The sequence below is a fragment of the Scyliorhinus torazame genome, chromosome 5 (assembly GCF_047496885.1).
Source record: "Scyliorhinus torazame isolate Kashiwa2021f chromosome 5, sScyTor2.1, whole genome shotgun sequence".
Classification (NCBI taxonomy): domain Eukaryota; kingdom Metazoa; phylum Chordata; class Chondrichthyes; order Carcharhiniformes; family Scyliorhinidae; genus Scyliorhinus; species Scyliorhinus torazame.
The window spans coordinates 168,773,347-168,917,010 of record NC_092711.1 but is presented as its reverse complement, the minus strand read 5'-3'; the positions used below and the strand labels follow the sequence as shown (position 1 = coordinate 168,917,010).

At 47.3% G+C, this 143,664-nt stretch overlaps 5 protein-coding genes and 3 long non-coding RNA genes across 17 annotated transcripts; 4 read left to right on the top strand and 4 right to left on the bottom strand.

The window, feature by feature from the left end:
• Positions 1-6,074: 6,074 nt before the first annotated feature.
• On the top strand, positions 6,075-16,099 carry LOC140420561 (uncharacterized). The gene is made up of 2 exons (XR_011946445.1): positions 6,075-6,138; positions 11,366-16,099. It is a non-coding gene; the product is annotated as an uncharacterized lncRNA (long non-coding RNA).
• Positions 16,100-28,067: 11,968 nt separating this feature from the next.
• Positions 28,068-40,855, bottom strand: LOC140420559 (uncharacterized). Of its 3 annotated transcripts, none has more exons than XR_011946444.1 (3): positions 40,564-40,855; positions 38,036-39,523; positions 28,068-29,239 (listed from the first exon to the last, which is right to left on the bottom strand). XR_011946444.1 is itself a non-coding variant. In XM_072504550.1 (2 exons), the coding sequence occupies exon 2, from the start codon at positions 39,246-39,248 to the stop codon at positions 38,538-38,540; it is 711 nt and encodes a 236-aa protein (XP_072360651.1). In that variant the 5' UTR covers positions 39,249-39,523; positions 40,564-40,855; the 3' UTR covers positions 35,212-38,537. The 3 variants fall into 3 exon arrangements, 1 of the variants encoding a protein (XP_072360651.1); XR_011946443.1 differs by lacking the exon at positions 28,068-29,239 and adding an exon at positions 35,212-36,992; XM_072504550.1 differs by lacking the exon at positions 28,068-29,239 and having other exon boundaries at positions 35,212-39,523.
• On the top strand, positions 40,816-56,681 carry LOC140420560 (uncharacterized). Of its 6 annotated transcripts, none has more exons than XM_072504557.1 (3): positions 40,816-40,933; positions 42,164-42,384; positions 51,050-56,681. In XM_072504557.1, exon 3 carries the CDS (start codon positions 55,786-55,788, stop codon positions 56,362-56,364), a length of 579 nt encoding a protein of 192 aa, XP_072360658.1. In that variant the 5' UTR covers positions 40,816-40,933; positions 42,164-42,384; positions 51,050-55,785; the 3' UTR covers positions 56,365-56,681. The 6 variants fall into 6 exon arrangements, with proteins under 6 accessions (XP_072360658.1, XP_072360653.1, XP_072360655.1 ...); XM_072504552.1 differs by having other exon boundaries at positions 40,817-40,933; XM_072504554.1 differs by having other exon boundaries at positions 40,818-40,933; positions 42,164-42,265.
• A 2,277-nt stretch (positions 56,682-58,958) lies between these two features.
• LOC140420557 (uncharacterized) lies at positions 58,959-76,728 on the bottom strand. Its single transcript, XM_072504549.1, has 2 exons — positions 76,326-76,728; positions 58,959-70,263 (listed from the first exon to the last, which is right to left on the bottom strand). Exon 2 carries the CDS (start codon positions 69,912-69,914, stop codon positions 68,964-68,966), a length of 951 nt encoding a protein of 316 aa, XP_072360650.1. The 5' UTR covers positions 69,915-70,263; positions 76,326-76,728; the 3' UTR covers positions 58,959-68,963.
• A 58-nt stretch (positions 76,729-76,786) lies between these two features.
• Positions 76,787-78,926, top strand: LOC140420558 (uncharacterized). The gene is made up of 2 exons (XR_011946442.1): positions 76,787-76,911; positions 77,131-78,926. It is a non-coding gene; the product is annotated as an uncharacterized lncRNA (long non-coding RNA).
• Positions 78,927-89,560: 10,634 nt separating this feature from the next.
• LOC140420556 (uncharacterized) lies at positions 89,561-99,510 on the bottom strand. Its single transcript, XR_011946441.1, has 2 exons — positions 99,265-99,510; positions 89,561-92,255 (listed from the first exon to the last, which is right to left on the bottom strand). It is a non-coding gene; the product is annotated as an uncharacterized lncRNA (long non-coding RNA).
• A 1,798-nt stretch (positions 99,511-101,308) lies between these two features.
• On the top strand, positions 101,309-109,524 carry LOC140420554 (uncharacterized). Of its 3 annotated transcripts, none has more exons than XM_072504548.1 (2): positions 101,309-103,146; positions 106,359-109,524. In XM_072504548.1, exon 2 carries the CDS (start codon positions 106,703-106,705, stop codon positions 107,627-107,629), a length of 927 nt encoding a protein of 308 aa, XP_072360649.1. In that variant the 5' UTR covers positions 101,309-103,146; positions 106,359-106,702; the 3' UTR covers positions 107,630-109,524. The 3 variants fall into 3 exon arrangements, with proteins under 3 accessions (XP_072360649.1, XP_072360648.1, XP_072360647.1); XM_072504547.1 differs by having other exon boundaries at positions 103,046-104,047; XM_072504546.1 differs by lacking the exon at positions 101,309-103,146 and adding an exon at positions 104,846-105,834.
• An 8,139-nt stretch (positions 109,525-117,663) lies between these two features.
• On the bottom strand, positions 117,664-124,043 carry LOC140420552 (uncharacterized). Its single transcript, XM_072504544.1, is given in 3 exon segments — positions 117,664-118,975; positions 118,977-120,182; positions 123,409-124,043. Coding segments are annotated over 2 exon segments (1,119 nt in total). The 5' UTR covers positions 119,843-120,182; positions 123,409-124,043; the 3' UTR covers positions 117,664-118,722.
• Positions 124,044-143,664: the final 19,621 nt, after the last annotated feature.

Here is a 143,664-nt window from a genome sequence, read left to right as displayed (position 1 = left end):
GATAACTGAGTAAATCCCTTCCCACACTGAAAGCAGCCAAATGACTTCTCTCCAGGGTGATGTCGCTGGTGTCTCTTCAGCTTGGATACCTGAATGAATCCCATCCCACACTGAGAGCAGGTGAATGGCTTCTCCCTAGTGTGATTTCGCTGGTGTGACTTCAGGCTGGATAACTCAGTGAATCCCTTGCCACACTGGGAGCAGGTGAACGATCTCTGCCCAGTGTGAACTCGCTGGTGTCTTCGCAGGCTGGATAACTGAGTGAATCCCTTGCCACACTGAGAGCAGATGAATGGTCTCTCCCCAGTGTGAACTCGCTGGTGTTTCTGCAAGTGGGATAATTGAGTGAATCCCTTCCCACACGGAGAGCAGGTGAAATGAAATGAAATGAAAATCACTTATTGTCACAAGTAGACTTTCAAATGAAGTTACTATGAAAAGCCCCTAGTCGCCACATTCCGGCGCCTGTTCGGGGAGGCTGTTACGGGAATTGAACCGTGCTGCTGGCCTGCGTTGGTCTGCTTTCAATGCCAGCGATTTAGCCCTGTGCTAAACAGCCCCTGAACAGCCTCTCCCCTGTGTGAACTCGCTGGTGTCTTCGCAGGGTGGATAACTGAACAAATCCCATCCCACACTTGAGAGCAAGTGAACAGCCTCTCCCCTGCGTGAACTTGTTGGTGTCTTTGCAGGCTGGATAATTGAGTGAATCCCTTCCCACACTGAGAGCAGGTGAACGGCCTCTCCCCAGTGTGACTGCGTCGATGAATTTCCAGCTTAGATGGGGCTGTATATCCCTTCCCACAGTCCCCACATTTCCACGGTTTCTCCATGTTTGAGGTCTCTTTGTGTTTTTCCAGCTCTGACGATCTGGAGCTTCGTCCACACACAGAACACGTGTAACGTCTCTCCCGCTGTGAATGGTGTGATGTTTTTTCAGGCTGTGTAACTGGTTTAAGCTCTTTCCACAGTCAGTGCTCTGGAACACTCTCACTCGGGTGTGTGTGTCTCAGTGCTTTTCCAGTCACACTGACGTTTAAAATCTTTTAAAATAGACAGATCGGGCAAACATTTCTCCTTCGAGATTCAAAGGCCGATGAAATTCATGCCCCGATGAATCAAGTGACTCAGTCAGATTGAGACGTGATGTTTGTGATTTCTGTCTGTAATTCCTCCTCTCCTAATATCCTGTAGAAACAATTTATAAAAGAAATCACTGTCAGTACAGGATAGAAATTCAAAATAGACAATTCCAGTTACTATGGAACATTCTTTCCTCTTTCATTCCGAAAAGCTGTAAATCTCCGTCCCACACACTCTCCCTCCATTCTCACTCTGCTGTATCTAATATTCACCCTCCCAATTCTCCTGAAGGTGCTGATTCAGGCTGATTGACAGATCCATGCTCACTGCTCGCTGTCCTGGACACAGAGACCATAACAAATCGGAGCTGCAGTCGGCCATTCAGCCCATCGAGCCTGCTCAACCATTCAATGAGCTCATTGGCCAATCCACCTTAGCACCATTTTCCCAAACTATACCCCATATCCCTTGATATCTTCAATATCTGGAAACATATCAATCTCGGTCCTGAAAATACTTGATGACTGAGGCATGGTAGCACAGTAGGTAGCATTGTTGCTTTACAGCGCCAGGGACCCGGGTTCGAATCGTGGCTTGGTTCACTGTCCTTGCGGAGTCTGCACCTTCTCCCCGTGTCTGCGTGGGTTTCCTCCAGGTGCTCCGGTTTCCTCCCACAAGTCCCAAAAGACGTACTTGTGAGTTGAATTGGATATTCTGAATTCTCCCGAGTGTACCCGAACAGGCGTCAGAGAGGGCCTGGAGACACTTTTTCAACATGGCGGCCTGACCCTCAGGCGATCTCTCGACTCCGCGCTCTCCGGGACTCTTTCTGAGGTGGTGAAAATAATGACTGCCAACATTTTCCGTGTCACTGACCAGAGATTGAGTGTGCTGACTCAATATCTGTGAGCTCATGAGGCCGAGCTGCAAAATGCCACGAAGAGTAGTCAACTGGTAGAGTTTACAAGGGGGAGCCAGTGAATGTGGTATATTTGGACTTTAAGAAAGCGTTCGACAAAGTCTCGCGTAAGAGATTATCTTGCAAGATTAAAGCACATTGATGGAAGTGTATTGAGAATGATAGAAAACTGGTTGACAGAAAGGAAACAAAGAGTATGCATTAACAGGATCTTTTCAAATTGGCAGGCATTAACTAGTGGAGTGCCACAGGGATCGGTGCTGGAACCCCAGCTACTCACAATATACACTAATGATGTGGTTGAGGGAATAAAATGTAACATCTTAAAGTTTGCCGATGATACCAAGATGGGTGGGAGGGTGAACTGTGACGAGGATGCAGAGATCCTTCAGCATGATCTGGACAGGTTGGGTAAATCAATGGCACTATAATTTGGATATATGTGAGGTTATTCAATTTGGAAGCAAAAACAAGAAGGCAGATTACTACCTGAATGGCTGTAAATTGGGAGAGGGAAGTGTGCAGTGGGACCTGGGTGTCATTGTGCACCAGCCGCTGAAGGTAAGCATGCAGGTGCAGCAGGCGGTAAAGAAGGATAATGGTAAGTTGGCTTCATTGCGAGAGGTTTCGAGTACAGGAGCAGGGATGTATTGTTGCAATGATTCAGGGCCTTGGTGAGGCCACACCTGGAATAAAAAAACAGATAAAAATCAGCTTCTTCCCCGCTGTCACCAGACTCCTGAATAACTCTCTTATGGATGAAACTGATCTCTTCACACGCCTTCTCCACTGAGTAGTACTGCGCTCCGAATGCTTCACCCGATGCCTGTGTCTATGTATTTACATTGTGTATTTATCTATGTCCTATGTTTTGTTTTTCATGGATGGAACGATTTGTATGGACTGTACACAGAACAATACTTGTCACTGTACCTCGGTGCACGTAACAATAAAACAAATCAATCAAATCATCAATCAATCCTCTCGGGATAGGTTCTGGGGAGGTAGTAACCTGTAGGTTGGAGGGTTTGAGTGAGAGTTTGAGTGTTGTGGATCATTGATGTTTGAGCCCTCATTGGGTCTGAGGGTGAGGCTGGGGGGGGAGATAGGCACCCTGCTCCAAGTGGGATTATATAGTGACTTCCTGAATGCCCTCCTTGTTGAAGCAGGGTCTCCCGTGGGGAGGCAGTGTTTTGACGCCAATGAGGCTACGCAGCTTTGCCCTGAGTATCCTTTTTGTGACGGTGCATGGTGCAATGTTCTTTCATTGGGCTGATGTTGAATCTTGATATTGTCGTGTGAATAAAGAACATTAGACTTTGTTTCATAAACACAGTTATTTATTACTAACACTACACTAACGAATTACTAAAATGTGTAAGATTAATACAATTGGAAATAATGGTCGAACACTAACTTACACTAAGATACTACAGAGCTACTCGAATATGCGACTGCTGCAAACTCCTTACCAACACCTTCTCCTGGAACACATGGTGTGTCGGGGTCATGTGTCTGCATACTCATACCACCTGATGGTCGGATGCTGGAACTACAACAGTTAGACATATATTACTATTTACGTACAGATGATAATATTGATGACAATCTACTTATCACATATGGTGCAGGTTCTTGTCTGGCATCCTTTGGCCAATCCTGGTGTTCCTCTCTTTTGGAGTTACTTTTCCTTGAGGAGATAGCGTGCTGATGTAGGCCCCGATTTGGTACATTGTATCTCGGGGGTTTCCTTTGCTGTGAGCAGGGATGGAGGATCGCACCCCTCCCGAGATGCCGAGTTGTTGGGTGCCTTGACGAATTTTCCTCTCCTTGTGGGTGGAATCTCCTTGGTGGAGGACGGTGTGAATCTTCTTGTGTGCGCTGCCCTCGGATGTGGTGAGAGAGGAGTGAGGTTGGGTGTCATGCACAGTGTGACTATCCTTGCTTGCCTGACTCCTGTGTACAAGGATGTACAGGGCCGGGCCAGGTCTTGTACTGTGGTCACTTTCCTGTTGCCACATTTTGCTTGGGAGGTTCCTTCTTGGCCGGGGCGTCCTGAGAGGCTGAGTGAGGTTTCGAATGAGGCTTGTGGTGAGGGGTGTACATCAGGGGACCGTGTGCTCAGGGCTGTATCTTGGTCCCTGTTATCCTGAGATCCTCTGCTTTTGGTAGTACTTTTAAAAAATCCTGTTATTGTTAGTCTCTTGGAAGCTGCATCATTAGAATTTGAACCAATTGTATGAATATTTGCTGGTTTCTGTGTAATTGTGTTGAATGATGATTGTTCTGTGCTGTATCTTTTAGGACGAGTGTCCTTCTTGATATTTTTCTGAAATTTATGTCTCTGCTATTTTGGGGTTAAAGAAACGTTGACTGGTTCCTGCAAAGGTATAGATAGGTCTTGTACCTGAGAAGGGGACATAAGGATGTGTTATTAATGCCTCTGGTGTGACTGGAGATGGGGGAGATGTGTTCTGACACCTGCCTGAACCTGGCACCGTGATCTTATCCTGGATTTTGGTGGTCGATGCGAGCTTCGTCTTCTCCCTTGTTCTCCAGGATATCCATTGGTACACACGGATGCACCAAGCTTAATGATTATACTGATCCATCTGTATTGTCATCCTCCTGTCCTCTCCTGTATTTCTGTATTGCTGAGAGATTTCTGCTGTGCTGCACCAATCCTGAGCTTTTGTTGGATATTTGTTAAAATGGAAAAAAATCAATAAAAATATAAATTAAAAAACCTGCAAATGGCTGAAACATTGGAACGTATTCCTCCCAGACTGACTCACTCTCCGTGTCTTCCCCCATCATGGAAGTCTCACTGCTGGAAAGACGGATCTCCCGCAACAGTAAACCTCCCGCTGAAGGAACATTCCATTAGACTTTGGATTTTGGATATTTGGAAAACCTGTATTTTATTGTGGTCATTCCTGGAACCCTCTTCCTTTTTCCTTAAAGGACCTGGAACAATGTGTGGCAAAGAGACCGATCTCCCTGCTAAATGTTGGCTAAGATCTTTGCCTTGAGAATAGAGGATTGGGTCCCGTGGGTGATAGGGGAGGACCAGACGGGGTTTGTGAAGGGGAGGCATCTGGCGGCCAACATCAGGAGGCTACTCAATGTGATCATGATACCTCCAGAGGGACGAGAGGTAGAGTTGGTGGTCGCAATGGATGTAGAGAAGGTCTTTGATCGAGTGGAGTGGGACTATTTGTGGGAGGTCCTCGGGCAGTTTGGATTTGGGCAGGTTTTGTGGAATGGGTCTGGTTGTTATACCAGGCACTGGTGGCATTTATACGAACGAACCGGGTGAGTTCAGATTATTTCAGGCTGCACTGGGGGACGAGGCAGGGGTGCCCACTCTCCTGCTGCTGTTTGCCTGGCAAAAGAACCGTTGGCGATGGACTGAGAGCGTCAGGGGTTAGTGGACATTATGAAAGAGACCATTCTTTTAGCCAGACAAATAAATGTGTCAAGCTGACGGAGCAAAGGGTGTCAATGTGTTAGAGAGAGAGAGAGAGACCTGGGCCAAGCTTTCCAGAGTCTGCACCCTCTCTGGATTCGCTTCCTTTCCCTTCAGAATGAGAAAAGAAATGGAAAGGGGGAGAAAAGAAAGTGTTTTACTCACAGATGTTAGAGACAGGAGGACGTTTGGGTCTGTGTGAAGCTCATTCTCCATTCACAGAAAGGTCGCGCTGACTGGATGGAGGACAAGAGTCCTTCCGGTCTTAACTCTTCCCAATGGTCAATACCTCAGCAGGAATATCAGGGGTGAGCTTTCCCTTGCACATGCGCAGTCCTGTGCCGGGGGGGAGAGGGGAAATTACCGAGAGGCTTCCAGCTCTGGCCGGAGCTTTCAGCGGTTGCCTGGAAACCTTGTCTCGAGGAGGGGGAAGAATGAGTGGGGCGGAGCTGCTGTGTCTGCGCGCCGGGCATGCGCACTGGAACCCTGAGGCGTCACCGCGGATTCCTTTGCGTGCACCGGAAGGATGCTGACCAATGGGAAGAATTGATGGACCGGAAGGGCTCTCTTCCTCCATCCAATCAGCTCCCTCGTCTGAATGCGGAAGCTGGACAATGAGGAAACCTGGGGCTTCATCCAGACTGAAAACTTCCTCCTGTCTCCAACATCTGTGAGTAAAACACCTTCTTTTCTCCCCCTTTCCATTTCTTTTCTCATTCTGACCTTCAGTTGGTGACTTGCAGCAAATGAAGGGACAGGAAGTGAATCCAGGGAGGGTGCAGACTCTGGAAAGGCCCAGGCCTCTGTCGTGAAGACACTGACATCCTTTGCTCCCTCAGCTTGACACATTTGTTTGTTCACAATTAAAGGACTGGCTTTTCCAGGAGATGGCTGACATTTAGGAAGACAGTAAATTAATGTCGGACAGGCACATGTCTCGTGTTATATGGTACAGATTAGATATAGTTATTTATGGTTCTGTAGTACATTAAAGTACATTTATTGTTATTTCTAGCCTTGTAATATGGTACTGTCGCTATGTTATATATTACCAGTCATCTCTTCCCTCAGAGGGTTATTAGTCTCTGGATTTCTCTTCCACAGGGACTTGTGGGGTGTGAGAGTCAATGAATATATTGACGGATGAGTTGGACAGATTTTTAATAAATTGTTTTAAAATAATTTTTTTAACAATGAATGCAACAGAGTAACACAAAAAATGGTGGCAAATGGGCACACAGTGGAACAAGATATAGTGCCAACATAAATACAAGCTACACATTTGAGGGACCAGAACCTCGAGATGAAACCAAGGGCAATGTGTCCAAGTTTGCAGACGACACAAAGATAAGTGGTAAAGCAAAAAGTGCAGAGGATACTGGAAGTCTGCAGAGGGATTTGGATAGGCTAAGTGAATGGGCTAGGGTCTGGCAGATGGAATACAATGTTGACAAATGTGAGGTTATCCATTTTGGTAGGAATAACAGCAAAAGGGATTATTATTTAAATGATAAAATATTAAAACATGCTGCTGTGCAGAGAGACCTGGGTGTGCTAGTGCATGAGTCGCAAAACGTTGGTTTACAGGTGCAACAGGTGATTAAGAAGGCAAATGGAATTTTGTCCTTCATTGCTAGAGGGATGGAGTTTAAGACAAGTGAGGTTATGCTGCAATTGTATAAGGTGTTAGTGAGGCCACACCTGGGGTATTGTGTTCAGTTTTGGTCTCCTTACTTGAGAAAGGACGTACTGGCACTGGAGGGTGTGCAGAGGAGATTCACTAGGTTAATCCCAGAGCTGAAGGGGTTGGATTATGAGGAGAGATTGAGTAGACTGGGACTGTACTCATTGGAATTTAGAAGGACGAGGGGGGATCTTATAGAAACATATAAAATTATGAAGGGAATAGATAGGATAGATGCGGACAGGTTGTTTCCACTGGCGGGTGAAAGCAGAACTAGGGGGGCATAGCCTCAAAATAAGGGGAAGTAGATTTAGGACTGAGTTTAGAGGGAACTTCTTCACCCAAAGGGTTGTGAATCTATGGAATTCCTTGCCCAGTGAAGCAGTAGAGGGTCCTTCATTAAATGTTTTTAAGATAAAGATAGATCGTTTTTTGAAGAATAAAGGGATTAAGGGTTATGGTGTTCGGGCCGGAAAGTGGAGCTGAGTCCACAGAAGATCAGCCATGATCTCATTGAATGGTGGAGCAGGCTCGAGGGCCAGATGGCCTACTCCTGCTTCTAGTTCTTATGTTCTTAAATGCCAGTTTAATTGAACAACCAGTTAACAGGTTAAAATAGTGAGTGGGGAAAGAGAGTAAGATTATATAAAAACGGAGGATAACAATTCAGTTTGTAAACGCAAAAATATTACAAACAGACTAACAGCATAATCAAATTAAAATGAATAACACAACATAGATGACATAGACCTCCTGTAGTGCAGAAGGCCATTCACCCCTTCACATCTGCACTGAGCCTCAGAAAGAGCATTTCACTGAAGCCCACGCCCCACCCTATCCTCATAACCTGGTGCATTGATCATGGTCAACCCACGTAACCTACACATCTTGATCACTGTGGGGCAATTTAGTGTAACCAATCCATTTTTCTGGACATCTTTGGACAATGGGAGGAAACCGGCGCACCCGGAGGAAACATGAGGAGAATGTGCAAACTCCACACACACACCCACCCAAGGCTGAAATTGAACCTGGGTCCCTGGTGCTGTGAGGTAGCAGTACCAACCACTGTACCCTACTCCTGGCCTAAGTTAAATTGAATTCACTCATGGAAAGCCCAGGAGGAGCAAGTCAGTCAAATTGGAGCCTATGATTTGAGATAGGAGTCCCATACTTTACCCAATGCATCAGACTCAGAATGAACTACAGACAATACAAATTGCATGGAGATGCATTCCATAATCAACCTATGCTGGTTTTGGATCGAGAGAGAACTGACTGGTCTGCTTCTGTATTGAGCCAGATGAATGTTGGCTCCATCCTAACCCAATCCCTTATGAACCTAAGACGAGAGGCCAATTGATGAAGCCTGATTTTTGGGCGACCATACCCTCCCTTAGCTCCTGGTGATTGGAACTCAACAAACTTGTGGCAAGGTTTCTTTTTGTTCCTATCATTAACTGAGTAGGTCCTGCCTAATTTTAGTAATTTCCTTCATGACTCTGGTCGACAACAGTAAAGGCAGTATCTGCAGAGAGTACAACAGTCTGGGCAACAAATTCACTTTAATGAAGGCGATCCTGCCTCACCATGAAATCGGAAGAGCCGACCATTGGGCAAGGTCCCACCTAATAGCCACCATCAGCTGTGGAAAGCTATGGGGCTGGTTTAACACAGGGCTAAATAGCTGGCTTTTAAAGCAGACCAAGGAGGCCAGCAGCACTGTTCAATTCCCGTAACAGCCTCCCCGAACAGGCGTCAGAATGTGGCGGCTAGGGGCTTATCACAGTAACTTCATTTCATCGAATCATACAATTTATAGTGCTGAAGGAGGCCATTCGGCCTATCGAATCTGCACCGGCCCTTGGAAAAAGCACCCTACCCAAGCCCACACCTCCACCCTATCCCTGCAACTCAGTAATCCAACTTAATCTTTTTTGGACACTAAGGGCAATTTAGCATGGCCAATCTACCTAAACCGCACATCTTTGAACTGTGAGGGGAAACTGGAGCACCTGGAGGAAACCCACACACACACTGAATCCGGGAATCAAACCTGGGACCCTGGAGCTGTTAAGCAACTGTGCTAACCACTATGCTACCATGCTGCCCATGGTAGCATAGTGGGCAGCCTACTTGTTACAATAAGCGATTTTCATTTCAGTTGTCCCCATATAGCTGTCTAAAAGAGGGGCCATTGACATTCCCAGGTTTTAAATGGCATGGTGTGGGGGGCGGGGTGTGGGACATCTGAAGGGGAAGTTAGCAAGAGGAGGGGGCTTAGCCCTCAACCCCTCCCCACTGGCATGGCCTCAGACTCAGTAAAACTGATCTCGTAACCAGAGAAGCCGCTAAATCTATCCACGACTCCAATAATGGCTGGGACTGAAACACTGGGGTTCAACACAAACTGCAGCCCGTCATCTGCACACAGCATGATCGTGTGCTGCCTCACCCCCCCCCCCCCCCCCCCCCCCAAGTCCCAATATCAGAGGATCCAATCTAATAGCCTCTGGCAATGGCTCAGTGGCCAACGCAAACAGCAAGGGAGACAGAGGGCAGCCCAGTCTAGTGCCTCTCTGAAGCTCAGAATTTGATGCCCTTAAACCATTGGTGAGCACCGCCACTTCACGTGGTCCCCCACAGACAGATTTCTGATTGATGAGGGAGCCGAGGGTCATGGGGAACCAGCAGGAAAATGGAGAGAAAGCTGAGATGAGGAGGGATTTCTTCACTCAAGGATGTAACACAAGTGCCAGGCAATGACCATCTCCTACAAGAGAGGATCTAACCACCGCCCCTTGACATGCAGTGGCATTACCCTCGCTGAATCCCCCACAAACAACATCCTGGGGGTTACCATTGATCAGAATCTGAAGTGGACTGGCCACATTAATATTGTGGCTACCAGGGCAGGTCAAAGGCTGGGAATCCTACGGTAAGTAACTCAGTTCCTGAACCCCCAATGCCTGTCCACCATCTACAGGGCACAAGTCAGGAGTGCAATGGAATACTCTCCACTTGCCTGGATGAGTGCAGCTCCAACAACACTCAAGAAGCTCGACACCATCCAGGACAAAGCAGCCATTTTGATTGCTCCCCCTTCCACAAACATTCACTCCCTCCACCGCCAACGAACAGTGGCAGTCGTGTGTACCATCTATGCACTGCAGTAACTCACCAAGGTTCCATAGACAGCACCTTCCAAACCCACGACCACTACCACCTAGAAGTACAAGAGCAGCAGATACCTGGAACCTCACCCCCTGGAGGGTCACCTCCAAGTCACTCACCAGACCGACTTGGAAATATATCGCCCTTCCTTCATTGTTGCTGGGGCAACATCCTGGAACTCCTCCCTACCAGCATAGTGGGTGTACCTACACCTCAGAGACTGCAGAAGTTCAAGAAGGCAGCTCACCACCACCTTCTGAAGGACAACTAGGGATGGACAATAAATGCTGGCCTAACCTGCGACCCCCAAATCCCCTGTCAGTGAATTAATTGTTTTTAAAAAAATTTGGACCACCAAATTCTTTTTTTTTTCCAATTAAGGGGCAATTTAGCATGGCCAATCCACCTACCCTGCACATTTTCTTGGGTTGTGGAGGTGAGACCCACGCAGACACGGGGAGAATGTGCAGACTCCACCTGGACAGTGACCCGGGGCCAGGATCGAACCTGGGTCCTCGGTGCTGAGAGGCAGCAGTACTAACCACTGTGCCCCCCCAGCAATGAATTTAAAGACAATGTGGTGAAGCTTTGGAATTCTCTACCCCAGAGGACTCTGGAGCCTCCGTCATCAATGAATTTTCAAGACAGAGATTGTCAGTTTTCGAGATATTGACAATGTCAAGGGGGGGGGTAGTGTTGGAAAATGGTGCTGAGGTAGATCGGCCAATGATCTCATTGAATGGTTGAGCAGGCTTGTTGGGCCGAATGGCTGACTGCAGCTCCTAATTGTTATGATCTCTGTGTCCAGGACAGGAAGCAGTGAGCATGGATCTGTCAATCAGCCTGAATCAGCACCTTCAGGAGAATTGGGAGGGTGAATATTAGATACAGCAGTGAGAATGGAGGGAGAGGGTATGGGACGGAGATTTACAGCTTTGGGGAATGAGAGAGGAAAGAATGTTCTCCAGGAACTAGAATTGTCTGTTCTGAATTTCTATCCTGTACTGACTGTGATGTCTGTTCTAAACTCCTTTTACAGGATAGGATTTACAGACAGAAATCTCAAACATCACGTCTAGATCTGACAAATTCACTCGGTTCATTGGCCATTTAATCTGGAAGGAGAAATGTTTGCCCGACCTGTTGGCTTCAAAAGATTTTAAACATCAGTGTGACTGGAAAAGCCCCGAGACACACACACACCCGAGTGAGAGTGTTCCAGAGCACTGACTGTGGAAAGAGCTTTAACTAGTTGCACAGCCTGAAAAAAAATCTCACCATTCACAGCGGGGAGAGACCGTACACGTGTTCTGTGTGTGGACGAGGCTTCAACTGATTGTCTGACCTGGAGAGACACGAGGACACCCAAAACATGGAGAAACCGTGGAAATGTGGGGACTGTGGACAGGGATTCAGAGCCCCATCAGAACTGGAAGCTCATCGACGCATTCACACTGGGGAGAGGCCATTCATCTGCTCTCAGTGTGGGAAGGGATTCACTCACTCATCCAACCTGCACTCACACCAGCGAGTTCACACTGGGGAGAAGCCATTCACCTGCTCTCAGTGTGGGAAGGGATTCACTCAGTTACACAACCTGCTGTCACACCAGCGGGTTCACACTGGGGAGAAGCCATTCACCTGCTCTCAGTGTGGGAAGGGATTCAGTGAGTCATCCAACCTGCAGAGACACCAGCGAGTTCACACTGGGGAGAGGCCATTTATCTGCTCTCAATGTGGGAAGGGATTTTGTGATTCATCGCACCTGCTGAGACACCAACAAGTTCACAATTGATTACAGGGGTTGGATTTGCTGTTACTGTTTCTGTTCTCAATCAAAGGTCTAATACAGGTAGGGAATATACAGTGAATGGTAGAGCCCTCAAGTATTGACAGTCAGAGAGATCTAGGTGTACAGGTCCACAGGTCACTGAAAGGGGCAACACAGATGGAGAAGGTAATCAAGAAGGCGTAAGGCATGCTTGCCTTCATTGGCCGGGGCATTGAGTATGAAAATTGGCAAGTCATGTTGCAGCTGTACAGAACCTTAGTTAGGACATACTTGGAGTATAGTGTTCAATTCTGGTCGCCGCACTACCAGAAAGATGTGGAGGCTTTAGAGAGGGTGCAGAAGAGATTGAGCAGGATGTTGCCTGGTATGGAGGGCATTAGCTATGAGGAGCGGTTGAATAAACTTGGTTTGTTCTCACTGGAACGACGGAGGTTGAGGGGCGACCTGATAGAGGTCTACAAAATTATAGACAGGGGCATAGACAGAGTGGATAGTCAGAGACTCTTTCCCAGGGTAGAGGGTCATTTACTAGGGGGCAAAGGTTTAAGATGTGAGGGGCAAGGTTTAGAGGAGATGTACGAGGCAAGTTTTTCACAGAGGGTAGTGGGTGCCTGGAACTCACTGCCGGAGGAGGTGGTGGAAGCAGGGACGATAGTGATGTTTGAGGGGCATCTTGACAAATACATGAATAGGATGGGAATATAGGGATACGGACCCCGAAAGTGTAAAAGATTTTAGTTCAGTTCGGCAGCATGGTCGGCACAGGCTTGGAGGGCCGAAGGGCCTGTTCCTGTGCTGTACCTTTCTTTGTTCTTTGTTCTCATTCTTCACAACTTGGAGAATACAGGCCCAGTTTCCCCAATCTCTCCTCATAGGACAGTTCAACCATCCCAGGAACAAGTCTGGTGAACCTTCGTTGCACTCCCTCTGTGAAGCAATAATATCTTTTCGAAGGTAAGGGAAGTAAAACTGCACACACTGCTTCAGCTGGGGTTTAACCAAGGTTCTATGCAATGGGTTTATTTTGGCCGGTCTCACGACTTTGCTTCCAGTGGGCTGATGCTCTTTGAGCCTGGGAGAGCACATTTCCACTGAAATGATCCACAAAAGCTGATGAAGGACATTTATTTTATCCTGGATAGTGAATAGTGTTTTTCCCCCACTACAGGTAGATCTGAAATAAATGTATTTGTCTCTGTTCCATTGAGTCTGCAAGACCAGGCCAGACGATTCGATTGGTCTCTGTCAGTATCAATGCTCCACATGAGCCTCCACCCACCTCTCTTCATCTCCCCCATCAGCATATCCTTCTATTCCTTTCTCCCTCATGTATGTATCTAGCTTCCCCTTCAATGTATTCATGCTGTTCACCTCAACCACTCACTGTGGTGGCGAGTTCCACATTCTCACCACTCGCTGGGTAAAGAGGTTTCTCATCAAATCCCTATTGGATTATTGAACCCCTTCATTATTTTAAAGACTTCCATCAGGTCACCCTTCAGTCTTCTCTTTTCTAGAGAAAAGCAGCCCCAGCCTTTCCTGAGGGTGAAATGCTCTCAGTTCTGGTATTGTTCTTGTGAATCTCTGTTGTACCTTCTCCAGTGCCTCAATTTCCTTTTACTAAATGGGGATCACAAATGTTGACAGTGCTCCCAGTGTAGTCTAACCCTGGTACTAACAAATTGAACATCACCTCCCTGTTTTTCAATTCTATCCCTCTAGAATGGAACCCTATATGTGGGCCCCCCACATTAGGAAAGATGTGAAGTTCTCAGAGAGGGTGCCACCATTAAGAGAATGACACCAGGGATGAGGAATTTGAGGGAGTTGGAGAGACTAGAGCAGCTGAAATTTCTCTTCTGAGCTCACAGAATCTGGAGAGTGGGGAATGTGGCCATTCAGCCCATTGAATCCATGCCAATTCTCTATAGAACCAACCAGTCAGCCCCATTGTCCCGAATCCCTGAGCATTCATTTCCCTCAAGTGCCATCCAATTTCCTTTTGAAATTCTTCTATCACCTCTCCATTTGCTGCCCTCATAGGAAGTAGGTTCCGGGTCATTACCACTCCACATGTACACAAGGCTCCCAGAGCAGAGAAGGAATTCACTTGGCCCATGTTTCCCATGCCAGCTCTTTGTAAAGCTACCCATTTAATCCCATTGTTCGACTACTTTGTTTCTTTTCATGAATGCATTAAATTTATTTTTTGAAGATCCAGTTCAATCAGCTTCCAGCACCGTTTGTCGACACCTCGCTGTGTTTTACAACAAATAATTGGATATAATGTGTCTGGAGTTTCACAGAGTGATCGAAATGGTGTCAAAAACACAGTTATTACAAAAATTAAGATTCAATCTTTATCAATGATTTTGGTGAGGACACCGAGTGTAATATATACTAGTTTGCTGACAATTCGAACCGGTGCATTTCAAGAGCACCTCTCATGACCTCTGGACCTTCTAAAGTCTTTTATAGACAATGAAGTACTTTTGAAACATTTACTGCTGTAATGTAGGAAACTAATAACACGTGTAATCAAATATAGTTTTTAAATTGTTATTTTCATAGTGTATTCAGTGTCACAAGGTCAAGGAAGCTCTTTTAACTTCTAAAATGTGGCTCCTTGCAGCCATTTCACATTTTGTATCTTTTCTAGATTAACTCTGTATTGATTTCATACCAAAATAGTCAGTCATTAAACCAATGATTATTCATTTGTGAACAATAATTATCAGTAGTGAATTGGTGTATTCGGATATTATATTGTAAAGAAGAGATCTTTATTTTAAAAATTAACACTATCGACCAAAATGTTTCTAGAAACTGCAGAGTTAGCAGAATTTGTTTGAATAAATAAAGTATTTTAGAAGTTTGAGAAGGTACTGGACATAATATTCTGCCAAGGGTATGTGGATGAGGTAGTGGCATTGTCACTGGGCTAGTAATCCAGAGATCCAGATTAATGCTCTGGGTTCAAATCCGGCTGCAGCAGATGGTGAAATTGAGATTTAATACAAGTCTTGAATTAAAAGTCGAATGATGACCATGGAAACATTGTCGATTGTTGTAAAAACCCATCTGTTTTACTAATGACCTGTAAGGAAGGAAATCTGCTGTCCTTGTGTGGCCTGGCCTACATGTGACTCCAGATCCACAGCAATGTTGTGCTTGACTTGTAAATGTTCTCTGAGATGGCCAAGCAAGCCACTCAGTTCAAGGGTAATTAGAAATGGGCAATAAATGGTGGCCTCACCAGCGACGTCCACGTTCCCATGAATAAATAATAAAAAGAAATAAGGCTCAATGTTCCATTAACTATCTCTTTGAACGAGTGTATCTTGTATTTAATAAATGTATTAATTAAAGATTTCTGTATTAATTAGCGACCTGTCAGTAACAGATGATTGAATAAGTATTGAGTCTTAATTGAGTTACAGTTAATTAATCAGTAGTTTGAGTGAAAGACTGAGTTTTATTTGCTGTCAAAATGTAAACACTTAATTGCTGTGTATATAAAGAAAGTGCAATGAGGATAAATGTTCTGGCAAGAGAGACCTTCAAGCTCTGATTAGCCTCAACATTTGAAACGGTATGAATAAGGGATTGTATAGAATCAGATAAAGGGATAGTATGAAACAGTTCTATTGTATTTCTGTCTAAGATAATGAGAGAAGGTGGGGATCCAATTAAATTAATCCAATGACCAAATTGACCAATTGTCATATTACAACAGGCCCAACTCTGATGTGAGGTAATGGTCACTTTGGGGATAAAAGTAGAGGTTCCGAAGGTCTTCCTTGCTGGCCAAGTACTGAAGACCCCCGAGGCTGAATTTTGCAAGAATTACTGTCAAAGAAGGAGCCAGAGAGGGTTACGCTTCTACAGACTGATCACCCACATGAAGTTGTAAAAGTCAATGTCTGAAAGTTGTTCAGTAAACATTTTTCATTTAATAAATTTATTTTGTAAATTTTCTTACCAGTGAGTTCTGTCTTTGCCTTAATTGATGAAAGCCTTATCCGAACCAAAGTAAATTTATGAAATGCTAAGTTCAGAGTGGCTGAAATTAATTAAGTTCCAGATAACAAGATCAGATAACAGAAATCTTCAATTTAAAAACTTACATTTCTATAGCGTCTTTCACACCCACAGGACATCCCAAAGTGCTTTACATTCAATGAAGTACTTTTGAAGTGTAGTCACTGTTGCAATGTAGGACTCGCATCAACCAGTTTACACACAGCAAGATCCCTCAAACAGCAATGTGATAATGAGCAGATGATCTGTTTTTAGTGATTGAGGGATAAATATTGACCAGGCCACCGGGGATAATTCCCCTGCTCTTCTTCAAAAGAGTGGCTGTGGGAACTTTTACACCCACCCGAGAGGGGCAGACAGGGCCTCAGTTTAACACCTTATTTGAAACAAGGCTGTTCTGACAGTGCAGCACTCACTCAGTGCTGGGACGAGGAATGTTGGATGTGATTTTTGTCCTCGGGTGCCTGTACTGGGATTTGAACCCACAACCTTCTGACTCAGAGGTGAAAGAGCTGCCCACTGAGCCACAGCTGACACTGTCGTCAATACAAAGTTAGAAAGGAAAAGTTACCCTTTAAAACCCCCACCCTTTGCCTCCAGTGCCTAAATCTAATAATAAAACCCCCAGTATAAATAACATGGATTTGACTGGCAAATGTTGAAGTGTTGGTTTAGAGCCACAAGTTTCGACTTCCCATTTGAGCCTCGGGCACCTTTCTGTCTCTATTGCTCGTGTCAATGACAGCGAGGCGACGGAGCTGAGGGCTGAATTTAGCTGAGAAGAACGGGGCCTGTGTCTCAGTTGGGAAACTGCCATGGGGATCGCACTATTAGAGAAACAGGAAGTTGTTAGAGGTGTGATTGGGAATTAGTCTCCAACCAATTGTTATATAGGTCACTTGGAGAAACCTATCTCTTTAAATACGTATACAGGGAAGAGGCTGCAATGAAATATGTCCCTTTTTTGAAAAATAAATTTAGAGTACCCAATTAATTTTGTTTTTCCAATTAAGGGACAATTTAGCGTGGCCAATCCACCTACACAGATTTGGGTTGTGGGGGCAAAACCCATGCAAACACAGGGAGAATGTACAAATTCCACACAGATAGTGACCGAGAGCCAGGATCAAACCTGGGACCTTGGCGCTATGAGGCAGCAATGCTAACCACTGCGCCACCATGTTGCCCTTGAAATTTGTCCCTTTTAACCCCCACAAAAGTAAGAGGCTCAGATTCCCAGGCTGCAGGAGGAGTCCATTTGTACTACTATTATCTTTGAAAGAATTATTTGATTCATCCAACTGCTCTGCTCTTTACCCACAGACTTGCAAATTCTTCCCTTTCAAATATTTCTCCTTTGGAAAGATACTATTGAAAATACTTTCAGGCAGATCAGAACAACTCGCAGACAAAAAATAAAACAAAGTTTCATCTACCCTTCTGGCTCCTTTGCCAATTACCACAGAGGGACTCACTTTCTGGAACGAGCCTGTCAACCCCTCTCACCCACTTTCCCTAAAGTGCATCAATCTAATGAAAAGTACAGAAAAATCTAATATTTTTACGAATAAATGTTTAGTGATGAAACAGAACACGATTAAAAAAAACAGAAAATGGCTGAGGATCAAAGACAACCAGAGTAAAAAGATGTTCACAATGTTCTGGACCCAAATTGTTTCTCTTTAATTCATCTGGAGCCTGTTCCCTGCCTTCTTTGTGGAACATCTCCGCTCAGTCCACAAGCATGACCCTGACCTGCCGCTTGCTGCCATTAGAATTCACCACCTTGCTCTCAGGCTCACATGTCTGTCCTCGGCCTGCTGCAATGTTCCGGAGAAGCCCAACACAAGCTGGACGAACAGCCCCTCATCTTCCCATGAGGCACTTTACAGCCTTCTGGACTCAACATTGAGTTCAACAACTTCACACCCTGAACTCGCTCCTCCATTTTGATTTGTTTTTTGCCGAGTGCCAGTCTGCATCATGTTTTCATGTTTTTTGCTTGCAGACAGAGCTGTCCTTTATTCTGCCATTAACACTTACTCTGCCCCAATGCTTTGATTCTTTACTACAACCATTACCTCTCCCTTTGCCTTTTGTTCCAGGACATTTTTGCCTTTTAATCTCGCCCACCCTCTAACCAATCCCTGACTTTCTCCTTTGTTCTACCTGACCCTCTCCCTTTCTCGTCTGCATTAAACCCATCACATTTCTCCCTCTCTTTAGTTCTGAAGTAGAGTTACATTGGACGTGAACCGTTAACTCTGGGTATGGTCTACCTGCTGTGTTGCGCCCGAACAGGAGGCGCCGTGTGGCCGGTAGATGTTGGGAGAGATCTCCCATGAGATCTAACCGGGTCTCGCAAGGCGTCGCAATCAGGATCGCGCCCACAATGTGCGGGATCGAGCCTCGCACACTTAACTGGGTTTAAAACCCAGGATCTATCGGCTCCCAGCATCTATCGGCGTCACCAGGGAAACCCCAGCCACGCGCCGTTCAGTACTGGTCCACACAGACATTGGAAGCCCTGAGAAAGGGGGGTCATCAGTGACCCCATAGCCCATGGGGAGTTGTGGGATAACGTCATGTGTGTGGGGAGTGAGATTGCTCGTGGGTGGGGGAGCCTCAAGCTGACTTATAGAGATTGGGGCACCCTTTCCAAACGGTGGGTGGATCTGTGAGAAGCCGGTCTGACCAGCGAGTTCAGCTCCCCAGTGATGAAGATAATTCTCAGTGTGGGCCTGACCAGGGAGAAATTCCCCCAGAACCAAAAAAGTGACTAAATGTGGTTAAATAGCGGCGGAGAACTCGCCGACAGAGTCAGGGAGAAACTCAGAACAAACTGGCCACAAATAACACTTTGAAACTTTTCCATGAGATCACGCCCTCTCCTCTTTCCACAGCTGCCAGATCTGCTACATTTTTCAGTTCTTTCTGTATTTATGTTATATCTGTCTGTAGTGGGGGGGGGGAATGCTATTTACTGTCGAGGATAAAATAAATGTCCTTCCTCAGCCTTTGTGGACCATTTCAGTGGAAATGTGCTCTCCCAGGCTCTAAGAGCATCAGCCCACTGGAAGCAAAGTCGTGAGACCGGCCAGTCCAGCAGAAAGAAACCCTCCGACCCTCCCACTTCACCAAGTGTCAGAATTAACATGGTTCAGTCCTGGATGTGATTAACAGCAGAAATTGTAGCAGAGTCCAACTCCTCCAATGCCTTGTGAATTCGCTGATGTTTCTTCAGGCTGGAAACTGAGTCAATCCCTTCCCACACAGAGCAGGTGAAGGGCTTCTCCCCAGTGTGAACTCGCTGGTGTCTCAGCAGGCTGGATAACTGAGTGAATCCCTTTCCACACTGAGAGCAGGTGAATGGCCTCTCTCTGGTGTGAACTCGCTGATGTACCCACAGTGTAAATGATGTTCTAAACCTCTGTGTGCAGAGAGTAGCTAAATGGTCTCGCCTCAATGTGACTGTGCTGTTGGGCCATCAGTTCCCAAAAGCTTTTGAAGCCGTTCGCACAGTCAGAGCATTTAAAGGGTCTGTCTGCAGGTGGGATAACTCAGTGAATCCCTTCCCACACTGAGAGCAGGTGAATGGCCTCTCCTCAGTGTGAATTCGCCAATGTCTCTGCAGTTGGGATGAATCACTGAGCCCCTTACCATACAGAGGGCAGGTCAATGGCTTCTCACCTGTATGAACTCGCTGATGTCTCAGCAGGATGGATGACTGAGTGAATCCCCTCCCGCACACAGAGCAGGTGAACGGCCTCTTCTCGGAGTGAACTCTCTGGTGTGTCAGCAGGTTGGTTAATTGAGAGAATCCCTTCCCCCACACACTGCAGGTGAACGGCCTCTCCTCGGAGTGAACTCGCTGGTCTGTCAGCAGTTGGGATGAATGACTGAATCCCTTCCCACACACAGAGCAGGTGAACGGTCTCTCCCCAGTGTGAACATGTCGATGTGTTTCCAGCACCGATGGGGAGCAGAATCCTTTCCCACAGTCCCAACATTTCCACGGTTTCTTCATGGTGGCTCTCCAGGTTCGATGATCAGCTGAGTTATCCACACTGAACGTGAGTACGGTCTCTCCCCGCTGTGCAATGTTTTTTCAGGCTGTGTAACTGGTTAAAGCTCTTTCCACAGTCAGCGAACTGGAAGACTCTCAATCAGATGCCTGGGTCTTGGTAGTTTTTTCTGGTCAGATTGATGTTTAAAGCCTTTTGAAGAAGACAGAACAGTAAAATTATTTTTCGTTCTAGATTGAAAGGCCGATGATAATCATGTCCTGATGAATCAAGTGACTGTCAGATCTTGAAGTGAGATTTGGCTTGAGATTTCTGATGCCCTGTAAAATGAGTTTACAAAAGTCATCACTGTCAGCATTGGATAGAAATTAAGAACAGACAATTCTAGTTTCTCTGGAACATTCAGTCCTCTTTCATTCCTCAAAAACTGCAAATCTCCACCCCACACACTCTCCCTCCATTCTCACTCTGCTGTATCTAATATTCACCCTCCCAATTCTCCTGAAGGATGCTGATTCAGGTTGAAAGGCAAATCCATGTTCACTGCCTCCTGTCCTGAAAACAGGGACCTGAAAGTCTTTCTGCAGCTACAGTAGCATAGTGGTTAGCACAGTTACTTCACAGCTCCAGGGTCCCAGGTTCAATTCCTGGCTTGGGTCACTGTCTGTGCGGGGTCTGCACATTCTTCCCGTGTCTGCGTGGGTTTCCTCCAGGTGCTCCGGTTTCCTCCTGCAGTCTAAAGAAGTGCAGGTTAGGTGGATTGGCCATGCTAAATTGCCGTTAGTGTTCAAAAAGGTTGGGTGGGGTTATTGGATTACAGGGAGGGTGGAGGTGTGGGCTTGGGTAGGGTGCTCTTTCCAACGGCTGGTGCAGACTTGATGGGCTGAATGGCCTCCTTCTGCACTGTAAATTCTGTGATTCTATGATATGTCTATATTACTGGACTAAACGTTTGGGTAATATATAGAACTGTATTATTTGATTAGACATTTAGGGATGTTTGGGGGGGGGGGTTAAAGACAGCATGGGGTTGCTTCAAGGAATAACTTTATTTTGGAGGAAGAGCCCTCGAACCGCCTGCCTCTGAAGTTGGTGGTAGCAGAGATGATTAAGAATTTCACAATGAAATTGAATGGGTACATGAAGGAAATAAACTTTCAGGGGAACAGGGATAGCGAGGAGAAATGGGACTGATTGTTTAGCTCTACAGAGAGTCAGAATGGACAAGCTATTAAATTGATTTGTTCTGTGCCGTCATGACTCTATGTCTGGAAATATATAACGTAGCTGTAGTATTATATTACAAGATTAGAAATATTAGTTAATATACTTTATTACAGAACCAAAAATAATACATCTAATCTGTACCAGATAACAACACTGGACATATCTAGCACGTATTAACTTACTGTCCCCTTAATTGTCAGCTATCTCCACGGGAATCCAGCCCCTTATCTGTGAACATTAGGAAAGAGACGATCCTTTTAGCCAGACAAATAAATGTGGGGCTGGTTTAGCACAGGGTTAAATCGCTGGCTTTGAAAGCAGACTAAGGCAGGCCAGCAGCATGGTTCAATTCCTGTACCAGCCTCCCCGAACAGGTGCTGGAATGTGGCGACTAGGGGCTTTTCACAGTAACTTCAGTTGAAGCCTACTTGTGACAATAAGCGATTTTCATTTCATTTTTTCATATGTCAAGCTGAGGGAGCAAAGGATGTCAATGTCTTTAAGAGAGAGAGAGAGACATGAGCCAACCTTTCCAGAGTCTGCACCCTCCCTGGATTCACTTCCATTCCCTTCAGTTGAGGTCAGAATGAGAAAAGAAATGGAAAGGGATGGAAAAGAAAGTGTTTTACTCACAGATGTTGGGGACAGGAGGAAGTTTCAGTTTGTGTGAAGCTAAATCATCACTCACACAAAGCCCACGCTCTGATTGGCTGCAGAACCAGAGTCCCACCAGTCCTCAAACTTTTTTCATTGGTCAACATCTCAGCAGGAAGGTCAACTTTTACAGATGCACCATAGAAAGCATCCTATCAGGCTGCATCACAGCCTGGTATGGCAACTGCTCGGCCCAGGGCCACAAGAAACTTCAGAGAGTCGTGAACACCGCCCAGTCCATCACACAAACCTGCCTCCCATCCATTGACTCCATCTACACCTCCTGCTGCCTGGGGAAAGCGGGCAGTATAATCAAAAATCCCTCCCACCCGGCTTACTCACTCTTCCAACTTCTTCCATCGGGCAGGAGATACAGAAGTCTGAGAACACGCATGAACAGATTCAAAAACAGCTTCTTCCCCACTGTCACCAGACTCTTAAATGACCCTCTTATGGGCTGATTTCATTAACACTACACCCTGTATGCTTCATCCGATGCCAGTGCTTTTGTAGTTACATTGTAAATGTTGTGTTGCTCTATTATGTATTTTCTTTTATTCCCTTTTCTTCTCATGTACTTAATGATCTGTTGAGCTGCTCGCAGAAAAATACTTTTCACTGTACCTCGGTACACGTGACAATAAACAAATCCAATCCAATCCAGGGGAGGGCTCTTTCCCGCATGTGAGCAGCTTCCCCCTCCCTTGGACATGCGCACTCCCGAGCCGCCCGCCCGCGCAGCGGATAGAGCGGTTTCCCCAGCGCGGGGCAGCCTGGGAGCTACGAACGCCATTACTCATCCGGAGACCAGTCACCAAACTCATGGGACTGGGATGAAAACTGGGGTGGGGAGCGCAGTCACCTCACCCTGACACAAAGTACATATCGGCAGTCACTGGATTTGATTGTGACGCCCCTCCTTAGCAAAACAATTTGTTAACTTCAGGTGGAAAAATTTAGGCACCTGGGTGACATATTGGGGAGAGCAATAGGTGAGAGTGAAACTGAACCCGAGAGTCAGTACCTTCAGGGGAGAAGGATTGGGGGGAAAGCAGCAGGAGAAATGCAGGAGGGAGGAGTGCGAGTGCGAGGGGACACCAATGCGTCTGCACACCAATGCGAAGGCAAGTGCACACCGAGCGTGAGGGCACACTGAGCACGAAGCCATACCGAGCATGAGCGCACACCGAGCGCAAAGCCATACTGAGGGCGAGGGCACACTGATTGTGGCAGACCAACATTGTGCCGAGTGCGAGGGGACAACGAATCTGAGGGCCCTGTTCACTATGTATTTGTTTCTTCTGTAATTGGTTTCCTCATGTCACTGTGATGCGGCAGTTATCCATTTGTACAGCTACATTGTCGTGGGTTGTAGTGTATTGAAGCCTGTCGCATGGCTCGGTGTGCGCTGTTTTGGCTGTAACACTGTTTCCAGACCTGGTGTTTTGTATGGTGACTGCCTTTTTCTGACTGCAGCCAGGACTGGGGCAAGGGAGTACAAGCCTGCTACCAATTTGATGAAGGGGAGGAGGAGCCTGCTGGAAGGGGCGGATTTTTGTTGGCATGCTGCCGGGCTGAAGGTGGAGGAGAGCTCACTCTTGCAGTCTTTGAACTGGACAGTGTCGGGAGACCAGATTCTGGTACTGTGGGAGAGGCAAGGCAGCGGCCCAATTGACTGTGTAACTCTTGAGGTCTTATCAGGGTATCTCATAACCTACTGGTGACTCCTGTGTTTGTTTGTTTTTAATGTATTTTATTACAAACATGTATCAAAGCAGGTTACAGAAAATAAACACCCCGGAAAACATGCTTCCCAGCAATCAACTATACAGTCTGTACAGATTTTCCACCATTTTCATCCCCCCCCCCCCCCCCGACAAAGAGCCCCTCACACATAGTCACAAACATCCCCCACCTTTCCTCATAAGAGCCCATTAACTCATACTTTATATCTTCTAACCGCAGGAAGTCATACAGGTCACCCAACCAAGCTGCCATCCCCGGTGGCGATGCTGACCGCCACTCCAGCAAAATTTGCCGTTGTGCAATCAGAGAGGCGAAGGCCACAACATCGGCCTTCCTTCTCTGCATGAGCTCTAGCTTCTCTGAAACCCAAAATATTGCCACCAAAGGGTCTGGGTCCACCTCCTCCTCCACTATCTTGGCTAAGACCGCGAACACTCCCACCCAGAATCGTCCCAATTTTTCGCAACCCCAAAATATGTACACGTGATTCGCTGGCCCCCGCCCACACCTCCACACTTATCTGCTACCCCCTGGAAGAACCCACTCATTCGCCCCTGTGTCATATGCACCCTGTGCACCACCTTAAACTGTATCAGGCTCATCCTTGCACAAGAGGAGGTCCCGTTTACCCTACGCAGTGCCTCATTCCATACTCCCCAATTGATCTCCCCTCCCAACTCCGCTTCCCATTTCTCCTTGATCTTCACCACCCGCTCGCCTCTCTGCTCCCCCAGCCACTTGTATATATATTCCCAATTCTTCCCTCCCCTTCCACATCCTGAAGCAACAGCCGTTCCAGCATGGTGACCTGTGTTTGTGGCTGCTCCTGGTTTGGGGGCTATGCAGGGTGCTGATGTTTTTGTTTTGTACTGATGTTGGTCTCCGTGTAATTGGTGGGGAATTGTATGTTTGCTATTGTGTTATTGTTTTTTTACCAGCGGCTGTGTGCTTGCCAGGTGCGGCCCCTCATGCTTCTGTGGACTGGGGGTGTGGTCAGCTCGCAGTGCTGGTGAGGGGGAGGGAGGTTCTCTCTCATTCCTCAGCCATGCTCCACGCCTGTGTGTCCTTTCCCGGTGGACTGTGCTGCTCACTCTCACACACACTCTGACAGGCATGCACAGACATTCACTCATATACACTCTGGCAACGCACAGTTCTCACAGCCATGCATGCACTGATGTTCACACACATGCTTTCCCATACAAATGTATTGGGTGCCTTTCCACCGATGTGGGGCTGCTGCTGGAATCAGGGATAGGGCGGAGAGCGTTTGCTGGCTCGGGTGCTGGCGGCTTTGTTTTCTTATTGATTGTTTGGAGGTATTTGTCTCTGGTGTTCAGTTGATATGATTTTTGCATTGTGTCCATTGTGTTTTTTTTGTGTCTACCCTGTACCTTGGCCTCTTGGGTAATGGAATTGCTTTTTTGGTCTGAACTGTATTCCCTCTTGGGAGGGAGAGGTGTTCTCTCTCTCTTCCGCCGTGCCCATGTCAGTGTCCTTTTCCGATGGTCTATGCTGCTCGTTCTCTCTCTCACACACACACACACTTACAGACAGGTACATGCAGACATTTGCTCAGATACTCCTTCACACACACCCGCTCTTGCTGACATGCATGCACTGCTTTTCACACGCATGCTTTCCCACATACATGTTGGGCACGTTTCCACCACTGTGCTGTTACCGCTGGGGCTGGGGTTGTTCTGCATTTAGCTATGTCCTTTTGTATTGTGGAAATGTCAATAAACTAAAAGATCTAAAACTTCCTCTTCTGTGCAACATCTGGGAGGAAATCAATGTTTCCCCCTTTCCATTTCGTTTCTCATTCTGGGGGGACATTGGTGATTTGCAGCAACTGAAGGAAAAGGAAGTGAATCCAGTCTGTATGTTAAACACATTTTTAGTCCAGGCATATAGACATATATCTGTCTGGCAGCCTGCAGGAAGCTTTTTAGGTCTCTGTGTCCAGGACAGGAAGCAGTGAGCATGGATCTGTTGCTCAGTCTGAATCAGCACCTTCAGGAGAATTGCGAGGGTGAATATTAGATACAACAGAGTGAGAATGGAGGGAGAGTGTGTGGGATGGAGATTTACAGATTTGGGAGAATGAGAGAGGAAAGAATGTTCATAGAATAGAATCCCTACAGTGCAGAATGAGACCATTCGGTCTATTGAGTCTGCACCGACCCACTGAACGAGCACCCTCCCCATGCCCCCACCCAATCCCCGTTACACAGTAATCCCACCTAATGTTCCACTGAAACTAGAATTGTCTGTTCTGAATTTCTATCCTGGAATGAGAGCGATAACTTTTGTGCACACCTTTTACAGGATATTAAAAGAGGGGGAATTACAGACAGAAACATCATGTCAAGATCTGACAGAGTCACTCAATTCATCGGAACCTGAATATAATCAGTCTTTGAATCTAGAAGGAGAAATGTTCTTCTGTTCTGTCTGCTTCAAAAGATTTGAAACATTGTGTGACTTTAAAGTTTTCCAATGCACTGACTCAGGTCAGACCGTGCCCGCGTTCCGTGTGTGGACGAGACTTCAACTCACTTCAGAACCTGGACAGTTCTCAGTGTTCTACACTCGGGAGAAACTATGGAAATGTGGGGCCTGTGGTAATGGATACAGATTTGCATTTGAACTGGAAGTTCATCGATGCAGTCGAACTGGGGAGAGACCGTTCACCTGTACAGAGTGTGGGAAGGGATTCATTCTGTTATCCTCCCTGAAGACACACTAGAGAGTTCACACTGGGGAGAGACCGTTCTCCTGCTCCATGTGTGGGAAGGGATTCACTGAGTTATCCAGTCTGCTGACACACCAACTTGTTCACACTAGAGAGAGGACGTTCACATCCAATGAATGTGGGAAGGGATTCACTCAGTCCTCCAGCCCACTAAAATACCATGTCACTCACACCAACAGAGACCGTTTAAATGCTCTTGAGTGTGGGAGTGCTTTTAAAAGTACAGCAAAACTGATGTCCCATCAGTGCATTCACACTGAGGAGAGACCATTCAGTTGCTCTCACTGCATAAAGAGGTTTAATGAAGAGATTTAGAACACCAGCGGGTTCACACCAGGGAGAAGCCATTCAGCTGCTCCGAGCATGAGAAGCAATTCAGTTACTAATCCAGCCCGCTGAGACACAAGTGTTGCCTCTACAGGCCCCTGTGGTCAGGAATTCCTCAGATTTAATACTCTCTGAGAAGAAATTCCTCCTCCTCTCTGTCTTAAATGGGCGACCCCATAACTCTGGATTATGCCCTCTGCTCCAAAACTCTCCTATTTAAAAATAAAAATTTAGAGTACCCAATTCATTTGTTCCAATTAATGGGCAATTTAGCATTACCAATTCACCTACCCTGCACATATTTGGGTTGTGGGGGTGAAACCCACGCAATCACGGGGAGAATGTGCAAATTCTACACAGACAGTGACCCAGAGCTGGGATCGAACCTGGGACCTCGGCGCCATGAGGCTGCAGGACTAACCCACTGCGCCACCGTGCTGCCCCCCCCCCCCCCCGAGACTCTCCTATAAGGTGAAACACCCTCTCAGCATTGACCTTGTCAAGCCCCCTGAGAATCCTACATGTCTCAACAGTCACCTCTCATTCTTCTAAAGACCAATGAATACTTGCCTAACTTACTCAACCTCTCCTCATCATAAAATACCTCCATATCCGGGATCAACCATGTGAATCTTCTCTGGACTGCCTCCAATGCCATTATACCTTAGATAAGGGGACCAAAACTGTTCAGTGTTCCATGTGTGGTGTAACAAACGCCTTGTATAGTTTTAGCAGGTCTTCCCTATTTTTATACTCCATTATCTTGGAAATAAAGGCCTGCTGAATTTGCATGCTGGACTTCTGTGACTTATGCGCAAGGAGCCCCAACTCCTTCAGTGCTGCAGTCTTTCTCCATTTAAATAATATTCAGCTCTTTTATTCTTCCTACCAAAGTGTATAACTTCACATTTTCTGACATTAGACACATTTTTCGTGCTCTGTGGGTGTTAATTATGCCAAACGAAGTTCAATATGCAGGTTTTGATTGGATGGTCACTTGAGCACATGTAGAGAGAGACATATTGACATGACATAGGATGGGGTCAGGATGTATATACCTGTAATGTTTCACCGTGAATAAATCTATATCAAGAAAAGATTGGTTGCAGTTTTTTACTTCACCATCAGGCTGTCAGGATTATAACACGATAACAGAGATGTTTGTCTAACAGTGAAGGCGAGAAACTGAAGGAAAATAAAATGTCAGTGTCCCGGTACTTTAAAAGGTGTTTGCCCACAGTTTCCTGTGAACAATGTACGTGTATGTGAGTGTGGACATTTCACACTTGGAATGAGAGAGTCAATATAAAATCACCCAGCAACAAAGCCTTTATAATACAAAGAAAAGGTTAATTTACTTCACGTAATTGCTCGGCAGGTTATTTACACACACACAAAGATTAATTACAGATGAAGATAAAATGAGACTTATAAATACAGAATCCGTTCAGTCTCTACTGTGGGTGCCAGCTGGGGATTGTTGAAGTTGAGATAATAATCTTTCTTATCACAAGTAGGCTTACATTAACACTGGAATGAAGTTACTCTGAAAAGCACCCAGTCGCCACATTCCAGCGCCTGTTCGGGTACACAGAGGGAGAATTCAGAATGTCCAAATTATCTAACAGCACATTTTTCGGGACTTGGGGGAGGAAGCCGGAGCACCCGGAGGAAACCCTCGCAGACACGGGGAGAATGTGCAGACTCCGCAGACAGTGACCCAAGCCGGGAATCGAACCTGGGACCCTGGTGCTGTGAAGCAACAGTGCTACCATGTTGCATTGTCTGAGGGGAAGATTTTTGAGGTGTAGGATTGCCCCTGCCACTGTGATGCCTTCCACTGTTGAATGGCCAGAGGTTACTTTCAAAGGTTAGCTTAACAGATGGAATCGGATTCACAGGGACATAAATAAATAGAATTTACAATGCAGAAGGAGGCCATTCGGCCCATCGAGTCTGCACTGGCCCTTGGAAAAGCCACATAATTAATCCAGACCTCCACCCTATTCCCGTAACCCAGTAACCCCACCTAACCATTTTGGATATTAGGGGCAATTTAGAATGGCCAATCCACCCAACCTGCACATCTTTGGACGAGAGGTGGTTCCTTGTTTCTGGTTCTGTGGACACAGCACTTTCAATCTGTCCATCAGGTACTGACAGCAGAAGCCTTTGCTGTTTCTCGATGCCTCTGTCTCTCCTCTTCCTGTTGAGGAGCAGTTTCTTCTCTGCTGTCCTGAAGCTGTTTCGAGATGTATCTGCGTCCAGGCAGCTTGATCTGCTTTTTCTGTACTTCATGGCAGGTTTATGCTCCTGGACCAGACCCCAACAGTTGCTAGGATACTGGACAGAAACCGAAATATTTAATTTAAAAGACTGTGAGGAAATGATACTTCATTCCAGGAGTAATTTCACGCATATATAGGGATTTGGTATATTAAAACAAACGTTATGACAAACACAGTATTACAAATTTAAGCATCACAAAGAAAATAGCTTACAAACCAATTGAACAGGACAGCATGGCGGTACAGTGGTTAGCACTGCTGCATCACAACGGCAGGGATCTGGGTTCAATTCTGACTTGGGTGACTGTCTGTGTGGAGTTTGCACTTTCACCCCGAGTCTGCATGGGTTTCCTCTGGGTGCTCCAGTTTCCTCCCACAGTCCAAAGATGTGCAGATTAGTTGGATTGGGCATGCTAAATTGCCCTTAGTGTCCAGGGATGTGCAGGTTAAGTTTTTTAAAAAAAAACTATTTTTATTCTCCATTTTCACATTTTCTTCAAAATTTACACCCCACTAACAAACAGTAAACGGTAACAAATACAATGTCAATCCCCTTATTAACAACAACGATCCCATCCTCCCACCAACCCCCAAACAACAGCCCACCTGACAATATAAGCAACAAATAAAACGAAACATCCCAAGGAAAAAATAAATAAAAAGGAATCAGGAATCACCTATGGTCACCATTGACATATAGAGTCCACCCCCCAATCTCCCTCCCACCCCCCCCCCCCCCCCCCCCCCCACTCCCTAATATTCAATGCAGTTACAAACAGTTACTACTCTTGGCGGCTCACTCACTTTTGGTATAGGCCTCCACGACCAATGAGCCCGATCCAGTTCATATCGGGAGGGATCGTCCCCCTCCCCCAATAGCTCTGCCAACATCGTGGCAAAATACTACGTCGGCCTCAGGCCTTCCAACCCTTCAGGCAGACCCACGATCCTCAGATTCTGCTGCCTGGATCCGTTTTCCAGGTGTTCCATTTTGGCTCGCAGGCCCTTGTTGGTCTATATCACCCTCTACAGCTCCTTCCCCATAAAGGTGAGTTGATCACTGTGTTGCAATAGTGCCTCTTCCACTTCCTTCAGTGTCTCACCTTGCTCCCGCACCTCCGCCGCTGCGCTCGATACTGCCCACCTCACTGGGGCAATCTCCTCCTCCACCAGCACTTTCAATACTGCCCCCATCTCCTTCTTCATCGCTTCCATGTGCTTTGTGAACTGTTTTTCAAGTTGCACGGCCACACCTTCTGTGTGAGCAATGCGGCCTCCCCTGGTGCCCCAGCCTCCGCTTTCCTTATAGTTCCCGCGCTGACTTTTCCTCTCACCGGCGGACTTTCATTAACCCCTTTTTCACGGCCGTTTTTTTCCCAAACTTGGACATTTCTCCTCACTGTGCCTTCTTACAACTTTCTCAGCCTCCGTTGCCCCTCGGACCGGGCGTTAAAACCCCGAAAATTCTATTCCTGAGTGGAAGCCCTCCAATGTGCGGCTGCCTCCCGCCCGCCGTCACCGGAAGTCCCATGTGCAGGTTAAGTTAAAGGGTTATTGGAATAGGGCGGTGTGGAGAGCTCTTTCATAGGGTGGGTGCAGACTCGATGGACCAAATGGCCTCCTTTTGCACTGCAGGGATTCTACGAACATTACAATTAAACAATACCCGTAACTGCTATCTTTATCTCCACTCAAACAAACCCATCTCCGGTCAAAATCCACCTTTAAATACAGTTAGCAGACCCAGGCATACTTGCTTAATAGATACCCCACTTGGAGAAAGAGATATCCTTCAGCTACCAGCTGCAGATTCTTGCCCGTCTCAAACTAGAACAAAGAACAAAGAAATGTACAGCACAGGAACAGGGCCTTCGGCCCTCCAAGCCCATGCAGACCATGCTGCCCGACTAAACTACAATCTTCTACACTTCCTGGGTCCATATCCCTCTATTCCCATCCTATTCATGTATTTGTCAAGATGCCCCTTAAATGTCACTATCGTCCCTGCTTCCACCACCTCCTCCGGTAGCGAGTTCCAGGCACCCACAACCCTCTGCGTAAAAAACTTGCCTCGTACATCTACTCTAAACCTTGCCCCCCTCACCTTAAACCTATGCCCACTAGTAATTGACCCCTCTACCCTGGGGAAAAGCCTCTGACTATCCACTCTGTCTATGCCCCTCATAATTTTGTAGACCTCTATCAGATCGCCCCTCAACCTCCGTCGTTCCAGTGAGAACAAACCGAGTTCATTCAACCGCTCCTCATAGCTAATGCCCTCCATACCAGGCAACATTCTGGTAAATCTCTTCTGCACCCTCTCTAAAGCCTCCACATCCTTCTGGTAGTGTGGCGACCAGAGTTGAATACCATACTCCAAGTGTGGCCTAACTAAGGTTCTATACAGCTGCAACATGACTTGCCAATTCTTATACTCAATGCCCCGGCCAATGAAGGCAAGCATGCCGTATGCCTTCTTGACTACCTTCTCCACTTGTGTTGCCCCGTTCAGTGACCTGTGGACCTGTACTCGTAGATCTCTCTGACTTTCAATACTCTTGAGGGTTCTACCATTCACTGTATATTCCCTACCTGCATTAGACCTTCCAAAATGCATTACCTCACATTTGTCCGGATTAAACTCCATCTGCCATCTCTCTGCCCAAGTCTCCAAACAATCTAAATCCTGCTGTATCCTCTGACAGTCCTCATCGCTATCCGCAATTCCACCAACTTTGTGTCATCTGCAAACTTACTAATCAGACCAGTTACATTTTCCTCCAAATCATTTATATATACACTACAAACAGCAAAGGTCCCAGCACTGATCCCTGCGGAACACCACTGGTCACAGCCCTCCAATTAGAAAAGCATCCTTCCATTGCTACTCTCTGCCTTCTATGACCTAGCCAGTTCTGTATCCACCTTGCCAGCTCACCCCTGATCCCGTGTGACTTCACCTTTTGTACTAGTCTACCATGAGGGACCTTGTCAAAGGCCTTACTGAAGTCCATATAGACAACATCCACTGCCCTACCTGCATCAATCATCTTTGTGACCTCCTCGAAAAACTCTATCAAGTTAGTGAGACACAACCTCCCCTTCACAAAACCATGCTGCCTCTCACTAATACGTCCATTTGCTTCCAAATGGGAGTAGATCCTGTCTCGAAGAATTCTCTCCAGTAATTTCCCTACCACTGAAGTAAGGCTCACCAGCCTGTAGTTCCCTGGATTATCCTTGCTACCCTTCTTAAACAAAGGAACAACATTGGCTATTCTCCAGTCCTCCGGGACATCACCTGAAGACAGTGAGGATCCAAAGATTTCTGTCAAGGCCTCAGCAATTTCCTCTCCAGCCTCCTTCAGTATTCTAGGGTAGATCCACCAGGCCCTGGGGACTTATCCACCTTAATATTTTTTAAGACGCCCAACACCTCGTCTTTTTGGATCTCAATGTGACCCAGGCTATCTACACACCCTTCTCCAGACTCAACATCTACCAATTCCTTCTCTTGGGTGAATACTGATGCAAAGTATTCATTTAGTACCGCGCCCATTTCCTCTGGCTCCACACATCGATTCCCTTGCCTATCCTTCAGTGGGCCAACCCTTTCCCTGGCTACCCTCTTGCTTTTTATGTACGTGTAAAAAGCCTTGGGATTTTCCTTAAACCTATTTGCCAATTACTTTTCGTGACCCCTTCTAGCCCTCCTGACTCCTTGCTTAAGTTCCTTCCTACTTTCCTTATATTCCACACAGGCTTCGTCTGTTCCCAGCCTTTTAGCCCTGACAAATGCCTCCTTTTTCTTTTTGACGAGGCCTACAATATCTCTCGTTATCCAAGGTTCCCGAAAATTGCCGTATTTATCCTTCTTCCTCACAGGAACATGCCGGTCCTGAATTCCTTTCAACTGACACTTGAAAGCCTCCCACATGTCAGATGTTGATTTGCTCTCAAACATCCGCCCCCAATCTAGGGTCTTCAGTTCCCGCCTAACATTGTTATAATTAGCCCTCCCCCAATTTAGCACATTCATCCTAGGGCCACTCTTATCCTTGTCCACCAGCACTTAAACTTACTGAATTGTGGTCACTGTTCCCGAAATGCTCCCCTACTGAAACGTCTACCACCTGGCCGGGTTCATTCCCCAATACCAGGTCCAGTACCGCCCCTTCCCTAGTTGGACTGTCTACATATTGTTTTAAGAAGCCCTCCTGCTGTTTAAACTGCCAGCCTAAGACTTCTCCTGCCTATCCCCAGTTAGGTATTTAATTGAACTGTACTGCGAGCACATCCTGATCTAAAACTGAATTAATAAACTGAAAAGCCCAGCACCTGACTGCTTCATCCCCTCCCATTAACTATATCGTCATTACTAAGCTAAACACAATGTCTCAAATTTTTAAAAATTCGCTCTTGGGATGTGGGCGTCACTGGCTCGGCCAGCATTTGTTGCCCACCCCTAATTGACCTTGAACTGAGTGACTTACTCGGCCATTTCAGTGGAAGGGGGGGGGGGGGTGGGTGCAGTTAGCAGTCAACCACTTCACTGCGAGGGTCTGGAGTCACATGTAGGCCACACATGGTAAGGACGGCAGATTTACTTTCCTGAAGTACATTCGTGAACTAGGTGAGTTTTTACGACAGTTAAATCCAGCCCCCTTCTCCACAGGTCACAGCAATAATTTAAACATCTAACTCACCCACAAAACTGGCCAATTTGATAATGTTACTCCCAGGCTTCTTTCAGTAAACACAGAAAAAATGATTTATTGTAAAATAATCTTTTTAAAAAACAAGTTATAAAGCTGGTGAACATACAAGTTGTAGTTTCAAAGTGTAATAATTAACCCCTTTTTCTAAAATTACAGATACTCGTACACTGCCAGACACTCTTGTTATGGGCCTGGGTTTAGAAAACTCCAAAGTATGTCATGGAGTTTACCTGACTCTAGAAGCCAGGTATTTCGAATACAACTAGTATAGGTAAAAGATAGCTGTTTAAGCATAGATATTAAGCTCCAGTTTTAAATACCCACTTATACAGCATAATTCACTGTTACTGAGGTCCGTTGTTCTGGCAAATGCATATTTTCAAAGTCAGTGTGACATTAAAACAGCACAGTTGCAAGACAATTTGACACTGCTTGTGCTAATTGTCACGGACAAAGACTGAATACCACAGCAACATGAAGGCACCATTGTTCAGAATGCAGATAACAGCTAGGTCAGAAAAGCTAATGTTGCACATTGAAGATGGACGGCTTGCCATCAAATCAAATGTGTTTGAGTCTAACCCAAACCAATTAGGATTATATTGGGGTGTGATTAGATGACTTAAGACAGATATGAAAGTGTATAACTGAAAAGTTTCCGCCCGCCATTTTAGTGTTGTCTTTGGTGTGTTGTCTTTTGTGTTGTCTGTCCTTAATTTCTGTCTTTGTGTTGTGTTGTCTTTCTGTTAGTTTAGTCAGTTTAGCTGAAGATTAGCTTTCTCTCTCTCTTCATGTTTCATTGCCAAACTTTGACCGTTTAAAAGTTACTTTCGAGCTGTCTGCCTAAGTAAAAAAGATAATGCCTGTAATTCTCTGAAAGCTTCGAATTGTCTACGAATTGCCTTTTAAATGACTTTCAAATTGTAATCAAGCAACTACAAATAAAAGAATTATTTTTGGCACCTGAGAAGTTTTAACTGAAATTTCTGCTGAGTTCCAGTATTCGCAAAGTGCTACTGATAACCGAATAGCAGAAATGATATAAATTCCTTCAACTTTACACAGTCGAATAATACAAGGAATCGAACAACTTGGCATAGTCCACAAATATTACAAATCTTACAACTTGTCGTATTGCGCCAGGACTTTGATTCATCAACTAATCTTCCCCCAAACTTGGCGTAGTTCGACAAGTTAAGATCCCATAAATTACAGATTCCTACATTCCTGACCCACAACTTTTATTAGATTTTGGTTATGAGGAGCACAAGGGCCCACTTTCCAGGTGTGATGCAACAGAGACTTTAAGTATTTTTAAACAAAACAATGTTTATTCTATGAATTCAGTTCACATTTTATAAACACACAGTAAACATTTTATCAACTACCAACACAAATACCCCCGCAGACACGGTACTCTATATGTAACCCTTAAAAACTTTCCTAATAACATCCATCAGCCAAACACCCCTTTTAACAAAGCAGTAGGTCTAAATTCTTTACACAAGACAGTTATCACTTTTAAATTATCAAGTGATCTGGGTACCTTTTAACATAGAGAGAGACAAAATGAACCTTCCTGGTCTGATTCAGCTTTCAACTGCCTAAAACGAAGATAAGACACAAAGCCACAAACAGCTTCCAGCTCAAAACGAAAGTGAAAGTCAGAGACACAACCCAGCTCCACCCACACAATGACATCACTGCAGCTAGTTCGTAAACACCCATTTCTTAAAGTTTCACTCCCATGATACAATCCAACACCTATTTCTGAAAGGTATACTCCCATGACACTCTCACACAAACAAAAAACATAACAGAACACAGCCACCTGCAGAAGCTGGGGCCTGAGAACATTCATTTAAAAGGATAAAACTCGGAAGGATCTTGGTGCTGCTGATCTGACTAAATTCTGTCAGGTTAGAGTTGGAAGTTCTATTTATGGTGAAACAGGCGTTGATGACTTTTATTTATCACACTTTTACAGACTTTCAAAAAAAAGAGGAGTTATTCTGATGAGACATTTCGGATGAAAGATGAACTCACTCGAGACCGAATGTAACACAAAGGTGGGAGGAAGAGAGAGACTTCTTCTTGCAGCCGGCTGCCGAGGTGCACACACTCTGTCCCGAGAGTTTTAAATAATAAAAATGTTCACAGAATACTTCTCTCAGGCCTGGAGTTTGTTAACCAACCAGGAAAAGTCTTTCGCCCGGCAACAGCAGTTCTTTGTTAACTTGGATATACAAAGCTTCTCTTTGCTGTCCAGGTGTCCTCCACTGGACCCGTGTTGATGGGTATATTGACCCGCGCTTTATGAAGAACGCTACCTTCCCAGCCTCGGGTTAATCTTGCTTCAGGAGGGAGAATGTCCCACACTCAATTTCTATCAAAGATGGGTTCCTCACAAAATTCAGTCCAAAGTTTTAAAATGTAACCTTTAAAAGAGTTTTCCTGATAATACCATAGCTTCACAATGCAACATTTTAATTATTTTAAAAAACATTTTCCTTTCCCTCCATCCATTTTGGGCTGTTTAGCACAGGGCTAAATCGCTGGCTTTGCAAGCAGACCACAGCAGGCCAGCAGCACGGTTCAATTCCCGTAACAGCCTCCGCAAACAGGTGCCAGAATGTGGCGACTAGGGGCTTGTCACAGCAACTTAATTTGAAGCCTACTTGTGACAATAAGCGATTTATTTCATTTCATTTTTCATTTTAATTTCAATGGCACCAGCTTGAAGATCACCTGGTGCATTAAAATATTTTCAATTGTATATTGAACAATAAAACACCATAACTTCCCCTTAAATAAATAAATACATTTTAAATACATTTTCTCGCTGTGAGGATTCCAAGTAATTAGGAAAGCTAACAGAATATTGTTTATTGCAAGGAGACTGGATTACAAGAGTAGGGAGGTTGTGCTTCAGTTATACAGGGCACTGGTGAGACCACACCTGGAGCACTGTGGACAGTATCGGTCTCCTTATTTAAGGAAAGATGGAAATGGTTTACAAGCAATTCAGAAGAATGGGCGGCTTGTCTCATGAGGAAAGGTTGGACAGGTTCCGATTGTATCCACTGGAATCTAGAAAAGTAAGAGGTGAGTTGATCAAATATTCAAGATCCTGAGGGGTTTTCATCGGTGGATGTGGGCTGTTTAAAAATAAGTTATCGATCATTTAAGACAGAGATGAGGAGAACCTTTTTCTCTCTCAGAGGGTTGTGAGTCTTTGGAACTCTTTTCCTCAAAGGGCAGTGGAAGCAGAGTCTTTGAATATTTTGAAGGCAGAGCTGGATAAATTCTTGACCAGCAAGAGGATGAACAGGGGCAGCAGGAATGTGGAGTTGACGTTAAAATCAGATCATATGAATGGTGGAACAGACTCTCGTGGCCAAACTCCTAGTTTGTATGTTTATTTTTATTCGATCATAGGATTGGGCATCACTGGCTGAGCCAGCATTTATTGCCCATCCCTAATTACTCATGAACTGAGTGGCTTGCTAGGTCATTTCAGAGGACATTTTAAGAGTCAATCACGTAGGGCAGCACGGTGGCGCAGTGGGTTAGCATTGCGGCATCATGGCGCCGAGGTGCCAGGTTCGATCGCGGCTCTGGGTCACTGTCCATGTGGAGTTTGCACATTCTCCCCGTGTTTGCGTGGGTTTCGCCCCCACAACCAAAAGATGTGCAAGCTAGGTGGATTGGCCAAGCTAAATTGACCCTTAATTGGAAAAAAATATGAATTGGGCACTCTAAATTTATTTAGAAAAAAAAAAGAGTCAATCACGTTGCTTGGGTCTGGAGTCACATGTAGGCCAGACCGGTTAAGGACAGCAGATTTCCTTCCCTGAAGGACATTAGTAAACCAGGTGGGGGGTTTTACAACAACTGACAATGATTTCATGGTCATCATTCAACTTTTAATTCCACACTTTTTTTTATTGCAATCAAATGTGCTCATCTGCTGTGGATTTGAATCCGAGTCCCCAGGGCAATATCTGGGTCTCTGGATTACTAGCCCAGTGACAATACCAATATGCCACTGCCTCCCCTCTATTTTATATGTTCCACTGCCTTCTTGCACAGACTGACTGCTTCCCCTGTCAGATCCTGCAGCTGCTTCACACCTCTTTCCAAGCTCACTGTTCAAGCTGACCGCCTTCGGCTCACTGTCTTTCAGCGTGGGGACCACCGAAGGTTTCGAGCTCCAAGCTAGGAAAATCATCCAGCCTCCTCTTCTCTTGCACAAACTGCAAATGAACTGTAAATATCACAGGACCAAATCAGCAATAATCTGCTGTGAGAAACACCCAGATAAATTAAACAAAAGAACCATCCGAATCCCCACAGCCCATCTCCATGCCAATGTGGCACAATTGGGACACTCCAAACATAAAAGCACAGTCAGTATATTCTGTCTTCAAAATATCCCTTGATTCGGTGATCCATGTGACACATGTAGCTATATTTTTGCTATAAGTCGCAAAGTACATCAAACCATTTGAAGCAAAGTTGTGAGACTGGTCAGTCCAACTGCAAGAAGCCCTCTGACTCTCCCTATTCATTAACAAACAGAATGAACATGGTTCAGTCCTGGATGTGATTAACATCATAATCAAACACCTCTAATCACTTGTGAACTCGTTGGTGTTTCTGCAGGCATATTAACTGAGTGAATCCCTTCTCACACTCCGGGCAGGTGAATGGCCTCTCCCCAGTGTGAAGTCGCCGATGTGTGAGTAGGTTTGAGAACTGAGTGAATCCCTTCCCACACTGAGAGCAAATGAATGGCCTCTCGCCAGTGTGAACTCGCTGGTGTGCCAGCAGATGTGATGAATCACAGAATCCCTTCCCACACTTGGAGCAGGTGAAAGGCTTCTCCCCTGTGTGAACTCGCTGGTGCTTCCACAGGTTGGATGGATCAGTGAATCCCTTCCCACATGCAGAACAGGAGAACAGCCTCTCCCCGGTGTGAACTCGCCGGTGTATCTGAAGGCTGGACAACCGACTGAACCCCTTCCCACACTCAGAACAGGTGAATGGCCTCTCTCCAGTGTGAACTCGTTGGTGTGTCTGCAGGTTCCATGAATGAGTGAATCCTTTCCCACAGTCAGGGCAGGTGAACCGCCTCTCTCCGCTGTGAACTCGCTGGTGCGTCTGCAAGATGGATGACCTACTGAACCCCTTCGCGCACACAGAGCAGGTGAACGGCCTCTCCCCAGTGTGGCTGCGTCGATGAATCTCCAGATCAGAAGGGGCACGAAATCCCTTCCCACAATCACCACATTTCCACGGTTTCTCCATGGTGCAGGTATCCTTGTGATTTTTCAAGCTGAACATTCAGTTGAAGCCTTGTCCACACAGAGAACATGGGTATGGTCTCTCCTCACTGAATGGTGTAATGATATTTCAGCTTGTGTAAATGGTGTAAGCTCTTTCCAGTCAGTGCACTGATGTTTGAAATTGTTTAAAGCAGACAGAACAAACAAATATTTCTCCTTCTAGATTCAAAGGTTGAAGATATTCAGGGCCTGATGAATCAAGTGACTCTGTCAAATACTCACATGACATTTGTTTGGAGAATTGTGTCTATAGTATATCCAACTTCTGGTATACTGTAAAAGGAGTTTACAAAAGTTAGCACCGTCAGTAAAGGATAGAAATTCAAAACAGACAATTCCAGTTTCTATGGAAGTCTTTCCTCTCATTCCCCAAAAGCTGTAAATCTCCGGCCAACATAATCCCTCCATTCTCACTTTGCTGAATCTAATATTCATCCTCCCAATTCTCTTGAAGGTGCTGATTCAAACTGATTGGCAGATTCATGGTCACCGAGTCCTGTTTCAGTTGGTGAAGGTACAGGGATTTGTGAGAAAGATATCTACTTAGGCAGCGATTTATTTGACTTTGAACTTGCTGCCTATGAGGGTAAACATTTAGATATGATCAATAATTTCAAAATATAATTGCATGTGCACTGCAAGGAAATGCACTTGCAGGGTTACATAACAAACCAATTGGAGCTGTTGAATGGGGGCTTTCTGTACTGTAATGAATCTATGACTGGAAATAATTAACAGTTACAATACTATATTATAAGACTAGAAATACTAATAAATGTACATTATCCATAACCATAAATAATATATCTCATATATCCAAAGATGTGCAGGTTAGGTGGATCGGCCATGCTAAATTGCCCCTTAGTGTCCAACGGTTGTATGAGGTTATAGGGAGTGGGTGGGGGACTGGGCCTGGGTAGGGTGCTCTTTGGGAGGGACGGTGCAAACTCGATGGACTGGATGTCCTCCTTCTGCACTTTAGGGATTCTATGAATGTGTACCACATAACCACATCAGATATCTCTCTGTCGATATTAAATGTCAGCCATCTCCTGGGAAAACCAGCCCTTTAATTGTGAACATTAGGAAAGAGACCATCCTTTTAGCCAGACAAATAAATGTGTCAAGCTGAGGGAGCAAAGGATGTCAATGTCTTTGAGAGAGAGAGAGAGAGAGAGACCTGGGCCAAGCTTTGCAGAGTCTGCACCCTCCCTGGATTCACTTCCTTTCCCTTCAGTTGCTGCAAGTGACCAATTGAAGGTCAGAATGAGAAAATAAATGGAAAGGGGGAGAAAAGAAAGTGTTTTACTCACAGATGTTGGAGACAGGAGGACGTTTCCGTCTGCGTGAACTTCAACCTTCAATTGCACAGAACCCACGTTCTGATTGGCTGCTGGGTCAGAATCCTTCCGGTACTCCTCTCTTTGGTCAATACCTCAGCAGAAAGGTGTTCCCCGCGCATGCGCAACGCCTCTCCCTTAGACATGGGCAGGGCCGGGGAGAACACCAAGCGGCTTCTCGCTCTGGCCGTCAGCTGGTTGCCTGGAAGCCTTGTCTCGTGGAGATGTCCGGGGAGGGGCAACAACGGGTGGGGGCGGGGCTCGCGTGACCGCGCGCCGGGCCTGCGCACTGGAACCCGGAGACGTCACCGAGGAACAGAGTGATTCCTACTGGCTGATTGAGGTAGTGCTCCATTGTGACGTTTCAATGAGCTGGAGGTTGAAACTTCCTCCTCTGTGAAACATCTGGGAGGAAATCAATGTTTCCCCAGGAGATAGCTGATATTTAAATGGACATTTTGCTACCATGGGGCATTGATGTGTGTTATAATGTACTTTTTATTCATGGTTCTCCTCGTAGCATTATTTTCTTCTTTAGTAAAGTGCTGTATTTTTAATCATAGCATCCCTTTGTGCAGACGGAGGCCATTCGGCCGATCACGTCCGCACCGACCCTCTGCTAAGGCCACCCTTCCTCGGCCCAAAACCCCGCCCAATCCCCGTAACTCCTCCTAGCCTTTGGACATTAAGGGACAATTTAGCATGGCCAATCGACCTGACCGACACATCTTTGGACTGTGTCACCCAAGGCTGGAATTGAACCTGGGACACTGGCGTTGTGAGGCAGCAGTGCCAACCACTGTGCTAGCCATTCTTTTCTCCTTCTTTCCATTTCTTTTCTCATTCTACCTTTCAATTTATTTCCAAGCATAGAGGCATTTAGACAGAGGAGTCCCTTTGGTAACTCGAGTCTGTACCAATGCAGTCAGTCAGTCAGTCAGTCCCATTCACCCTCTATATGAAAAATGAAATGAAATGAAAATCGCTTATTGTCACAAGTAGGCCTCAAATGAAGTTACTGTGAAAAGCCCCTAGTCGCCACATTCCGGCGCCTGTTCGGGGAGGCTGGTACGGGAATTGAACCGTGCTGCTGCCCTGCCTTGGTCTGCTTTCAAAGCCAGCGATTTAGTCCTGTGCTAAACCAGCCTCTATATCCCCATTCTCCTGCAGTATCTCTCCTTCAATCACCTATCGAATTTCACTTGAAACTCATTGATCATCTTCACTTTGTCAACCTTAGGCAATAAGTTCCAGGACATGATTATGTTCTGCCCAAAGTAGGTTCTTCCTCTCCTCACTCATGTGTCACGTAATTCAGTATTGTACATTGTATAAAATTTTCAGTCGGCATGGATTTGTTGATCAGTATGAATTAGCACATTGAGGAGAATTGGGAGAGTGTATACTAGGTACAGCAGATTGAGAACTGAATGGGGCGGGGTGAGTTTTTGGGATGGAGATGGTCAACTTTTGGGGAATGAAAGAAGAAAAGAGTTCTATAGGAAATTGAATTGTTTGTTCTGAATTTCTATCCTGTACTGTCAGTGATAACATTTGTAAACTCCTTTTGCAGGATAGAGGAAGCGATGATTTGCAGACACAAATCTCAACAAACGTCACATCAAGATCTTGCAGAACTGCTCAATTCTACAGGACATGAATGTCATCAGCAAAGGTCTGGCAGGGGACTGAGGTGTTTGAACTTTGCTGCAGTGTTCACGTTAAAAATACTTTTGTTTTTGCACTAGATTTGTAATGCCTTCTGTATCGATCCTGGAGCTGCCGCGTATTTTTGTAAGTTAAAGTTTGCATTTGTACTGGTGGGGGATGGAGGTGTGAATTTTCAATGTGGGGCCTTTCTTGTCTTTTTGTTTCTTTCGGATAATTGGGCTGGGAATGTTTTTTCTCTTGCATATGTGTATCCGAGCGGGATGGGGGGGTGGGAACAATAGGTGGGAAAATGTTTGGTGCCATGGGCTGGTGCTGCCAAGCTAGCTGGGCTGGCTGGCTCATGGAAGCGCAGTGGGATGTGGGTGAGCAGATGTTATGCTTGTTGAAGGGGGCTGTTTTTACTATGCTGTTACTGGGGGGAGGGGGGAATTGCTCTGCTGATGGGGGAGGGACTGTTGCTGGGGAACAAAAGGGAGGTCGCGGACGGAAGCTGCCTGGGGGTGGGCCTGCGGGTTCGCGGGGTGCAAGCTGGACACTGGCCTAAGAAAGGTGATGGCTGATCGGTGGGGGGGGAAGGGGGCGGAGGGAAGGGAAGCACCTCCACCAGTCTGATCACGTGGAACATTAGAGGGCTTAATGGGCCAGTTAAGAGGGCACACGTGATCACGCGAGGGGATTGAAGGCGGATGTGGCAATGTTACAGGAGACGCATCTTAGGGTAATCAATCAGACTAGACTAAGGAAGGGGTGAGACTCGCAGGTATTGCATTCGGGGCTGGACTCTAAGACTAGAGGGGTCGCGATTCTAATTAATAAGCGAGTGTCAATCGAGGTGGGAAGAATAGTTGTGGATATGGGAGGTCGGTACATCATGGTTAATGGGAAGCTGGAAGGACTGCCATTCCTGGGTACTCGTGAATGTCTACGCGCCAAACTAAGATGATGTGGAGTTTATAAGGAGGATGTTGGGAAGATCCCGGACCTGGACGCATGGACTGGTCATGGGGGTGGGGGGACTTCAACACAGTCATTGACCCAAGGCTAGACCGGTCGAGCTCAAGGACGGCAGGGTGCCAGCAATGGCAAAGGAGCTAGAGGGGTTTATGGAGCAGATGGGGAGAGTGATACAAAGATAGGTGGCGGGGCAGGTAGTATTGAGGAGGTCGGGAGACTGCAGAAAGATTTAGACAGTTTAGGAGAGTGGTCCAAGAAATGGCTGATGAAATTCAACGTGGGCAAGTGCGAGGTCTTGCACTTTGGAAAAAAGAGTAAAGGCATGGACTATTTTCTAAACGGTGACAAAATTCATAATGCTGAAGTGCAAAGGGACTTGGGAGTGCTAGTCCCAGGATTCTCTAAAGGTAAACTTGCAGGTTGAGTCCGCAATTAAGAAAGCAAATGCAATGTTGTCATTTATCTCAAGAGGCTTGGAATATAAAAGCAGGGATGTACTTCTGAAGCTTTATAAAGCATTAGTTAGGTCCCATTTAGAATACTGTGAGCAATTTTGGGCCCCACACCTCAGGAAAGACATACTGGCACTGGAGCGGGTCCAGCGGAGATTCACACGGATGATCCCAGGAATGGTAGGCCTAACATGCGATGAACGTCTGAGGATCCTGGGATTATATTCATTGGAGTTTAGGAGGTTGAGGGGAGATCTAATAGAAACTTACAAGATAATGAATGGCTTAGATAGGGTGGACGTAGGGATGTTGTTTCCAATAGCGGGGGAGACTAGGACCCGGGGGCACAGCCTTAGAATAAAAGGGAGTCACTTTAGAACAGAGATGAGGAGAAATTTCTTCAGCCAGAGAGTGGTGGGTCTATGGAATTCATTGCCACAGAGGGCGGTGGAGGCCGGGACATTGAGTGTCTTTAAGACAGAAGTTGATAAATTCTTGATTTCTCGAGGAATTAAGGGCTATGGAGAGAGAGCGGGGAAATGGAGTTGAAATCAGCCATGATTGAATGGTGGAGTGGACTCGATGGGCTGAATGGCCTTACTTCCGCTCCTATGTCTTATGGTCTTATGGACCCATGGAGGTTTGGGCGGCCGAGAGTGAAGGAGTTCTCTTTCTACACACACGTACATAAAGTGTACTCCCGGATCGACTTTTTCACCTTGAACCGGGTTTTACTAAGGGGGATAAAGGACACTAAGTACTCAGTGATCACGGTCTCGGATCATGCCCTGCACTGGCTGGACATACAGGTGAGCAAGGAGTGTGGCCAGCGTTCGCATTGGAGATTGAATGTTGGACTGTTAGCGGATGAGGAGGTGTGCGGGCGGGTGAGGACATGCATCCAGAACTATCTGGAAGTTAATGACACGGGGGAAGTCTCGGCAGCAATGGTCTGGGAGGCACTGAAGGCGGTGGTCAGAGGGGAGCTGATTTTGATATGGGCCCACAGGGAGAAGGTAGATAGAGCAGAGACGGATCGACTGATAGAGGAAATACTTTAGGTTGACAGGAGATTATGCAGAGACCCCAGAGGCAGGGCTTTTAAGGGAATGACGGAGGCTACAGGCAGAGTTTGGCTTGCTAGCTACAGGGAAGGCGGTGGAGCAGCTGAGGAAGGTGAGGGGGGCGATATATGAATATGGAGAGAAGGCCAGCAGAAAGCTTGCGCAGCAGCTCAGAAAGAGGGAGGCAGCCAGGGAGATTGGGAAAATGAAGAACAGAGACCAGAAGTTGGTCAGCAGGGGTTAATAAGGTATTTGAGGAGTTTTATAACACGCTATATGAGTCGGAACCCCCAGCCAGGCCGGAACGGATAAGGCAATTCTTAGGGGGACTGAGGCTCCCGAAGGTGGACGGGGGGGCTGATAGAAGGGCTGGGGGCCCAGATCGAGATTGAAGAAATATCAGAAGGGCTGAAGGCCATGCAGTCGGGTAAAGCCCCAGGACCAGACGGGTACCCGGTGGAGTTTTATAAAACGTTCTCTGGGATGCTGGGGTCGCTGCCGATGAGGACATTTAATGAGGCAAGGGAGAGAGGGGGGCTTCCCCCGACAATGTCACAGGCTACGATCTCACTGATCTTGAAGCGGGAGAAGGACCCGGAGCTGTACGGGTCCTACAGACCAATCTCCTTATTAAATATTGACTTCAAACTGTTAGCCAAAATTTTGTCCTCAAGGATCAAAGACTGCATTCCGGATGTGATTGGGGTGGACCAGACGGGATTTGTTAAGGACAGGCTGTTGGCAGCCAACCTTAGAAGACTGTTGAATGTGATCATGATGCCCCCAGAGGGAAGAAACGTAAAGGTAGTGGTCGCAATGGACGCAGAGAAGGCATTTGATCGGGTGGAATGGACCTATCTGTGGGAGGTGCTGTGGCGATTTGGGTTTGTACGGGGCTTCATCGGCTGGGTTAGGCTGCTGTATCAGGCGCCTGTGGGGAGTGTACAGACAAACAGGTTGACATTGGGCTATTTAAGGCTGCACCGGGGGACTAGGCAGAGATGCCCCCTCTCCACACTGCTGTTTGCGCTGGCCATAGAGCCGCTGGCAATTTGGCTGAGAGCCTCCAGGGGCTAGTTTGGGGAGGGGTGGAACACAGAGTCTTGCTATACGCAGATTAACTGCTCCTATATGTTTCTGACCCACGAGAGGGGATGGGAGAAATTATGAGGATTCTGAGGGAATTTGGCCGGTTTTCGGTTTATAAATTGAACATGGGGAAAAGTGAGATGTTTGCGATCCAGGCAAGGGGGCAGGAGAGGCGACTGGGGGAGTTGCCGTTTAGAGTGGTAGGGACAAGCGTTCAGTATCTAGGCATCCAGGTGGCACAGCAATGGGATCAGCTACATAAGCTAAATTTGACCCGACTGGTGGACCAAATGAAGGAAGACTTCCGAAGGTGGGACATGCTCCCGCTATCACTGGCTGGGAGGGTACAGACAGTGAAAATGACGGTCTTCCCGAGATTTGTTTTCAGTGTCTCCCCATCTTTATTCCACGGGACCTTTTAAAATGGGTAAACAAGGTGATCTCTGGCTTAGTATGGGCGGGCAAGACCCCACGAGTAGAAAAGGGGATGCTGGAGCGTAGCCGGGGGAAGGGTGAGTTGGCGCTGCCGAACCTTAACAATTACTACATGCGGCAAATATAGCCATGATTAGGATGTGGGTGGTGGTGGGTGGGGGGCCCGGATGAGCAGGTTCTTTGGGATAGAAGATTGGTGCAGAAGGTGTGCGGGAGGACCAGATAACCATGTCCATATGTTCTGGACATGCCCGAAGCTCAGGGGATTCTGGCAGGGGTTTGCGGATGTCATGTCCAAGGTGTTAAAAACAAGGGTGGCACCAAGTCCAGAGGTTTGCGATTTTCGGAGTGTCGGAGGATCCGGGAGTCCTGGAGGAGAAAGAGGGAGACATTCTGGCCTTTGCTTCCCTGGTAGCCCGGAGACGGATACTATTAGCTTAGAGGGACTCAAAGCCCCCGAAGTCAGAGACCTGGCTCACTGACATGGCTATCTTTCTCTGTCTGGAGAAAATCACGTTCGCCCTGAGAGGGTCAATGTCAGGGTACGTCCGGAGGCGGCAGCCGTTCGTCGATTTTGTTAGAGAAAATTAACCATCAGCAGAGAAGGGGGTGGGGGGGAGGCGGTTTAGCTCAGATTAGTGTGTAAGAAAGGTGGGACCTGTGAGGGAGGAAGACGGTCTTTGCACTATGTTTATATTTGTATGTACACTGTTTCTTCTGTTATTGTTACAAAATCACAAATACCTCAATAAAATGTTTTATATAAAAAGAGAGAGAAAGCGCTGGGCCAAGCTTTCCGGAGTCTGCACTCTTCCTGGAATCACTTCCTTTCCCTTCAGTTGCTGCAAGTGACCAATTGATTGAGAAAAGAAATGGAAAGGGGGAGAAAATAAAGTGTTTTACTCACAGATGTGGGCAGCATGGTAGCATTGTGGATAGCACAATTGCTTCACAGCTCCAGGGTCCCAGGTTCGATTCCCGGCCTGGGTCACTGTCTGTGCAGAGTCTGCACATTCTCCCCGTGTGTGCGTGGGTTTCCTCCGGGTGCTCCGGTTTCCTCCCACAGTCCAAAGATGTGGAGGTTAGGTGGATTGGCCATGCTAAATTGCCCTTAGTGTCAGGTGGGGTTACTGGGTTATGGGGATAGGGTGGAGGTGTGGACCTTGGGTAGGATGCTCTTTCCAGTACAGACTCAATGGGCCGAATGGCGTCCTTCTGCACTGCAAATTCTATGTTGGGGACTGGAGGAAGTTTCAGTCTGTGCGAAGCTCAGTAGCCATTCACACAAATCCCGCGCTCTGATTGGTTGACTCTCTCGGTTTCCCATTGGTCAAAACCCCAGCAGGAAGGTCAAGGAGGGTGGGTTGTCCACTGCACACGCGCACTTTCCCCTCTCCCTTGGACATGCGCAGTGCCGGGGCAGATCACCGAGCGGCTTCTCGCTTTGGCCGGAGCCGTCAGCCAGTTGCCTGGAAACCTTGTCTCGAGGAGGTGGAAAGACGGGTGGGGGCGAAGTTCCAGTGTCCGCGCGCCCAGCCTGAGCATTGGAACCCCGAGACTTCATCGCTGAGCAGTGTGATTTCTATTGGCTGATTCGGGCAGGGCTCCATTGTAACGTCATTATGACTCAGAGGGGTGTTCTCAGTACACACTGTCCCATTGGGAGCGCTGCACGGAGCTTCCTCCACTGTCTGTCCAACAGCTCCTCTGTCTCTGAGTGAAGATTGAGCTTCACACAGACTGAAACTTCCGCATGTTTCCATCATCTGGGAGTAAAACACTTTCTTTTCTCCCCTTTCCATTTCTTTTCTCATTCTGACCTTCAATTGGTCACTTGTTTAAATCCTCAGGCCCAGTTGAGATATTTCCCAGGCTGCTGTGAGAGGCACGGGAGGAGATTGCAGAGGCTCAGACAATAATTTTCAAATCTTCTCTGGCAAGCAGAGCTGCCAGAGGACTGGAGGACAGATAATGGGGTACCATTATTCACAAAGAGAAGTAAGGAAAAAACATGTAATTCCAGGCCAGTGACTCTAACTTAAGTGGTAGGGAAACTTTTGGAAACATTCTGAGGGATGGAATTAATATCCACTTGGGGAGGAAACGATTAATCAAGGATAGTCAGCATAATTTTGTCAAAGGGAGATCATGGGCGCGATTCGGCGGGTCGGAGAATCGCCGGGGGCTGGCGTGAATCTCGCCCCCGCCGTGTCCCGAATTCTCCGCCACCAGAGAATCGGCGGGGGCGGGAATCGCGTTGCGCCGGTCGGCGGGCTCCCCCCGGCGATTCTCCGGCCCGCGATGGCCCGAAGTCCCGCAGCTGTCAACACTCGCCAGCCAGCGTGGATTGAACCACCTACCTTACCGGCGGGGGCAGAAGGCGCGGGCAGGCTCCAGGGTCCTGGGGGGGGGGGCGAGGGGCGATCTGGCCTCGGGGGTGCCCCCACGGTGGCCTGGCCCGTGATCGGGGTCCACCGATCGGCGGGCGGGCCTGTGCCGTGGGGGCACTCTTTTTCTTCCGCCTTCGCCATGGTCTCCACTATGGCGGAGGCGGAAGAGACCTCCTCCACTGCGCATGCGCGGGGATGCCGTGAGCATCCGCTGACGCTCCTGCGCATGCGTTGCCCGGCGAAGTCCTTTCGGCGCCGGCTGGCGTGGTGCCAAAGGCTTTTCCTGCCAGCCGGCGTGGTGGAAATCTCTCCGGCACAGGCCTAGCCCCTCAAGGTGAGGGCTTGGCCCCTAAAGGTGCGGAGAATGGCGCGATGCCGGATTGGTTCCCGCCACTCCATTACGCCGGATTCCCCCGCCCCGCCGGGTGGGGGAGAGTTCCGGCCCATGTCTTACAACTTTGACCTGAATTCTTTGAGGAGGTGACTAGGTGTATAGATGAGGGTAGTGCAGTTGATGTAGTCTTCGTGGATTTCAATGAGGTTTTTGACAAGTCTCTCACGGGAGATTGGTCAAGATGGGACCCAGAGCAGTTGGCAATTTGGACCCAGAATTGACTGAGTGGCAGAGGGTGATGGTTGAAGGTTATTTTTGTGACTGGAAGCCCGTGTCCAGTGGTGTTCCACAGGGATCAGTGCTGGGCCTTTGCTGTTTGTAGTGTACATTAATGATTTGGATGTGAATGGAGGAGGTAAGATCAAGTAAGTTTGCAGATGACAGTCTGAAGTTCTTAGTTGGGGGATCATGATCGGCACAGGCTTGGAGGGCCAAAGGGCCTGTTCCTGTGCTGTACTTTTCTTTGTTCTGTGACACAAAAATTAGTTGTGTGATAAGTAGTGAGGTGGAAAGCCTTAGATTACAGGACCACATAGAAGAGCTGGTTAGATGGACAGAACAGTGGCAAACGGAATTTAACTTGAAAAGCGTGTGGTCATGCATTTTGGGAGGACTAACAAGACAAGGAAATATAATAAAATAATATTTTTTAGTGTCACAAGTAGGCTTACATTAACACAGCAATGAAGTTACTGTGAAAATCCCCCAGAAGACCACAGGACAGGCTGATCAGGTGGTTAAAAAGGGATATGGGATACTTGCTCTATTAGCTGAGGTATAGAATATAAGAGCAGGGAGGTTATGATGGAGCTGTATGAAACACTCGTTAGGCCTCATTTAGAGTACTGTGTGCAGTTATGATCGCCACACTCGAGGAACGATGTGATTGCACTAGAAAGGGTTCAGAGGAGACTCTCCAGGATGTTACCTGGGAGAAAAAAAGAGAGGCTGGTTAGGAGTTACTTTCCTGAGACCAGAAGAGGCTGAGGGGAGGTGTGATTGAGGTGTACAAATTTATGAAGGACTAGAGAAGGCCATTTTAGCCAGAGTCGATAAGAAGAATCCTTTCCCCTTACAGGTCAATAACCAGGGGGTGTAAATGTACGGTAAGGGCCAGAGGGTTTTGAGGGAAAACATTTTCACCAGAGGGTGGTGGGAATCTGAAACTCGCTCTCTGAAGGTGTGCGAGACGCGGGGACCCTCACAACAGTTAAGAAGCATTGAGATGAGCACTTGATTGGCCACAGCATACAAGGCTACGGACCAAGAGCTGGAAAGTGGGATTGGAATAGAGAGGTGCTTGATGGCTGGTGCAGAAATGATGGGCCGAAGGGCCTCTTTCTCTGCTGTAAACTCTCTGATTCTATGAGGACAGAGATGTGCTCCTACAGTGCAGACGGAGGCCATTCAGCCCATCGTGTCTGCACCAATCCTCCGAAAGAGCATCCCATCATATCCCCATAACCCCAGCTAACCTTTGTTGGACACTAAGGAGCAATTTATCACGGGCAATCCACCTAACCTGCACATCTGTGGATGTTGAGGTTCATCTGTCTCCACCTATAACTGGCTCCCTATTCAGCCCCACCGCTCCACGCTCACCACCCCCCAACAACAGTATAAATCTGACCCCATTTCCAGTTCTCTCTAACTTTGACAAAGAGTCATTGAGACTTGAAACGTTAGTTCCCTTTTCTGTCAGACTTGCTGAGGTTTTCTGTTTTGCTATATATTAAACACACATATCTGTCTGGCAGCCTCCATGAAGATTTTCATGTCTCGGTGTCCAGGACAGGAAACAGTGAGCATGGATCAGCCTGAATCAGCACCTTCAAGAGAATTGGGAGGATGAATATTAGATACAGCAGAGTAAGAATGGAGGGAGTGTGTGTGGGGAGGAGATTTTTGGGGACTGAGAGAAGAAAATACGTTCCATGGAAACTCAAATTGTCTGTTCTGAGTTTGTATCCTGTACTGACAGTGGTAACTTTTTGTAATCTCCTTTTACAGGATATCCGAAGATGAGGATTTACAGACAGAAATCTCAAACCCAAATTCACATCAAAATCTGACTGTGTCACTCAATTCATCGGGTGCTGAATATTATCGGTCTTTAAATCTAGGCGGACAAATGATTGTTTGTTCTGTTTACTTCAGAATGCTTTAACCATCAGTGTGAGTGGAAAAGCATCGAGACACACAAACACACCTGAGTGAGGCTGTCCAAGTGCACTGACTGGGGAAGGAGCTTTAATTGGTTACACAGCCTGAAAACACATTGCACCATTCACAGCGGGGAGAAACTGTCCTGTGTGAGCCTTCAACTGATTGTCTAGCCTTCAGAGACACCCGCACCATGGAGAAACGGTGGAAATGTGGGGACTGTGGGAAGGGATTTAGGTACCCATCTGCACTGGAAACTCATCGACGCATTCATGCTGGGACAAGGCCATTCAGCTGCTTAAAGTGTGGAAGAGAATTCAGTGATTCATCCAGCCTCAGGAGACATCAGCGAATTCACACAGGTGAGAAGCCATTCAGATGCTCTGTGTGTGGGAAGAGTTTCATTCAGTCATCCACCCTGCAGACACACCAGCGAGTTCACACCGGGGAGAAGCCGTTCACCTGTTCTGTGTGTGGGAAGGGATTCACTCACTTATTTGCACTGCAGAGACACCAGCGAGTTCACACCAGGGAGAGGCCTTTCACCTGCTCTGTGTGTGGAAAGGGATTCACTCAGTCGTCCAACTTGCTCAGACACAATGTCACTCACACCAATGAGAGACCCTTTAAATGCTCTGACTGTGGAAGGGGTTTCAAAAGCTCTCACGTACTGATGATCCACCAGCGCATTCACACTGAGGAGAGACCGTTCAGCTGCTCTCACTGTGCAAAGAGGTTTCGAACATCATCCACACTGCGGATACACCAGCGAGTTCACAAGTGATGATGGATGTTGGATTCTGCTGTTATTGCTGCTGTTAATCATATCCAGGACTGAACCATGTTCATTCTGACACTTGGTGAAATAGGAGGGTTGGAGGGTTTCTTGCTGCTGGACTGGCCGTTCTCACAACTTTGCTTCCAGTGGGCTGATGCTCTTTGAGCCTGGGAGAGCACATTTCCACTGAAATGATCGACAAAAGATGATGGACATTTATTTTATCCTGGATAGTAAATAGTGATTTTTTTCCCCCCACTACAGGTAGATCTAAAATAAACACAGAAAGAACTGGAAAAACACAGCAGGTCTGGCAGCATCTGTGGAAATTGAAACTGAGTTAATGAATCACATCCAATGTAACTCTACTTCAGAACTAGAGAGGGAGAAATGTGATGGTCTTGATGCTGGTGAGAAAGGGGCAGGGTCAAGTAGAACACAAGGGAAAGTCAGGGATTGGTTAGAGGGTGGGTGAGATTAAATGATAAAAGTTATCCTGGAACAAAAGGCAAAGGGAAGGGTAATGTGTGTTTTTTTATTTTAAAGTACCCAATTATTTATTTCCAATTTAGCATGGCCAATCCACCAAACCTGCACATCTTTTGGTTGTGGGGGTGAGACCCACGCAGACACGGGGAGAATGTGCAAACTCAACACGAGTAACCCGGGGATCGAACCCGGGTCTTAACACAAAGGGTCTTTCTGTGATTTGACCTGGCAGTCTCTAGCAGTTTACACAACTTGCAAAAATATGAACATTTTAAGTCTTATCTGATTAATTCCCAGTTAGTCAGCTTCTCTTAATCTCATGGTTAATATGATTCAGTCAATTACTCCCAATGATTTCTTATTAAAAACCCCTATCTGCCTCATCTATAGCTAACCCGAAAATCTGATTGTGGTGATCTCTATGTGTGCATGTACACAAGGGGTTAATGTGTCATCAGTAGCACCACATGACCACTAGAGGGCCGGACCAACAGGGGTATAAAAGGCAGCCACATTAGGGCTCTCTCTCTCTCTCTTGGGTGCACTGTGATCATAGCAACAGCAGACTAGTTTAGATGACCAGTGGAGTTACATACAGTTACCATAGTTAGATCTTGTTAACCTTATCACTAGTATCAAAGTTAAAGTAAAGAACTCATGTAAATATTGTTGTAGTCACTCAATAAACCTTTTGTTATTACTGGAAGAGTTCAAACCTTCTTCATTGGGATTCAGAATACCTCATCACTAAACAAGGATTGGGTAGCACATGTTACCTACCACACAGGGAACAAAACATGGTACCAGTCGAGTGGCTCAAACAGAACTAGTTAGATAAGGTTGACAAATCAAAATTTTCTTTACCTGTCTGTCTGGCCTCAACAAAAGTCGAGATGGATTTGCAGGTATAGCATTAGTTATTTTATTTGACTTGCAAGCCTGACTCAGTTCACAGCGGTACAAAACACATCCTGCTTTCTGTACCTCCGGAATCGAGTGAGTCTGTAGAACAAAGAAGTCTCTACTGATACATTCAAATGGCATCAAGTTTCACATACACGATTCCCATAGGTCATCCTATACCCCTCCTGACCTGGCCATACATCATAATTGGCTCACTTCCAATCCCTTCCTCTGGCCCCCTATTACCCAGCATCCTTTTCCCCTCCATAGCTGGACACACCTCCTCCTTGCTTTGCCATGCGTTCTGAAATCCTTTGTCTGTGAACTCACCAGAATAAGACTGGCCTATCTCTACATTACAGTAACTAATATCTCTAAAACAATTATTTTATATCACATTCGTCAAGGTTAGACAAAAAGAGAAGACTGTGAAAGACTTTGCAGCAAATGAATCCTCGACAACTAACTATGGGACTCATTGGACTTCTAGAGCAGCTGGAAACAACCGGTAATTTAAGTTATGACTGGAAAAGATTTGAACAGGTTTTCCAAATATTTATCGCAGCTAATGGTTTAAGCATGGTCTCTAGTGCAACGAAAATAGCACTACTACTCTCAATAGGAGGGCATGAAGCTAGAAAAATCTATAATTGCTTTAATTACTTAGAAGGTGAAGATGACACCAAAATAGAAGTAATACTCAAAAAATTTGATGAACACTGTAAGAGTCACTCTGGTGAGATGCGGGAAAGATTTAACAATTGTCATAAATTCCAGAGAAACGGAGGGCCCATCACTGATTTTATTACAAATCTCAAGTTAATACCACAAGGCTGTGATTATGCTGATTTCAGAAACACTATGATAATGCATCAATTAAGTTCTGGACTATCTGATAAAAATTTGAGGGAAGAACTATCACAAAATAAGCATCTAACTCTAGAAACTGCTATACAAAAATGCCTTGCTTATGAACAAAAACAAAATCAATACTGTCAGTCTTTACAAACACAGAGTCAGTGTCGAGAAAAGAAAATCGGAAAAAACGGCGCCAAAACTTACCACGAGGCAAGGCAGGATTGAAACAAAAGACTGTTCTGAGCGGCAGCCATCTTGTGAAAGGAGCCGCACATGCACAGTTGTGCAAAGAGAGCACAGTAAAGGAACCTCGAATTGCGCATGTGCGCTTGAGTCATACGCATGACTTCACAAGCGTCATGATGTCAGAGGACCAGGACCACGTCCATTTAAAAGGGAAATGCACGAAAATGACCAAAAAGAAATTTAAAGCTGCCAAACCCAATTTTCTTACCTCAAAAGACAGAACAATGCCCGAACTTACACCAGCAGTTGATAACTTTCACAACACCCTGGAACAAGCAGTCTGCACCACCCAAAGTGAAGAGCACAATGAAAAATCCGAAACCAAAGAAGATGATTTGTTCATTGAACATGAAGAGAACGATAACAACTCCGAACAAAAAGGGATGATTTGTCTATCGAACGATGCACACAATACTTCTCAGACATGGCTGAATTATTCGGAGATCCTGATTACAGCATCAGCAACACGGTTGAAAAGCTCGGTTGAAAAGCTCAACACGACTCTTCTCATGGTAGATGAATCCAATACCATGGTGCCATGGCAGATCGTCAATACATTGGATGACAGCAATACCCAAGACGAAGACGACGCCCCACAGAGAGCACAGAACGACTGCATTGAGAGAGCACAGATTGACTTTACAGCGAGAACACTGCACGACTCCACAGAGAGCGATGAAGGACTCCACAGAGAGAGCGATGAAAGACTCCACAGAGAGAGAGCGACGCAAGCCTCCACAGACAGCTCGGTGACAAACTCAAAAAATGGAAGCAAGCAAACACTCCATAGCGAACGCCATGCATAAACAAGACCATAAAATCTATCCAGCTTATTTGAGCCACGAGAAGAAGACTATGAAAGTCTACCCAGCTCATTTAACCAACAAGAAGACACTGAATATCTACCCACTGTATGTGAGATGAAGAAATCAAGAAATCACAATTCCCATACAGGATGTGCAGGATCACAGCGAGACAGACACATCTCAGTTCGTCTGCACTGAAGCACTCAATAATTAGAGGACGGCTACTCACGAGTCCAGAGAGACCACGTCAAATGAAATTGTGAAGATTTTGACTCCAAAAGAGGAGCACCAAGAGTCCAGAGAGACCACGTTAATAGAAATCTTGAAGATTTTGACTCCAGAAGAGGAGCACCAAGAAACCAAAGATGATTCAAATGAACCAGAAATAACTCCAGAAGAGGAGCACAAAGAGATCGCAGATAATTCAAGCGAACCAGAAATGACTTTAGAAGAGGAGTACCAAGGAAACAAAGAAGAGGAATCAAATCCACCACAAATGACTGATGTCACCAACATCAGATCATTCCCACAATTCTCAAGAAGAAACGCTCAATGTAACAGATGCCACAAAGGACACTGACACCAATAACTGTGACAATGACTCACGTCATCCACACGGAACACTCATCGAGCGCAACAGGAACAACCGCAAGAAGCACAGCGGAAACAAGAACAACGATAGCAACATCAAAAACTACAAGCACAAGAACAAAAACTACAAGAACAACAAACACAACAAGAAGCATAACAAAAAAAGAAACAACGAGCACAACGAGAAAAACAACAAGAACAGAAACAACAAGCATGACGAAAACAACAACAAGAACAACAACAATGAAACAATGACCTGTACAACATGGTACAACTCTGCACATGAAGGACAATGCCACAGCACACTGCAAAACAATGGCAAGAGCACAAACATGCCATGGCAACAAATCTCACGAATTCACATTTGCTCCACAACAAACAAGCAAACCAGCCTTCAAGAAAGTTGCCATACAGAATTAATACCACAAACACAAGAAAAAGTCCAGGTCAGACAACAAAGATGTAACACAGAATTGCTACCACAAGCATAGAAAGAAAAGCATAAATCAGACAACAAAGTGATTCGACCATTCAAATACCTCATTGATGACTTCTTGGTTACTTAAACATAGGAACACTGATGACATTCACAAAGAAATAACAACATTAACATCACAACTTCAACAACAGAAGATGAAAGCAACTTGACCGAACAAACTCAAAGTATGGATTCCCACCAATTTTTTTAAATTAAGACTGGACTCATAAATATTAATTGGCTTTGTGTAATCGTCAATATCATCACAACTTGTACATAAAGGAAAAAGATAATGTTGTGGAGGAGAATGCTGAGCTCCAGGTAAATAGATTAGATGGCATTGAGGTACGTAGGGAAGAGGTGTTGGCAATTCTGGACAGGCTGAAAATAGATAAGTCCCCGGGACCTGATGGGATTTATCCTAGGATTCTCTGGGAGGCCAGGGAAGAGATTGCTGGACCATTGGCTTTGATTTTTATGTCATCATTGGCTACAGGAATAGTGCCAGAGGACTGGAGGACAGCAAATGTGGTCCCTTTGTTCAAAAAGGGGAGCAGAGACAACCCCGGCAACTATAGACCGGTGAGCCTCACGTCTGTAGTGGGTAAAGTCTTAGAGGGGATTATAAGAGACAAGATTTATAATCATCTAGATAGGAATAATATGATCAGGGATAGTCAGCATGGCTTTGTGAAGGGTAGGTCATGCCTCACAAACCTTATCGAGTTCTTTGAGAAGGTGACTGAACAGGTAGACAAGGGTAGAGCAGTTTATGTGGTGTATATGGATTTCAGCAAAGCGTTTGATAAGGTTCCCCACGGTAGGCTATTGCAGAAAATACGGAGGCTGGGGATTGAGGGTGATTTAGAGATGTGGATCAGAAATTGGCTAGCTGAAAGAAGACAGAGGGTGGTGGTTGATGGGAAATGTTCAGAATGGAGTTCTGTCACAAGTGGAGTACCACAAGGATCTGTTCTGGGGCCGTTGCTGTTTGTCATTTTTATCAATGACCTAGAGGAAGGCGCAGAAGGGTGGGTGAGTAAATTTGCAGACGATACTAAAGTTGGTGGTGTTGTCGATAGTGTGGAAGGAAGTAGCAGGTTACAGAGGGATATAGATAAGCTGTAGTGCTGGGCCGAGAGGTGGCAAATGGAGTTTAATGTAGAGAAGTGTGAGGTGATTCACTTTGGAAGGAAAAACAGGAATGTGGAATATTTGGCTAATGGAAAAGTTCTTGAAAGTGTGGATGAGCAGAGGGATCTAGGTGTCCATGTACATAGATCCCTGAAAGTTGCCACCCAGGTTGATAGGGTGGTGAAGAAGGCCTATGGAGTATTGGCCTTTATTGGTAGAGGGATTGAGTTCCGGAGTCAGGAGGTCATGTTGCAGCTGTACAGAACTCTGGTACGGCCGCATTTGGAGTATTGCGTACAATTCTGGTCACCGCATTATAGGAAGGACGTGGAGGCTTTGGAACGGGTGCAGAGGAGATTTACCAGGATGTTGCCTGGTATGGAGGGAAAATCTTATGAGGAAAGGCTGATGGACTTGAGGTTGTTTTCGTTAGAGAGAAGAAGGTTAAGAGGAGACTTAATAGAGGCATACAAAATGATCAGAGGGTTAGATAGGGTGGACAGTGAGAGCCTTCTCCCGCGGATGGAAATGGCTAGCACGAGGGGACATAGCCTTAAACTGAGGGGTAATAGATATAGGACAGAGGTCAGGGGTAGGTTCTTTACGCAAAGAGTAGTGAGGCCGTGGAATGCCCTACCTGCTACAGTAGTGAACTCACCAACATTGAGGGCATTTAATAGTTTATTGGATAAACATATGGATGATAATGGTATAGTGTAGGTTAGATGGCTTTTGTTTCGGTGCAACATCGTGGGCCGAAGGGCCTGTACTGCGCTGTATTGTTCTATATAATGTCATTTGTCTACCTATTTTACGCAAGCAAAAAAAAAAAAAACTTGAGACTAAATGTATTAACATTTGATGGACTAACTCATTGATTTTCTGTTATGCTTTTGCAAGCTGCATCCATTATGTTTTGTTCAATTTTCTTTACAACATACAGAAAATACGTAACACGAAAAAAAGGGGGATGTGGTAATCTCTATGTGTGCATGTACACAAGGGGTTAATGTGTCATCAGTAGCACCACATGATCACTAGAGGACCGGACCAACAGGGGTATAAAAGGGAGCCACATTGGGGCTCTCTCTCTCTCTCTCTTGGGTGTACTGTGATCATAGCAACAGCAGACTAGTTTAACTGGCCAGTGGAGTTACGTATAGGTACCATAATTAGATCTTGTTAACCTTATCACTAGTATCAAAGTTAAAGTAAAGAACTTATGTAAATATTGTTGTAGTTACTCAATAAACCTTTTGTTATTACTGGAAGAGTTTGAATCTTCTTCATCGGGATTCAGAATACCTCATCACTAAACAAGGATTGAGTAGCACATGTTACCTACCACACAGGGAACAAAACACTGATTTCTATCAGTCTCCCCTTTTGATTCTTCTAAAGATTAATAAGATGAATCAAAATAATGAATAGAAGAAAGAAATGTGACAGGATAGAAGTAAGCATGGAGAGGAACTCATTCACATTGCCTTTAATGGTTGAGAACAGCCTTCAACAATAGAGCGGGCATAGCTTTGCAAGCATTACAAGCATTCTGAAAGTGTTTTATTCAAAAAGTGATTATAAAGTACAATAACAATTCAGTAATAATTGAAGTTGATTATATGATTCAGTAATAATTGGTTAATAATGCAGTAATAACAGTGTCTCAGTAAATTTCGATGAGATCCCCCCCTTATCCTTCTAAACTGCATCAAGTACAGACCTACAGTCCTCAACGCTCCTCATATGTCCTTCATTCCAGGGATCATTCTTGTGAACCTCCTCTGCATCCTCTCCGAGGCCAGCACATTCGTCCTTAGATACGGAGCCCAAAACTGCTCACAATATTCCAAATGGGGTCCAGTACATCCCTGCTCTTGTATTCTATTTTTTTCTAAATTTAGAGTATCCAATTGCTTTTTCCAGTTAAGGGCCAATTTAGCATGGCCAATTCACCTACCCTGCACATCCTTTTGGGTTGTGGGGGTGAGACCCATGCAGACATGGGGAGAATGTGCAGGCGCCACACAGACAGTGACCCAGTGCCGGGGTCGAACCCGGGGCCTCAGTGCCATGAGGCAGCAGTGCTAACCACTGCACCACCATCTTGCTCTTTCTATGTTGAGTCCAGAAGGCTGTAAAGTGCCTCATCGGAAAATAATAATAGCTTATTGTCACAAGTTAGGCTTCAGAGAAGTTACTGTGAAAAGCCCCTAGTCGCCACATCCCGGCGCCTTTTTGGGGAGGCTGGTATGGGAATTGAACCCACGCTGCTGTCTTGTTCTGCATTACATTCCAGCTGCTTAGCCCACTGTGCTCAGGGGCTGTTTGTCCAGCTTGTGTTGGGCTTCTCCGGAACATTGCAGCAGGCCGAGGACAGAAATGTGAGCCTGAGAGCAAGGTGGTGAATTCTAATGGCAGCAAGCGGAAGGTCAGGGTCATGCTTGTGGACTGAGTGGAGCTGTTCCACAAAGAGGGCAGGGAACAGGCTCCAGATTAATTAATTTGGGTCCAGATCATTGTGAACATCCTTTTACTCTGGTTGTCTTTGATCCTCAAGTCATTTTCTGTTTTATTTTAACCATGTTCGGTTTCATTAATGAGCGTTTATCAGTAAAAATATTTGATTTTTCTTCACTTTTCATGATTAGGTTGATGTATTTTAGGGAAAGTGGGTGAGAGGTTGACAGGCTCTTTAACAGAAAGTGAGTCCTTCCAAGGTAATTGGCAAAGGAGCCAGAGGGGGAGATGAGATTTTATTTTATTTTTTGACACAGTGAGTTGTTCTGATCGGCCTGAAAATAGATTCAATAGTATCTTTCCGAAGTGTAAATACTTGAAAGGGAAGAATTTGCAGGGCTGTGGGGAAAGTGCAGAGCAGTTGGATGAGTCCGAGTGTCTTTCAGAGAGACAGCAGGGACACGATGGGCTGAATGGACTCCTACTGCAGCCTGTGAATCTGAGCCTCCTGCTTTTGTGCAGGTTAAAAGGGACAGATTTCATTGCAGCCTCTTCCCTATTTATGTATTTAAAGAGACGGGTTTCTCTTTAGCTCAGAGTGACCGATATAACAATTGGCTGGAGGCCCATTTCCCAGTCAGTCCTCCAGCACCTTCCTGTCCCTCTATTAGTGCGACGTCCATGGCAGTTTCCCAACTGAGGCACAGGCCCCATTATTCTCAGCTAAATTTAGTCCCAGCTCAGTCTCCTGGCTGTCATTGAGACGAGCAATAGACACAAAGGTGCCCGAGGCTCAAATGGGAAGTCAATACTTGTGGCTCTAAACCAAGACTTCAACATTTGCCAATCAAATCCATCTTATTTATACTGGGGTTTCTATTATTACAGTGCCACCCCTTTTAATGTCAGGGAAAATGAGTGAGAGGGGAGACAAAGGGTGGGAGTTTTAACGGGTAAATTTCTTGCCAGTACATTTATCCTCATTGTACACTCTTTACATACACAGCAATTAAGCTTTTACATTTTTACAGCAAATAAAACTCAGTTTTTCACTATAACTATTGATTCATTATTGATTCATTAATTGTAACTCAATTAATGCTCAATACTTATTCAATCATCTGTTACTGACAGGTCGCTAATTAATACAGAAATCTTTAATTAATACATTTGGTTAATACAATATCCACTAGTTGAAAAAGACAGTTTTGTGAAAGACAATACCTTTCTTTCTTATTAACCTGGATTGGATTGAACAATGAATCTTCGACTTGAACCAGACTTTGGCAATATATGATCTTCTGTAACTTTACAAAATTCTGGAACAATTTGTTACTTTAAACAATTTTGCCTCATTCAGCTTTGGTTTATACAGAATGAATTTTTAAAATAAAGGTCCAGTCACATTTTAGAGTTTAGCATGGTTTCCTTAACCTTGCTACTTATAACAGTGAAAATTGACGAGTGATTGATTTTTAAAATGAAATATTATTAATGAGGCATATCCAGAATTTCCGACATTACAATAGTGACTACACTTCAAAAGTACTTCAAAGCAAAAGCTTTAGGGGATTGTGTGGTCATGAAAGGTGTTATAGAAAGAGATATAGAATCCCTTGAGTGCAGAAGGAGGCCATTCAGCCCATCGAGTCGGCACCAACCCTTCAAAAGAGCACTCTACCCATATCCACTCATCCATAACCTAACATGCACATCCCTGGACACTGGGGGGCAATTTATCAGGGCTAATCCACCTAACCCATACATCTTAGGACTGTGGGAGGAAACCAGAGCGCTCGGAGGAAACTCACACAGACACAGGAGGACGTATAAACTCCACACAGACAGTGACCATGGCCAGAATTGAACATGGGCCTCTGGTACTGTGAGGCAACAGTGCTAACTACTATGCCGCTCAAATAAATGTAATTTTTTTTAGAACTAGTCCCCAAACTTGGATATATCACACTCGGTCCACTTACGAAAATCATCAGTAAAGACTCAGACTTCATTTTATGTAACAACCATATCTTTCACTCCATTTCAAATCCCCTGTGAAACTCCAAACACAGCGTATCGTGAAAGTATTTAAAACAGAACGAGTTGTTGTGATTTGGGATTCACTGCCTGACAAAGGTGCAGGAAATAAATTCAACTGCAGCTTTCAAAAGGGAACTGAACAGATTCTGTGGGAAAATAAACTTGCAGGGTGATGGGACCAAATCGATTGTTCATTCAAAGAGCTAACATGGGAATGGAAGGTTGAATGGCCTCCTTCTTCGCTCTCTGGTTCTCGTTTACTTTTGAAGAAAATCTTAGACTTGAACGAGAGTTTGGCAGTATTTGGGAAATATCTGAAACCCATTTCCTACGAAGGGGGTAGAAGCTGAGATGATGAAATGTTTCCAAAAGGAAATTGGATGGGCTTTTGAGGGAAATAAACTGACAGGGATACGGGAATAGAACAGGGCAATCATTTGATCGAAAGAAATCTACAATTTGTGGATCTTTGGAATTCTCTACCCCAGAGGGCTGTGGGAGCTCACTCATTGAGTGTGTTTAAAGCTGAGTCTGACAGATTTCTAAATAGCAAAGAACAAAGAAAAGTACAGCACAGGAACAGGCTCTTCGGCCCTCCCAGCCTGCGCCGACCATGGTGCCCGTCTAAACTAAAGTCTTCTATACTTCCGGGGTCCATATCCCTCTATTCCCATCCTATTCATGTATTTGTAAAGATGCAATAACACACAGGAATAGTGTGTGTGTGGGAGGGGGGGGGGGGGGGGTGGAAAGGCATTGAAGTGGATGATAATACTGAATGGTGGAGGTTAAAAAGGTTTATGTTAAATGAGCGCGATAAAATCTGGCAAATTGAGAATAATGAGGGAAAATGTGTAATTGTCCACTCTGGCAGGAAGAATAAAAAATCTTATTATCTAAATGGTGAGAGATTGCAGAGCTCTGAGATTCAGAGGAATCTGGGTGTCCAAGAGCAGGAATAACAAAAGGCGAGTATACAGGTACAGCAAGTAATTAGGAAAGCTAATAGAATGTTATTGTTTATTGTGAGGGGAATGGAATACAAAAGTAGGGAGGTTATGCTTCAGTTATACAGGATATTGGTGAGACCACATCTGGAACACTGTGTACAGTATTGCTCTCATTTAAGGAATGATGTAAATGTGTTGGAAGCAGTTCAGAGAAGGTTTACTGGACTCATACCTGGAATTGGAGGCTGGTCTTATGAGGAATGATTGGACAGGCTGGGCTTGTGACCAATGGAGTTTAGGGGACTTGATTGGACCGTGTAAGATCCTGAGGGGCCTTGACAGGGTGGATGTGGAAAGGATGTTTCCTCTTGTGGGAGGATCTAGAAATTGGAGTCACTTTAAAAGTAACAACTTGCCCATTTAAGGCAGAGGGTTGGGAATCTTTGGAACTCTCTTCCTCAAAGGGCAGTGGAAACAAAGTCTTTGAATATTTTGAAGGCAGGCTGGATAGATTCTTGAAAAGCAAGGGGGTGAAAGATTATCGGGTGGGTAGGCGGGAATAAGACCATACTAAGACCAGACGGAATAGGAACAGGAGTAAGCCATTCAGCCCTTCCAGCCTGGCCCATCTTTCAATAGGATCACAGCTGATCTGACATTTCACACTTTCCCTGTAATTCTTGGTTCCCTCACTTATCAAGAATCTATCTCAGCCTTAAATATACACAAGGACTCTGTCCCCACAACTTAGTTCCAAAGACTCTCAGAAGACTTTCCTCCTCATCTCAGTCTTAATTTGGCTCCTCTTTATTCTGAGACGATGCTCTCTGATCCTAGACTCTCCCACGAGGGGAAACATCCTCTGAGCATTTACCCTGTGAAGCCCCTTCAGAATCCTGTATGTTTCAATGAGATCACCTCTCATTGTTCTAAATTCCAATGAGTAGAGTCCCAACCTATTTAACCTTTGCTCCTAAGACAATCCCTCCATACCTGGGATCATTCTAGTGAACCTTCTCTAAACAGCCTCCAATGAAAAATTTCCTAACATAAGGGGATCAAAACTGCTCTCAGTTCTCCAGATGTGGTCTCACCAGCACCGTGTACAGCTGCAGCAAGACTTCCCGACTCTTATACTCCAACCCCCTTGGAATCAGGGCCAACATTCCATTAGCCTTCCTGATTACCTGCTGCACCTGTCTGCTAGCTTTCTGTGTTTCGTGCACAAGTTCCCCAAGTCCCTTTGTGTTGCAGCTTTCTGCAGTTTTTCTCCATTTAAATAATACTGTTCTTTTGTTCTCTCTTCCAAAATGAACTTCATATTTTCCCACATTATGCTCCATGTAGCAACTTTTTGTCCACTTGCTTAACCTCTCAATAGCTATTTGCAAACTGTTTGTACCCCCCTCGCAACTTGCCTTTCCACCTATTTTTGTGTTGTCTTCAAATTTGGCCACAGTACGTTCGCTTCCTTCCTCCAAGTCATTAATATAAATTGTACATAGTTGCGGTCCCAGGACTGATCCCTGTGGAACCCCACTGGTTACAGGTCACCAACCTGAAAAAGAATCCCTTATCCCCACTCGCTATTTCCTGCTCATTAACCAATTCTCTATCCATGCCAACACCATGGGTTCTTATCGCATGACAACGTTTTGTGAGATACCTTGTCAAAGGCCTTCTGGAAGTTTAAATACAACACATCTACTGGTCCCCCTCTATCCACTCTGGTTGAGACTTCCTCGAAACACTCTGATAAATTAGTCAGACACGGTTTCCCTTTCACAAAGCCATGCTGACTCTGCTTGATTAGATTATGATTTTCTCAATGTGCTCCTATTACTTACTAATAATTGATTCCAACATTTTTTTCAACAATAAATGTTAGGTTAATCATCCTATAGTGTCTCGTTTTTTTCCTCCCTCCCATTCTGAATCGGGGGTTGTCACATTGGCAGTTTTCCAATCCTCTGGTACTTCTCCAGAATCCAAGGATTTTTTGAAAATTACAATCAATGCATCCACTATCTCTGTAGCCATTTCTTTTAGGATCCTTGGATGCAGCCATCCAGGGGACTTATCTTATCCCCATTAGTTTGTCCAAAACAACTTCTCCAGTGATGGCATTTAATTGCTCCATTCGTATTCTTTAGTATTAATGGGACAGTCAAAGTATCTTCCACCATAAAGACTGATGCAAAAAAATCTGTTTAACTCCTCTGCCATTTCCTTGTTCCTCATAACTGACACAGCGGCATGGAGGCACATGGTGGTTAGCACTGTTGCTTCACAGCTCCAGAGGCCCGGGTTCAATTTCTGGCTTGGGTCACTGTCTGTGCGGAGTCTCCATGTTCTCCCAAAACTGCGTGGCTTTCCTCCCACAAGTCCCAAAAGACGTGCTTGTTAGGTGAATTGGACATTCTGAATTCTCCCTCTGTGTACCTGAACAGGTGCTGTAGTGTGGGGACTGGCGGATTTTCACAGTAACTTCATTGCAGTGTTAATGTAAGCCTATTTGTAACAATAATAAAGATAATAATAAAGAATATTATTACCCTCTCCTCAGATTTACTTTCTAAGGGGCCTCTGTGGAGTTGAGGTTTCAATCAGATCAGCCGTGAACTTATTGAATGGTGGAGCAGGCTCGAGGGGCCGAGTGGCCTACTCCTGCTCCTAATTCGTTTTAATCACATCCTTTATAATAGATTGTAGCATTTTCCCTCCTCCTGATGTCAGGCTGATGGATCTGTGGTTCCCCGTTTTCTCTCACCCTCCTTAAATATTGGGGTTACATTTACCACCTTCCAATCTGCAGGAACCATTCCAGAATCTATAGAATTTTGAAAGATGATCACCAATGTATCCACTATCTCTACAGCCGCCTCTTTCAACACTCTGGGATGTAGAGCATCAGCTTTTGGGGATTTATTAACCTCAATCCCATTAATTTCTCCAGTACTATTTTTTCACTGATACTAATCTCTTTCATTCCCTCGTGCTCACTGGTCCCTTGGTTCTCTCGTGTTTTTGGAACGATTTCTGTATCTTCCTCCGTGAAGACAAACACACATTGTTTAGTTTCTCTGCCATTTCCTTATTCCCCATTAGAAACTCTCCTGTCTCTGCCTGGAATGGACCCATATTGGTCTTTGCTAATCTTTTCCTGTTCTGTAGCCATGTAAAATGGCTGCGTTCCGATTAATCTGGCCAAAACCCAGTTTAAAACGGCTAACGCGAAAGACTGCTGGGAAAAGCAGCCAAGAAGACACAAGCAGGCAGCTGCAGACAGTTTTGCAGATTCGGCTCTGGGAAGGTAGCCCAGATCGACACACAGGGCTATCAACAGCCCATCAACCCAGGTATTCGCAGTAGCATTCAGGACTGTTTGAGGCTAATCTATTCAGACATCCACAGTTAAATCAGCTATCCCCGGGAACAATTGCAACATATTAGCAATTGAATACCGGGCCAGACCTGTCGGCGCCTGCAGTGGCCGAAACAAAGACAGGTGAGCGACCACCCCCCGATCGAGGAATCGCCTCACCATTGGACACATCGACCACAGAGATTGGGAACAGAATCCAATCACTTGGGACTCGGGGTCAAGGGCCGCCCCGGGAGGCGGGAAGCCCCTGGGCCCTATAAAAGTGAAGGTCCAAGTTCAGATCTCTCTCTCTCTCCTCTTCGCAAGAACAGCAACCGGCAACAGTAAGTTTGAATCCAGCGATCGCTATCTGGTAGAGACACCTAGCCAGCGACCTGTAGCAGCCTTTTGAATCCCGCGGGCCAGATCTGATTGGACAAGCCATTCGTTTCCCTGACCTGGTGGGCTCTTCCTAAGTTAAGTATTGGCCAGTAGTGATAGGTTTATTATATAGAAAGTAGTATTAGGGTATTAATATTGCTTGTTGTATATAATAAATGACCGTTGTTTTAATCCTTACTAAGCGGTGTGCTGTATTATTAATCATAACCTGAACTTGAACCACGTGGTGGTATCATAAAGATACCTGGCGACTCATGAGCAAGGGTGACGTAATCAGAGCCAGTAGACTAAGGTTAAAAAGAGCAACAGTTCACATTCCGATAGCAGATTTTCCAGTTGTTTTTTATCTTTCTCACCAGTTTGTTCGCATATTCTATTTTCTCTTTATCAGTTTCTCGGTCCTTTGCTGAATTCTGAACCAAATTCCCAATCCTCAGGCTCATTAATATTTTAGCCACTTTGAATCTCCTCCATTGATCGAATAGAATCTAACTTTTCCGGTTAGCCACAATCGCTTCATTTTGCTGTTTATGTTTTGCTTCTTAAAGGAATCTATATTTTATGTAAATAAAATGTGAGTGGTTGCCTGTCTATTGTCTATCGTCATACAAAGAACAACAAAGAACAGAGGACAGTACAGCACAGGAACAGGCCCTTCGGCCCACCAAGCCTGCTGGGATCATGATGTCTGACTAAACTAAAACCTTCTGTGCTTCTAGGGTCTGTATCCGTTTATTCCTATCCTATTCATGTATTCATCAAGATGCCTCTTAAACGTCACTATCGTACCTGCTTCCACGACCTCCTCCAGCAGCGTGTTCCAGGCACTGACCACCCTCTGTGTAAAAAACCTCCCTCACACATCTCTAAACTTTGCCCCTCGCACTTTAAACCTGTCACCTGGTAATTGACTTTTCCAACCTGGGAAAAAGCTTCTGACTATCCACTCTGTCCGTGCCAGTCAATTTTGTAAACTTTTATCAGGTCATTCCTCAACTCTGTCGCTCAGTGAAAACAATCTGAGTTTATCCAACCTCTCCCCATAGCTAATACCCTCCAGGCCAGGCAATATCCTGGTAAACCTCCTCTGTACTCTCTCCAAAGCCTCCACATCCTTTTGGTAATGTGGTGACCAGAATTGGAGGCAATATTCCACGTGTGGCCTAACTAAGGTTCTGTACAGCTGCAGCATGACTTGCCAATTTTTATACTCAATACCCCGACCAACGAAGACAAGCATGCCGTCTGCATTCTTAGCTCCTTATCCACCTGCGTTGCCACTTTCAGTGATATATTTATTGTAATTACCCAATCTACCAGACAACAGTGGGCAGCACGGTAGCATTGTGGATAGCACAATTGCTTCACAGCTCCAGGATCCCAGGTTCGATTCCGGCTTGGGTCACTGTCTGTGTGGAGTCTGTACATCCTCCCCGTGTGCGCATGGGTTTCCTCCGGGTGCTCCAATTTCCTCCCACAATCCAAAGATGTGTAGGTTAGGTGGTTTGGCCATGATAAATTGCCCTTAGTGTCCAAAATTGCCCTTAGTGCTGGGTGGGGTTACTGGGTTATGGGGATAGGGTGGAGGTGTTGACCTTGGGTAGGGTGCTCTTTCCAAGAGCTGGTGCAGACTCGATGGGCCAAATGGCCTCCTTCTGCACTGTAAATTTTATGAAAATTCTAACTTGCCCCTCAGACCATGACAGTTTCCTTCTGCGAGAAACACCCAGATAAATTAGGCAAAAGAACCCTGTAACCACCATAGCCCATCTTCATGGCAACGTGGCTGCTTTGGGAACTAAATATCTTACAACCTGCAAACACCTTTTCATTCTGTGCTCCTCGTCAAACTTGGAACCAGGTAATCGCAACGAGGCTCAAAAATGGTCAGCCCACCGGAGGCAGAGGTGTTAGACCGGCCAGTCCAGCAGAAAGAAACCCTCCAATCATCACCATTCACCAGATGTCAGAATGAACAAAATGCAGTCCTGGATGTCAGTGAGAGCAGAAACAATAACAACGGAGCCAACATCTGTAATTTGTGAACTTGTTGGCGTCACAACTGGTGCAATGAATCACAAAACCCCTCCCCACATTGAGAGCAGATGAATGGTCTCTCCCCAGAATTAACTCGCTAGTGTCTCCGGAGTTGGGACGGATCATTGAATGTCTCCCCTGCTCAGAGCAGGTGAATGGCCTCTTCCAGGTGTGAACTCGCTAGTGTTCCTGCAGGGTGTATGGATATCTGAATCCCTTCTCTCACTAAGAGCAGGTTAACGCCTTCTCCCCAGTGTGAACTCGCTGGTGTCTCTGCAGGTGGGATAACCGAGTGAATCCCTTCTCACACTGAGAACAGGTGAACGGCCTCTCCCCAGTGTGAACCTGCTGGTGTTTCTGCAGGCTCGATGAGGTAGTGAATCCCTTCTCACACTGAGAGCAGGTGAACGGCCTCTCCTCAGTGTGAATTCGCTGATGTATCTGCAGGTCGGATGATTGAGTGAATCCCTTCTCACACTGAGAGCAGGTGAACGGCCTCTCCCCAGTGTGAACTCGCTGATGTTTCCGCAGGTTGGATAACTGAGTGAATCCCTTCTCACACTGAGAGCAGGTGAACGGCCTCTCTCCAGTGTGAACGCGCTGATGTTTCCGCAGGTTGGATAATTCAGTGAATCCCTTCTCACACTGAGAGCAGGTGAACGGCCTCTCCCCAGTGTGACGTCGCAGATGTTTCTGCAGGTCGGATAACTGAGTGAATCCCTTTTCACACTGAGAGCAAGTGAACGGCCTCTCCCCAGTGTGACGTCGCTGATGTATCCGCAGGTGGGATAACTGAGTGAATCCCTTCCCACACTGAGAGCAGGTGAACGGCTTCTCCCCAGTGTGAACTCGCTGGTGTCTCCGCAGGTTGGATAACTCAGTGAATCCCTTCTCACACTGAGAGCAGGTGAACGGCCTCTCTCCAGTGTGACGTCGCTGATGTTTCCGCAGGTCGGATAACTGAGTGAATCCCTTTTCACATTGAGGGCAAGTGAACGGCCTCTCCCCAGTGTGAGCTCGCTGGTGTGACTGCAGGGCGGATAACTGAATGAATCCCTTCTCACACACAGAGCAGGTGAATGGCCTCTCCCCAGTGTGAATGCGCCAATGAGCTTCCAGCACAGATGGAAACCTGAATCCCTTCCCACAGTCCCCACATTTCCACGGTTTCTCCATGTTTTGGGTCTTCTCGTGTCTCTCCAGGTTTGTCGATCAGTTGAAGCCTCGTCCACACACAGAACACGTGTACGGTCTCTCCCCACTGTGAATGGTGTGATGTTTTTTCAGGCTGTGTAACTGGTTAAAGCTCTTTCCACAGTCAGTGCTCTGGAACACTCTCACTCGGGTGCGCGTGTCTCGGGGCTTTTCCAGTCACACTGATGTTTTGAAGCCGACAGAAAAGACAAACATTTCTCCTTCTCGATTCACTGTCCGGTGATATTCAGTTCCAAGGAATTGAGAGACTCAGTCAGATCGAGACGTGACGTTTGAGATTTCTGTCTGTAATTCCTCCTCCTCTAATATTCTGTAAAAACAATTCACAAAAGTTACTTTTCCGCTCCGCATTTTGGAGAAGGTATTCTGAGGGTAACGACAGTCTGGCCGTGGGGTTAATCCTCCGGGTCCTCAGTCTTATTGAGGAATGTCCCCTTGGATCTATTGTGGTGGTGATTCGTTTGTATTTTTGTTATTATGGGAGGGTTTATGTGTTGTTGACTTTATCCCACTCTGGTACAGACAGGGCTATTATCTGTGAAAGGAGCAGTTTGGGGAGACTTTGGTGCCTCTGGTGTAAAGTGAGTTGGAGGAGGGGGTAATGGCGCACGCCCGATTGTGGTGTGAAAATCTGTTCCTGTCTCTCTGTCACCTAACTAATGGCGGCAGTTAATCTGTAAATTTTCTCAGGGAATGTACAGGGCATCCATCACCCGATCAGAAGGAAAAGGATTCTCTCCTTTCTAAAGGAGCAAGTCGACATCGCTTTATTCCAGGAAACTCATCTGGATTAGGAAAAACACTTTAAATTGAGGCGGGATTGGATGGGGTAGCTTTTTTTCACCTCTTTTTCATCCAGTAACAGACTTGTGGCAATGCTTATTATACACTCTCCAAGCAGTCAGGGTAACTCTGCCGATTACAATGTGCATGTCAATTTCCTTTGTGCCGGTCCCCCCATCTCCCGTCCCTCCCCTCCGCCCCCTTCACTCGTCGTTTCTGGGTCCTTTCCTGGGCCCTTCACTGTACAATGGGAGTTATCTGTTATTTACAAGTGGACGGTGCCCTCCCTTCCCCCCCCCATTGATGGGCCTCCCCCTTCCACCCCGCGCACTCCCTGTCCTGTTTTAAACCTTCCCTTGGGGCTTCCTATTCTTGTGTTTTTGTTCTCTGCTCTCTGGTCTCTGTGTCAGTTGGTTTCTGCCCCCCCGCCCCTCCCCACATCCCTTTCCTGCCTGTTCCGTGATCCCGTTGGCCCCCATACGTCCACCTCCCTCCCCAGTGTTCCACTGGCCGCTGGCTTCAAACAGGTCCTGGAACAAGTTGGTGAATGGTCTCCACACTTTGTGGGAACCATCCTCTGACCCTCGGACGGTGAGCTTGATCTTCTCCAAGTGGAGAAATCCCGATAGGTCTGCCAGACAGTCTGCAGCCTTTAAATAGGCTGTGCAGAATTCGACAAGTCTGGGACATACCCAGAACATGTGGGCATGGTTTGCCGGGCCCCGCTGGCACCATTCACATTTGTCCTCCATCTCCGGGAAGAACCTGCTCATTCAGGTTCGTGTCAGGTGTGCTCTGTGCACAACATTCAGCTGCATGAAGCTTGGCTTTGCATAGGAGAAGGTGGAGTTGATCCCGTTCAGTGCTTCACTCCAGAGTCCCCACCCTATTTCCGTCCCTCGCTCTTCCTCCCATTTTTCCTAGGTTTTGTCAAGTAAGGAGCGCATCCTTATCAAGAGTTGTCCGTTCAGGTCCCACAGTTTCCCTTCCCCAGACTGTCTGCGTCCAGTAACTCCTCTTGCATTGTGCTTCTCAGGGTTTCTGTGTATGCCGGTGTCTCCTTGCAGAGAAAGTTTTTGACCTGAAGCTCATCCCTGTTTGGTAGGTCCAGTCTCGCCGTCAGCTCCTCTAAGGTCGCTAGTCTATTTCCCGTGTAAAAGTCCCTAACCATCAGTGTTCCCCCATCCTGTCTCCACCTCTTGAAGGTGGTGTTGAGAATGGTCGGTACAAACCTATGGTTGCAGCAGATGGGGGCCATGATGGACACATCGGTCAGACTGAAATGCTGCCACATCTGGTTCCAGGTTCTCAGGGTAGCTACCACCACTGGGCTGGTGCTGGCGGGGATGGGAGTGTTGCTGTGGCGAGGGCCCGGAGGATCATTCCTGTACATGAGGACTCGTCCATCCTCACCCATTCCATGTCAGGGTCCTTTACCCATCTCCTCACTCTTTCGGCCGTGGCTGCCCAGTGATAGTATTGCAAGTTCGGGAGGGCCAGGCCTCCCATGTTTCTTCTCCATTGTAGTACTGTTTTAGGGATTTTTGAATTCTTGCCCCTCCGCACAAACATCATAATCACCTTATCTATTGAATGGAAAAAGGCCTTGGGGATGTAGATCGGTAAGGATCTAAACAGGAAGAGGAACCTGGGCAGTACGTTCACCTTGATCATCTGCATCCTTCCCGCCAGGGAAAGCAGGAATCCATCCCATCTCTGTGGGTCGTTTTTGACTTCCTCCGCCAGACTGGTCAGCTTCCACTTGTGGATTCGTGTCCACTCGTGGGAAACCTGGATCTCCAGGTCGCGGGATTTGTTTCGGGCTATTTTAACTGGGAGGCCCTCCAGCTCTGCCCCTCCCCCTCTCTGCCTCACCGGGAAATCTTTGTTTTTGCCCAGGTTGAGTTTGTAGCCCAAGAAGATTCCGAACTCTCTCCGGGGAGGGGAGGGGTTGTCGGAGGTGTACAGTCCCCGGTAGATGGCCTCGAATGTTTGGTTGACCTTTTTTGGTTGGGCTACAGGACGGCTATGGTTGGGCGGCACGGTAGCACAGTGGTCAGCAATTTTGCTTCACAGCGCCAGGGTCCCAGGTTCGATTCCCAGTTTGGGTCACTGTCTGTGTGGAGTCTGCACGCTCTCTCCGTGTCTGCACGGGTTTCCTCCGGGAGCTCCGGTTTCCTCCCACAAGTCCCGAAAGGCATACTGTTGGGTGAATTGGACATTCTGAATTCTCCCTCAGTGTACCCGAACAGGCACCGGAGTGTGGTGACTTGGGGATTTTCACAGTAACTTCATTGCAGTGTTAATGTTAGCCTACTTGTGACAATAATAAAGATTATTATTAAACTAGTCTGCCTCTGTTATCCTTTACCGGAGCTATTTCCCTCGTGGCTGCCTTCTTTCTCAGCTGGTGAACCAGCAGGCGGCTAGCCCTCTCCGTGCTCATAAAAGGTCCCCCGTGCCTGGCGGAGTTGGTGCACTGCCTTCCTGGTGGCCAGCAGGTGAAAGTTCTTTTGCAGCTTCTTCCTCTCCAGCAGAAGCTCTATGGTCAGGGCCTCGGAGTATCGTCTGTTAACCTCCAGAATGGAGTTGATCAGTTGCTGCCTAACCGCTCTCTCTTCCCTGTCTCTGCGAGCCTTTTGCCGATTGTTTATCCCCTAATCACAGCCTTCAGTGCCTCCCAGAATGTGGAAGGTGAGACTTCCCCGTTCTGGTTGTTAGTGATGCACTTGCCGATGGCCGGTGATGTTTTCTGGCAGAAGACCTTGGCGGCCAAGAGGGCCGTGTCCAACCTCCATGTGGGGCATTGGGCTTGGCTTGTCTCCAACCTCACATTCATGTAATGTGGAGCATGGTCTGAGATTACAATCGTGGATTGCTATTTCGGGAAGCACCGATTTCCCCTCAACAAAGAAGCCGATGTGAGTGTAGACCTTGTGTACTGGTGAGAAGAACGAGAATTCCTTCTCATCCGGGTGTAAGAATCGCCAGGGATCCACTGCCCCTGTCTGCTCCATGAACCGCCCGGGGTCCACTGCCCCCGTCTGCTCCATGAACTGCCAGGGGTCCACTGCCCCCGTCTGCTCCATGAACATTCTCAGTTCCCTCGCCATGCCTGTCATTTTCCCTGTTCTGGGATTGATCTGTCAGTCAATGGATCCTGTGAACAGTGGTGAAGTTCCCCCTCCCATGATCAGACCGCATTTCCCCCCCCCGCCCCGCACCCTACTATAGAACATAGAATTCCTACAGTGCAGAAGGTCATTCGGCCCATCGAGTCTGCACCGGCTCTTCGAAAGAGCACCCTACATAAGCCCATGTCTCCATCCTATCTCTGTAACCCGTTAACCCCACCGACCCTTTAATGTAAGCCTACAAAGCCTCCATCTCCCTGCTCCAACTCCACACCTACTCTGCGTCGCCGCCCAATAATAGTATAACAGGTTCAGCAGGGCCAAGCCGCCTGACTGTCGCCCTCTCTGAATCACCGTCTTCCTAATCCTTGCCACCTTATCTGCCCACACAAACGATTAAACCAATCTATCCACCCCCATAAAGAACAATTTTGGCAAAAAGACCATTAGGCACGGAGATAAAAATAAAAACCACAGCAAAATGTTCATCTTAACCAGCTGTACCCGATTGTGGATAGATTTAGTGCCTTCTCTAGTTATAAGATGAATTTTACTGAGTCAGAGGCTATGCTGGTGGGGAGAGGGGGATGTTGAAGGGTAAGCCCCCTCCTCTTGCTAAGTTTCCAATCAGGTGCTCCCCTCTTGGGATTTAAATATCTGGGAATGTCAATGACACCTCTTTCAGACAGCTATATGGGGCCAACTTTCCACAGCTGATGGTGACTATTAGGTGGGACCTTTCCCAGTGATCGGCTCTTCCGATTTCATGGCGAGGGAGGATCGTCTTCATGAAAATGAATGTGTTGCCCAGACTGTTGTACCCTCTGCAGATGCTGCCTATACTGCTGTCGACCAGTCATTAAGGAAATTAATGGAATGATTAGTACATTTATCTGGAACAAAAAGAAACCTTACCTCAAGTTTGTTAAGCTCCAAATACCAAGAGGGGGGTGGGGGGTGGGGAGTTGTCTCCCGAATGTCAGGCTTTATCAATTGGCCTCTCATCTTAGGTTCACGCCGAATTTGGTTAGGATAGACCCAACATCCATCAGGCTCGATATGGAAGCAGGCCAGTCTGTTCTCCCTCTATCCAAAACTGGCATAGACTGATTACGGAATGTATCCCATTAGAATTTTTAATGTCTACTTCAGTCTAAGTCTGATGCATTTGTTAAATTATGCGACCCTTATCTCAAATGCATGTGCTCCAATCTGGCTGACTTGCTCCTCCAGGGCTTTCCATCAGTGAATTCAATTCAACGGAGCCCAGAGTCAGGCACAGTGGTTAGCACTGCTGCCGCACAGAGCCAGGGTCGCAGGTTTGATTCCTTGAGTGGCTGTCTGTGTGGAGATGCGCATTCTCCCCGTGTCTGCGTGGGTTTCATTCGGGTGCTCTGGTTTCCTTCCACAGTCTAAAGATGTGCAGGTTAAGTGGATTGGTCATGCTAAATTGCCCCTTAGAGTCCAAAGATGTTAGGTTAGGTGGGTTGATGATGATCAATGCACCGGATTATGGGGATAGGGTGAGGAGTCTGCCTCGGTGAGTGCTTTTTCTGAGGGTCAGACTTGAAGAAGCGAATGGCCTCTTTCTGCACAATAGAGATTCTGTGTCATCCATGTTATTTTAATTTGACTATGCTGTTAGTCTGTTTTGTAATATTTTGGGACGTGCATTGTTACCCTTCTGTTTTTATATAATCTTACCCTCTTTCCCCACTCACTGTGTTAACCTGTTAACTGGTTGTTCAATTGATCTGGCATTTCACATAGCAGCTCTAGTCCCAAAAATATCCTGCTACAAATTAATTCTCAATGTGTTGCTTGTATTTATGCGGCAATATCAGTTGTTCTACACTATACCCATTTTCCATCAATATTTCTGTTAGTCTATTGCATTCATTATTTTAAAAATAGTTTTAAAAAGCATAACACAATAAATATTAAAAATCCATCCAACTCATCCTTGAACATATTCAGTGACTCCCAGACTCCACTGGTCCCTGTGGAAGAGAAAGCCAGAGACTAACAACCCTCTGAGGAAGAGATGACTGGAAATATAGAAATAGCGACAGTTCAATATTACACAACCATAAATAATAATCAATGTATTTTATTACAGAACCATAATTATCTAATCTGTACCATTTAAAAATACTAGACATATCTCTGTCTCATATTAATTTACTGTCCCTTAAATGTCAGCCATCTCCTACAGCCCTTCATTGTGAACATTAGGAAAGAGACCATCCTTTTCGCCAGACAAATAAATGTGTCAAGCTGAGGGAGCAAAGGATGTCAATGTCTTTAAGAGAGAGAGAGACCTGGGCCAAGCTTTGCAGAGTCTGCACCCTCCCTGGATTCACTGCCCTTTCCCTTCAGTTGCTGCAAGTCACCAATTGAAGGTGGGAATGAGAAAAGAAATATAAAGGGGGAGAAAAGAAAGTGTTTTACTCACAGATGTTGGAGACAGGAGGAAGTTTCAGCTCCAAAGTCCGCTTTGTGACGTCACGGGAACCCGGTCTGAATCAGCCAATAAGAATCACTCTGTTCAACGGTGACGTTCGGGTCTCAGTGCGCAGGCCCGGCACGCGGACACGGAGCCCCACCCCCACCAGTTTTCACCCTGTACCTCCTCGAGACAAAGGTTTCCAAGAAACCGGCTGACGGCTCCAGCCAGAGCGAGAAGCAGCTCGGTGAGCTCCCCCTGGCCCCGGACTGCGCATGTCCCAAGCAAGAGGGGAAGTTGCACAGGTGCAGGGGAGAGCCCGCCTCCTGACCTTTCGTCTGAGGTTTAGACCATTGGAAAGAGTTGTGGAACCGGAAGGACTCTCGTCTTCCAGCCAATCAGCGCGCGGGCTTTGTGTGACTGAGAGATTGAGCTTCACACAGACTGCAACCTCTTCCTGTCTCCAACATCTGTGAGTAAAACACTTTCTTTTCTCCCCCTTTCCATTTCTTTTCTCATTCTGACCTTCAATTGGTGACTTGCAGCAACTGAAGGGAAAGGCAGTGAATCCAGGGAGGGTGCAGACCCTGGAAAGGTTGGTCCAGGTCTCTCTCTCTCTTAAAGACATTGACATTCTTTGTTCCAACAGCTTGACACATTTATTTGTCTGGCTAGAATGGAGGGAGTGTGTGTGGGATGGAAATTACAGTTTTGGGGGAAACAAGATGGAAAATAATATTCCATAAAAACAGAATTGTCTTTTCTAAATTTCTATCCTGTGCTGAGTAATGAATTTTGGAATCTCCTTTTACAGGATGTTTCAAGAGGAGGATTTACAGACAGAAATCTCAAACCAGACATCATGTCAGCATCTGCCAAAGACATTCAGATTCACAGAGCCTGAATATCATTGGCCTTTGAGTCTCGAGGGAGAAATGTTTGTTTTGACTACTTCAAAAGATTTTAATCATCAGTGTGATTGAAAGAGCACTGAGACACACACCAAAGTGAGAGTCTTCCAGTTAACTGACTGTGGAAATAACTTAACAGCCTGAAAAAAACATCACACCATTCATAGCAGGGAGAGACCATACGTGTTCTGTGTGTGTGAGCCAAGCTGTCAACTGATTGCCAAACCTGGCGAGTCACGTAAACACCTGCCGAATGGAGAAACCATGGAAATGTGGGGACTGTGGGAAAGGATACAAAGTCCCATCCGAGCTGGAAATTCATCGACGCAGCCACACTGGGGAGAGGCCGTTCACCTGCCCAGAGTGTGGGAAGGGATTCGCTCGGTTATTTAACCTTCAGTTACACCAGCGAACTCACACCCGGGAAAGGCCATTCTCCTGCTTTGAGTGTGGGAAAGGATTCACCAAGTCATCCAACCTGAAGTTACATCAGAGAGTTCACACGGGAGAGAGGCCACACACCTGCTCTCAGTGTGCGATGGGATTCATTGATTCATCCACTCTAAAGAAACATCAGCGAATTCACACCAGGGAAAAGCCGTTCTCCTGCTCTGAGTGTGGGAGGGGATTCGCTCAGTCATCCCACCTGCAGACACATCAGCGAATTCACAATGGGGAGCGGCCTTTTACTTGCTCCGCGTGTGGGAAAGGATTCCCTCAGTTATCCAACCTGCTGTCACACCAGCGGGTTCACAGTGGGGAGAGGCCTTTCACATGCTCCATGTGTGGGAAAGGATTCATCCACTCTGCAGAGACACCAGAGAGTTCACACCGGGGAGAGGCCATTCACCTGCTCTGAGTGTGGGAAGCGATTTGCTCAGTCTTACCACCTGCAAACACATCAGCGAATTCACAATGGGGAGCGTCCTTTTACTTGCTCTGCATGTGGGAAGGGATTCACTCAGTCATCCCACCTGCAGACACACCAGCGAGTTCACAGTGGAGAGAGGCCGTTCACCTGTTCTGTGTGTGGGAAGGGATTTATTTGTTCATCCGAGCTGCTGAGACACCAAGGCAGTCACACTGATTAGAGACATTTTAGATGCTCTGATTGTGGTGTTAATTGTATCTGTTGGGTTTCAGTATCCACAGTATTGATTGGATGGTTACTTGAGCAAATATAAAGAGCCATTCTTCATGCCCGGTGGGCACTGCGGGGGTTGGGCTGCATCATTGACTCACAAGATAACATTTTAGTTTCAAGTTTTATAACTTTACTTTGATAATTTGTTTTTTGTTTCACTGCCCAGTCAATGTTATTGTTTGTTTTAAAGGAGCAGAAAGAGACGCTGACTGACATCAGGTGGTGGCAGGTGGTTTATAAATGGAACATTTCACTCTGTGAACAAATCCACACCAAATAGAGATTGAGTCCACCCTAAGGCTGGATTATTAATGGAGGTTCGAGCTCACACCAAACTGAAAGGTGAAGAAAAATACGCCACCATTTATAAAGGGGGAGATCAGGAATCAAAACCTCCATTCTGTTTACAGACCAGTAGTGAGAGGAGAAATCAGAGCTGTTTAAATTAATTCCCCTCCTTTCTGTAACAAGAAACACTGACTGACATGGAGTGGAGTGGGGTCAGGAGGTATCTACCTGTAATGTTTCACTCTGTGAATAAATCCATACCAAGTACAGAGTGGCTCCAGTTTCTTCCTTCACCATAAAGCTCTCAGGATTGTAACATAGGAACACAGAATGGTTGCCGGATTGTGAAGGTTGAAAAATAATAGTTCAGACAGAATCTTACAATCCCAGTAGTTTTTGTGAGAAATAACTGAAGCAAGTGGAAATTGTCAGGGTCTGATTACTCGCCGATGTTCTCGGAGTCTGAGCCATATGACCAGTGGAAGAATGAAGTGGAGATGTGGACAGGGGTTACATCCCCACCAAGGAGGAAACAAGGTCTGGCCTCGGCATCCTCACTTCCTAACAAAAGGAAAATCAGAAGCAAAGTATTCTGGGAGCCCGTCAGTTGGATCCTGATTAAAGTTTGGATTTTCCATTAGGGTTTCATTGATGAGGTTTACAAGAAAGATGATCTGTTGGATGTCTATGATGCATGACTGATTATCAAGTTCAATACCCTGAGACTTCCCTCCATATCCATTGATCCCTTTAGTCCCAAGAGCTGTATCTAATTCCTTCTTGAAATTACACAATGTTTTGGCCTCAACTATTTTCTGTGATGGTGAATTGCAAAGATTCACCACTCTCTGGGTGAAGAAATTTCCCCTCACTTCAGACCTAAAAGGTTTACTCCTTATCCTCCAATTATGACCCCAGTTCTGGACTCGCCCACCATCGGGAACGTTCTTTCTGAATCTACCCTGTCTAATCCTGTTGGAATTTTGTAAGTTTCTATGAGATCCCCTCTAACTCGTCTAAACTCCAATGAATATAATCCTAACCGATTTAGTCTCTGCTCATGACAGTCCCGCTATCCCAGGAATCGGCCTGGTAAACCTTCCCTTCCATAGCAATAACATCCTCAGATAAGGAAACCAAAACTGCACACAATACTCCAGGTGTGGCCTCACCAGTGCCCTATACAATTGCAGTAAAACATTTCTATTCCGATACTCAAATACATTTGCTATGAAGGCCAACATACATTTGCCTTCTTTACTGCCTGCTTGCTGTACCTGCGCGCTTACTTTCAATAACTGATGTATGAGGTCACCAAGGTCTTGCTGAGCTTTCAATTAACATCCATTCAAATAATAATCTGCCCTTCCCATTTTTGCTCCCAAAGCAGATAATCTCACATTTATCTACATTATACTGCACATATCATGCACATGCCCACTTACTCAGTCTGTCCAAATCCCACTGAAGCATCTCTGCATCTTCCTCACAGCTCACCCTCCCACCCAACGTTGTACCATCTTCAAATTTGTAGATAATACATTTAGTTCCCTCGTCCAAATCATTAATATATAATGTGGACAGTTGGGGTCTTTGCACACATCCCTGCGGTACCCCATTGTCACTGCCTGCCAATCGGAAAAAGACCCATTTATTCCAACTTTTTGCTTCCTGTTTTCTATCCTTCTCAAAACACTACCCGTAATCCCCTGTGCTTTAACTTTACACAGTAATCTGCCATGTGAGACCTTGTCAAAGGCCTTCTGAAAGATCAGCATGAAGTGATCCAGTGATGAGTGTGTTTGTCACAGACTCATTCAACTGTGCTGTGTTAGACGGTGGCTGCACCCAACAGTATGTGGATCAGATTGTTGGAAATGTTACCCAGATTCGCCACATGGTGAAGATCGACACAAGGTTCAGGAGTATAAAATTCTTCTTGTTTCAATTTTGTGATATCAACACATTGAAGTCACTAAAAAGAGTGGGGATTCCATGCAGCATAGCTGGAGTCAGTCACTTTATCAGGACTAGTGAAATATCTTTATGTAGAGTAAACCTTCCATAAAAAGACACAAATACAACTGGATAGGGAGCAAGATAAAGCAATTGTTTTACAAAGTCAGTGGATGTGCAGTTTACGCAATCAGGTCATTATTGTATCCCCTGAACGATAGCTGATGTTTCTAATCAGAGTGTTTGAGAAGGATTAATGGCATCGGGTGATAGGAATCAGAGAGAAACAGCATTAAATACACATTGATCAATCCCCCATTGTCCAAATTCACTCATCTTTCAGCTCTCTGCTGAGTTCCACGTCCATTTTGAGATGAAAAATGTCACACTTTTTACCTGGTTTCTGAAAGTTTGCTTCTTGCAGTCATTCCAGCCAAAGGTCCAAGTGCAACTGAAGATTCCTCGTTGTTCTCCACAGGTGAACTTTCAACCTGTCTTCAAAACAGACTCTGCTGATTTCAGATTTGAACTTTATTGTCCTTTTTCTCTCAGAGGATTGTGCAATGTTGGCCCTCTCTGCCTCAGAAGGTGGATGCAGGTTCATTGGATATGTTTAAGGTGGAGGTAGCTAGATGTGTATTAGACAAGAGAATCAAAGGTCATTGGGTAGTATGGAACTGGAGACACAACCAGGTCAGCCATGATCTTAATGAAAAGTGGAACAGGCTCGAGGGGCCGAATGGCCTATTTCTGCTCCTATCTCATACATCCTCATCTTTCAACTCGACAAAAAACATCTTTGTAAATTCCGTAGTTAACTTGTCTCTCCCTCTCTTCGTTACATGTTGTCGTACAGTCATATAGACAGACTGGGATTGTTTCCGCTGGAGTTTCGGAGAGTGAGGGGTTGATCTGATTGAAGTAAATAAGATCCTGAACGGTATTGACAAAGTGGACATGGAAAGGATGTTTCCTGTTGTGGACGTGTCCTGAAGTAGGGGGCACTTGTTTAAAATTAGGGGCCGTCCTTTCCGGACAGAGACAAGATTCTTTCTCCCTCAGAGGGATGTGTGACTTTGGAACTCTGCCGCAGAAGGCGGGTCACTGAATATGTTTAACACAGAGGTAGATAGATTCTTGTTCTTTGTTAGAGAATCAAAGGTTATCGGGAATGTGGAGCTTGAAATACAATTGGATCAGCCATGATCTTATCAAATGGCGGAGCAGACTCGAGGGGCCGAATGGCCGTCTGCTGTTCCTAATTCATAGTTTCAGATTAAAGTTCAATTTCCAGCCTTAAACATTTTAAATTCTCTTTTTGAGATAAGTTCAAAATGGCTTTCTTTTGAACCAAGAACTGGTTCTTTATTTGGCCAAGATCTTCCTTGGGCCACTTTAAGAACATCATCCAGATGCTGTTTCTGCTCAAGCAGAAAGGTTTGATATTCTCGTTTGGTCTGAGCTTTAAACAATTCTCAATCTGTCAGTTTCTCCTGATCCCATTCAGATCGGATTCCATTGAATTTTTCCTGAGCAACATCAACAGCCTCCTCGTTTTGGATCTTGCATTTTCTTTCTGAACCTTCCACACATTTCACCAATCAGTTTACACCAATCGTTCTGAGGTTGTGACTGGTCTTTTGATCTCAGTCCAGTGGTTTGGATTTTTTCCAGCTGTATCCTGCATCTCACTAACAGGACCATTTAGTTCAGTGTTAATGGTCATTAACCCTTTCTGCTCATTCCGAGATCTGGAGGGTAGGATGCTATTAAAATGAATGTCTCGTTTTTTTGCACAAGTAAAATCAAACAGCCAAGTACTTTGTAAACCAAGTCTGGGCAGCAACTAAGAGAACAGAAGGAACAGGAAAGATTAGGGAACAGGCTGTTCTTTGACTATTAAATGTCTCAATTGCAGAGCGCTGTGAGCCAGGAAGCAGGCTGGTCACAGATGAGGTGTTGAATAAACAAGTAAGAGAGAGAGTGAGGGGAAGCCATCCCCAGGGAAACAGCTCAGCTACAGATGAAGTGCTGAAGACAAAAGGCCAGTTTGTGCAAAAGATCATTTTCTTTGCTAAACCGAAGACCATTCCCAAGTCCTGGTCACTTAGGCCGTACCGTGTGGTAGTTACTGGCTAGATTTGACCAATGGATTTTGGTTGTTGTTTGGGAAAAGGAGGGGTCTCGGTAGAGTTGAGGATTATGTGGGAAATAGATGCCTTTGTGTTCCCCGTCTTTGAGAGACTAAATGCTCACTGTTAATGTACCGAAGTATAAGATTGTTCTTTGTAATGTTTCATTATCTTTCATCTACTTTACTGAAGACTTTTATTGTTGTTTAATGAAAGAGGGTTGAGTTCTCACTGTTTCCACAGACCTTTCTCACTAGTATCCAAAAAGACAAGCCACCACACAAACCAGTGTTTCAGGTGAAATGAAAATCGCTTATTGTCACAAGTAGGCTTCAATGAAGTTACTGTGAAAAGCCCCTAGTCGCCACATTCCGGCGCCTGTTCGGGGAGGCTGGTACGGGAATTGAACCTTGCTGCTGGCCTGCTTGGTCTGCTTTAAAAGCCAGTGATTTAGCCCAGTGTGCTAAACCAGCCCCTAGTTGGAACACTCTCCCACTTCCACGGCGTTTCGGATCAGCTTTCAGTCCTTTCTGTGCCGGTGTTTGATTTGGAAATTCTGCAAAACCTTCCGCCGCCTCTTTAGTGTCCGTTACTAGAATTGTTCCATCGATATAGTTTCTTCCATCAATTTGTTCCTTAACTGGATCACAGGTAACTGAGGGATTTCACGAGAAACATCTTTACCCAGCGAGTGGTGAGAATGTGGAACTCGCTACCACAGCGAGTGGTTGAGGTGAACAGCTTGAATACATTGAAGGGGAAGCTAGATAAATACATGAGGTGGAAAGGAATAGAAGGAGATGCTGATGGGGGAGATGAAGAGAGGTGGGTGGAGGCTCATGTGGAGCATTAATATTGACAGAGACCAATCAAGATGACTGGCCTGACCCTGTGCTGTAGACTCAATGTAACAGAGGCAAATGTATTTATTTTAGATCCAACTGTAGTGGGGGGAAAACACTATTTACTATCCAGGGTAAAATAAATGTCCTTCATCAGCTTTTTAGGGTAATCTCAGTGGAAATATGCTCTCCCAGGCTTCCGGGTGCGGCGATGACCAGCTGAGTCGCACGTTTCGGCAGCTCCCGGTGGAACGGACTTTTGGGCTCTTAATAAGAGCCCCAACGGCAATTTTAACGGCTAAAAGTACTGTGCGGTGAACCAGAAGGGAATCCCCCCCGGACACAGATGAAAAAAGGAGAGGAAGGTGGCCGGATTGCGGTGGATCCTTTAGAGCAGCGGCAAGGAAGACAAGCAAAAACCAAGATGGCGTCGGAAGGTGGCAGTTTAATATGGGGCCCTGAACAACACGAGTTTTTGAAACGCTGCGTGGAAGAACTCAAAAAGGAAATGAAGAAAGAGCTGTTGGCCCCGATATTACAGGCGATCGAAGGGCTAAAGGAGGAGCAAAAGACCCAGGAACGAGAGCTTCGGGTCGTGAAGGCAAAGGCTGCCGAGAATGAGGACGACATACAGGGCCTGGTGGTGAAGACGGAGATGCACGAGGCACACCATAAACGATGTGTGGAAAGGCTGGAGGCGCTGGAGAACAACGCGAGGAGGAACAACCTAAAGATTCTTGGTCTTCCTGAAGGTGCGGAGGGAGCGGACGTCGGGGCATATGTGAGCACGATGCTGCACTCGTTAATGGGAGCAGAGGCCCCGGCAGGTCCGCTGGAGGTGGAGGGAGCATACCGAGTGATGGCGCGAGGACCGAGAGCAGGAGAAATTCCTAGAGCCATAGTGGTGAGATTCCTCCGTTTTAAGGACAAAGAGGTGGTCCTTAGATGGGCAAAGAAAACTCGGAGCAGTAAGTGGGAGAACGCGGTGATCCGCGTATACCAAGACTGGAGTGCGGAGGTGGCGAGAAGGAGGGCGAGCTTTAATCGGGCCAAGGCGGTGCTTCATAAAAAGAAGATAAAATTCGGAATGCTGCAACCGGCAAGACTGTGGGTCACATATCAAGGGAGGCACCACTACTTTGAGACGGCGGATGAGGCGTGGACTTTTATCGTGGAAGAAAAATTGGAATGAGCGGGTTATTAAAAAAAAGAACGTTTGAAACAAAGTGGTGGGGCGAGTATGGGGGGCGAAGAGGGGGGTAAAAAGGGGGGAAAGAGGAGTTTTATGTTATTAATCCTGCGATGTGGTAACTTTTCTCTCTTCCACAGGAGGTGGTGGGGGGAGGAAAGGAGGTGGAGGAGATGGGGCGTTGACCATTGGGGGCGGGGCCAAGGGGGAAGCCCGGGCTCGGTTCCCGCGCTATGATAATCATGGCGGGAATAGGGAAGCAGGAAGGAGGGGGCGTAGCACGGTGCGAGCCGAGGTCACGGGGGGAAGCCGAGTTCGGCCAGAGTTTGCTGACTTCTGGGAGCAACATGGCGGGTGTAACTACGCTAGTGGGGGATCTAGCCAGGGGGGGGGGGGGGGGGGGGGAACTATTGGGCTGCTGCTGCTGGGGAGAGGGGGGAGCTGGTATGGGGTGGGATGGGCGGGGGGGGCACCGCCTGGGGGGACACAGCTGCATGGGAACCAGGTGAGGAGCTGGAAAAAGGGGATGGCTAATCGACAAGGGGGGGGTGTAAAAAAATGCCCCCCAACCCGGCTGATCACGTGGAACGTGAGAGGGCTGAATGGGCCGATAAAGAGGGCACGGGTACTCGCACACCTTAAGAAACTTAAGGCAGATGTCGTTATGTTACAGGAAACGCACTTGAAACTGATAGACCAGGTGAGACTACGCAAAGGTTGGGTGGGGCAGGTGTTCCATTCGGGGCTAGATGCGAAAAACAGGTGGGTGGCTATATTAGTGGGGAAGCGGGTAATGTTTGAGGCAAAGACTATAGTGGCGGATAGCGGGGGCAGATACGTGATGGTGAGTGGCAAACTACAGGGGGAGACGGTGGTTTTGGTAAACGTATATGCCCCGAACTGGGATGATGCCAATTTTATGAGGCGTATGCTAGGACGCATCCCGGACCTAGAGGTGGGAAAGTTGGTAATGGGGGGAGATTTCAATACGGTGTTGGAACCAGGGCAGGACAGGTCGAGTCCAGGACTGGAAGGAGGCCGGCAGCAGCCAAGGTGCTTAAAGATTTTATGGAGCAGATGGGAGGAGTAGACCCGTGGAGATTTAGCAGACCTAGGAGTAAGGGGTTTTCGTTTTTCTCCTATGTCCACAAAGTCTATTCGCGAATAGACCTTTTTGTTTTGGGAAGGGCGTTGATCCCGAAGGTGAGGGGGACAGAGTATACGGCTATAGCCATTTCGGATCACGCTCCACATTGGGTGGACTTGGAGATAGGGGAGGAAACAGAAGGGCGCCCACCCTGGAGAATGGACATGGGATAATGGCAGATGAGGGGGGGGTGTCTAAGGGTGAGGGGGTGCATTGAAAAGTACTTGGAACTCAATGATAATGGGGAGGTCCAGGTGGGAGTGGTCTGGGAGGCGCTGAAGGCAGTGGTTAGAGGGGAGCTGATATCAATAAGGGCACATAAAGGAAAGCAGGAGAGTAGGGAACGGGAGCGGTTGCTGCAAGAACTTCTGAGGGTGGACAGGCAATATGCGGAGGCACCGGAGGAGGGACTGTACAGGGAAAGGCAAAGGCTACACGTAGAATTTGACCTGCTGACAACAGGTACTGCAGAGGCACAGTGGAGGAAGGCACAGGGTGTACAGTACGAATATGGGGAGAAGGCGAGCAGGTTGCTGGCCCACCAATTGAGGAAAAGGGGAGCAGCGAGGGAAATAGGGGGAGTGAGGGATGAGGAAGGAGAGATGGAGCGGGGAGCGGAGAGAGTGAATGGAGTGTTCAAGGCATTTTATAAAAAATTATACGAAGCTCAACCCCCGGATGGGAGGGAGAGAATGATGGGCTTTCTGGACCGGCTGGAATTTCCCAAGGTGGAGGAGCAGGAAAGGGTGGGACTGGGAGCACAGATTGAAATAGAGGAAGTAGTGAAAGGAATTAGGAGCATGCAGGCGGGGAAGGCTCCGGGACCGGATGGATTCCCAGTTGAATTTTACAGGAAATATGTGGACTTGCTCGCCCCGCTACTGATGAGGACCTTTAATGAGGCAAAGGAAAGGGGACAGCTGCCCCCGACTATGTCTGAGGCAACGATATCGCTTCTCCTAAAGAAGGAAAAGGACCCGCTGCAATGCGGGTCCTATAGACCTATTTCCCTCCTAAATGTAGACGCTAAGATTCTGGCCAAGGTAATGGCAATGAGGATAGAGGATTGTGTCCCGAGGGTGGTCCATGAGGACCAAACTGGGTTTGTGAAGGGGAGACAGCTGAATACGAATATACGGAGGCTGCTAGGGGTAATGATAATGCCCCCACCAGAGGGGGAAGCGGAGATAGTGGTGGCGATGGATGCCGAGAAAGCATTTGATAGAGTGGAGTGGGATTATCTGTGGGAGGTGCTGAGGAGATTTGGGTTTGGAGATGAATATGTTGGATGGGTGCAGCTGTTGTATAGGGCCCCAGTGGCGAGTGTGGTCACGAATGGACGGGGATCTGCATACTTGCGGCTCCATAGAGGGACAAAGCAGGGATGCCCTCTGTCCCCATTATTGTTTGCACTGGCGATTGAGCCCCTGGCAATAGCATTGAGGGGTTCCAAGAAGTGGAGGGGAGTACTTAGAGGAGGAGAAGAACACCGGGTATCTCTGTATGCGGATGATTTGTTGTTATATGTAGCGGACCCGGTGGAGGGGATGCCAGAGATAATGCGGACACTTCGGGAGTTTGGAGAATTCTCAGGATATAAACTGAACATGGGGAAAAGTGAGTTGTTTGTGGTGCATCCAGGGGAGCAGAGCAGAGAAATAGAGGACTTTCCGCTGAGGAAGGTAACAAGGGACTTTCGTTACTTGGGGATCCAGATAGCCAAGAATTGGGGTACATTGCATAGGTTAAATCTAACGCGATTGGTGGAACAAATGGAGGAGGACTTCAAGAGATGGGACATGGTATCCCTGTCACTGGCAGGGAGGGTGCAGGCGGTTAAAATGGTAGTCCTCCCGAGATTTCTCTTTGTGTTTCAGTGCCTCCTGGTGGTGATCACGAAGGCTTTTTTCAAAAGGATCGAAAAGAGTATCATGAGTTTTGTGTGGGCCGGGAAGACCCCGAGAGTGAGGAAGGGATTCTTACAGCGTAGTAGGGATAGGGGGGGGCTGGCACTACCGAGCCTAAGTGAGTACTACTGGGCCGCCAATATCTCAATGGTGAGTAAGTGGATGGGAGAAGAGGAGGGAGCGGCGTGGAAGAGATTGGAGAGGGCGTCCTGTAGGGGGACTAGCCTACAAGCTATGGTGACGGCCCCATTGCCGTTCTCACCGAAGAAATACACCACAAGCCCGGTGGTGGTGGCGACTTTGAAAATTTGGGGACAGTGGAGACGGCATAGGGGAAAGACGGGAGCCTTGGTGGGGTCCCCGATAAGAAATAACCATAGGTTTGCCCCGGGGAGAATGGATGGGGGATTTGGAATATGGCAAAGAGCAGGAGTAACGCAACTGAAAGATCTGTTTGTGGATGGGAAGTTCGCAAGTCTGGGAGCGCTGACCGAGAAATATGGGTTGCCCCAAGGGAATGCATTCCGGTATATGCAACTGAGGGCTTTTGCGAGGCAACAGGTGAGGGAATTCCCGCAGCTCCCGACGAATGAGGTGCAGGACAGAGTGATCTCAAAGACATGGGTGGGGGACGGTAAGGTGTCAGATATATATAGGGAAATGAGGGACGAGGGGGAGATTATGGTAGATGAGCTGAAAGGGAAATGGGAAGAAGAGCTGGGGGAGGAGATTGAGGAGGGGCTGTGGGCGGATGCCCTAAGTAGGGTAAACTCATCGTCCTCGTGTGCCAGGCTAAGCCTGATTCAATTTAAGGTGTTACACAGGGCGCATATGACTGGAGCACGGCTCAGTAAATTTTTTGGGGTAGAGGATAGGTGTGCGAGATGCTCGAGAAGCCCAGCGAATCACACCCACATGTTCTGGTCATGTCCGGCACTACAGGGGTTCTGGGTGGGGGGTGACAAAGGTGCTTTCGAAAGTAGTGGGGGTCCAGGTCGAACCAAGCTGGGGGTTGGCTATATTTGGGGTTGCACAAGAGCCGGGAGTGCAGGAGGCGAGAGAGGCCGATGTTTTGGCCTTTGCGTCCCTAGTAGCCCGGCGCAGGATACTGTTGATGTGGAAAGAAGCCAGGCCCCCGGGTGTGGAGACCTGGATAAATGACATGGCAGGGTTTATAAAGCTGGAACGGATTAAGTTCGTCCTAAGGGGATCGGCTCAAGGGTTCACCAGGCGGTGGCAACCGTTCGTCGAATACCTCACAGAAAGATAGAGGGAATGGAAAAGAAGAAGGTAGCAGCAGCAGCCCAGGGGGGGAGGGGGGGGGGGAGGGGGGGAGGAACCAGAAGGACTCTCAGGGTTGTTAATATATATGTATAATATGTATAGGTCGTTGCTATAAATAATTGTATATTGGACTGTTAAACCATATTTTTGGAGAGTGTTTATCTGAGACAAGGCAGTTGCCATTTAGTTTTAGTTTTCGTTTTTGTTATATACTATTTATTCTTTGTTTATAAAACAGGTCATTGTTATTTATACGGTTATATTATTGTGTAAAGGACACACAAAGTACTGTGATGGTTGACCAAAAATTTTCAATAAAGTATTAAAAAAAAAAAAAGAAATATGCTCTCCCAGGCTGTTACGATCCCGGTCGGGACTGTTAATATTTAAAGAGAATTCCAAACACTCAGTAATTAACTAAAAGAACCGTAACACAGGATTACATTCCTCTTAGCAAAACAAACTTTAATGGAAATTAAACAAAATGAATAAAGTTCATGCTACTAACCTAACACCTATTTAAGTTCTAATCCCATTCTACATTCAGTTCCACCCAAGGGTTCCCTTACACACCAGTCGACGAGGACCCAGGTTCGATCCCGGCCCTGGGTCACTGTCTGTGTGGAAATTGCACATTCTCCCCGTGTCTGCGTGGGTCTCACCCCCACAAGCCAAAGGTGTGCAGTGTAAGTGGGTTAGCGATGCTAAATTGCCCCTTAACTGAAAAAAAAATTGTGTACTCTGAATTTATTTGTTTTTAAAATCTGTATGAATATTGGCCTCGGGGGCATTATACAGCAGACAAATCCAGGAGGCAAATGTAGGACCGATTGCAAATCTCCCCAAAATCTCAAATAATTAGTTCCATTCCAGCCTATCAAATGTTTTTCAGCATCCAAAGACACCATGACCTCAGGCTCCAGAGCAGTGGAGGGGGAGAGGACAATGTTTAAGAGGCGTTGAGCATTGGCCGACAACTGCCACCCCTTCACAAAGCCTGTCCAATCTTCAGGCACGATAACTGGGAGACACGGCTCCAGCTGGAACGACGCCCTCAGCCAACAGCTTAACATCGGTGTTCAGAAGTGAAATGGGTCGGTACGGCCCACCTTCTACTGGGTCCTTGTCCCCCTTGAGGAGCAAAGAAATTGAGGCTCGAGTGAGGGTCAGGGGTAGTGACCCCCTGCACAGCGAGTGGTTAAACATGTCCATTAACAAAGGTATGAGCTGCTCCGAGAACATTTCTAAAATTCAGCTGGGAAGCTGTCCGGACCTGGGGCTTTGCCAGATTGCAGCTGCCCAATACACATCAATATTCCTGCCCGGCACAGGGGGGAATCCAATTCCCATCTCCTGCCTCCCTCTCCGGTCGGGAAATGTAAACCATCCAAAAAAAAATCATACCTGATGTGTTTGGAGGCTCCGACTCATACAGCTCACGGTGATATGAACCGAAAGCTGCATTAACCTGGAGAGGAGCTGATCCAGGTTATCTTCCTTATTCCGAAGGTGATCAGCCTTCTCCCCATGTTTGTGCAAGGTGTCCCTGGAACACCGTAACTGACCCACAGCCTTATCCATAGGTATCAGTTCAAATTGGAGCTGTAATTTCGTCCTGTACGTCAGTCGCTCCGGTGTTGGGACAAGTAAATATTGGCGGTCAACTTCCAAAATGGAATCCACCAGTCTTTGTCACTCCAATCTCTGTTTTCATGGTGTGAGATTTATGTGAGATCATTTCCCCCATGATTACATCTTTAGGGCCTCCCAGAGTGTGGAAGGAGATATTGACTCTGATTTGTTGAGCTTTGGCCGCAGACAACCACTCACAACATTTGTCATCAGACCTCAGCGTGGTGTCGAGTCTCCAAGGTGGGCATTGGGAAGGGCCAAAATCAACAAAATGAGGGGCGTGGTCAGAGATGACAATCGCCGAATATTCGGCTGCTGCCACTGAAGGGAGGAGGGACTTAGCAACAATAAAACATCAATTTGGGAATAACAAGACTCCACTAAAATTACATTTAAGCTCCTATTCACAAACTTACCCACTGTCAGAATGAACATGGTTCAGTCCTGGATGTGATTAACAGCAGCAATAACAGCAGAATCCAACCCCTGTCATCACTTGTGAACCCGCTGGTGTCTCCGCAGGTCTGTTGACCGAGTGAATCCCTTCCCATACACGGTGCAGGTGAACGGCCTCTCCCCAGTGTGAACTCGCTGATGTTTCTGCAGGCTGGATGAATGTCTGAATCCCTTCCCACACTGAGGGCAGATGAATGGCCTCTCCCCACTGTGAATTTGTTGGTGTCTCCGCAGGCTGGATGAATGTCTGAATCCTTTCCCACACTGAGAGCAGGTGAATGGCTTCTCTCCAGTGTGAATTCGCTGGTGTATCCGCAGTGTGGATAACTGAATAAATCCCATCCCACACTGAGAGCAAATGAATAGCTTCTCCCCAGTGTGAACTCGCTGATGTTTCCACAGGGTGGATGAATGTCCGAATTCGTTCCCACACTGAAGGCAGGTGAATGGCTTCTCCCCAGTGTGAACCCGCTGGTGTGTCTGTAGGTGGGATAACTGAGTGAATCCCCTCCCACACAGAGAGCAGATGAATGGCTTCTCCCCAGTATGAACTCGCAGGTGTGTCTGTAGGTGGGATAACTGAGTGAATCCCTTCTCACACTGAGAGCAGGTGAACGGCCTCTCCCCAGTGTGACTGCGTCGATGAGATTCCAGCTCTGATGGGAAACTGTATCCCTTCCCACAATCCCCACATTTCCACGGTTTGTCCATGTTTTGGGTCTCCTCGTGTCTCTCCAGGTCCAACAGTCAGTTGAAACCTCGTCCACACACACAACACGTGTACAGTCTCTCCCCGCTGTAAATGGTGCGATGTGTTTTCAGGCTGTGTAACTGGTTAAAGCTCTTTCCACAGTCAGTGCTCTGGAACACTCTCAGTCGGGTGTGTGTGTCTCGGTGTTTTTCCAGTCGCACTGATGTTTAAAATCTTTTGAAATCAACAGGTCGGGCAAACATTTCTCCTTCCAAATTTAATGGTTGATGAACCGAGTGACTGTCAGATCTAGACGTGATGTTTGAGATTTCTGTCTGTAAATCCTATCCTTTTAACATCCTGTAAAAGGAGTTTACAAAAGACATCACAATCAGTACAGGATAGAAATTTAGAACAGATTATTTTAATTTCTTTGGAACATTCTTTCCTCTCTCATTCCCCAAAAGCTGTAAATCTCCGCCCCACACACTCTCCCTCCATTCTCACTCGGCTGTATCTAATATTCACCCTCCCAATTCTCCTGAAGGTGCTGATTCAGGCTGACTGACAGATCCATGCTCACTGCTTCCTGTCCTGGACACAGAGATCATAAGAAATAGGAGCTGCAGTTGGCCATTCGGCCCATCGAGCCTGCTCAACCATTCAATGAGATCATTGGCTGATCTACCTCAGCACCATTTTCCCAAACTATTCCCCAGTTCCCTCGATCTCTTCAATATCGAGAAACCGATCAGTGTCTGTCTTGAAAATACTTGATGACTGAGGCTCCACGGTCTCTGGGGGAGAGAATTCCAAAGTTTCACCACATCCTCGAGTGAAGAAATCCCTCCTCATCTCAGCTTTCTCTCCATTTTCCTGCCTTTTCCCCATAACCCTCGACCACCTCGCAGGTTTCGATGGGGGAGCAGTGATGGTGAGCGTGCCTTTTGTTTCTCTTTGTTTGAGGCTGAGAGGATGGGGGAGGGGTGGACTGTAAGGGCGGAGGGAAGTCAGCGGCCTTGGCCGGGGGCCACCATGCTAGCTGGGCGGGCTACTTAACGGGAGTGAAGTGGGCGGTTGCCAGGAGGAAGGGGGGGTGGGGGGAGGTGGGGTGGTGGGGGGAGGGGGGGGTGATTGGGTTGTTTTTTTGTTTGGTTGATGGGGGTGGGGGGGGGGGAAGAGAGAGGGTTTCTGAATTGACTGCGGTTGGTGTGGCGCAGTTGGGAAGGGAGAGATGGCGGAAGATATCGGAAGGCAGGCCTGGTGACCCGGGTTGGGGGCTGGCTTAAAATGGGATCTGGCTGATCGGCAAGGGAGCCCCCCCCCCCGCCCAGGCTGGTCATGTGGAACGTGCGAGGGTTGAATGGGCCGGTTAAACGGTCACATGTTTTTGCGCATTGGAGGAGCCTGAAGGCGGATGTTGTGTTCTTGCAGGAGACATTCCTGAAGTTGGGGGATCAGACGAGGCTGAGGAAGGGGATGGTGGGGCAGGGGTTCCACTCGGGGTTCGACATGAAGACGAGGCGGTGGTGGTGTTGGTTAATATGACAGTGGCTTTTGAGGTGGGGAGCATCTTGGCCGATTCGAGGGGTAGGTGTGTGACCGTCAGTGGGAAGTTGGGGGGGATGCCGGTATTCCTGATTTATGTCCAGAATTGGGACGAGGTCAACTTTATGAGGCGGGTGTTAGGGAAGATCCCAGACCTGGACAATGCACCGGATGATTATGGAGGGTGATGTCGATACGATCCTGGATCCGAGTTTGGATCGGTCGAGTTTTAAGTCGGAGGGGGGAGGAGGGTCATGAAGCACCTCAGGGGGCGGACCCACCGAGGTTTGACAGGCCGAGGGAGAAGGAGTTTTCGTATTTCTCCCGTATGCTCCGGGTGTATTCCCGGATCGACAGTTTTGTTATGGACAAGGTGCTGTGGGCCGGGGTGGCCGACTCGGACTACTCGGTGATTGTGGTTTCCGGCCACGCGCCGCACTGGGTGGATTTGTGGGTGGTGAAGGGGGAGGCCCAATGGCAGCAGTAGAGGTTAGATGTGGGGCTGTTGGCGAATGAGGGAGTGTGTGAGCGAGTGACGGCTTCCACACGGGGCTATGTGGAGTTCAACAACATGGGGGAGGTCACAGCCACCACGCTGTGGGAGGCACTTAAGGCAGCAGTTAGGGGGGAATTTATTTCAATCGATGTGCATAGAGAGAGGGTGGAGCGTGAGGAGAGGGCGACGCTGGTAGGGGATATTCTGAGGGTGGATCAGAGGGACTCGGTGGCACTGGAGGAGAGGTTGTTAAAGGAGAGACAGAGGCTCCAGATGGAGTTTTGGTTGGTGTCCACGGGGCAGTTGCGGAGGGCCAGTGTATGAGTGGGGAAAAGGCGAGCAGGAAGCTGGGCCATCAGCTGAAGAAGCAGGCAGCGGCGAGGGAGATTGGAACAGTGAGGAACGAGAGGGGCATCTGGAGGGGGTGAATGGGGCATTTGAGGCCTTCTATAGGAGGCTGTACGTGATTAAGCCCCAACCAGGAAGGAGAGGTCGAGACAGTTCCTGGATGGGTTGGAGTTCCCCAAGGTGGAGGGGGTGAGGGTTTGGGGCTGAAGGAGGTCTGTGTGTATGTGTATGGGCCCCGTGGGTGAAGCAGGTGTTCCTGTAGATGGGATGGGAGGGGGCGGGGTGTTGCTGAATTTGACAAATTATTATTGGGTGGCGAGCATTGCGATGGTGAGAAAATGGGTGATGGAGGAGAGATCGGTGTGTGGGTGGGTGGAGGTAGCATCGTGTAGGGGCACGGGTTTGAGGGCACAGTTGTTGGCACCTTTTCTGTTCTCCCCGGTCAGGAACTCCGTGAGGCCGGTGGTGGTTTCAGCGTTTTGGGTGTGGGGTCAGTGCTGGCAGCATTTCGGGCTGGAGGACATGTCGGTGTGGGCACCGATACCTGACAACCACAGCTTTGTGCCGGCGAGGCTGGATACGAGGTTCCGGGGGTGGCGGCAGGTCGGAGAGAGAACTTTAGAGACTTGTTCACAGGGGGGAAATTTGCGAGACTGGAGGAGTTGGAGGAATTGTGAGATTTGCAAAAGGGAACGGCTTTAGGTTCCTGCAGGTGAGAGATTTCTTGAGGAGAGAGGTGCTGTTCTTCCCGGGGCTGCCGCCTCCGGTGTTGCAGGACAAGTTCAGAGGATAATATAGGGGAGGGGACGGTGTCGGATATCTACAGGGAATTGATGGAGAGGGTGGGTGCCCCGGGGGAGGAGATTAAGAGCAAATGGGAGGAGGGGTTGATAGGGGTGGTGCAGCCGGGACATGGGCCGAGGCCGTGCGGAAAGTGAATGCGTCCTCGCCATGTGCGAGGTTGAGCCTCATCCAGTTTAAGGTGGTGCATAGGGCCCACATGATGGTGGTGAGGATGAGCCGGTTCTTTGCGGGGGTGGAAGGTGGTGTGGCCGTGTGCGGAGGGCCCGTGAATCACGTTCACATGTTCTGGGCGTGTCTGAGACTGAGGGGTTCGGGCAGGGGTTCTCGGATGTTATGGGTGTGGGGGTGGCCCTGGGTCCGGAGGTGGCGATATTCGGTGTGTCGGAGGATGCGGGAGTCCAGGTGGGGAGAGAGGCAGATGTTTTGGCCTCTGCCTCCTTGATAGCCCGGAGACGGATTTTGTTGTGCTGGCGGGACTCGGAGCGGCCGGAAGCGGGAATGTGGGTGAGCGACCTGGCAGAATGCCTGCGGCTGGAGAAGGTCACGTTCACTTTGTGGGGGTCAGTAGAGGGGCTCACCCGGAGGTGGAAACCTTTCATTGATCATTCGGTGCTCACCAATGGTTTACAGTCGTTGAATTTTGAGCTTCAGAGAGGGACTAGACAGGGCTGCCCTCTGTCTCCTTGTTGTTTGCGTTGGCCACTGAGCCCTTGCCGGAGGATATTTCATCGGAGTCTCTGATATCAGGACTGGAGGGTGGGGTGAGGCAGCACAAGATCACTCTGTGTGCAGATGACGGGCTGCTGTTTGTGTTGAACCCCAGTGTTTCAGTCCTGGCCATTATTGGAGTAGTGGATAGATTTTTTTTAAAGTATTTTTATTCAGATTTTAGCATTTTAACGATTACAGCACAGAACATTACAAAATAAAACCAACACAAAACCCCCAGACCCAACCCACCCCCAACACCCGAACCAACCGCCCAACCTCACTCCCTCCCCTCCCCACCTCACTCCCTCCCCTCCCCACCCCCTCCTGCCCCCTAGCAGTTGATGATAACCAGCTCCTTGAAATTATAGATTCATAGAATTCCTACAGTGCAGAAGGAGGCCATTCGTCCCATCGAGTCTGCATCGGCCCTTGGAACGAGCACCCTACATAAACCCATGCCTCCACCCTACCCCTGTAACCCAGTAACCCCACCTTTCCTTTTGGACACTATGGGGCAATTTAGCATTGCCAATCCACCGAACCTGCACATCTTTGGAATTTAATATAAAAAAACCCCATCTCTTATGGAACCCCTCACTCACCCCCTTAGAGCAAATTTTACCTTTTCTAAATAGGAGAACTCCATTAAATCCCTTGCCACACCGAGGCACAGGGTAGAGAAACTAACCTCCACCTCAACTGAACCCGCCTGCGAGTGATCAACGAGGCGAAGGCTAAAACATTCCCCGCTACTGTCTGCAACTCCGGCACGTCCGACACCCCGAACATGTCCCCAGGGGACTGGCTCTAAATCCACACACAAGATCACTGACATGGTGCTGAAGAACAACCTCCAAAATTTCTCCCAACTTCGGGCAGGACTAGAAGATGAGAACATGATTGGCTGATCCCCCCCCTACACACCTCACAAATATCCTCCACCCCCTCAAACAACTTGGTCAGGTGGCTCTGTGTACTACCTTTAGCTGCATTAACTCCAGCCTCGCACACGAGGTTGAGGCGTTCACCCTCCGCAGCCCCTCACACCACAGCCCCTCCTCCAGCGCCATCCCCACTTCCTCACAAAAATCGCCGAGACGACCCTCCTGCCGAACTCCATCACTGACACCATCCCCTCCATCAAAGAGGAAGGCGGTGTCACCGGAACGGTTGGAAAATCCTTTTTTGCGAAGTCCTGCACCTGCATCTACCTGAAAACCCCTCCCCTTGTGAGACCCTAAACTTCTCTGCCAACTCCCTAAACTCGCAAACTGCCCCTATAGAAATAAGTCCTTCATTTCCATCACCCCCTCGCTCCTCCCATCCACAAAACGATGCAGCCATCCTCCCCAGCTCAAATCTGTGGTTCCCTTGGATTGGCATCAACTTTGACCTCAACCCCCCCAACCTAAAGTGCTGCACAAATTGTCTCTATATTTTCAGCATGGCCACCACCACAGGACTCCCCGAGAACTACCCTAGGGAAACGGGAGCAGCACCATCGCCAGCACCTGCAACCCCCACCCCTTACAATAGCCAGTCTCCATCCTCTTCCACAAAGCCTCCATCTTACTGCTCCAAACATGCACCTTCTTCACGTTTGCCGCCCAATAATAGTCTAACAGGTTCGGAAGTGCCAAGCCCCTGACTGTCGCCCTTTCTGAATCACTGTCTTCCTAATCCTTGTAACCTACCCCCCACACAAATGACAAAACCAATCTATCCACCCCATAAAGAACGATTTCGGCAAAAAGACCGATAAAAATAAAAATCACAGCACAATGTTCATCTTAACCAGTTGCACCCGGGTAGTGGATAGATTTAATGCCTTCTCTGCGTCTAAGATCAATTTTACTGAGTCCAAGGTGGGGAGGGATTGAGGGGTAAGCCCCCTCCTCTTGCTAACTTCCCCTTCAGATGGTTCCCCCTTGGGAGTTAAATATCTGGGAATGTCAATGACCCCCTCTTTCAAACAGCTACATGGGGCCAACTTTCCACAGCTGATGGTGACTATTAGGTAGGACCTTGCCCAGTGGTCGGCTCTTCCAATTTCATGGCGAGGGAGGATCGCCTTCATTAAAATGAATGTGTTGCCCAGACTGTTGTACCCTCTGCAGATGCTGCCTATACTGCTGTCAACCAGAATCATTAAGGAAATTAATGGAATGATTAGTACAGTTATCTGAAACAAAAAGAAACCTTGCCTCAAGTTTATTAAGCTCCAATCAACAGGAGCTAAGGGAGGGTTGGGTCTCCGGAATATCGGGCTATATCAATTGGCCTCTCATCTAAGGTTCATAAGGGATTGGGTGAGGATGGACCCAACATCCCTCTGGCTCGATATAGAAGCAGACCAGTCACTTCTCCCTCTATCCAAAACTGGCATAGCCTGATTACAGAATGCACCCCCATGGAATGTTTAATGTCTGTAGTTCATTCAAAGTCTGATATATTTGGTAAATTATGTGACCCCTATCTCAGATATATAGGTTCCAATTTGACTGACTTGCTCCTCCAGGGATTTCCATCAGTGAATTAAATTCAACTTAGGTCGGGAGTCGGGCACAGTGAGGCACGGTGGTTAGCACTGCTGCCGCACAGAGCCAGGGACCCAGGTTAGATTCCTTGAGTGGCTATCTGTGTGGAGTTTGCACAATCTCCGTGTCTGCTCCGGTTTCCTCCCACAGTCCAAAGATGTGCAGGTTCAGTGAATTCATCATGCTAAATTGCCCCTTCATGTCCAAAGGTGTTAGGTTAGGTGGGTTGACCATGATCAATGCATGAGGTTACGGGGATAGGGTGGGAAGTGTGCCTCCGTGGAGTGCTTTTTCTGAGGGTCAGTGCAGATTGAAGGAGAGAATGGCCTCCTTCCGCACTGTAGAGATTCTAAGTCATCTATGTTATGTTATTCATTTGAATTCGACTATGCTGTTAGTCCATTTGTAATATTTTGGGGGGTGCGTCCTGCATTATTATCCTTCCATTTTTATATAATCTTACCCTCTTTCTCCACTCACTATGTTAACCTGTTAACTGGTTGTTCAATGGATCAGGCAGTTCATCTCGAGGCTCTGGTCGCTCAAATATCCTGTCACAAATTAATTCTGCAATGTGTTGCTGGTATTTATGCTGGCCGTATCAGTTCTGCACTGTATCCATTTTCCACAAAATTTCTATTATTCTGTTGCATTCATTGTTTAAAAATTGTTTAAAAAACATATCAAAAGAAATATTAAAAATATTAACTCATTCATGAATACTCCACTGATCCCTTTTGAAGAGAAATCCAGAAACTAACACTCTTGAGGGAAGAGATGACTAAATATATACCGTAGCTACAGCACAATAATACACTACTGAAATAATAATAAATATACTTCATTATAGAACCATAAATAATATATCTAATCTGTACCATTTAACAACACTGGACATATCTCGGTCTCATATTAATTTACTGACCTCTTAAATGTCAGCCATCTCCTGGGGAAAGCAGCCCTTTAATTGTGAACTTCAGGAAACAGACCATCCTTTTAGCCAAATAAATAAACGTGTCAAGCTGAGGGAGCAAAGGATGTCAATGTCTTTGAGAGAGAGAGAGAGAGAGAGAGAGAGCTGGGCCAAGCTTTGCAGAGTCTGCACTCTCCCTGGATTCACTTCCTTTCCCTTCAGTTGCTGCAAGTGACCAATTGAAGGTGAGAATGAGAAAATAAATGGAAAAGGGGAGAAAAGAAAGTGTTTTACTCACAGATGTTGGAGACAGGAGGAGGTTTTACCTTCACATCCGCTGTGACATCACAATAGAGTCCTGCCTGAATCAGCCAATTGGAATTACTCTATTCCGAAGTGTCGTCACTGGGTTCCAGTGCGCGGTCGCAGGAGCCCCGCCCCGCCCCCACCCTTTGAACCCCCTCCCTCCACACCTCGAGACCAGGTTTCCAGGCAACCGGCTGACGGCTGCGACCAGAGCTGGAGGCGGCTCGGTGATCTCCCCCCTGCCTGAGACTGCGCATGTTTGAAGGAGAATGGAAGCTGCGCGTGTGCAGGCGAGCTCAACTCCTGAGAGGCATTGACCAATGGGAAGAGTTGCACGACCGGAAGGAGTCTGGTCCTCCAGCCAATCAGAGCGCGGGGTTTGTGTGACTGAGCTTCACTCCGGCGGAAACTTCCTCCTGGGCCTTCATCAAACAAACCTCCAGACGCCGCTGGTTCTCCAGCATTCTGCACCTTTCATCAGCAGTGACGCAAATGATCACCCCCCCCCCCGCCCCCCGGAATGAGCTTTACACGTCTGGAGGGGGAAATACCAGGGGCCGAGTAAACGGAAGAACTAAAACTCTTCCTGAAAATGTGCAGTGAATGAAGTATCTCTGAGGACAAGAAAATAAGGGCCAACAAGGGAATGGGGATCGAATTTCCTTCCCACATTTTAGACCCACCCGTGAAGACCTACATCCACCACCACCCACCCTTCAGCAATGGCGCCACTCGGTTCTGCCATGATTAACGCTCGGATAATAGAAGGAAGCACACGGCACATCTACTATAACAGATAAGATAATACAATTCTCTGCAACACTCGAGGAGAAAAAGACATTCAAGCGGGACTTACAGAATAACAACTCCCTTCAACAGGATAAAAGATAACAAATTCAAACAACAACACCACGACAGGGAAAGAGTCCGGATTAGAGCCTGAGTTAGTCCGAGCTGCAAACCATCCCTCCAAATCCTTGCCCTTCATGGATTTAACGAAGACCAAGGCAGTAGTCGGATTATCGAAAGTCTTGACGGAGTTGTCAAATAAAATTTTCAGGGTCACAGGATAAAGCAACATAGTTGCTTCAAACTTCATCAAAGTCTCGATGCTTCGTTTGTGTTGCTGTTGAAAAATCCTGGAATAAGGAAATCCTCACTCCCTCATGGAGGCAGGTCCCACCTCGCCTTACCCGTCTTCAGGACCTTCTGGTGATCTTTCAAGTTGTGGAAGTGAATGATTACAGGCACAAAGAACAAAGAAATGTACAGCACAGGAACAGGCCCTTCGGCTCTCCAAGCCCGTGCCGACCATGCTGCCCAACTAAACTACAATCTTCTACACTTCCTGGGTCCGTATCTCTCTATTCCCATCCTATTCATGTAGGATGAAAGCTATTCCTCGGCCTCAAAGACAGGATCCGATGCCCTTACTAATTTGAAACACCCAGGCTTCACATCCAGCTTGAGAAAACGTGGCAGCCGGTCCTCGAAGAACCTAACGGGAGCCTCACCCTCCACACCTTCTGGCAGGCCGACGACTCGGATGTTCTTTCTCTGACCTTCAGTTTTCCAAATCCTCCAGGATCACCCTCACGTCACTCGGCCGGTTTTCCAAGGATTTAATTCTTGCCTTCGCCGAGGAGGCAACTTGCTCAACATTCAGGATTCTCTCCTCGGGATCGTTGATCCTCTCTCCTCGGGATCGTTGATCCTTTCCTTGATGTTTTGCAGCTCGGCCTCATGAGCTCACAGATATTGAGTCCGCACACTCAGCCTCTGGTCAGTAACACGGAGAATGTCGCTGACATAGATCGGCCAATGATTCCATAGAATAGATGAGCAGGCTCGATGGGCCAAATGGCCAACTGCAGATCCTATTTGTTACGGTCTCTGTGACCAGGACAGGAAGCAGTGAGCAGGGATATGTCAATCAGCCTGAATCAACACCTTTAGGAGAATTGGGAGGGTGAATATTAGATACAGCAGAGTGAGAATGGAGGGAGAGTGTGTGGGACGGAGATTTACAGCATTTGGGGAATAAGTGAAAAAAGAATGTTCTCTAGGAACTAGAATTGTCTGTTCTGAATTTCTATCCAGTGCTGACAGTGATGTCTTTTGGAAATTGTTTTTCCAGGATATTAGAAGAGGAGGAGTTACAGACAGAAATCTGAAACGTCATCTCTCAATCTGACTGAGTCTCTCAATTCCTTGGAACTGAATATCACCGGACTTTGAATCGAGAAGGAGAAATGTTTGTCTGTTCTTTCGGCTTCAAAAGATTTCAACCATCAGTGTGACTGGAAAAGCACCGAGACACACACACACGAGTGAGAGTGTTCCAGAGTATTGACTATGGAAAGAGCTTTAACCAGTTACACAGCCTGAAAAGACATTGCATCATTTACAGCGGGGAGAGACCCTACACGTGTTCTGTGTGTGGACGAGGCTTCAACTGATTGTCAAACCTGGAGAAACACAAAGAGACCTCAAACATGGAGAAACCGTGGAAATGTGGGGACTGTGGGAAGGGATTCAGGGCTCCATCTCAGCTGGAAGCTCATCGACGCATTCACACTGGGGAGAGGCCATTCACCTGTTCTCAGTGTGAGAAGGGATTCACTTTGTTATCCAGCCTGAAGTCACACCAGCGAATTCACAGTAGGAAGAGGCCATTCACTTGCTCTCAGTGTGAGAAGGGATTCACTCAGTTATCCAACCTGCGGATACACCAGTATGTTCACACTGGGGAGAGGCCGTTCACCTGCTCTCAGTGTGAGAAGGGATTCACTGATTCATCGAACCTGCGCAGGCATCAGCGGGTTCACACTGGGGAGAGGCCGTTTACCTGCTCTCAGTGTGAGAAGGGATTCACTACTTCATCGAGCCTGCGGACACACCAGCGAGTTCACACTAGGGAGAGACCGTTCACCTGCTCTCAGTGTGAGAAGAAATTCACTTGGTTATCCACCCTGCGGAACCACCACCGAGTTCACACTGGGGAGAAGACGTTAACGTGCTCTTAGTGAGAGAAGGGATTCAGATATCCACCCTGCAGGAACACTAGCGAGTTCACACCTGGAAGAGGCCATTCACCTGCTCTGAGCAGGGGAGACATTCAATGAACCGTCCCAACTACGGATACACTAGCGAGTTAATTCTGGGGAGAGACCATTCATCTGCTCTCAATGTGGGGAGGGGTTTGTGATTCATCACACCTATTGTGACTCCAACAAGTTCACAATGAATTACAGATGTTGGCTTCGTTGTTATTGTTTCTGCTCTCACTTACATCCAGGACTGCATTTTGTTCATTCTGACATCTGGTGAATGGTGATGATTGGAGGGTTTCTTTCTGCTGGACTGGCCGGTCTAACACCTCTGCCTCCGGTGGGCTGACCATTTTTGAGCCTCGTTGCGATTACCTGGTTCCATGTTTGATGAGGAGCACCAAATGAAAAGGTGTTTGCACGTTGGAAGATACTTAGTTCCCAAAGCAGCCACGTTGCCATGAAGATGGGCTGTGGTGGTTACAGGGTTCTTTTGTCTAATTTTTCTGGATGTTTCTCGCAGAAGGAAACTATCATGGTATGAGGAGCAAGTTGACTGTGATAGATTGGGAAATTACAATAAACATATAACTGAAAGTGGCAACGCAGGTGGATCAGGTAGCTAAGAAGGCATACGGCATGTTTGTCTTCATTGGTTGGGGCATTGAGTATAAAAATTGGCAAGTCATGCCCATCTCCGAGAGAACCCCGTCATGGTCCCTCTCAAGGCAAACTTTATTTTCTCAAGACTGAGAAACCCAGCCATGTCACCAAATCAGGTCTCCATACTCGGGGGTTTCGAGTCCCTCCACATTAAAATGATCCGTCTCCGGGCTATCAGGGAGGCAAAGGCCAAAACCTCGGCCTCTTTCGCTTCCTGAACTCCCGGATCGTCTGACACACCAAAGATCGCTATCTCTGGACTCGGCACGTATTTAGGATCTTGGACATTGCCTTAGCGAATCCCTGCCAGAATCCTTTGAGAACTGGACATGCCCAGAACATATGGATATGGTTTGCTGGGCTTCCCGCACATCTATCCTTAACCCCAAAGAACTTGCTAATTCTTGCTGCCGTCATGTGTGCCTGATGGACCACGTTAAACTGAATTAAGCTAAGCCTGGCACATGATGAAGAGGAATTGACTCTATTTAGGGCTTCCGCCCACAGGCCTGCATCCAGCTCCCGCCTAGCTCCTCCTCCCACTTGCCCTTAAGCTCCACCACTGGGGCTTCCTCCGCCTCCTGTAGTTCTTGGTAGATGTCCGACACCTCCCCCTCTCCTACCCAGGTGCCAGAGACCACCCTATCCTTTATCCTACGTGGGGGTAGCAATGGAAATGCCACCACCTGTTTTTTCAGAAAGGCGCGGACCTGAAGGTATCTGAAGGCATTTCCAGAGGGCAGATTAAATTCCTCCTCCAGCTCTGAACTAAAGAGGTTTGTGTGCACACAGATATTGACATGAAGGGTTTTTTATATTCACAGACCCTGAAGCAGATTATTGCAAGTCGCACTGAGGTGATTTCAGGTGGTGCTATTCCCATGTGTTTGCTGTCCTTGTCCTTCATGACAGTCAAGGTTATGGGTTTAGAAGTTGATGTCGAAGGAGCTCTGTTGAGTTCATAAATCATAGAATTTACAGTGCAGAAGGAGGCCATTCAGCCCATCGAGTCTGCACCGGCCCTTGGAAAGAGCACCCCACTTAAGACCACGCCTCCACCCTATCCCCTTAACCCAGTAACCCCACCAAACCTTTTTGGACACTAAGGGCGATTTATCTTGGCCAATCCACCTAAACTGCACATCTTTGGACTGTGGGAGGAAACCGGAGCACCCAGAGGAAATCCGTGCAGACCTGGGGAGAATGTGCAGACTCTGCACAGACAATGACCCAAGCCAGGAATTCAACCTGGGACCCTGGAGCTGTGAAGCAACTGTGCTGTCCCAACCACTGTGCTACCGAGTTGCCCCACCACTGTGCTACCGTGAACTATCTTGCAGATGGTACACACACTGCCGCCATTGTGCTCTGGAGGTCAAGGGAGTCACTGTTTCAGGTGATGGATGGGGCACTGAGCAAGCAGATGCTTTGTCCTGTGTAAAAAAATGATGTGGAGATGCCGGCATTGGACTGGGGGGGTGAGGAGGCATAGTAAGAAGTCTCACAACACCAGGGTAAAGTCAATAGGTTTATTTGAAATCACAAACATTCAGAGGACTGCTCCTTCATCAGGTCTCACTTCACCTGATGAAGGAGCAGTGCTCCAAAACCTTTTGATTTCAAATAAACCTGTTGGACTTTAACCTGGTGTTGTGAGACGTCTTACTGTATAAAACAGACTCCATAATTTGAATAAGACTGGCTGATAATTAATAATTGTTGTCGGAAAGGACTGTGACCGAGAAAATATAACCAATTCAGTCCACTTGAAAAAAGATCTGCTCTTCAAAGATATATTGGAAGAAATCCCATTTGATGTTTGTGGTTGAATTTATTGCCTCAGCAGCTCACTCAGGTACCGGACTGGCAAAGGCATTGATTGGACAATAGTGGAAACAATGATCTGAAATGTTCTGTGAGTGAAACATTTTCTCTTTAATCCAGAATGGACTATGTCATACCAGGCTAAATTACATTGAATATACAGCACAGAAACAGGCCTTTCAGCCCAACCAATCTCTGCCAGTATTTCTACTTCACTTCATCCTCCTCCCATGCTTTCCCATCTGACTCTATCAGTGTGTCCGTCTGTTTATTTCTCCCTCATGTGTTCATCCAGCTTCCTCTTCAATGTATTGATGTTATTCACCTCCACCACTCACTGTGGTAGTGAGTTCCACATTCTCACTACTCTCTGGAAATAAGTTTCTCCTGAATTCAATTTTGCTCTTACCCCTACAAGTGTGACCCCCCCCCCCCCCCCTTTCATCCCAGTACAAGGAGTTTGGAGACTGGAGTCCGGATGAGCAATGGCGGCCATCAGACCCAGAATCCCCCGCGGTAACGGAACCACTCTATTCACCGAGCGGGTTGCCCGGACTGCGCATGTCCCTGGGAGCGATGGGAAGTTGCGCATGTGCAGAGAGAACCCAGCCTCTGACCTTTCTGCTGAGGTGTTGACCAATGGGAGCAATTGGAGGACCGGAAGGACTCTCTCTCTGAAGGAAAAGGAAGTGAATCCAGGGGGGGTGCAGACTCTGGAAAGGTTGGCCCAGGCCTCTCGGTGAGTGCACGGATTGTGCGAAAATTGGAGGGGTGGTAAATAGTGAGAAGGATAGCCTTTGGTTACAGGAATAATAAGCTTTAATATTGACAAAAGTAACCCTGCAGCGTCCATCCAATTCAGTCAGAAAGTATTGATCATCTCTGCTTGAGAACCTTCATAGGCAGAAAGTTCCAGATCATGATCAATCACTACCTCCTGTATCTGAACCAACTGATACAATCCTATACATTAAACACAATTTTCGTCCTGTTACATATTTCCGTTAGGCTGGCAGTCTGCATGAAGATTTCCAGGGCTCTCTGTCCACGATTGTAAGCAGTGAGCATGGATCTGTCAATCAGCCTGAATCAACACCTTCAGGAGAATTGGGAGCAGAGTGAGATTGGAGGGAGAGTGTGTGGGACGGAGATTTACAGCTTTTGGAGAATGAGAGAAAAGAATATTCCATAGAAACTAGAAAAGTCTGTTCTGAATTCCGATCCTGTACTGACAATGATGTACTTTGTAAACTCCTTTTACAGGATATCAGAAGAGGAAGAACTACAGACCGAAATCTCAAACCAAACCTCACGTCCCGATTTGACAGATTCACTCAATTCACGGGGACTTGAATATCATCAGCCTTTGAATCGAGAAGGAAAAAGGTTTGTCTGTTCTTCCTGCTTCAGATGGTTTTAACCATCAGTGTGACTGGAAAATCACCGAGACACACAGACCTGAATGAGAGTGTTCCAGAGCACTGACTGGAAAGAGCTTTAACCAGTTACACAAACTGAAAATAAACAGCACGGAGAGACCGTACACAAGTTCTGTGTGAGCCTTCAATTGACTGTCCAACCTGGAGACACACAAGGACACCAGCACCATGGAGAAACCATGGAAATGTGGGGACTGTGGGAAGAGATTCAGATTCCCATCTATATTGGAAACTCATCAACGCATTCACACTGGGGAGAGGCCGTTCACCTGCTCTCAGTGTGGGAAGGGATTCATTACGTTATCCAACCTGAAGAAGCACCAGCCAGTCCATGTCGGGGAGAAGCCATTCACCTGCTCCACGTGTAGGAAGGGGTTCAGTACTTCATCCGAACTGCATACACACCAACAAGTTCACACTGAGGAGAGACCATTCACCCACAGTGAATGTGGGAAGGGATTTACTGAGGTATCCAATCTGCTGGGCCACACTGTCACTCACAGCAATGAGAGACCCTTTAAATGCTCTGACTGTGGGAGCAGCTTCAAAAGGTCTCACAAACTGATGAACCATCAGTGCATTCACACCAGGGAGAGACCGTTCAGCTGCTCTCACTGCACAAAGAGGTTTCGAAACTCATCCCATCTGCTGATACACCAGATCCTGCACACCGGAGAGAGGCCGTTCACCTGCTCTCAGTGTAGAAAGGGATTCACTCAAATAAGCAACCTGCGGAGACACGAGCGAATTCACACTGGGAAGAGGCCGTTCACCTGCTCTGATTGTGGGAAGGGATTCACTCGGTTATCCCACCTACAGACACACCAGCAAATTCACACTGGGGAGAGGCCGTTCACCTGCTCTGACTGTGGGACAGGATTCACCCGGTTATCCCACCTGCAGGCACACCAGAGAATTCACACTGGGGAGAGGCCGTTCACCTGCTCTGACTGTGGGAAGAGATTCACTCAGTTGCCCAATCTGCAAGCACACCAGCGAATTCACACTGGGGAGAGGCCATTCATCTGCACAGTGTGTGGGAAGGGATTCACTTGGTCAACACTTCTGCTGAGACACCAGCGAGTTCACAAGTGATGACAGGGGTTGGATTCTGCTGTTATTGCTGCTGTTAATCACATCCAGGACTGAACCATGTTCATTCTGACACTTGGTGAAGGGGGAGGGTCGGAGAGTTTCTTTCTGCTGGACCGGCCGGTCTCACGACTTTGCCTCCAGTGGGCTGATGCTCTTTGAGCCTGGGAGAGCACATTTCCACTGAAATGGTCCACGAAAGCTGATGAAGGACATTTATTTTATCCTGAATAGTAAATAGTGTTTTTCCCCCATTACAGGTAGATCTAAAATAAATACAGAAAGAACTGGAAAAACGCAGCAGGTCTGGCAGCACCTGTGAGAGAGAAACAGGTAATATTCCACGTCCAATGTAACTCTACCTCAGAACTAAAGAGAGGGAGAAATGTGATGGGTTTGATGCTGGTGAGAAAGGGGGGAGGATGAGACAGAACAAAAGATAAAATAAGGGATTGGTGAGATGAAATGACAAAAATGTCCTGGAACGACACCAGTGGAGGCCATGAGTTAATCAGCCGAACACAAGGTGACTTCTGCTTGGAAGCTTGGATTCCTGGCCCTTTCTGCCCGGTTAATGGGCACTTTGTTTGTAAAAAGTGCAGAATAAGTGGAGGGAGTTGGTTTCTCCTCCAAAGTGGAATATCAGCAGGTTACAACACCTGGCAAAAGTCGAGTATAGCCTTGGCTTGAGATGCAGGATCTGTGTGGTGCAGCAACTGAGAGTATGGCGGAGTTGGAGGGTGTTTCGGCAGCATCGGAAAGAGATGCAAGAGGATTGAGGAAACAGTAGCCCCTCTTTGTGGGACATTGGAGCGGGTGGTGGAACGCCTGCAGTCACAAGGTGCAATGATCCAAGAGGTGGAAAGGACGCTGTTGGATCCCAGTGATCAGATCGTGTTGCTGGAGGCAGAGATGGTGATGCTGGGAGAGGCCTGCAAGGTGCTGAGGGCGAAGGTGGACGACCAGGAGAATCAGTCCAGGCGACAGAATCTGTGAATTGTAGGCCTGAAGAAGGGGTGGAGGGAACGAGTGCCACGGGTAATGTATTGAAAATGTTCACGAAGCTGGTTGAGGAGGGGTTCTTTGATAAGGGCCCAGAGGTGGATCGGGCTCCCCGATCATTACAACGGAGACCGAGAGCTGGGGAGCCGCCTTGGGCAGTGATCGGCCTGATGCACAAGTTCCAGGAGGAGAGGATTCTGAGGTGGGTGAAGTCGACGTGAGACTGTAGCTGGGAGGGGAATCTGATCCGGATCTACCAGGACACTGGGGCCGACCTGGCCAAATGGCAGGCGGGTTGTAACAGGGCCCAGGCGGCGCTCTTTCGACCAAGGTCTGGTTCGGGGTGTTGTATCCGGACAAACTCTGGGTGACTTTCACAAGGTCAAAGGACAGACGAAGCGGATGACTTGGTCAAGGAGCATGGGTTGGGGGAGGAGTAATGGTGGGATCTGTTCTGTCTCGACGTGTCTCTACAAGTTTTGTAAATGTTACGTTTTTTGCATGTTATGACTCGAGCTCGTATGGGTGGGTTCTTCCCTGAGGTGTGGTACAGGAGGGGGCCTGTCAATCATGCTCACATGTTTTGGGTGTGCCCGAAGTTGGGGGATTCTGGCCATTGATTTCCGAGACCCTGCCGGAAGTGTGGGGGTGACGATGACGCCGTGCTCTTTGGTGGGGCTTTCTGGTGTTTCGGATCAGCCAGAGCTGCTGGAGGGGAAGCGGGTCTTCACCACTCTGATTGCCCTGCGGAAAATCTCACTGGGTTGGAGGTCGGTTGCTCCACCGAAGGTATCGACATGGTTGAGGGATTTGGAGAAGACTACGTTCTCCGAGGGTGAAGAGGGTTCTACGTAAGACGGAGTGTCTTTCTGTCTCTATTTGAGGATCTGTTTGTTGCCGTGGGCGGGGGGGGGGGGGGGGGGGCGTCAGTTGGGAAAGGGATGTTGGGGTAGTTTAGGGAGGAAAAGGGGGAAAATGACAAACTGTTTGAAAGCCAATGGTATTTGATTGTTGTTTATTTGTATAATTGATTGTGGTTGGAATAAAATACATATATTAAAAACGCAAACTAAAAGTCTAATGATCTTGTCTATTATTGGTAGAAAAAAACCCATCTGGTTTACTAATGCCCGTCAGGGAAGGAAATCTGCCTCCTTACCTGGTCTGGACTACATGTGACTCCAGATCCACAGCAATGTGGTTGACTCTGAAATGGCCCAGCACAAAGCTGTAAGAATCTGCAAGGATGTTTATTCCATAGAATGGAATTCTACAGTACAGAAGGGGACCATTCAGCCCATCGAGTCTGCACGGACCCTACCAAGAGCAGCTACCTCAGTATATCCCCCCACCATATCCCCATAATCCCACTTAACCTGTATATCTTTGGACTGTGGGAGGACTCCAGAGCGATGGAGGAAACCCATGGAAACACGGGGAGAATGTGCAAACTCCACACAGCCAGTCACCCAAGGCTGGAATTGAATCCAGGTCACTGGCACTGCGAGGCAGGAGTGATATTATGAATAAAACCGGACTATTTGTATGCCAGACATCAAAAGCAGCAATCAATAGAAGAGCTAAACGATCCAACAACAAATGGATCAGATCTGAGCTCTGCAGTCCTGCAAGTATCTTTGAGCCACACAAATGCCAGGCAATGACCACCTCCCTCATGAGAGAATCTAACCACCTCCCCATGACATTCAATGGCATTACCATTGCTAAATACCCCACTATCAACATCTTGGGGGTTACCATTGACCAGAAACTGAACTGGACTAGCCATAAAATACTGTGGCTACAAGAGTGGGTCAGAGGCTGGGAATCCTGCTGTGAGTCACTCACCTCCTCATTCCTGAAAGCCTGCCCATTATCTCGAGTTCAGGAGTGTGATGGATCACTCTCCAGTTACCTGGCTGAGTGCATCTCCAAAATTAAATAAGGTCGGCACCTTCCAAGACAATGCAGCTTGTTTCACTGGCACCCAGCCCACAAACATTCACTCCCTCCACCACCAAGGCACAGTAGCAGCAGTGTGTGTACCATCGACAAGATGCACAGCAGGAACTCACCGAGGTTCCTCAGGCAGTATCTCCCAAACCCATGACTATTATATAGGACAGCAGACACACGGGAACAACACCACCTGGATGTTCCTCTCCAAGCCACACACCATCCTGATCTGTAAATATATTGCTGTTCCTTCAGTCACTAATAGCACAGTGAATGTACCAACACCACATGGACTGCAGTGGTTCAAGAAGGCAGCTCACTACGACCTTCTCTAAGGCAACTAGATGGTCAATAAATGCTGGGTCTAGCCAGCAACTCCCACATCCCGTGAACATATGTATATATTTTTATTTAAAAATTCGATTGGGCCAATAATGGACTTGGGAGAAATAATACTGGGAGAAATTCCATTGTGCTTCCCAAGTGATTTCAACTCACTCGATAAAGCCTGATTAAACTGTTCAAGGACTCGATCGAGCCACTTGCTGTGCCTGCAAACTAACTTATTGTGATTCCTGTACACGGACACCCAGATCCTTCTGTATCTCATCGTTCTGCAATGTCTCACCATTTAAATAATATTGTTTTATTTAATCCTTCCTGCCAAAGTGGACAATTCACATTTTTTCACGTTATCCTTCATCTGTCAAGTTTTGTCCATTCACTTAACGTCCTTTGCAGACTCCTTATGTCCACTTCACAAATTACTTTCCGAACTATCTTTGTGTCATCAGAAAGGTTAGCCGCCATACATTCAATCCCATCACCCAACTCATTAATATAGATTGTAAATAGTTGAGGGCCCAGCACTGATCCTTGTGACACGCCACTTGTCACATCTTACCAACCCAAACATGACCATTTATACCCACTCTCTGCTTCCTGTGAGCTAACCAATCCTCTATCCCTGCTGATATGTTGCCCCCACACCATGAGTTCCTATTTTGTGCAATAACCTTTGATGTGGTCCCTTGGAAAATACCTTCTGGAAATCTAGATAAACCACATCTCCAGGTTTCCCTTTATTGACATTCCTTGTTACTTCTTCAAAGAGCCTGGGTCAATTAGTTAATCCCTGAATCTCATTTTTAAACATTGTGTGTCAAAAGAAAAGGTCTCCTCCACCCCTCTGGCTCCTTTGCTAATTACCTTAGAGGGGCTCACTCGCTGTTGAAGAGCCTGCCAACCCCTCTCACCACTTTCCCTAAAGTGAATGAATTTAATCAGAAAAACACCAAAAAAAACAACAAATATTTTTAATGAAACACGTTTATTAATGAAACAGAACATGGGTTAAAAAGTAAATCAAAAAATGACTTGAGGATCAAAGACAACCAGAGTAAAAGAATAACCAAATAAAAACATGTTCACACTGTTCTAGACCCAAATGTTTCTCTTCAGCTCCCCTGTACCCTGCTCCCGTGACTCCCCACATTGGACACTGGGGGCACTGAACCTGGTGGTCACGTCCCCATCAGCCGCAGTTACCCCACCGCCGAATCCTGATTGGTTGGGGATCCATTTTCCAGTCCGTTCTCCAGCACCTTCCTGTCTCTTTATTAGTGTCACGCCCGTGGCAATTTCCCAACTGGAGCGCAGGCCCCAGCTAAATTCAGTCCTCAGCTCCTTTGCCTGGCTGTCACTGATGTGAGCAATAGAGAGACAGAAAGGTTCCAAAGGCTCAAATGGGAAGTCAAAACTTGTGGATTAGGATCTCTGTAAAGATCAGTAACTAATATTAAAAAATCAAATTCCCAGTCAACAAATTAAAGGATCACATGACAAGACTTCTTTATGATTTTCGCTGCAACAAACAAAATAGAAACAACTTTAACTAAACACTATTTTTGAAGGAAACCTACACATTAAAGTATAAAATATAACTTTTCCCTTTTACACAATCTAAAATCCCACTCCACAATTATTCTCTACTCTACCCCAGAAGTCGAAACTTAATTGTCTCAGAACCAGTCCAAAGTGATTATTCATTCCAGAGGTTTCCGTTCTTTTCTTTTCCCAATCTGCAGGCTTTAACCCGGAACTGTCTTTCACAGCGAATGATTGGCGAGCTACCAGAAAACCGAGAGTAGGCATAAATAGGTCATTTTCTGGTTGGCAAGATTTAACAAGTGGCGTGTCACAGGGATCGGTGCTGGGACCTCAACCTTTATAATTCTGCGCGACAACGCAGAATCGCCGAGCAGAAGCTTATAGCCAAGTTCCGCATACATGAGTGCGGCCTCAACCGGGACCTGGGATTCATGCTGCATTACATTCATCCCCCACCACCTGGCCTGCGAAATCCTACCAACTGTCCTGGCTTGACACAATTCACACCTCTTTAACCTGGGGTTACCCCATCTCTGGTTCTGGAAAGATTTAATCACCTGCTAATGCTCGCATTCCAAGCATTGTCTGGCATCTTTGAATCTGTCTATATAGTTTCTGGAACATACCTCTGCATTCACCTGAGGAAGGAGCAGCGCTCCGAAAGCTAGTGACATTGAAACAAACCTGTTGGACTTTAACCTGGTGTTGTAAGACTTCTTACTGTGCTCACCCCAGTCCAACGCCGGCATCTCCACATCATTTATAATTTATATCAATGACTTGGATGACGGGACCGCAGGTAAGATCGTTACATTTGCTAATACTGCAGCAAAAAGGGAAAGGAGGTGGTGCTGCGCCGATAACAAGGATGACGTCAGTACATAAGAGAGGATCTCAGATCAGGAATACAAAATGTGGAAACTGTTTAGGTGGAGCTAAGAAACAGCAGAGGGCAGCAAACATTGGTAAGAGTTGTTTATAGACCACCAAACAGTGGTGGTTTTGTGTGGACTGTAAAAGCTTCTATAGGTACGTAAAAAGGAAATATTTGGCTAAGACAAACGTGGGTCCATTACAGGGAGAAGCAGGAGAGTTTATAATGCGGAATAGAGAAATTGCAGAGAATCTAAATGATTACTTTGTGTTTGTCTTCACTGAGGAAGATACAAGAAATCTCTCGGAATTAGAGATCCAAGGGAATCGGGAGAATGAGGAACTGATGGAAATTAGTAATAGTATGAGAGGCTGTATTGGAGAAATTAATGGGCTGAAGGTTGACAAGTTCCCAGGACCTGATATTTTACATCCCAGTGTTGGATGAGGTTGCTATAGAGATTGTGGATACATTGGTGATCATCTTCCACAATTCTATTGAATTCTGGAATGGTTCCTGCAGATTGAAGGTAGCAGATGGCACCCCACTATTCATACAAGCCTGTTAGCCTGACATCAGCAATCCCTACAGTGCAGGAGGCCATTTGGCCCATCGAGTCTGCACCGACCCTCTGAAAGAGCACCGTATCTAGTCACAATACCCCAGCCTATCCCCGTAACCCCATCTAAGGACAATTGAGAACGGCCAATCCACTTAACCTGCACATCTTGCGACTGTGGGTGGAAACAGCACCACCCGGAGGAAACCCATGCAGCCACGGGAAGACTGTACGAACTCCACACAGACAATGTTGCGCGGGGGACGGGGGGGGGCTTGCGAATCACGTTCATATGTTTTGGTCCTGTCCAAAGATGGAGGATTACTGGAAAGAGGTTTTTAGGGTAATCTCTAAAGTGGTGCACGTGAAACTGAACCCGAACCCTCGAGTGGCAATATTGGGGGTATTGGACCAGTCGGGGTTGGAAAAGGGTGCGGAGGCAGGTGTTGTAGCCTTCGCCTCGTTGATCGTCCGCAGTTTGCAGCATGAAACAAGCAGTGAATTTAACCAAATACACAAATAAAGAGGATAAAACCATTATTGTAAAAAATGACTGAGATTTGGAAGATGTATTCAGGGTAAATGTTTCATTAGTAACACGATTGACAAAATAAATACAATTCCACTAAAGATAGATGGAACCAATAAATTGATGGAATTGCATACCGGTGCAACATCGGATAACAGTAACCTGACAGATGGTGATGCTGATGTCATTGAAGACAAATGGACAATTCCAATGATGCTGAATGCCACATTAATCAACTGCAAGCTCGTCACGGGAACGAGTGCCAATCTCCTCAGCCTCTCCGATTTGAACCACCTGAGAGTTCAACCAACAGTTTTTGTTCGACTGAACCGGCTGATTGGCTATGTGAAGAATGCGATTGAAATGCGAGGGGTATGTGACCTAGAAGCATGGGTGCACAATCAAAGTCACATTGTGCAATTCGCCATTGTGGACACAAAGTGAGAGTCCATATTGGGAGTGAAAGTGTGCGAAGCCCTGAACCTCGTTGAGCGACTGTACGTTCCAAACAGCGTGAAGACAAAGGATCATTGTAACTGGCTACGAGATATGATGCCGCAGTCATCCGATGAGGACAGTGATGAAACAGATGATGAGCCAGAAGAGAAAGACTATGAAGGCCTATCAACTTTATTTGCAACTGGTTGATCAACTGGATGAGTCCCATTTGGACATGCAGCATTTGTGCAGTAGATTGGAGCAATTGTGCAAACATTTGGCCACCACAGTGTATGGTGAAGGTGAAGGAAGGGATTTAACTGAGCATATGGGAGCTTCTGTTTTCCACAGTAACTGTGGTAAAGACCAAAATAAGCTAGAACTTTATTGCAAAATGGATTATATGAATGAGGAAATTGATGCAGATAAAGTGTTTTCGCTGGAAACACAATTTTTGAAAGATCTTTCACCAATGTCTTTGGAATCCCAAAAGCTTTGTTTATTTCCTACTTTGGCAGCTTGCCATTGAATGACACAGAAACTGAAGATGACCTAATTGGCATTTGAGCTGCTTCCTTCCAACAATGAGTCTGAAAGTCCCACTGATTGTGAAAGATTCTATACGGATGTGGGACAGTTAATAAACTTCTCGTGGTCTGAATTTTGCAATAAGATATGGTTGATATAATAATTGATATGGTTAATCTCTACAGATATGAGGAAACAATATTGTAGTTGGGTTGACAAAAAGGGACTTATTGATGTCACTCAGAACATTGTGTACAACAGGTTTCTGCTGGATGTGTAGCCAGAGTGGCTCCTTCAACAATGAACCTGTTGATTCAATCTCTTCTCTGATGGATGTCCATTGGACGCCATCTTGGAAATATTGGGGCCAAAGAATCACATTAAAAATAAAATGTTTATCTCAATAAAAAAAACAACAAAAAACTTTATTTGCAACTAGTGACGAAGTGATCACGGGTGGCATACAATGTGTGCAGGATAACGGCGAGACTGACAGTTCTAAGCTGGACTGTACAGAGGCTGACAATGAGAGTGCAACACTGAACAAATAAGTCGAGAGCACACCGATTGTGAACAGCCAACAAGAAAATGCAAACATCTTGGAGAAGTTGACTCCAAATGAGAAGCACAAAGAGGTCAAAGATAGGTCAGATAATCCAAAGGGAACTGATCGTAAAAAGATCAAAGATTGTGGGAGAATCTAGAAATTGGAGTTACTTTAAAAGTAAGAACTTGCACATTTAAGGCAGAGGAGAAATTTTTCTCTCAGAGGTTCGTGAGTCTTTGGAACTCTCTTCCTCAAAGGGCAGCGGAAGCAGAGTCTGTGAATATTTTGAAGACGGAGTTGAATAGATTCTTGATAAGCAAGGGGGTGAAAGGTTATCGGGGGGTCGGTGGGAATCTGGAGTTGAGGTTACAATCAGATCAGCTGTGAACTTATTGCATGGTGGAGCAGGCTCGAGGGGCCGAGTGACCTACTCCTGTTCCTAATTTGTATGTTATCACATCCTTTATAATAGATTGTAGCATTTTCCCTCCTACTGATGTCAGGCTAATGGGTCTGTGGTTCCCTGTTTTCTCTCTCCCTCCTTAAATAGTGGGGTTACATTTACCACCTTCCAATTTGCAGGAACCATTCCAGAATCTATAGAATTTTGAAAGATGATCACCAACGTATCCACTATCTCTAGTCACCTCTTTCAACACTCTGGGATGTACAGCAGCAGCTTTTGGGGATTTATTAACTTTCAACCACATTAATTTCTCCAGTACTGCTTTTTCACTATTACTAATAACTTTCAGTTCCTCGTGCTCACTGGTCCCTTGGTTCTCTCGTGTTTTTGGGACAATTTCTGTATCTTCCTCCGTGAAGACAGACACACATTGTTTTGGTTTTTAAAAAAATGTAGTGTTCCCAATTCATATTTTTTCAATAAAGGGGCAACTTAGCGTCTTCAATCCACCTACCTTGCACATCTTTTGGGTTGTGGGGGTGAAACCCACGCAAACACGGGGAGAATGTGCAAACTCCACATGGACAGTGACCCAGAGCCGGGATCGAACCTGGGACTCGGCGCCGTGAGGCTGCAGTGCTACCACTGCGCCACCATGCTGCCCTGACACACATTGTTTAGTGACTCTGCCATTTCCTTCTTCCCCATTATGAACTCTCCTGTCTCTGCCTGGAATGGACCCACATTGGTCTTTCCTAATCTTTTCCTTTTCACATTCCTATAGGAGCTTTTCCAGTCGGTTTTTATGTTTCTCGCTAGTTTGCTCTCATATTCTATTTTCTCTTTATCAGTTTCTTGGTCCTCCTTTGCTGAATTCCAAAACAAGTTCCCAATCCTCAGGGTTACTACTATTTTGGCCACTTTATGAGCCTCTTCCTTTGATCTAATGGAATCCTTAAATTTTCTTGTTAAACACGGTGGCATTACTTTTCCTGTTGGATTACTGTTCCTTAAAATAATATATATTTGATGTAAATATTGAATAATTCTTTAAATGCTTGCGATTGTCTGTCTATCGTCATATGTTTCATTGTAATTTCCCAATCTACCACAGACAACTTGCCCCTCAACAGTTTTCTCACCCAGATAAATTAAACAAAAGAACCATGTAACCACCATAGCCCACCTTCATGGCAATGTCGCATGATTTAGAGGGGTTTCAAACAGAAATGGTAACTGATAGATACAGATCTATGTGGCACCGCACTCCTATATCACTCGACAGAACATAAAACAGAGCTTCATGCATGAAGTAAATTGTAGCTTTATTCAGTCAGATTTTGAATGTCTATTGATCAGGTCAGTTTGCTTGCAAATACAAAGTTTTATAAAGTTTGTCTTGTCCACGCAAATACAGATGACTGAGTTGAATTCAATACAGATTACAGTTCTTGATAATTTCTTTGAATCAAAATACACGATACAGAGAAGTTGGAAATAAACAAGATGGCAGCTTTCAAAGCAGAGCGCAGGAATAGCTTCAGAAATGAAGTAAGGTGATTCTGGGATGAACTGTTCAAAACGGCACCTAGCTTTAAGGTAATTGCTATCGTTAATGTTCTGTCCCTTTTCTGTCTGTGATTGGGTCATAATAATTATAGTTCATTCAATTCGTTTGAAATGTCTGTCCATCAAATTTTGATATGGTGTGACTGAGATATTGCTTTCTCACCAAACTTTATCTGTTGCCATGGAAACTGGACTAGGAACGCTGCCCAGATTTCCATACCAACAAAATGTGTCCTTGCTTCTGTCTGGCCGATTTTAATCGGAACATTCCCATGCTATTCAGCAGTTTTCACGGTCATGTTTGAAATGTGAGTTTAATAAACCATTTTACTTCTAAATCATTTCTTCCTTTAGACTTATTATATATTAAAAAGCTAGATTTTTATCAGTAACTCAATATCTTCTCACCTCCAAACACCCATTCACTGTGAGCTTCTTGTAAAATTTGTGCCAGGTATTCACAACAAGGCTCAAAGTGCATCAGCCCATTGCAGGCAAAGTGGTGAGATGGTACTGGGACAGCACCATGGTTAGCACGAAAGTCCAGCAGAAAGAAACCATCAACCATCCTCATTGACCACCTGTCAGAATGAACACAATGCAGTCCTGGATATAACCGAGAGCAGAAACAATAGCAGCAGAATCCAACCCCTGGAGTCACTTGTGAATTTGTTGGTGAATCAGCAGATGCAATGAATCACAAAATTCCATCCCACGTTGAGAGCAGATAAATGGCCTCTCCTCAGTGAAAACATGTCAGTGTCTCTGCAGGTGGGATGGATCACTGAATGCCTTGATCTACTCAGAGCAGGTGAATGGCTTCTCCCTGGTGTGAACCCACTGGTGTGTCTGCAGACTGCATGACTGAGTGAGTCCCTTCCCACACTGAGAGCAGGTGAACAGCCGCTCCCCAGTGTGAACTCGCTGATGTTTCTGCAGGTTGGATAAATGATTGAATCTCTTCCCACACTGAGAGCAGGTAAATGGCCTCTCCCCAGTGTGAACTCGCCGGTGTCTCTGTAGGTTGGATAAATGATTGAATCTCTTCTCACTGAGAGCAGGTGAACGGCTTCTCCCCAGTGTGAAATCGCTGGTGTCTCAGCAGGTTGGATAAATGATTGAATCCCTTCTCACACTGAGAGCAGGTGAACGGCTTCTCCCCAGTGTGAATTCGCTGGTGTCTCCGCAGGTGAGATAACTGAGTGAATCCCTTCTCACACTGTGAACAGTTAAACGGCCTCTCCCCAGTGTGAACTCGCTGGTGTGTCTGCAGGCTGCTTGACTGAGTGAATCCCTTCCCATACTGAGAGCAGGTGAACGGCCTCTCCCCAGTGTGAACTCGCTGGTGCGTCTGCAGGCCGTAACGTTCAGTAAATCCCTTCCCACACACAAAGCAGGTGAATGGCCTTTCCCTGGTGTGAACCCGCTGATGTTTCTGCAAGTCGGAATACTGAGTGAATCCCTTCCCACACTGAGAGCAGGTGAACGACTTCTCCCCAGTGTGAATTTGCTGGTGTCTCTGCAGGCTGCTTGACCGACTGAATCCCTTCTCACACTGAGAACAGTTAAATGGCTTCTCCCCATTGTGAACCCGCTGGTGTGCCTGCAGGCTGCTTGACTGAGTGAATCCCTTCCCACACTGGGAGCAGGTGAACGGCCTCTCCCCAGTGTGAACTCGCTGGTGCGTCTGCAGGCTGCATAACGCAGTGAATCCCTTCCCACACTGAGAGCAGGTGAACGGCCTTTCCCCACTGTGAAATCGCTGGTGTGACTTCAGGTTGTCTAACCGACTGAATCCCTTCCCACACACAGAGCAGGTGAATGGTCTCTCCCCAGTGTGACTGCGTCGATGGGATTCCAGCGCAGATGGGAAGTCGTATCCCTTTCCACAGTCCCCACATTTCCATGGTTTCTTCATTTTATGTGTCTCCTTCCATCTCTTCAGGTTGGAGAATCATTTGAAGCCTTAATCTCACGAAGAACTCATGTACCGTCTCTCCCTGCTGTAAATGGGGCTATGTTTTTTCAGACTGTGTAACTGTCAGTGCTCTGGAACACTCTCACTCGGGTGTGTGTGTCTCGGTCCTTTTCCAGTCTCACTGATGTTTAAAATCTTTTGAAGTCGACAGACCAGGCAAACATTTCTCCTTCTGGATTTAATGGCCAATGATATTCAGGTCCCAAGGAATCGAGTGACTCTGTCAGATCAAAACGTGATGTTTGAGATTTCTGTCTGTAATTCCTCCTCTCCCAATATCCTGTAAAAACAATTTACAAAAGTCATCACTGTCAATACAGGATAGAAATTCAGAACAGACAATTCTAATTTTTATGGAACATTCTTTCCTCTCTCATTCCCCACAAGCTGTAAATCTCCATCCCACACACTCTCCCTCCATTCTCACTCTGCTGTATCTAATATTCACCTGCCCAATTCTCCTGAAGGTGCTGATTCAGGCTGATTGACAGATCCATGCTCCCTGCTTCCTGTCCTGGACACAGAGATCATAACAAATAGGAGCTGCAGTTGGCCATTTGGCCATTTGGCCCATTGAACATGCTCCACCAGTCAATGAGATAATTGGCTGATCGACCTCAGCACCATTTTTCCACACATATCCCTTCACGTCTTCAATATCTAGAATCTTCCCAATCTTACTCTTGAATATATGCGAAGACTGGGGCTCCATAGTCCTCTGGAATAGAGAATTCCAGAGCTTCACCACATCCTTGAGTGAAGAAATCCCTCCTCATCTCAGCTTTCTCTCCATTTTCCGGCCGGTTCCCCATAACCCTCGACTCCCTCGCCAATCAGAAATCTGTCCAACTTGGTCGTGAATATATCCAAAAAACCCCAGACTCCACTTGTCCCTGTGAAGAGAAATCCAGAGACTAATAACCCTCTGAGGAAAAAGATGACTGGAATGGGACCAATCCGAGACTTACAGAATAGCTCGACAGGGAGCTGGCATCAACTCAAGTTGTCCAACAGACTCTTTTTTGCCCTTTAATGTCTCTATGTCTTGAAATATATAATGTCGCTACAGTACTATATTCCAAAACTAGAAATAATAATAACCATACTTTATTACAGAACCACAAATAATTAGTCCAATCTGTGCCATATAACAACACAACACATATCTCGGTCTAATATCATGGGCAGGATTCTCCGACCCCCCGCCGGGTCGGAGAATCGCCGGGGGCTGGCGTGAATCCCGCCCCCGCCGGTTGCCGAATTCTCCGGCACCGGATATTCGACGGGGGTGGGAATCGCACCGCGCTGGTTGGCGGCCTCACCCGGCAATTCTCCAGCCCGCGATGGGCCGAAGTCCCGCTGCTGGAATGCCTGTCCCACCGGCGAGAATCAAACCACCTCTCTTACCGGCGGGACAAGGCGGCACGGGCGGGCTCCGGGGTCCTGGGGGTTCGCGGGGCGATCTGGCCCCGGGGGGGGGGGGGGGGGGGGGGGGGGTGCCCCCACGGTGGCCTGACCTGCAATCGGGGCCCACCGATCCGCTGGCAGGCCTGTGCCGTGGGGGCACTCTTTTCCTTCCGCCTTCGCCATGGTCTCCATGACGCGCAAAGTCATTTCTGCGCCAGCTGGCGGGGCACCAAAGGCCTTTCCCGCCAGCTGGCGGGGCGGAAATCAGTCCTGCTCGGGCCTAGCCCCTCAAGGTGAGAGCTCGGCCCCTCAAGATGCGGAGAATTCTGTACCTTTGGGGCGGCGCGATGCCGGAATGATTCGCGCCGTTTGTGGCGCCGGTCGGCGGACATCACGCCGATTGCGGAGAATCCCGCCCTATATCTCTCTCCAGAGCAAGATGGCGCCAGAGCGTGGCGACCCTGTGCAAGCTCTCTCCACAGATCCTCTTCCTATATCTCTTATAAACTTACTAACCTTTTAAAAGTTAATTCTAACAATAATTCCCAGACCAGCCTCCCCGAACAGGCGCCAGAATGTGGCAACTAGGGGCTTTTCACAGTTACTTCATTTGAAGCCTACTTGTGACAATAAGCGATTTTCATTTAATTTAATTTCAATAATACTATTGTTAATATGGAGGGCAGCACGGTAGCACACTGGGTAGCACCATTGTTTCACAGTTCCAGGGTCCCAGGTTCGATTCCCGGCTTGGGTCACTGTCTGTGCAGAATCTGCACGTTCTCCCCGTGTCTGCGGGGTTTCCTCCCACGAGTCCCGAAAGACGTGCTTGTTAGGTGAATTGGACATTCTGAATTCTCCCTCTGTGTACCCGAACAGGCGCCAGAATGTGGATACTAGGGGCTTTTCACAGTAACTTCATTGCGGTGATAATGTAAGCCGACTTGTGACAATAAAGATTATTATTATCTCTAACCTTTCTCTTCTATGTTCCCTTACATGTCTGAAGCTCTTCACATGATGATATCAGGGTTTTTCCCTCAGTCTGGTCTCAGTAAATATACCAAGTCGGATTGTAGGTAAAATCTATTTTATTCTAAACAGCTTGCAAGCCTGATTCACTCTGATAACAGCAGGACATCACACCAGAGTTCCTGAGATTCCCAGAGCAAGTGAGAACAAAGACACAAAGCATCTCGTTTCATATGCATCAATGTAGCATCAAGTTATACACACACACACACGATCAAATAAGGTAACGATGGCAAATGTAAGGTTTTCATAGGTTTTGCCACATTCCTTGACCGAGCCATACAAGGTGATCTTTGCAATTACTGACCCCAATAGGTTCATCTCACATTCCTTAACCTTGAGGCCCCTTTCGCCCAGTATCCCCTGCAACAAAGAAATAGTCCCAGTGGCTGCCCATCCCCCTCTTCATGCTTTGCAAAATCCCAGTTACAGGCAATTACAGACTGCTACCCATTTTCTCCAGCCTAAGCTAGAGATGTTTAAAAGTCCTCGACCCTAATCCTCTGTTCTCCTGTATTAGGATCTGCTCCTAACTTTGCCTAACTACTTATAGCTACTTATCCCATTCTAACACCATGCTCTTTTGTTCAATTCCTCACACATATCTTCTCTACTGCAGTACTACACTCCATATGCTCACTCATTGCCTGTGCCTATGTATTTACATTGTGTATTTATGTATGTTTTTTCCTGTATGGAATGATCTGCTTGACTGCACACAGAACAATACTTATCACTGTACCTCGGTACACATGACAATAAAATGAATCCAATCCAATATTAATTTACTGTCCCCTTAAATGTCAGCCATCTCCTGGGGAAAGCAGCCCTTTAATTGTGAACATGAGGAAAGAGACCATCCTTTCAGCCAGACAAATAAATGTGTCAAGCTGAGGGAGCAAAGGATGTCAATGTCTTTAAGAGAGAGAGAGACCTGGGCCAAGCTTTGCAGAGTCTGCACCCTCCCTGGATTCACTTCCTTTCCCTTCAGTTGCTGCAAGTGACCAATTGAAGGTGAGAATGAGAAAAGAAATGAAAAGGGGGAGAAAAGAAAGTGTTTTACTCACAGAGGCAGGAGGGAGTTTCAGTCCGCGTGCAGCTCAATATCCAGCCACACAAAGCCCGCGCGCTGATTCACTGGAGGACCAGAGTCCTTCCGGTCCGACAAGTCTTCCCTTTGACCTGAGCCGGGCAGAAGCTCTGAATTGAAGGCGCGCGCATATTTTGGGGGTGATGCGCATGTGCGGCGTTTGGGGGGTTATGCGCATGTGCGGGTTGGGTGGAGACCGGGACAAAGCGGTGCACTGTCATTGTGTACAGTACGAAGTCTTACAACACCAGGTTAAAGTCCAACAGGTTTGTTTCGATGTCACTAGCTTCGGAGCGCTGCTCCTTCCTCAGGTGAATGAAGAGGTCTGTTCCAGAAATACATATATAGACAAATTCAAAGATGCCAAACAATGCGAGGAATGCGAGCATTAGCAGGTGATTAAATCTTTACAGATCCAGAGGTGGGGTAACCCCAGGTTAAAGAGGTGTGAATTGTACCAAGCCAGGACAGTTGGTAGGATTTTGCAGGCCAGATGGTGGGGGATGAATGTAATGCGACATGAATCCCAGGTCCCGGTTGAGGCCGCACTCATGTGTGCGGAACTTGGCTATAAGTTTCTGCTCGGCGATTCTGCGTTGTCGCGGGTCCTGAAGGCCGCCTTGGAGAACGCTTACCCGGAGATCAGAGGCTGAATGCCCTTGACTGCTGAAGTGTTCCCCGACTGGAAGGGAACATTCCTGCCTGGTGATTGTTGCGCGATGTCCGTTCATTCGTTGTCGCAGCGTCTGCATGGTCTCGCCAATGTACCACGCTTCGGGACATCCTGTCATTGTGTGTCCGGGTCTTCCAGCCTTTCCCATTGGACACCAGCTCAGCGCGGCTGTAGGGAAAAGTCTCTCCCACACCCATGTGTGGTTCCACCCCTCATTGTCTGTCAGCGGGGGACTGGCCAATAGGAAACCGGGAGCACCGGAAGGACTCTGCTCCTCCAACCAATTAAAGCTTCCCCATTGTTTGAATGCGGAAGCTGGACAATGAGCAAAGCTGCTGCTTCTGTGTCTGAGTGAGAGTGAAGATTGAGCTTCACACAGACGGCATCTACCTCCTGTCTCCCACATCTGTGAGTAAAACGCTTTCTTTTCTCCCCCTTTCCATTTCTTTTCTCATTTTGACCTTCAATTGGTCACTTGCAGTAACTGAAGGGAAAGGAAGTGAATCCAGGGAGGGTGCCATGTCACTGACCCAAGTCTCCACACTTGGGGGTTTTGCATCCCTCCACATTAACAAGAGCCGTCTCCAGGCTACCAAAGGCCAGGACCCCGGCTTATTTCGGCTCCTGCACTCCCGGATCTTCTGACTCCCCAAATATCGCTATCCCCAGACTCGGCTTTACCCGAGTGTTCAAGACCTTGGACATAGCCTTTGCAAAGCCTCACCAGAATTCTTTAAGCGCCGGGCATGCCCAAAACATATGGACATGGTTTGCTGGGCTCCCTGAACACCTCACACACCTATCCTCCATCCCAAAGAACTTGCTCATTCTTGCCGCTGTCATGTGTGCCCGGTGGACCACCTTCAACTGAATCAAGCTAAGCCTGGCACAAGATGGGGAATTGACCCTGCCCAGGGAGTCCGCTCACAGGCCCTCATCCAGCTCCTCACCCAGCTCCTCCTCCCACTTGCCTTTCAGCTCCTCCACCGAGGCCTCCTCCGCCTCCTGCAGCTCCTGATATATATCTTGATACCTTTCCGGCTCCTACCCACATGCCCGAGACCACCCTGTCCAGTATCCTGTGGGAAGGTAGCAGCGGAAATTCCCCCACCTGCTTCTTCAAGAAAGCGCGGACTGGCAGGTACCTAAAGGTATTCCCTGGGGGCAACCTGAATTTCTCCTCCAGCGCCTTCAGGCTAGCGAAAGTCCCCCATCCTTTTGATACCCTCTCTGTGCCAGCTTAGAAACCCTCCATCCATTCTACCCGGGATGAACCTGTGGTTGTTTCGTATCGGGGTCCAGACCTCCCCCGTGCCTTCTCCACTGACCCCCAGATTCTCAGTGACGCCATCACCACCGGGTTCGTGGTGTACTGTGCCGGCGAGAGCGGCAGTGGTGCCGTTATCAGTCCCTGTTCACCCGCTTGAAGAAGGACTTGGGGATAAGGATGGGAAGGCACTGGCAGACGAACAAGAATCTGGGGAGGACCGTCATCTTCACGGACTGCACCCTGCCCGCCGGGGAAAGCGGTAGCATTTCCCACCTCCTAAAGCCCCCCTCCATCATATCCACAAGCCGCGTTAGGTTGAGCTTGTGCAGGCATCCCAACTCTTAGCCACCCGTATGCCCAAATAGCAAAAGCTCCTCTCCACCATCTTAAGCGGTAGCTCTCCCAGTCTCTTTTCCTGGCCCCTCGCATGGATCACAAAAAGCTCGCTTTTCCCGACATTCAGCTTATACCCCGAGAAATCCCCGAAATCTTTTAGGATCTACATGACCTCCCCCATCCCCTCCACCAGATCTGAAATATATAGGAGGTCATCCGCGTACAGTGATCCCCGATGCTCCTCCCCGAACCAGCCCTCCAGTTTCTAGACATACTCAGCACCAATGGCTAACAGCTCGATTGCCAGGGTAAACAGCAGGGGGGACAGGGGCATCCCTGCCTTGTTCCTCAATGCAGCCTAAAGTACTCCGACCGCAGTCAGTTCATCGACACACTCGCTACAGGGGCCTGGTGCAGTAATTTGACCCACCCTATGAATTCCTCGCCAAATCCAAATCGTCCTAACACTTTCCACAGATACTCCCACTCCACCCGATCGAAGGCTTTTTCCGCATCCATTGCAGCCACCACTTCTGCATCCCATCCTTCCGAGGGCATCATGATCACGTTCAAGAGCCTCCGCACATTTGTGTTCAGCTGCCTGCCCTTGACAAACCCCGTCTGGTCCTCATTAATCACCCCCGGAACACAGTCCTCAATCCTAGTGACCAGGATCTTGGCCAACAGTTTGGCGTCTACATTAAGGAGCGATATCAGCCTGGAGGAGCCACACTGCAACGGGTCCTTATCTCGTTTAAGGATGAGCGAAATCAAGGCCCGCGACATCGTCGGGGGAAGTTTCACCTTTCCTTACCCTCGCTGAAGGTTCTCAACAATAGCGGGCTCAACAGCTCTGAGAATTTTCTATAGAATTCTACGGGATATCCGTCCGGTCCGGGGGCCTTGCCCGACTGCATACCGTCCAAACCTGTAACCAACTCCTTCAACTCAATCAGGGTCCCTAATCCTTCTACAAGCTCCTCCTCCACCTTTGGAAACTTCAGTTGGTCCAAGAATTGCTTCATCCCTTCCTTCCCCTCCGGGGGTTCTGACTCATCCAATTTACCATAAAAATCCTTGAAGACCTCATTGATCCTTTCCGAACTCAGGACTGTGTTTACCCCCCCCCCCCCCCCCCAACCCCCCCCCCGTCCCTAACTCCCCCAATTTCCCTGACCGCCTCTCTCTTCCGTAGTTGGTGCGCCAGCATCCTACTTGCCTTCTCCCCATGCTCATACACTGCTCCTTGTACCTTCCTCAACTGAGCCTCAACCTTTCCCGTGGTAAGCAGGTCAAACTCCATCTGCAGACTCCGGCGCTCTTTTAACAACCCCTCCTCAGGGGATTCCACATACCTCCTGTCCACCCTGAGTATCTCCCCCACCAACCTCTCCCTCTCCATCCTATCCTCTTCTCTCTGTGGGCCCTGATTGAAATTAGCTCCCCCCTGATAACTGCCGTCAGCGCCTCCCAGACCACACTCACTGAAACCTCCCCAGTATCGTTGGTCACCACACAGTTTTGGATGCTCCTCCTAATCCGCCCACAGACCTCCTCATCCGCCAATAGTCCTACGCCCAGTCTCCACAGAGGGTGTTGGCCTCTCTCCGTTCCCAGCCTCAACTCCACCCAGTGCGGAGCATGGTCCGAGTCCGCAATGGCTGAGTATTCCACCCCCTCCACTCTCGGGATTAGTGCCCTGCTTACCACGAAAAAAATCGATCCGTGAGTACACTTTGTGAACATGGGAGAAGAAAGAAAACTCCTTCGCCCTTGGCCGAGCGAATCTCCACAGGTCCAGTCCCCCCATCTGGTCCATGAACCCCCTCAGGACCTTGGCCACTGACGGCCTCTTACCCGATCTAGACCTCGACCGATCCAGTGCCGTGTTAAAGTTCCCCCCCCCCCCCCCCCCCCATTACCAGACTGCATGACTCCAGGTCCGGAATTTTACTCAACATTCGCTTCATAAAATCCGCATCGTCCCAATTCAGGGCATACACGTTCACTAGCAACACCTGGGCCCCCTGTAGCCTGCCACTCACCATAATATGTCTACCCCCTTTATCCGCCACAATACCCCCCCGCCTCAAATAAAACCCGTTTGCTCACCAAGATTGCGACCCCCCTGGTCTTCGCATCCAGCTCCGAGTAAAAGACTTGCCCCATCCATCCGTTCCTCAGCCTGGTTTGATCCACAACCTTCAGATGCGTCTCCTGTAACATGGTTACGTCTGTCTTTAGCCCCCTTAAGTGCGAAAACACCCAGGCCCTCTTGACCGGCCTATTCAGGCCTCTCACGTTCCATGTGATCAGCATGGTCGGGGGGTTAATTACCCCGCCCCCCTTCCCTGCCGACTAGCCATCTCCTTTTTTAGGCTAGCCATGTGCTCACGCCTCCAGCCCCCCAGCCGGAGGCTCCCCGCCCCGACTCTCCCCGTTAAAATCGATTCTCCTTCAGTCAGCAAAGCAGAATCCCAGCCCCCCCCCCCAGTCAAGCATCCGCTTAGCCCCTCAAACCCCCCCCCCATTGCACTCCCGTAAGTCAGCTGACTCGTGCTGACCCTGGCCGCTCCCGCCTCCACCCCCAATCCCACTGTTGGCTCCCCTTACGAGTCTCCAACCCCCCCCCCCCCCAACGAAGTGAGGTAAAGTGAGCCCCCCCCCCCCCCGACATCCCGTGTCTACAGAGAAAGAAAAAAAACCAAAGCACAATTCTCTCAAATCCCCTAGTTTTGGGTACTACGCCCACCATTTCACGGATAAACCGCTCTCCCTGTCTGGGCCGATCCCACCACCTGTGATGCAGCTCTTCCCAACTGCGACCCCACCCAAAGCCTCGAGGGCCCAGGGCAAAGGGGGCAACAAAAACACAAGAGAACACGGGGAAAACCCCAACATAACACCCCCCCCCCCCCACAGCACCTCACCACCAACCCCCACAACATATTGTAGTCCATTAGTTCGAGTCCAGCTTCTCATTCTTAATGAAAGCCCACGCCTCATCCGGCGTGTCGAAATAGTGCTGCCAGTCTTGATATGAAACCCACAGCCTCGCCGGTTGTAACAGCCCGAACTTCACCCCTTTGCTGTGGAGAACATCCTTGGCCTGGTTGAATCCCACACGCTTCTTGGCCAGCTCTGCACCCCAGTCCTGATAGATACGGATCTCGGTGTTCTCCCGCTTGCTGCTCCGCTCCTTCTTCACCCATCGCAGGACACACTCCTTATTGGTGAAGCGGTGGAATCTTACCACTATAGCGCTCGGCGGCTCGTTCGCCCTAGACCTCCTTGCCAGGACTCTGTGCGCCCCATCCAGCTCCAGGGGCCGCGGGAAAGCCCCCGCGCCCATCAGTGTACCCAGCATCGTGGTCACATACGCCCCAGCATCCAGACCCCTCCGCGCCTTCAGGGAGACCCAGAATCCGCAGGTTCTGCCTCCTCGACCTATTCTCCAGGTCCTCCAGCTTCTCCGGCCTTCTTTTGTGCAGCACCTCGTGCGCCTCCACTCTAACCGCCAGGCCCAAAATCTCATCCTCGTTATCAGAGGCCGTCTGCTGCACCTCCTTTATCGCTGTCCCCTGCATCTTCTGGGTCTCCACCAACCTCTCAATCAACGCCTTCATAGGGGCCAACATCTCCGCCTTTAACTCCGCAAAACAGCTTCTCAAAAACTCCTGCTGCTCCCGTGACCACTGGGCCCACGCTGCCTGATCCCCGCCAGCCGCCATCTTGCTTTTTCACGCCCGTTCTCCTCTCTTCAAAGCCGCTTTTTTGATCGCCCCACTCCTGGTCCACTCTATACAGCGCTGGGGGATCCTCACTGTTTCCTTCCCACACCGGGAATCGCCGTCAAAGTGCCGCTGGAGCTCCGTAAAAGGGCCCAAAAGTCCGTTATCGGCGGGAGCTGCCGACCGTATGACCTACCTAGGCATAGCCGCAACCAGAAGTCCCAGTGAAAGAGTGTTTGTAAGTTTGAAGATATTTAGTTTCCATTTCTGTTTGGAACCCCCAAAGCATGCCACCTGGCCATGGAGATGGGCTGTGGTGGTTACATGTTTTTTTATGTTTAATTTATTTGGGTGATCCTCTCAGAAGAAAACTATGAGGGTATGAGGGGCAAGTTAGATATAGATATAGAACATATAGTGCAGAAGGAGGCCATTCAGCCCATTGAGTCTGCACCGACCCACTTCAGCCCTCATTTCCACCCTTTCCCCGTAACCCAATAACCCCTCCTAACCTTTTTGGTCACTAAGGGCAATTTAGCATGGCCAAACCACCTAACCTGCACGTCTTTGGACTGTAGAAGGAAATTGGAGCACCCAGAGGAAACCCACGCACACACAGGGAGAACGTGCAGACTCCGCACAGACAGTGACCCAGCGGGGAATCGAACCTGGGACCCTGGAGCTGTGAAGCCACAGTGCTATCCACTTCTGCTACCGTGCTGCCCACAGTTGTTTGAAGTGGATTGGGAAACTGATGGGAAACAGGGAATATTAAAGGAAATGTTACATATTTACCAGGTGGTCGGTTAGCTCAGTTGGCTGGTTCATGATGCGGAGCAACGCCAACAGCATGGGTTCAATTCCCCTACAGAGGTTATCCATGAAGGCCCTGCCTTCTCAACATTGCCCCTCACCTGAAGTGTGGTGACCCTCAAGTTAAGTCATCACCAGGAAGCTCTCTCTCTCTCAAAGGGGAGAGCAACCTATGGTCCTTTGGGACTTTGGTGACTTCCGTTTTACAGAATACAACAAATATAGATTCCTTTAAGGAACAGAAATCAAAGTTAAAGATCCCATTAGAAGGAAGAGGTCCTTGAAGTGGCCAAAACAGTAGTAAGCCTGAGGATTGGGAACTTGTTTGGAATTCAGCAAAGGAGGACCAAGAAACTAATAAAGAAAAAATAGAATATGAGAGCAAACTGGCGAGAAACATAAAATAACGACTGGAAAAGCTCCTATCGGAATGTGAAAAGGAAAACATTAGCAAAGACCAATGTGGATCCATTCCAGGCAGAGACGGGAGAGTTTATAATGGGGAATAAGGAAATGACAGAGAAACTAAACAATGTGTGTCTGTCTTCACAGAGCAAGATACAGAAAATCTTTCAAAAACTCAAGGGAACCAAGGAACTTGTGTGCAAGAGGGACTGAAAGAGATTAGTATTAGTAACAAAGTAGTACCGGATAAATTAATGTGGGCTGAAAGTTAATAAATCCCACAAAGTTGATGCTCTACATCCCAGAGTGCTGAAAGATGTGGCTGTAGAGATAGTGGACACATTGGTGATCATCTTTCAAAATTCTATAGATTCTGGAATGGTTCCTGCAGATTGGAAGGTGGTAAATGTAACCCCACTATTTAAGGAGGGAGAGAGAAAACGGGGAACCACAGACCCATTAGCCTGACATTAGTCGGATGGAAAATGCTACAATCTATTATAAAGGATGTGATAACAAGGAGTACTCAGGGGAGGAGAAGAACACCGGGTATCTCTGTATGCGGATGATTTGTTGCTATATGTGGCGGACCCGGCGGAGGGGATGCCAGAGATAATGCGGATACTTGGGGAGTTTGGGGATTTTTCAGGGTATAAACTGAACATGGGGAAAAGTGAGCTGTTTGTGGTGCATCCAGGGGAGCAGAGCAGAGAAATAAAGGATTTACCGTTGAGGAAGGTAACAAGGGACTTCCGGTACTTGGGGATCCAGATAGCCAAGAATTGGGGTACATTACATAGGCTTAATTTAACGCGGTTGGTGGAACAGATGGAGGAGGACTTTAAGAGATGGGACATGGTGTCCCTGTCACTGGCAGGTAGGGTGCAGGCGGTTAAAATGGTGGTCCTCCCGAGATTCCTTTTTGTGTTTCAGTGTCTCCCGGTGGTGGTCACGAAGGCTTTTTTCAAAAGAATCGAGAAGAATATTATGAGTTATGTGTGGGCTGGAAGACCCCGAGAGTGAGGAGGGGATTTTTGCAGCATAGTAGGGACAGGGGGGGCTGGCACTACCGAGCCTAAGTGAGTACTACTGGGCCGCCAATATTTCAATGGTGTGTAAGTGGATGGGAGAAGGGGAGGGAGCGACGTGGAAGAGATTGGAGAGGGCGTCCTGCAGGGGGACTAGCCTACAAGCAATGGTGACGGCACCGTTGCCGTTCTCACCGAAGAAATACACCACAAGCCCGGTGGTGGCGGCTACATTAAAAATTTGGGGGCAGTGGAGACGGCATAGGGGAAGGACGGGAGCCTCGGTGCGGTCCCCGATAAGAAATAACCATAGGTTTGTTCCGGGGAGAAATGATGGGGGATTTGGAGTATGGCAAAGAGCTGGGGTAGTACAATTGACAGATCTGTTCGGAGATGGGACGTTTGCGAGTCTGGGAGCGCTGACGGAAAATATGGGTTGCTCCAAGGGAATGCATTTCGGTATATGCAATTGAGGGCTTTTGCGAGGCAACAGGTGAGGGAATTCCCGCAGCTCCCGACGCAGGAGGTGCAGGATAGAGTGATCTCAGAGACATGGGTGGGGGATGGTAAGGTGTCGGACATATATAGGGAAATGAGGGACGAGGGGGAGATCATGGTAGATGAGCTGAAAGGGAAATGGGAAGAAGAGCTGAAAGGGAAATGGGAAGAAGAGCTGGGGGAGGAGATTGAGGAGGGGCTGTGGGCTGATGCCCTACGTAGGGTAAACTCATCGTCCTCGTGTGCCAGGCTAAGCCTGATACAATTTAAGGTGTTACACAGGGCGCATATGACTGGAGCACGGCTTAGTAAATTTTTGGGGGTAGAGGATAGGTGTGCGAGATGCTCGAGAAGCCCAGCGAATCTCACCCACATGTTCTGGTCATGCCGGCACTACAGGGGTTCTGGGTGGGGGTGGCAAAGGTGCTTTCGAAGGTGGTGGGGGTCCAGGTCGAACCAAGCTGGGGGTTGGCTATATTTGGGGTTGCAGAAGAGCCGGAGTGCAGGAGGCGAGAGAGGCTGATGTTTTGGCCTTTGCGTCCCTAGTAGCCCGGCGCAGGATATTGTTAATGTGGAAGGAAGCCAAACACCCGGGTGTGGAGACCTGGATAAACGACATGGCAGGGTTTATAAAGTTAGAACGGATTAAGTTCGTATTAAGGGGTTCGGCTCAAGGGTTCACCAGGCGGTGGCAACCGTTCGTCGACTACCTCACAGAAAGATAGAGGGAATGGAAAAGAAGAAGACAACAGCAGCAGCCCAGGGGGGAGGGGGGGAGGAATCGGACGGACTCTCAGGGATGTTATTGTATATGTATAGGCATTTGTTATAGGTAATTGTATATTGGACTGTTGGATTGTATCTTTGGAGAGTATTTATTTTTGACAAGGCAGTTGCCATTTAGTTTTGTTTTTGTTTATATATTATTTATTTATTTGTTTAAAACTGGCCACTGTTATTTATATTGCTTTATTGTTGTGTAAAAGAAACACTACGTATTGTTATGTTTGGCCAAAAAATCTTGAATAAAAAAAAGGATGTGATAACATACGAATTAGGAGGAGGAGTAGGCCACTCGGCCCCTCGAGCCTGCTCCGTCATTCAATAAGTTCACGGCTGATCTGATTGTAACCTCAACTACACATTCCCGCCGACCGCCCGACAACCTTTCACCCCCTTGCTTACCAAGAATCTATCCAGCTCTGCCTTCAAAATATTCAAAGGCTCTGCTTCCACTGCCCTTTGAGGAAGAGAGTTCCAAAGACTCACGAACCTCAAAGAAAAAGGTTCTCTGTCTTAAATTCCCGTAAAAGCCTCCCCGAACAGGCGCCAGAATGTGGCGACTAGGGGCTTTTCACAGTAACTTCATTGAAGCCTATTTGTGACAAGAAGCGATTTTCATTTCATTTTCAAATGGGCAAGTTATTACTTTTAAAGTGACTCCAATTTCTAGATTCTCCCACAAGAGAAACATCCTTTCCACATCCACCCTGTCAAGGCCCCTTGGGATCTTATACGGTTCAATCAAGTCACCTAAACTCCATCGAACTCAAGCCCAGCCTGTCCAATCATTCCTCATAAGAACAGCCTCCAATTCCAGGTGTGAGTCCAGTAAACCTTCTCTGAACTGCTTCCAACACATTCCTTAAATGAGAGCAATACTGTACACAGTGCTCCAGATGTGGTCTCACCAATGTCTTGTATAACTGAAGCTTAACCCCCCTTCTTTTGTATTCAATTCCCCTCACAATAAACAATAACATTCTATTAGCTTCCTAATTACTTGCTGTACCTATATACTCACCTTTTGTGATTCATGCTCTTGGACACCCAGATCCCTCTGAATCTCAGAGCTCTGCAATCTCTCCCCATTTAGATAATAAGCTTTTTTTATTCTTTCTACCCAGATGGACAATTTCACCTTTTCCCACATGATTCGCCATTTAGCAGACTTTTTTCCCACTCACTTAACCTACCTATATCACTTTAGTCTCCTTATGTCCCATTCACAATTTACTTTCCTTCCTATCTTTGTATAATTGGAACATAGGAGCTGTTGTTTTTGGGTGTGAAGTTAAAAAGTTTAAATTGTAGTCATAATAAAGTTTTATTTTAAAAATAATCAAGCCCTATTTCTTCATGCAGTCACTCCTGGAGTGAATCATTCTTTCCGCACAGTCTGACAAATAAACTGAAATATTGGGGTTTTGGTCCAGTATCTCAGCCACTGTTGGGGTCTGGTCTGGGATCGGAAGTGACCAATGTAACAATTGGTTGGAGGCCCATTTCCCAGTCAGTCCTCCAGCACCTACCTGACTCAATTAGTGTGACACACATGGCAGTCTCCCAACTGGGACACTGGCCACGTTATTCTCAGCTAATTTCAGCCCTCAGCTCCGTCGCCCAGCTGTCATTGATATGAGCAACAGAGACAGAGAGGTGCAGAGGAGCAAGTGTGACGTTAAAACTTGTGGCTCGAAATCAACATTTCAACATTTGTCAGTGAAATATATGTTGTTTACACTGGGTTTTTAATTATTAGATTTAGGCATCGGAGGCAAAGGGTGGAGGGTTTTAAAGCGTAACTTTTCCTTTCTTTTTTTTTAATTAAATATTTTATTGAAAATTTTTGGTCAACCAACACAGTACATTGTGCATCCTTTACACAATATTATAACAACACAAATAACAATGACCTATTTTATAAACAAAAAATGAATAAATAATAAATAACAAAAATGAAAACTAGCCCTAATTGGCAACTGCCTTGTCACAAGTAACACTCTCCAAAATATAATTTAACAGTCCAATATATAATTATCTGTGGCAACGACCTATACATACTATACAGTATATATTAACAACCCTGAGAGTCCTTCTGTTTCCTCCTCCCCCCCCGCCCCCCCCCCCCCCCCCCCAACCCCCCCCCCCCCCCCCCCCCCCCCGATCCTGGGCTGCTGCTGCTGCCTTCTTTTTCCCATTCCGTCTATCTATCTGCGAGGTATTCGACGAACGGTTGCCACCGCCTGGTGAACCCTTGAGCCGACCCCCTTAGGACGAACTTAATCCGCTCTAGCTTTATAAACCCCGCCATGTCATTTATCCAGGTCTCCACCCCCGGGGGCTTGGCTTCTTTCCACATTAGCAATATCCTGCGCCGGGCTACTAGGGAGGCAAAGGCCAAAACATCGGCCTCTCTCGCCTCCTGCACTCCCGGCTCTTGTGCAACCCCAAATATAGCCAACCCCCAGCTTGGTTCGACCCGGACCCCCACTACTTTTGAAAGCACCTTTGTCACCCCCATCCAAAACCCCCGTAGTGCCGGGCATGACCAGAACATATGGGTATGATTCGCTGGGCTTCTCGAGCACCTCGCACACCTATCCTCCACCCCAAAAAATTTACTGAGCCGTGCTCCAGTCATATGTGCCCTGTGTAATACCTTAAACTGAATCAGGCTTAGCCTGGCACACGAGGACGACGAGGTTACCCTGCTTAGGGCGTCTGCCCACAGCCCCTCCTCGATCTCCTCCCCCAGCTCTTCTTCCCATTTCCCTTTTAGTTCATCTACCATAGTCTCCCCTTCGTCCCTCATTTCCCTATATATATCTGACACCTTACCATCCCCCACCCATGTCTTTGAGATCACTCTGTCCTGCACCTCTTGTGTCGGGAGCTGCGGGAATTCCCTCACCTGTTGCCTCGCAAAAGCCCTCAGTTGCATATACCTGAATGCATTCCCTTGGGGCAACCCATATTTCTCGGTCAGCGCTCCCAGACTCGCGAACTTCCCATCCACAAATAGATCTTCAGTTGCGTTATTCCTGCTCTTTGCCACATTCCATATCCCCCATCCATTCCCCCCGGGGCAAACCTATGGTTGTTTCTTATCGGGGACCCCCCCAAAGCTCCAGTCTTTCCCCTATGCCGTCTCCACTGTCCCCAAATCTTCAGTGTAGCCACCACCACCGGGCTTGTGGTGTAGTTCCTCGGTGAGAACGGCAATGGGGCTGTCACCATAGCCTGTAGGCTAGTCCCCCGACAGGACGCCCTCTCTAATCTCTTCCACGCCGCTCCCTCCTCCTCTCCCATCCACTTACTCACCATTGAAATATTAGCGGCCCAATAATACTCACTTAGGCTCGGTAGTGCCAGCCCCCCCCTATCCCTGCTACGCTGTAAGAATCCCTTCCTCACTCTCGGGGTCTTCACGGCCCAGACAAAACCCATGATGCTCTTTTCAATCCTTTTTAAAAAAGCCTTCGTGATCACCACTGGGAGGCACTGAAACACAAAGAGGAATCTCGGGAGGACCACCATCTTAACCGCCTGCACCCTCCCTGCCATTGACAGGGATACCATATCCCATCTCTTGAAATCTTCCTCCATCTGTTCCACCAACCGCGTTAAATTTAACCTGTGCAATGTGCCCCAATTCTTAGCTATCTGGATCCCCAGGTAACGAAAGTCCCTTGTTACCTTCCTCAGCGGTAGGTCCTCTATTTCTCTACTCTGCTCCCCTGGATGCACCACAAACAACTCACTTTTCCCCATGTTCAATTCATACCCTGAAAAATCCCCAAACTCCCCAAGTATCCGCATTATTTCTGGCATCCCCTCCGCTGGGTCCGCCACGTATAGTAGCAAATCGTCCGCATACAAAGATACCCGGTGCTCTTCTCCTCCCCTAAGTACTCCCCTCCACTTCTTGGAACCCCTCAGCGCTATCGCCAGGGGCTCAATCGCCAGTGCAAACAATAATGGGGACAGAGGGCATCCCTGCCTTGTCCCTCTATGGAGCCGAAAATATGCAGATCCCCGTCCATTCGTGACCACGCTCGCCACTGGGGCCCTATACAACAGCTGCACCCATCTAACATACCCCTCTCCAAAACCAAATCTCCTCAACACCTCCCACAAATAATCCCACTCCACTCTATCAAATGCTTTCTCGGCATCCATCGCCACTACTATCTCCGTTTCTCCCTCTGGTGGGGCCATCATCATTACCCCTAACAACCTCCGTATATTTGTGTTCAGCTGTCTCCCCTTCACAAACCCAGTTTGGTCCTCGTGGACCACCCCCGGAACACATTCCTCTATTCTCATTACCATTACCTTGGCCAGGACCTTGGCATCTACATTTAGGAGGGAAATAGGTCTATAGGACCCGCATTGTAGCGGGTCCTTTTCCTTCTTTAAGAGAAGCGATATCGTTGCTTCAGACATAGTCGGGGGCAGTTGTCCCCTTTCCTTTGCCTCATTAAAGGTCCTCGTCAGGACCGGGGCGAGCAAGTCCACATATTTTCTATAGAATTCGACTGGGAATCCATCCGGTCCCGGGGCCTTTCCCGTCTGCATGCTCCTAATTCCTTTCACCACTTCTTCTACCTCGATCTGTGCTCCCAGTCCCACCCTTTCCTGCTCTTCCACCTTGGGAAATTCCAGCCGATCCAAGAAGCCCATCATTCTCTCCCTCCCATCCGGGGGTTGAGCTTCATATAATTTTTTATAAAATGTCTTGAACACTCCATTCACTCTCTCCGCTCCCCGCTCCATCTCTCCTTCCTCATCCCTCACCCCCCCTATTTCCCTCGCTGCTCCCCTTTTCCTCAATTGGTGTGCCAGCAACCTGCTCGCCTTCTCCCCATATTCGTACTGTACACCCTGTGCCTTCCTCCATTGTGCCTCTGCAGTGCCTGTAGTCAGCAAGTCAAATTCTACATGTAGCCTTTGCCTTTCCCTGTACAGTCCCTCCTCCGGTGCTTCCGCATATTGTCTGTCCACCCTCAAAGGTTCTTGCAGCAACCGCTCCCGTTCCTTACTCTCCTGCTTCCCTTTATGTGCCCTTATTGATATCAGCTCCCCTCTAACCACCGCCTTCAACGCCTCCCAGACCACTCCCACCTGGACCTCCCCATTATCATTGAGTTCCAAGTACTTTTCAATGCACCCCCTCACCCTTAGACACACCCCCTCATCTGCCATTAGTCCCATGTCCATTCTCCAGGGTGGGCGCCCTCCTGTTTTCCTCCCCTATCTCCAAGTCCACCCAGTGTGGAGCGTGATCCGAAATGGCTATAGCCGTATACTCCGTTCCCCTCACCTTCGGGATCAATGCCCTACCCAGCACAAAAAAGTCTATGCGCGAGTAGACTTTATGGACATAGGAGAAAAACGAGAACTCCTTACTCCTAGGTCTGCTAAATCTCCACGGGTCTACATCTCCCATCTGCTCCATAAAATCTTTAAGCACCTTGGCTGCTGCCGGCCTCCTTCCAGTCCTGGACTTCGACCTATCCAGCCCTGGTTCCAACACCGTATTAAAATCTCCCCCCATTATCAGCTTTCCCATCTCTAGGTCCGGAATGTGTCCTAGCATCCGCCTCATAAAATTGGCATCATCCCAGTTCGGGGCATATACGTTTACCAAAACCACCGTCTCCCCCTGTAGTTTGCCACTCACCATCACGTATCTGCCCCCGTTATCCGCCACTATAGTCTTTGCCTCGAACATTACCCGCTTCCCCACTAATATAGCCACCCCCCTGTTTTTCGCATCTAGCCCCGAATGGAACACCTGCCCCACCCATCCTTTGCGCAGCCTAACCTGGTCTATCAGTTTCAGGTGCGTTTCCTGTAACATAACCACATCTGCCTTAAGTTTCTTAAGGTGTGCGAGTACCCGTGCCCTCTTTATCGGCCCGTTCAGCCCTCTCACGTTCCACGTGATCAGCCGAGTTGGGGGGCTTCCTACCCCCCCCCCACCTTGTCGATTAGCCATCACCTTTTTCCAGCTCCTCACCCAGTTCCCACGCAGCTGTATCTCCCCCAGGCGGTGCCCCCCCCGCCCATCCTCTCCCATACCAGCTCCCCCCTCTCCCCAGCAGCAGCAACCCAGTAATTCCCCCCTCCCACCCCCCCGCTAGATCCCCCGCTAGCGTAATTACTCCCCCCATGTTGCTCCCAGAAGTCAGCAAACTCTGGCTGACCTCGGCTTCCCCCCGTGACCTCGGCTCGCACCGTGCGACGCCCCCTCCTTCCTGCTTCTCTATTCCCGCCATAATTATCATAGCGCGGGAACCAAGCCCGCGCTTCTCCCTTGGCCCCGCCCCCAATGGCCAACGCCCCATCTCCTCCACCTCCCCACCTCCCCCATCACCACCTGTGGGAGAGAGAAAAGTTACCACATCGCAGGATTAGTACATAAAACCCCTCTTTGCCCCCCACATTCGCCCCACCACTTTGTTCGAACGTTCTTTTTAATAACCCGCTCATTCCAGTTTTTCTTCCACAATAAAAGTCCACGCTTCATCCGCCGTCTCAAAGTAGTGGTGCCTCCCTCGATATGTGACCCACAGTCTTGCCGGTTGCAGCATTCCGAATTTTATCTTCTTTTTATGAAGCACCGCCTTGGCCCGATTAAAGCTCGCCCTCCTTCTCGCCACCTCCGCACTCCAGTCTTGATAAACGCGGATCACCGCGTTCTCCCATTTACTGCTCCGAGTTTTCTTCGCCCATCTAAGGACCATTTCTCTATCCTTAAAACGGAGGAATCTCACCACTATGGCTCTGGGAATTTCTCCTGCTCTCGGTCCTCGCGCCATCACTCGGTATGCTTCCTCCACCTCCAACGGTCCTGCCGGGGCCTCCGCTCCCATTAACGAGTGCAGCATCGTGCTCACATATGCCCCGACGTCCGCTCCCTCCACACCTTCAGGAAGACCAAGAATCCTCAGGTTGTTCCTCCTTGCGTTGTTTTCCAGTGCCTCCAACCTTTCCACACATCGTTTCTGATGTGCCTCCTGCGTCTCCGTCTTCACCACCAGGCCCTGTATATCGTCCTCATTCTCGGCTGCCTTTGCCTTCACGACCCGAAGCTCCCGCTCCTGGGTCTTTTGTTCCTCCTTTAGCCCTTCGATCGCCTGTAGTATCGGGGCCAACAGCTCTTTCTTCATTTCCTTTTTTATCTCTTCCACACAGCATTTCAAGAACTCTTGTTGTTCAGGGCCCCATGTTAAACTGCCACCTTCCGACGCCATCTTGGTTTTTGCTTGCCTTCCTTGCCGCTGTTCTAAAGGATCCACTGCAATCCGGCCACTTTCTCCTCCTTTTTTCATCCGTGTCCAGGGGGGATTCCCTTCTGGTTTACCGCACAGTGTTTTTAGCCGTCAAAATTGCCGTTGGGGCTCCTATCAAGAGCCCAAAAGTCCGTTTCACAGGGAGCTGCCGAAACGTGCGACTCAGCTGGTCATCGCCGCACCCGGAAGTCCCAACTTTTCCTTTCTAACTAGTGTCCGCCATGGCTCAGGGGCAGCACTATCACCTCTGGGTCAGAAGGTTAAGACCCAGTCAGGGACCTGTGGACAAAAACCAGTTCCAACATTCCTGGTCCCAGCACTGAGGGAGTGCTGCCCTGTCAGAACTCATTCTTTCAAATAAGATGTTAAACTGAGGCCCTGTCTGCCCCTCTCAGGTGGGTGTAAAAGTTCCACAGCCACTATTTTGAAGAAGAGCAGGGGAGTTATCCCCAGTGACCTGGACAATATTTATCCCTCAATCAACATCACTAAAACACATCATCTGCTCATTATCACATTGCTGTGTGTGGGATCTTGCTGTGTGTAAATTGGCTGCTGTGTTTCCTACATTACAACAATGACTACACTTCAGAAATATTTCATTGGCTGTAAAGCGCTTTCGGACATCCTGTGGTTGTGAAAGGTGCTATACAAATTAGTTTTAAATTGAAGGTTTATGTTACCTGATGTTATCTGTTACCCCCATCTCTGGATCTGTAAACACTTAATTAACTACAAATGCTCGCATTCAAAGCATTGTCTTGCAACTTTGAATTTGTCTCTATATATGTTTCTGGAACATATCTCTTCATTCACCCGAGGAAGGAGCAGTGCTCCGAAAGCTAGTGTTTGAAACAAACCTGTTCGACTTTAACCTGGTGTTGTAAGACTTCTTACTGTGCTCACCCCAGTCCAATGCCAGCATCTCCACCTCATTATTTTAGAGAGGAATACAATAGAACTGTTTCATACTATCCCTTTATCTCATTCAATACAATCCCTTATTCATACAATTTCAAATGTTTAGGCTAATCAGAGCTTGAAGGTCTCTCTTGCCAGTACATTTATCCGCATTGCACTTTCTTTACATTTATCAATCAATTAAGCTCTTACATTTTTACAGCAAATGAGAATCAGGGCACGATATAATGGCCACGATGCGCAAGGCGCGAATCCAAGTGCGCCAGTTAGATCGTAGGAGAGTCCGAAATTGGGCACCAAGCGCCAATCGGTTTCCGATCTGACCGGCCTATTCCCATTGAGATCCGGATACAATTCAGGCCAATCTCCATCCCATTAACGGGAAGGACCCCCTATCTAAAGCCCTCCCTTGATTTAAGCGACTACCCAGTCGGTCACATGGACACCTATTAGTATTGACCCTCAGACAAGGTAAGGCGGCACGGTACACTAGGGGTTCTCGGGCCATGGAGGCCCAGGCCTGGGTGGTCAGGGATAGGGCAGGGTGGCCCCCCTGGCCCAGCCCCTGGAACGTGTGCACCTTGACACTGCCAGACTGGTTCCTTGGCACCGCAAACCTGGGTATTTCACACTCTGCCCATTCATGAAGATCACTCATAAAGACTGAGTCTTGATTTTGTGCAACAACCATGTCTTTCTCTCCATTTCAAATCCCCTGTAAAAATCCAAACACAGCATATTGTGAAATGATTAGATTTAAAACAGAACGAGTTGTTGGGATTCACTGCCTGACAAAGGTGCAGGAAGGAAATTCAACTGTAACTTTCACAAGGGAACTGGACAGATTCTTGCCGGGCGATAGGAGTAATTAGATAGTTCATTCAAAGAGCTAGCATGGGAACAATGGACAGAATGGCCTCTTTCTGTGCTCACTGAGACTCGTTTGCATTTGAAGAAAGTGGTAAATACCTGGAAGCCGCTTCCTATGATGCGGATAGAAGCAGAGATGTTGGAATGTTTCCAAAGGTAAATTGGATGCGCTTTTGAGGGGAATAAACTGACAGGGATATGAGGATAGAACGGGACAATGGTTTGATCTACAAGTTGTGAATCTTTGGAATTCTCTACCCCAGAGGGTTGTGGGAGCTCAGTCATTTGAGTCTGTTTAAGACAGAGACTGACAGATTTCTAAATACCAATAACACAAAGGATGTGGGGAAAAGGCATTGAAGTCGATGATCAGCCATGATCGTATTGAATGGTGGAGCAGGCTCGACGGGCTGAATGGCCAACTCCTGCTCCTATATTCCAATGATACAAAGATAAGGAGGAAAGTAAATTGTGACAAGGACATAAGGAGGTTAAAAAGGTAGATGTTAAACAAGTGGAATAAAATCTGCCAAATGGAGAATAACGTGGGAAAATGTTTTGTCCATGTTGGCCAGAAGAATAAAAAATCTTATGATCTAAATGGTGAGAGATTGCAGAGCTCTGAGACTCAGAGGGATCTGGGTGTCCAAGAGCATGAATCACAAAAGGTGAGTATTCAGGTACAGCAAGTCATTAGGAAAGCTAATAGAATGTCATTGTTTATTGTGAGGGAAATTGAATACAAAAGAAGGGAGGTTATGCTTCAGTTAGACAGGACATTGGTGAGACCACATCTGGAGCACTGTGTACAGTATTGCTCTCATTTAAGGAATGATGTAAATGTGTTGGAAGCAGTTCAGAGAAGGTTTACTGGATTCATACATGGAATTGGAGGCTGGTCTTATGAGGAATGATTGGACAGGCTGGGCTTGTATCTGATGGAGTTTAGGTGACTTGATTGAACGGTATAAGATCCTGAGAGGCCTCGACAGGGTGGTTGTGGAAAGGATGTTTCTTCTTGTGGGAGAATCTAGAAATTGTGCTCACTACAAAAGCAATAACTTGCCCATTTAAGGCGGAGGAGAACTTTCTTTTCTCAGGGGTTTGGGAGTCTTTGGAACTCTCTTCCTCAAAGGGCAGTGGAAACAGAGTCTTTGAATATTTTTAAGGCAGACCCGGATAGATTCTTGAAAAGCAAGGGGGTGAAAGTTTATCAGGGGTAGGTGGGAATAAGACCACACTAAGACCATAAGGAATAGGAGAAGGCCATTTGGCCCTTCCAGCCTGCTCCACCTTTGAATAGGATCATGTCTGAAACCAACATTCCTCACGTTCACTTTCCTTCTCTTTCCCCGTAATCCTCGGTTCCCTGACTGATCAAGAATCTATCTCAGCTGGGCAGCCTGGTGGTGCATTGGTTAGCACTGCTGCCTCACGATACCGAGTTCCCAGGTTCGATCCCGGCTCTGGGTCACGGTCCGTGTGGAGTTTGCACATTCTCCCCTTGTTTGCATGGGTTTCGCCCCCACATACCAAGGATGTGCAGGTAGGCCACACTAAATTGCCCCTTAATTGGAATAAAATGAATTGGGTACTCTAAATTAACA

Coding starts and splice junctions, on each gene's coding strand:
- LOC140420554 (XM_072504548.1), top strand. CDS start 106,703: ATGGAGAAACCATGGAAATGTGGGGACTGTGGGAAGAGATTCAGATTC.
- LOC140420557 (XM_072504549.1), bottom strand. CDS start 69,914: ATGGAGAAACCGTGGAAATGTGGGGACTGTGGGAAGGGATTCAGGTTT.
- LOC140420560 (XM_072504552.1), top strand. CDS start 54,590: ATGATGTCAGAGGACCAGGACCACGTCCATTTAAAAGGGAAATGCACG.
- LOC140420559 (XM_072504550.1), bottom strand. CDS start 39,248: ATGTTCAGCTTGAAAAATCACAAGGATACCTGCACCATGGAGAAACCG.